Genomic DNA, 133,863 nt, shown 5'->3' on the forward strand with positions numbered 1-133,863 from the left:
TTGTTCTACTCTCACAGCTAGTGGATATAAATCTAATCTATTTGTACAGAGTCCAAACTAATGTCCATTCTAGTCTAACTAATTAGTGACCTAAGGCTGTTTGCAGATCAATCCGCATTTGAGCCGGATCCGAACCCACAGATCACAGCCCTTCCGGAGACTTGATCCAGAGCCGCGCGAGTCAGATCCTCTGGAAGAGCCGGAGTCACAGGTCCGGCTCTGGCTCATTCGTGGCTCGATGCGCCAATCCACACATAGGATACAGGTTTAGACAAATATATTGATTGCATCCCATTAACAAAAGTACTAAGGGGACCCGGGACATGGGTGAGACAGGTGACGCGGGGACAAGGGTGGGTGAGGTCCTGGTGGGCGACGCGGGTGAGTGACGGCGATGTGGGTGCGAGGCGAGCGGGTGAGGGCCCGACGTGGGCGCAAGCCAAGGGCGCGGAGGGCAGAGGACTTGGATGGCGTGGACGAGACAGGTGAGATGCAGTGGACGTGGTGGACGCGGGCGAGATGTGGGCGAAGTGGATGAGGTGGGAGATGGTGGGCAAGGGCGACGTGGCGACGTGGCGCGGCGGGCGACGCGGGCGCAGTGGGTGAGACGGGCGAGGTGGGGCAAAACCGAGGGTCAAGGCCGGGGCAAGTCGCAGACGACGCGGGCGAGGCCAGCCTGTGCAAGACGCGGATGACGCGGATGGCATGGCCGAGGCGGGTGACGCCAGCGACGCGGGGGCTACGGGTACGGGCGACGCGGAGCAGGCGGAGGGACGTGGGCGACGCGGGGGGAGGCGGGCGAGGTGGGTGCGGGCGACATGGGAAATGCAGAAGACGCGAGGGTAAGAGGGAGTAGGTGAGGTGATGGGCAACCCAGATGAGGACAAGGCGGAGAGGACGACGCAGAGAACGAGACGGATGTGGGCGACGTGGGCGCGAGGGCGCGTGCACGAGGGTGGACGACGTGGAGGGTGGACGACGCGGGGGTGGACGGCGCGAGGAGGGCCATGGCGGGGGCGAGGGCCACGCGGAGGAAGAGGGCAAGGTTGGCAAGGACGCAGGGAGCGGAGGGGAGAACGCACCAAAGGAGTTTGGGGCCGCGGGAACTCACCGCGACCCCACAAACAGCCCTGCGCGCGCGCGATGACGCCGCTTGGATCACTGTGGGCGCTGGTCGACTTGCACACCTGGGGAGATGCTCCGGAGCGCGTTCCCGGGCGAGCTCGAGGGCGTCGTCGCGCAGGTGAGGTGGGTGATACCCGGGCGAGACGTGGGCAACGCACCCAAGGTGGGTGGTGTGGGTGCGGGACGGGAAATGCGGGCAAGGCAGGGGGCGAGACCCAGGCGAGTCGGGGAGGTGGGCAACGCAGGATATGGAAGCGACGCGGGATGATGCAGGCGAGGTGGGCAACGCGCGCGAGGCGGGCGAGACGGGTGACGCGGGGGATGGGCACGAGATGGGCGAAGTGGGTGAGCGATGCGAGCGCGATGCAGACGTGGGCGATGGGGGTAGACGGAAGGGGAAGAGAGGATGTGCAGGAAGAAACAAAGAGCTCACCGGAATGAAGAACTATTTTGTGGCCAGCGCCCTTGAGGGCGTCCCCGGGGAGGGAGGTGGGGAGCCGGTGGGCAAGTGCGATGGTGAATGCATGCTTGTACGCATGGGGCACAGGTGGTTGGCGTGGTCGGCATAACGGAGGTTGATGCAGAGCAACTGGGAGGCGGTGAGGCAGAAGGAGAGGTCAAAGAGGACGAAAAAGGAGACGACGATGAACGAAGACGACGAGATGGCCATGCTGTCAGCGGCAAGCGCCAGAGTCCACGCGACGCGTGTCCATTCCCACGCATGACGCCCCCGAACTTCGAAGGCACCTCCGCGTCCAAGGCTCCGACTGCCAGCACATCGTCCTCATTTCACCCGCGTCTCTCCTCATCTCCTCTGATTCCAGCTCTTGTCGCTATTGTCACGTTCTGCTCTTCTCCCTCCTCCTCCTCCATCCCGCTCTCCAGCCGTGCCACTCTCGCCGGCCTCGCCGTCGGCACCTCAGGCCTCTGGTGCCACCGCCCGTAGGTAAGCATCCTCCAACGGCTCCCTGCGCCCATGACGACGCTCACAGTCGGCCTCATCAAGACTGTGTACAATGCCGTGTTCCTCGTTCTGACGAGTCGGCCTTTCGCGGCATAGCAGCTTGCAGCCGCGTTCCGCCTGTCCGTGGGCGTGGCCACGGCCGCGCGCGCGAAGGGGCTCCTCCCTTGCGAGGGGACCTTGACGGAGACGCGGACGAGGGAGGGAGGCGTGCTCATGAGCTGGGACGTCAGCTCGGACGAGCAAGGGTAGGAACGTGACGCGAGGTCGCCAAGGTCGTCCGGTGAGTACCCTGTTCTCTTGGGATTTCGGCGAGAATAACGATCTCGCATGCGGCCATGGCCATGCGTTCGCCAACTGCCTCGTCTGCACCTCTGGAACCCATCAAGGAGATGCACGACTACAACGGCAACGTCGCCAACCACGTCGCCATGGACCAGTTCGTCCTGCGGTACCTTTGCTCGTCCATGTACGCCACATTCTCACCCGCCTCTTCACGCAGGTTCGGCGTCACCCCTCGTACGGATGCGCCCGTCATCCACCGCCCTTGTCCCACACTTCAGCAGGCACGACACGAGTGGGAAGCTCAAGACGATTCACCCCCGCAGCAAGGCCCTCATCGACGGACTGCTGCCGTCGCCTGCTGAGGGTGTGTTTTCATGCCCAATGTTCCCGCAAGAATCGTCGCTGACCACGTCAGGCGCACAGGTACTACGAGTGGCAGATGAAGGGCAAGGAGGAGTGCGGCGCCTCGCCGAGCGCGCCAACGGGAAGCCCCTCCTCGCCGGCTTCTGGGACCGCGTTGAGCTCAAAGGCCCGTCCCCTCTCCGTTCATTTCCTGTGCTCATTTGTTCACCTAGTGGGATTCTGTGCTGGCCATCTCGGGTTGCCCACGCCGCCCATCCTGCCAGCGCCACGGCCACCTTGTTCGGGTGATTCGCATCTCCTGCCTCACCTGTATCGCGCCCCCATCACTTACCTCGCCCCGTTCAGGCATCTCGCTCGCATCGCCCCGTTCGCTGCTGCGTCACCCGCCTCTCATCTGCGTCGCCCGAATCGCCCACATCACCCACCTTGCCCGCTCGCCTGGTTCGCTCTCGACTCACCCGCGTCACCCATGTCGCCTGCCTTGCCCTTGCGTCGCCCATGTCGTCTGCACTGGGCAGTACGGTATCCCTTAATAAGTAGTGTCGGTGTCGTTGCTGGTACTAGTCTGTACTTTGTACGTTGTAGTATGATCAATATAAATATGTTTCCCTCTCTTCCATGTTTGTGTGACTTGAACCTACTTTCCCGTCTATCTCGCAACTAGCCACTCTATTCAGCTGTCTACTTCACAGCTAGGTGCTCTATTCACCCATCTACCCCATAGATAATGGGGCTAGTGATCTAATTAGTTCAGGGGTAAGATAATTAGCACTAATGAACTATCCGCATCTAGTCAGCTAATTAGCGCTATTTTAGATGACCTAGAGCTAATTAGCTCGTTGAGGTTTTCCTGATGCTAGTGATACCCCGTGCCGTGCTTGGAACAAGCACAATCGGCACACCACCTGGTTGGTGCGCTCGGAGAAGGCTCTGCCCGCGTTGACCACTGAAACCACTGCTGTGTTGTCCGAGCGCACACGGACGACGCGGGAGCCAGGGGGAAGCGTCCCGAAGAGGTTGTGGTGCTCCGCGATTTCGCCCCCGAGCTCGACTGCCACTGCCTCTGCCCAGGTGATGTCGTAGTCCCCTCCTGGACCGACTCCATCAGGCAAAAACACCTTGTCTCCAGAGTGCAACGGAGTCTCGAGAGTAGCCGGAGCAGCCTGAGACAAGTACCCTTTTATGGAGCATCTCGGAGCTCGGCGGGCGGCTCGCGCGTGCTCTGGAGTCTTGGCGCCAGCTCACCGAGTGCTCTGGAGTAGCTCCGAGCACCCTCTCCAGAGTACTCTGGAGCAGTCGCGAGTACGTTTGCACCAGTGCAAATCCTGGGGTCTGGTCATCCATATCGCACATTCATTGGACAGGCATAAAATATATTGATTTGACGGGCAAAACAGCGTGTACTACTGGTCGCCTACAACACTCCTGAGGTGACGAAACACCCTCCTACCCAGCTCCATTGCGCCCAGCGATCTCCGCACCCCCAGCCCACGACACCTCTCCCTGGCCCTGACAGCTACGACCCGCACGACGTTCAAGCGTAGCGCGGCTCCATGCACCGCATCGCCCATACCCAAACAGAATCCCGCTCACCGGCAACGCGTTCCTCGCGCCCCAAGCTCCATCTCCACGTCGCGCCTGAGCACCCGATGGCCGTGGACCCGCACCTGCAGGCCATCTGTGACTGCTTCGGGCCCGGCGGTGCGCACGCGTTGTTGCACGCGTAGTCGCGCTCCCCGGGCTTGTGCTCATGTTGGGTATGGCCTCCAACGCCGTATGGATATGACCATGATGATGAGAGACTGGGCGCACATCTTCACTGTTGCGGGCCTAACCAGGCGTAACGCGCAACGGTAGCTCACGGGAGGAGCGAGCAAGGCTACGAGTTCTCATCTATCAAAGACTGTCAGCGGGGGAGAGGGAGACGAGCGGGAGGAGACGTACCTTATGAGCGCCGTGATGTTGTCGTATGCGGACGCAAGCAGACACAGACTGGGACGGAGGGGATCGCGGGACTTGCTCATGAATATACAGGCGCAATACAAGAGCAAACAAGTAGAAATTGTACTTACGTACGAAAGGAACGCAGCTGCGTATCGTCGTCGAACAGGGAGGATGGTGTCAGGCGAGTGTGTAGTGCCACCCGCATGGACTTGGGCTGGGGCTTCAAGCAAATTGCGCGTCAGACGACAATGCGGGCTGGGAACGCGGCAGCAGAGCATCAGAAGGGGGAAAAGCTCACCGTGTCGGCCGCCGCAGCGCCAAAGCATGCACGTCGTGCCATGCATTTGTGTCGTCCCCCGAGTGGTGTGCGAGACGCTTTCAGTCTCCGTGATCGAATAGTGTGTGCGGAGCGCTATGGAAGTGGTGAGAATCGGGGTGAAGACAAAGCTCGAGAGTCGAAAGGAAATGGATTTTAAAGACAGGAACATCGAAGGGGGTGAATAGAAATGGCGGAGAGGTCGTGAATGAGAAGGTCGTGGGAGAGGCTGCCGAGAAAAGCGTGGCCGAGGGCGATAGCGACTGGGAAGTCAAGACAGCAGGGGCGCCGAGAGGAGTAGCGAAGTGGGGGAAAACAAGAAAAGACGCGTGCGCTGGCAACGCCGACGGCGCACACGCGGCCGGCGCTTGCCGTGGGAATCACCTTCTGTACACCTCGTTGCCTGGCACCTCGCTGTCTACTTCGCCACGCTCAACGTGTCCGTCTCGCCGCGCCTGTCTCACCGCGCTCCACGCGCCCACCTCGCCACACTCGACGTGTCTACCTCGCCGCGCTCAACGCGTCTGTCTTGTCGTTCTTTGTGCGTCTACTTCGCTGCGCTCGACGCCGTCTCATTGTGTCCATCTCACCGCGACCGACATGTTCACTTCGCCACACTCAACGCATCTACCTCGCACGCGTCCACTTTCCCGCGCCCGAGGTGCTTATTTAAACTTTACACACCCAGTATTTACTATGTAATAGTGCAATACTTGATGCAACTGCGGTTTCTCAGTCGAGCACATTTGGTCTCAAATAGCGCTGTGAACCGGAAAGGTAGCATCTCACAGCCTAAGCATCCTATTATGTCACCAAACTATACTACTACGTGCTCGCGTCCGTCAAAGGTCCCGATGCGAAACACCCCAACACCCGAGCACCCAGGTCCCGGTCCCCGGAAGCTCCTGACCCCTGGCCAACACTCTCGAAACATCCTGAGTGTCCAGCCAAAGTTTTGAGATCCACCATGCACCCTGTGAAACACTCGAGGCCAACTGAGCGGTCTGCAAGACTCTCAAGAACGCCGGAGTCTCCCACGCCGCTCAGGTGTCCTCGAGGCCATCGGTGGTTGCTCCAGAGTGCTCTGGAGATCTCCCGCGCGTCGCTCGGGGCACGCGAGTCTCCGCGAGTTCGGGCCGGCGCTCCTGTGCAAATGGTTTTTTCCTGATGTCGCACTCCCGACGTGTACCACCATACGGCCCAGTAGCCGCCGACCACCACTCCTATTCCGAAGGACGTTGAGGCATCGCCCCACCAGCCAATGTCCACCGGTTCCGGGCGTGACAGCGGGAGGGTGTTGGGGAGGTGTGCGAGGAGGTCGATGATCCAGCGGAGGTCCGCCTGGACGCTGCGTGGCAAATGAAGGCTCGCGCGTGGGCTGTTGAACTTCTTGATCCATGCGGGGATGGACTGGATGAACGGGCGGATCAGGCGGAAGATGGTCGCTGTGTGGATGAGCTTCCCCTGTAGTGACATGGCCTCCTGCTTGGTCTTGTGTGCGCCTGGCTGCAGCCAGTTGTCGACTAGTAGCGCGAGGATGGCTGCGCGCTTCTCCTCTGGCAGCGACACCGTTCGTGCGGCCAGGTCCCAATCGAAGCCAGTGAAACGCTGCACCAACGCGAAGGGACGGAGCTTGGGGATACTCCAGGGGACCCCTAGCCGCGCTGTGATGGCCATAAAGTCGCCCTCAGTGAACTCGCTCCTGGGCAGACAGATGACGAAGAAGTCGTCCACCCACTTGACAACGTAACGGATTCCGTGGGCGCGGTAGATGTCCACCAGCATGTCGGCAATGGACCCAAACACACCCGCACTTGAGGCGAGGCCAAAGCACAGCGCGCGGTCGACGCGGACCTTCCCTTCCCAGAATACGCACAGCGCGTTCTGCTGTGACGGACGCACAGGTGTGATTCTGTACGCTGCTGAGATGTCGAACGTGGCCGCGCGACAACTGGCTGGCAGGGCGAGTATCATCTTGCTGACGACATTGAAGGTTCCCCACTCCGTTGGGAAGCGGTCCACATCGACATGTGAGTTCACAGAAGCACCGGGCTGCCAGGAGAAATAATAATGCGTATGGTTAACGCGCGATTCACGGGGCTACACAGAAAACGAGTCGTACGATATCGCGGGGGAATGAGAGGTCTTGTATCAACATCTGTAACTTATGCATTGTGCTAAATGCTCTAAATGCTCTAAATTTTAGAGCTGCTTTGCTAAAAGTATTTTAGAGCACTTTAGAGCATTTAGACATTTTAGAGCAGTTAGAGCAGTAGAGCAGTGAGGGGTGATGTAATGTCTGCAAACATGCATCTATCATCAAGAGCAAATCAGCCTTTCATTAGACTGCTCTTAACCCTCTTGCTTGATGACTAGTTTATGAATGGTTCACAACAAGATACGGATATGAGGAGGACAAAATATATTGGTGTCCAACTAAACTGAACAAAGACGTGCATGTAACTACAACATAGGGGATGGGGGCGGCACGACCATGGGCAAGATGACAACGCGACCATGAGGCAGACAAGGCGGGCGGGGGGCGTGGGGTAGGGTGACGAGAATAACGTGGGGCACAACGGGGATGAGGTGGGTGACACGGGGATACGGATGAAACAACGGCGATGGATAGCAAAGACGTGAGCGCGATGCACGCGACGTCCGCGACGCGGGAGACGAGGGTGCAGGGCGTGCGAGGTGGGCGATGTAAATGATGCTGTGACGTGGGCGATGTGGACAAGGTGAGCGACGCAGGCAAGGTAGGAGATGTGGGCGACACTGACCTGACGCAGGCGGGGCGCGAGCGAGGGGTGACGCGGGCGAGGCGGACGCAAGCGAGTGATGCGTTCGTGGGTGACACGGACGCAGACGCAGGTGACGCAGGCCTAAGGAGTGCGACACAGGTGGGAGGTGTGTGAGGGGTGATGCGGACGCGAGGTGGGCGAGGTGGGAGAGGATGAGGGTGTCAGTGGCACGGGGACAAGGCGGGGGTGACATGGGCGATGCGAGCAAGGTGGGCATGGCGAGTGACGTCGACACGGATGAGGTGGGCGATAGGACACGGGTGAGGTGGGGACGCAGACGTGAGTGACGCCACATGCAGCCCCCGACAGCGCCGACGTCCTGGTCGGCGTTGAGCACGATGCGGTGGGGTACAAGCGCGGCGTGAAGCTCGGGCCAGACTGTGCCCAGCCCGGGGACGAGCGCGGAGGGCATTCCGGTGGATGAGGAGGACAGTGCGCCATTGGGCGGCGTCCTCGGTCGCGTTCTCGACGGACCACCAGAGGGTGTCTTCCACGAGCTCGCGCTAGCTCATCTGCAGTCGACACAGGGACGGGTAGGTATGAGGGGGCGCAAGGAGAGGTGGAAGACGAGCTTACCAGCCAGACATTGATGCCGTACTTGGTGAGCAGGGCGGGAACGTTGGCGAGGCGCGCGTTGCGTCAGTCGTCGAGAACCTTGGACTGTTTGCGCAGGAGTGGGGCAGGTGGACATAGCGCGAAGGGGCGCTGGGGTGTAGCTGGGCGTGGGCTACGCGGGAGGTGACAAGCAAGGTGGACAAGACAGCGACACGGGCAAGACGTGTCTTCTGGCCTGTGTGCGAGCCTCCGAGCACGAGCAGCCTCCCGCTTGGGAGGGCGACCAACTGGCCCGTAGTGCGGCCATCGGGGAGCGGGTCGTCGGCGCTCCGCGGTGCGGCCAGGGCCTGGGGAGGTGGTGGGCAAGGAGCGCAGGAGAACAGAACGGGGGACTCACCGAGACAAAGGGGCCTCAACAGCTCGGCGAGGGAGCGGCAGGCGAGGAGCGTGTTCACATTGTCCGTGGAGATGTTGCGCCAGGAGCAAAAGACAGGGAGGACGGGGAAGACGGGGAAGACGGGGAAGACGAGGGAGGGCCCAGCAAGTTGGAGTTGGACGAAGGGAACGACGCGCTGGCAGCTGCTGTCAGCGCCGGACGCGTGGGAATGGAGACACGTGCGTGAAGTCCAGCGCTCGGCACTGCCAGCACATCATCTATCCTCACCTTCTGCCTCATCCTGTTCCGTCCTCCCCTGTGTCAACCGCGCCGGCCTCTCATGATGGTGCAGGCCTCCTGCGGGTGGGTAAGTCGCTCACACTGCTCCCCAAAACCCGACTAACGAGGCATGTGCGCGGCGTCGCATCTCCCGCCTCGTCCACCTCACCTGTGTTGCCCGCATCCGCGACCTCGGGCCACTGGATAACAAGCTCGTCCACCGCAAGGCCATGGAGCTTCACCACCAGCTCGAGGTCAAGAACGGCCCCGCCGGCGCACTCTGCAAAAGCGCCTGCCCCCAGTACGTATTCCGCCGTGTTCCTCGGTGAGTGCTCATTTCATGTTTTTCTTTGCCCTTTCTTCCCGCTCTTTGCCAGCCTGTCTCACTTCGCTTCTCCCTCGTTGCTGTTATGCCGTACAGCCATTGGACTACGTATCAAGCTGACAGGTAAGTTAATTCATTCTATACGCATTACTGGCAGTGTTCTGATCCTCTTTGCCCTTTGTCATGACCGCATTGCCCGCCTCGCTCACATTACCCATGTTGCCTACATCGCCACCTGCGGGAGCTGGTGCTCAAAGGCCGTACATCGTCTCTTTCAACGCCCTCCATCTGATCGACCACGACCCCGCCCCACCGCCCCCTCAGTGATCACCATCGGGGACGAGTCCAATGCCGAGCACGACTCCTCCTCGGATGCGGAGGGCGACGACTGCGCCGACCGCCGCGATCGACTATCCAGTTACGCAGCCATGGGCGTCTCATACCAGGCGGACGAGGACATGGTGTGGGGGCCTATCGACTGGGCGAGGATAAGGATGAGCTGGCGGGACCCTCGCGTCACCCGCCTTCCCATGTTCGCCCCCGTGTTCCCTGCATCACCCATCTCGCCCGTTTCGCTCACGTCACCTGTGTCACCTGTATCGCCCACGTCTCCCACATCTCTCGCATCTCCCCCTTACCTTGACCACTGCGTCCGCCTCACTCGCATTACCCGCTTTGCCCACATCGCTTATGTCGCCCGTGTACCCACATCGTCCGCATCACGGCCACACCTCACGCATCACCCGTGTCACCCGCCGCGTTGTACCATGCCCCCAAATCTGCCGTGTTGCGCACTTTGCGCACGTCCGTGTCGCCCACCCGCGTCCCCGAGCTCCCACCTCGACCCTGTCTCCTGCGTTCTCACCTTGCCCCTTGTCGCCCACGTCCTCGCCACCCACCTCATAGACTCGCCCGCATCACCCGCTTTGCCCACGACTTCCACAGTGACCTTGCACACCTCACCCTTGCCTGCCTTGCCGATGTTGTTCCCGCCTTGCTGTCGCCCATCTCACCCAGTGCATGTCATGACAATGTGTGTCGTCCACCCCACCCATAGCCTGTACTTTGTAGCATGATAAATATAATTTTTTGTCCTTCTCCTTTATGTTTGTACACTGGTTGAGTGCGTTGTATGAACCTATCCTGCTTGTTGGCTGAATTTGATCCACAAGAATAGCATCTATAAGCTCTAAAGCTCTAACAGCTCTAAATCTTGCTAAAAGCCAGTGCTAAAGGCTCTACAGCTCTAAATGCTCTAACTTTAGAGCTTTTAGAGCTTTTAGCACTCTGCAAGAATTACTGATGAATTGGAACTTGTCCGAGTGCGGCTTCGGTACCAGACCGAGAGGCGCCGTGCGAAAGTGTCCAATGGCGGCCTCTAGCTCCGCGGGCTCGAATGCGCGAGAGTACTGTCCTGCGGCCTGCTCGTCTGCGATGTATGAAGAGATGAAGGAAGGGGAAAGGAGGGATGATTTATGGTTGGGGTATATCGTCGTGCTCGTGATTTGGCCCTCCTCCTGAACCCCGACGTCGAAGCCCTCACGGATTCCCTGCACCACATGCTCCCACTTCTGCATGATGCCCAGGTGCCGCAGTTCTTCCTCAACGCGATCAGGGTTGATGGGCGACACGACCGCGCGGGGCGCTTCAGTTGCGGCGAGGGTTGCCTACAGTGATGATTCGCCAGGTGCATCTGTTGTGACAGCCTATCAGCAGGTGCGGATGCATCTGGTGCCGGCCGGCCCGGTCGCGCTCGACACCGCCTTCCCCAAGCGCGCTCGCGCACCCCCAGGTGCGACGCTGTCCCGAGATGTCCGGACACCGGCGCCTCAGGCGCTGCCACCTGAGCTCACTGTCTCCGACAGTGAGCTCGCCTCCCTCTTTGTTTCACACCACATCTTGTATATGATTAGTGATAAAAATATATTTATTAGTAAACTACTACATAGGTGCGCTAGTAAGTAATACCACCTCCCGCGACAACGCGGAGGCAGACGTAGAGGCGGTGATGCGGAGCAGGGCAGAGGACGAGGCGGAGGGTCGGGATAACGCGGAGGAGGTGGGCGACGTGGGCGACGTGAACGTGGGAGACGCGGAGGCGGGCGACGCAAAGGCAAGCGACGTGGAGGTGAGGGATGCGAAGGCGGAGGAGGGCGACGCGGAGGTAGGCGGCTCGAAGGAGACGGCAGACGCGGGCGAGGAGGAAGGCGGTATGGGCGGGCGGTGCAAGGCAGCGCGGACGGAGGGCAGTACAAAGGAGGGCCGCATGGAGGGCCACACGAAGTCAGCCGAGGCTGAGGCAGGCGACATGAGCGGGCGGTGCGACGGAGGCGGCGGGCGTGGGCAGAGCAGGGCGAGAGGGAAGAGCGGGCGACACGGGCGAAGAGCAGCGCGGGGCGGAGGAGGGTGACGCGGAGGAGCGCGGGACTAAGGAGCGCGGTGCCAACGAGGACGGTGATGCGGGCGGAGGGCGGCACGAAGGAGGCAGCGGGCGTGGGCGGAGGAAGGCGAGGAGGGACGAGGAGGGCGACGCAGAGGCGGGCGACGCAGAGGTGGGTGGTGCAGGTGGACGACATGGGCGGAGGAGGGCAGCGTGGAGGAAGGGGGCGACGTGAAGGGCCGGGAGGAGGAGGGCGTCCGGGCGGACGTCGTTGGCCTGTTGTAGTTGTCGACGGGGCGACAGGAAGTATGTGTGGGTGGGCGTCGGGAACGCAGGAAGGCGGAGGAGAGGACTCACCAAAGCAAAGGCCGCGGCACGTCGCCGCGACCCCCATATCCTCATCTCCATACTGAGGACGTCCGGATGGACGTCCTCGTGCAGTGTTTGTTGTGGGAGTGGCCGGGAGGGTGAGTGAAGGGCGGGATGGAGGTCGAGGTTGAGGGAGGGGGACGGAAGATCGGGTCACCTGGTGACGCCGGGGTCCAATAGCGGGCGACAGTCGACCGTATGGTCGCTATCGTCTGCCTGGGCAGAGCGGGGAAGAGGACGAGGAGGACGAGGAGAGGAAGGACGGCGAAGGGGAAGGACGCGTGGCGTGCATCACAGCCACGCGTTGATGCGCGCCACGCGTCCTTGCCGCCCACCGAGGCGCGTCTCCACGGGCGCGCATCACGGATCGCCAGATCTGTCCAGATGCATCCGTAGCTGCCGATAGGCTATCGCAACGGATGCACCAGGGAAATCACCTCTGCTCGGGTTGCACGCAGCCGCGCCGTGTCTGGTGTCTCCACAGATGCTGCATCCGTGGTAGTTGACGCAGGCGGCACCCTGGGCACACCTGGTGTTGCCGCCACGGGCGAAACCGAAGCAGAAGGCGGTGTTGTCGGGTGCGATGAGGGCATGGGGGCTGCGGCCGCCAAGGAGGCGGGGAGCGGTGGGCCGTCCGGTAACAGTGGTGGCGGCGACGCAGGCGGATGGCATGTGCCCGGTCCCGCCGCACCGAAAGCACCGGCTCTCGACACGGGCCCATTTGCGCGGAGCGTCGTCGTAGGGCGCCGCGCGCGCTGTACCGGTGGTGGTTGCGCCATAGCCTGCGCCGTAGCCCCTTCCTCCTGCTCCGACATGAGCGCGCTGGCCTTGCTGGGGCAGCGCCTGGAAACGCGCGTCGATCTTCTTCTCCGCCATGGCGTTCAATGCGATAGCGAGTTGTACGGGGTCGTGGATGCCGATGTCGACGTACGGAGACATGACCCAGATGCGGCGCATCTGCGAGTCGTATCTGAGTGCGGCCTCCCAGCTGTGGTCTGCGCCAATGCCTTCCACGATGGTGTGATGCTTTCTCAGCACTTCGGCGCGTGCAGCCCCGTGGTGTGTGTCCATGCACCTCTCGACTGCCTTTGATGCGACGGACCACTTCGCGCAATCCAGGGAGAGTTCTCCGGTTGGGTCGAGTGCGCTTGAGGCTGTGAGGACCGAGGCGAGGGTGGTCTCTTTGCGGTGGGTGAAGGCATTCTCGGCCACGACATGTGTGTACGGCGTGTACTGACCGGCCTTGATTGCGCGGTCCACCTTCGGGGAACCCCTAGCCATGGGCACGTGGTCAGCAACCATGCAATATGTGTTCAAGACGAGCGAGACGGTGTGCGCGAGATGGGTATGCGAGCGAGCGAGCGAGCGAGTATGTTCGTGTGCGAGCGAGCGAGCGTGCGTGCGTGCGTGCGAGAATGTGCGGATGCTCACCTCTTATTACTCCGCCTGCTTGCAGTCCGGGCACTACGTCGGGCAGCCTCGTGGCTCTGGGACGATGTTCGCCTGCAGGGCGGCCTGGGCGAGACGAGCCTCCGGCGTCTCGAACACGAACTCTTCAGTTGCGAACTGCGGGATGCATGCGGCCGGAGCCGCTGCCGCGAGAGCTGAAACCGTGGCTTCCAAGGTCGGGGGAACGGTGGTCGTGGGTGTGTTGGCCAGGGGGTTACTGATGGGCGTGGGGACTGGGAACGTGCCTGCGATGGTTGACATGGCCGTGGGCGCACTGCCCACCCTGCGGCAGGAAGGCCGGCAGAGGAGGGTGATGCTTTGTGCCCACCGCCGCCCAGCAGACGGCTCACGCCCGCAATGATGAGCTCGTTCTGGTCTATGATGACCTGCGTGGCCGGAATTGCGGCGACTTGCTTGGTCGTTTTGGGTGCCGTGGTGGTGGTCGGGGCGGTCGAAGTCGCGACTTGAGTAACCGGGGGCGTGGTCAGCTGCGCCGGAGCTGCGGGAGCGCTGGGCCCAGCCGCCTGCGCGGCTCCGCTGCCGCTCGGGTCCGAGCTACTTTTCCCGGTGCTGTCGACCACGGGTCTACTCGACGCGGTCTTCGTTTTGGGCTTCTCAGCGCCTCCGGCTTCGGGCTGCGTGGTGGCGTTGTTGGCATTCCTGCCGGCGACTCGTGCAGATGACCTTGGTCTGCTGGTGGGCACGTCTTGCGGCATTGGCAAGCCAGGATCACCCTGGGGAATCCGCAACTTGGTGGGATCGTTGACATTGTCGGCCATTTTGACGGTTTGAGCGATGGTGGAGCTGGCTGACAGCGATAACGGGTTGGATGCTTCTGCGTGGTAACGGATGACGGCGAGATGCAGGGTCGACGAGAGACGCCCAGCACTGTGAGGAACGGGGAAGAAAAACTGCTCAGAGCGCTTGCGGCTCAGTGCTCGTCTGGACGCTGGGGACCGACCTCGTGACCTCGGCCAGTACCGGCACTAAGTAAACGGACAGACCCTCCTGCCTAATATGGGTCTATTTCTAGGTTTCCCACGGACAGACATCTGGGGGAGTTGCCCGGGGCCTCCCACGACCCATGCGGACACGAACCCGAAGCCAGCCCACAGTACCCCCCACACCGCATCGTCCTTGCGACCGCATCCCACTGCTCTCATTACTATACTAGCGCTACTGTACTCTTACTATACTTGCTCCGGTTTTTCTTTCTCTCTCTCCACCTCCACTCAGACACACCCCGACTCCCCGAGCCCCTAGAAGGCTCACTGGCACGCCGGCTGACACCCGCCGGCTCTTCTCGGTCCACTGTGCCTTCGGGATCGCTCCCGAGGGTGCATATGCGAAGACGACGCTTCCCAATGCTATGCGACACACTACACACGAACCTACTGTATGTTATGCCTACCATACATCAGGCAAAAACACCTTGTCTCCAGAGTGCAACGGAGTCTCGAGAGTAGCCGGAGCAGCCTGAGACAAGTACCCTTTTATGGAGCATCTCGGAGCTCGGCGGGCGGCTCACGCGTGCTCTGGAGTCTTGGCGCCAGCTCACCGAGTGCTCTGGAGTAGCTCCGAGCACCCTCTCCAGAGTACTCTGGAGCAGTCGCGAGTACATTTGCACCAGTGCAAATCCTGGGGTCTGGTCATCCATATCGCACATTCATTGGACAGGCATAAAATATATTGATTTGACGGGCAAAACAGCATGTACTACTGGTCGCCTACAACACTCCCGAGGTGACGAAACACCCTCCTACCCAGCTCCATTGCGCCCAGCGATCTCCGCACCCCCAGCCCACGACACCTCTCCCTGGCCCTGACAGCTACGACCCGCACGACATTCAAGCGTAGCGCGGCTCCATGCACCGCATCGCCCGCACCCTCCGCCCGCACCCAAACAGAACCCCGCTCACCGGCAACGCGTTCTTCGCGCCCCAAGCTCCATCTCCACGTCGCGCCTGAGCACCCGATGGCCGTGGACCCGCACCTGCAGGCCATCTGTGACTGCTTCGGGCCCGGCGGTGCGCACGCGTTGTTGCGCGCGTAGTCGCGCTCCCCGGGCTTGTGCTCATGTTGGGTATGGCCTCCAACGCCGTATGGATATGACCATGACGATGAGAGACTGGGCGCATATCTTCACTGTTGCGGGCCTAACCAGGCGTAACGCGCAACGGTAGCTCACGGGAGGAGCGAGCAAGGCTACGAGTTCTCATCTATCAAAGACTGTCAGCGGGGGAGAGGGAGACGAGCGGGAGGAGACGTACCTTATGAGCGCCGTGATGTTGTCGTATGCGGACGCAAGCAGACACAGACTGGGACGGAGGGGATCGCGGGGCTTGCCCATGAATATACAGGCGCAATACAAGAGCAAACAAGTAGAAATTGTACTTACGTACGAAAAGAATGCAGCTGCGTATCGTCGTCGAACAGGGAGGATGGTGTCGGGCGAGTGTGTAGTGCCACCCGCATGGACTTGGGCTGGGGCTTCAAGCAAATTGCGCGTCAGACGACAATGCGGGCTGGGAACGCGGCAACAGAGCATCAGAAGGGGGAAAAACTCACCGTGTCGGCCGCCGCAGCGCCAAAGCATGCACGTCGTGCCATGCATTTGTGTCGTCCCCCCGAGTGGCGTGCGAGACGCTTTCAGTCTCCGTGATCGAATAGTGTGTGCGGAGCGCTATGGAAGTGGTGAGAATCGGGGTGAAGACAAAGCTCGAGAGTCGAAAGGAAATGGCGGAGAGGTCGTGAATGAGAAGGTCGTGGGAGAGGCTGCCGAGAAAAGCGTGGCCGAGGGCGATAGCGACTGGGAAGTCAAGACAGCAGGGGCGCCGAGAGGAGTAGCGAAGTGGGGGAAAACAAGAAAAGACGCGTGCGCTGGCAACGCCGACGGCGCACACGCGGCCTGCGCTTGCCGTGGGAATCACCTTCTGTACACAGACCTCGTTGCCTGGCACCTCGCTGTCTACTTCGCCACGCTCAACATGTCCGTCTCGCCGCGCCTGTCTCACCGCGCTCCACGCGCCCACCTCGCTACACTCGACGTGTCTACCTCGCCGCGCTCAACGCGTCTGTCTTGTCGTTCTTTGTGCGTCTACTTCGCTGCGCTCGACGCCGTCTCATTGTGTTCAACACGTCCATCTCACCGTGACCGACATGTTCACTTCGCCACACTCAACACATCTACCTCGCACGCGTCCACTTTCCCGCGCCCGAGGTGCTTATTTAAACTTTACACACCCAGTATTTACTATGTAATAGTGCAATACTTGATGCGACTGCGGTTTCTCAGTCGAGCACATTTGGTCTCAAATAGCGCTGTGAACCGGAAAGGTAGCATCTCACAGCCTAAGCATCCCATTATGTCACCAAACTATACTACTACGTGCTCGTGTCTGTCAAAGGTCCCGATGCGAAACACCCCAACACCCGAGCACCCAGGTCCCGGTCCCCGGAAGCTCCTGACCCCTGGCCAACACTCGAAACATCCTGAGTGTCCAGCCAAAGTTTCGAGATCCACCGTGCACCCTGCGAAACACTCGAGGCCAACTGAGCGGTCTGCAAGACTCTCAAGAACGCCAGAGTCTCCCACGCCGCTCAGGTGTCCTCGAGGCCATCGGCGGTTGCTCCAGAGTGCTCCGGAGATCTCCCGCGCGTCGCTCGGGGCACGCGAGTCTCCGCGAGTTCGGGCCGGCGCTCCCGTGCAAATGGTTTTTTCCTGATGTAGGGCTCCGCCCTCGAGGGCAATAAACGAGGATACAAAATAAATAAATAAAACGTGGTCAGCGCGCCCCCAGAGCATTTGAAGTTGTCTTCGCCACCCAAACGGTCGATAGCGAGGAATGCGACGTCAGTGACCAGAGGGAACGACGAGATGCCAAAGAACACGGGAGTCGCCATGTGCCTCGAGGTGGGGATGACTGATGTGTGGAGGAAGGATTGCGGACAAGATGACGAGAGGCAAATGTATATCGCAGACACGCTCGAACCGTCTGGAGCCGTGCAAACGAAGCCACAGCGAAAACGTGAGTGACTACGGTGAGAGTACATGTACATGGTCAGAGCGTTTAAATCGTACGTAGCGTCCGTCGAAGAATCGTCAGTAAGTAGCCCCGCGCCAAACCCACGCCCTGCCCTCGGTCGTCCCTCGCGCACAACGTTCACTGCAGCAGCAAGAAGCTCGCGACGAGCTTCAAGTAGTTCGGCGTGCCGAGGCCGGTGACCGGGTCCCACCCCTTCGCGGCCGAGAACCCGTCGGTGTCGCACCCGGGGTTGTCGCCCTCGGTGATGTCGTTGAACGCGCCCTCGAACTTGTACAGCTGCGAGCACAACACAGCACCAGATGTCAGCCCCGCACGCGCGAAAGAGAAAGGGAAACCGGACGCACCGCGGGGTTGACCCACCCGACGGGCTTCTTGCCCACCGCAAGCCGCGCGTCGTTGATCGCGGACAGCACGGACGCGAACGTCGGCGCGGACGCGGACGTGCCCGACACGAGCTGCAGCTGCCCGTCGATCGCGACCGAGTAGTTGAGCCCGTTCGCGGACACGTCCGGGTACGCGCGCCCGGTGGTGTTGAACGTCCCCGCAGGGTAGTCCGGGGCGTGGTAGGCGAGGTACGAGGACACCGCGGCGTCCTGGAACGACGGCCGCGGGAAGTGGTTCGAGAACCCGCCGCCGGACGGGAACAGCTGGAAGACGGCGACCTCGGGGTCCGTCACCTTGTTCCCGGGCTTGACCTGCGTCGCGCCGACCGAGGTCACGTACTGGCACCCGCCGGGAAACGTGGGGTTGAAGCGCGTGCCGTTGAAGAAGTTCTCCTCGTTGTTCTCGTCGAGGCAGTCGCCGAAGGGACCGGAGACGCCGGCGTCGCCGGAGGAGTACACGAACGTCATGCCGGTGAGAGACAGCTTGCCGTACTCGGCGCACTGGCGCTGGGTGTACGCGAGCGAGAGCTCGGCCTCCTGGTAGCCGTAGGAGGTGGAGACGACGAAGGTCTGGGGAGCACCGCCGCACTGCTCTGGACCGGAGTAGCCGCCGAAGGGATCCGGGTAGGCGGGGTCGACGTTGGGGTCATTGCCCCCTCGAACGTGCAGTAGTAACCGTCGAGGGCGTTGAGGAAAGTGTTGAAGGAGCCGCCTTCGACGTTGTCGCCGACCTGGTACAGCGTGACGGGCTGTTTGCCGCCCACGAGGCCCATGACGTACTGCAAGTCGAGGCTGGACTCGGCGAAGAACTCGTTGTCGGTGAGCTCCGCGCCATCGATGCCGACGAAGATCGGACGCTTGCCGACCTGCGACTTTGAGTAGTTGCCGAAGAAGACGTCAAAGTCGGAGTCGAGGTGGGACTCGGGTGAGTACTCCACTGGACACATGAAGACTGGTCAGCGTCTCGACCCGCACAGACTGACGATATGCACTCACCGACCCCGATGCTGTTCTTTTTCGTCGCGAGAGGGATGTAGACGAAGTCGTAGAGAGCGCGCAGACACGCGAGGGTGATCACCTCGTCGCAGTGCTCCAGCTCCGTGAAGATCGACTGGATCACGGCGTCAGCGAACCGATCCCAAGCGAAACGCGCAGAACACGCTCACGTGAACCTCGCCTCCAACCTTGGGCCGCGCGCCGAAGCCCGTCGTGCCGATGTTCTTGCTCGTGTTGTAGCCGTGCCGGCGCATGCCGGCGTCAAAGTGGAGGGTGGGCGTGATGAGGTCGACGTGGCTCGCGACGTGCGCGGGGACCGAGTACGCGCCGTGGCACGCGAGGTGCGTGCGGCCGTCGCGCGCGTGCTCGTACTCGTAGTACTCCGTGCCGAGCAGCGCCTCGGCCTCCGCGACGGTGACGTTCGCGGTGAGCCACCCGCCGCTGGTGCTGAGCACGATGCGCTCGGGGGCGATCGTGCCGTCTTCCTCGAGCCAGGCGCGGACGGCGTCGACAGCCTCGGCCGAGGGGCGGAAGGTCTCTGCGACGCGGGCGGTGGTCCAGTGCTGGGCGTAGTTGGGGGAGCCCGGGTCGGCGACGTCGAGCAGGTAGGACTCGAGGTTGTCGAGGTTGTTTTGGACGAGGCCGACGCTGAGGGGGAGGATGTCGCCGGCGTTCGCGCGGCGGACGGGGTTCCAGCCAGCCGGGAGGGAGCGGCGGGTCTCATGCACGGATCGACGTGAGGGGGGACGTGCGAGGGCGAGGGAGGCGAGGAGGGCGGGGAGGAGGGCGGAGAGCAGCATCTTGACACTGGCGGGCAGAGTGGAAGATGGGGGCTGGAGGAACGATCCGCCCTCAACGCGTCCGTCTTATGGAAGGGAAGACAGGCTGGGGCGCGCGAAGATGCCGGAGCTGGGGTGAAGCGAGGAAGCTGATGTTTGGGGTAAGCACGAGGGAAGCTCGATGACGAGCGGACATGGGGCGCTGTGTCCGCCCTTCTCTCCCCCTTCTGTCCGTGCCCGCTCTCGTCGCGGTAGACGGAGGGAGTAATGACGAAGTCCGAATACCTGCGCGGAAGGCGTCGAGTATCAAAGCTAGACCGAGCCTAGCACCCTGAGTGAATATTTGAATGATCCTCGGCGTTTGGGTGCAGCGGAAGCAGTAGAACATCACGTACGCCTTATACTCTTCCATATGGTTGCATACACTCCTCCTCCTCCTTTGCCGTACAAGCCGCATAACGGGCTTTGCTGGCCGCCCCGGCCGAGTACAGCGACGGCGTTGGGTTGGCCCACCTGATGATGCATGGGCGCCCGCGCCTCGCAAGGACGGACTTCTCATAGCCAAATATCTCCACCAGTGACAGATACGCGCGACGGAAGGATATCTGGCCGCAGTCTCTGTGCGGGTATGTGAACTCGACTGCCTTCTAGCATTTGTCCTGACCGAAAGCCCATGTGGCGACTGGCAGGCGTAGCCCATAGGTGTCATGTAATCCCCGCGGTGCCCAATGTCACTTGGGTGGAGCAAAGTCCGTATGCGTGCACCAGACTGTCAGGCTGCGTGGTTCAATTCATGACAAGACAGTGCTCACCAGACATTCGGTCAGCTGGGACCCTGAAGGTAGCACGAACAGTACTTAGTGCAGCGAAGAACGCATAGCTTCAAGAGTCGAGACATGATGGATGGAAGAACATGGGCGGCAACGACCAGAACCAGTGCAGACGCGACTTCGGATGGGGAGAAGTGGTTCTGTGGGCGCAGAATCCGGCCGAGAGAAGTTCGATGCCGCTGCCGACGGCAGTTCACGTTGCAGGACGATGGGAGCGGAAAGAAAGCCAGGGGTGCGCGGCAGGTCTCGAACGACTGGCCACGTCGCATCTGATGCAATTCACACGCCGCGCGCGCGAGCATCTGCGCGCGTGTATCCAACTTTCCAACGCGCGATTAAGGGAGGCTTATAAAAGGAGCATACTCTCCTGGGTAAGCACCGGGACCAGTAAGTACAAGCACACCGTCCTACGTACACCTCCCCCTTTGCCGCCTCCCCACCGACCATCCCCGACAAACGTTGTGCACCGGCGTCGCGTGCGCTCACGCGATCCCGAAGAACTCGAGGTACTGCTGCTCGAACAGCGGCACCGTGTGCCCGACGCCCTGCGCGAGGATCGCCTGCAGCCTCGGCCCGAACGTCGCGTTCGAGTACCCCGACGGCAGCGCCGCCTCCGACACGTTCGACACCGGCGTCGCCGCGTACCCGAACACCGTCGTCCACTGCTTGATCTGCTCGTAGAAGTTCTGCAGGTGGAGCGTCGCGTCCCTGTCCGCGCCCCCCAATCAGCCTCGCGCTCGCTTGAAGTACAGCGGACGGCGACGAAGAAAGCAAAGGCGCTCACGCGGTGCCGTGCCACACCTGCATCCTCGGGTACGCCCCGCCGTACCCAGCGTACGCCGCCGCGACCTCCGCCGCCCACGCCGCGCCCGTCCGCACGAGCTCGCCCGCCGCGCACCGCGCGCTCCACGAGTCCTCCGCCGCCCCGGGCAGCGCGAAGCACCCGAACGCGACGCCCGAGTCGACGACCCCCGCCGCGAAGATGTCCGGGTACGCGCCCGCGAGCACCGCGGTCATCATCGCGCCCGAGGACGTGCCCAGGGCGAAGACGCGCGCGGGGGCGACGTCCCAGCACGCGACGGCGTGGCGCGCGGCGTTGGCGATCGAGAGCGAGTCCGAGCCGCCGTCGTGCGTGAGCGTCGCGTCCGAGGAGACGTCCCAGCAGGTGTCGGGGTGCGGCTGCAGTGTGCGGGAGGGGGGCGCGTACATGTCAGTGAGCGCGTGGGGAAGGCGGGGGAAAGGAGAATGGCGGGCGCGTACCGAGGAGGGGTAGATGACGACGTAGCCGTACGTCTCCGCGAGCTGCGCGAACTTGGAGCGGGAGAAGTAGCCCTGCGCGGTGCCCGAGCAGTCTGCTCGGACCAGCGTGGTCAGTCGGCGAGCCCGCGACGACCGGAAACGACGCACAGTGTATCGCGACGAGGAGCGCGGGGTTCGCGGCGACGTGCGCGGGCTTGTACACGTACATCTGCACGTCGTTCGGGTTCTCGCCAAAGTCGGTGAACGGCGTCAGGGTCGACGCCGGGATGGAGTCGAGCCCCCGGTGCACGGCGCGCTGGAGGAGTTGACCGCGCCTGCCGCGGAGACGAGCGCGGCGAGGAAGAGGGTCGCGATGGCGGCGAGCTTGCGGAACATGCTGGTGAGCCTGGTGTCGTTTGGTTGTATCGCAATTTTATAGCCGTGGTCGAGAGAGGAATCGCAGTGAAACGACCTGTAATTGGAAGCACGTCGGTGAGAGAGCAAGAGGTCGGGTCTGTCGTTGGGAACACTGCGCGCGCGAGCGTATAGGGAGCATTACAAGGGGCCAGAGATATGACAAGTGATGTAGCCCGTTCCGTCATCCCTAGGAGTAAGTACGCACCCAAAGGGTATTCTGCATTTTCTCGCATCCAGAGCGAAAGAGAGTACCGCAGATGTGACGTCACCATTGCATCGGTAGACGGACAAGCTGACTCTGCGCACGGAACGCGCAAAGAGCGAGAGGCACCTGCGCTCACCCGGCCTTGGATGAGACGAAGCTCAGATGTTGTGGTACACTGGCATCCACACCCGTGCTCCTGCCTCCATGGATCCTTCGTTGTAGAGCACTTCAAAACGGGGAGAACGGCACAAACTTTCTCCTGACGATCCGTCTTCCCGGTGACAATCCCGGCCTCGAAGCGTTCCTCGCCGCGCAACTGCCGCGGATCTCAGGCCCCATCCGAGCCAGGCCTGCCCACTCCCTCCGACGAACGCCGTGGGTTCCCTCGACGGCGTCCCACTCCGTCGCCGACTTCCGCCGGGAGCTCGTGCGCTGCGTGGCTGGGGTTAAGTTTCTACCGCGAACTCCCGACGCCGCGGCGGTCGACTCAACCGACGTGATCAGGAGGCTAGGGGCTTTTTCCTCGCGAACGCCGTGCTCAGTGGCCCCTCATGACCTTCTTCCACGATTGGCGCGAGCTGACTCCGTCCGCCCACCAGCGCGTCACGTTCGGGTGCTTTGCCGCTCTCGAGGAGGTCGATGCCCCGCCGCTTGAGCACCGCGCCGTACGGGAGGTGGAAGAGGTCCGCGAGCGTGGTCTCCTGCACAGGAGATCGGGGGGCGTCGGCGCACGAGGAGGCTCGGGGAGCGCCAGGGAAGGGGCGAGGGCGGGAGGGGCACAGCACGCGCGCACGTCGCCGGCGAGCCTGGTGCTCGGTCTTGCCGAGGAGGACGTCGAGCGTCGCGGAGAGCCTCGTCACCGCCTCGGGACCTCCGTCGCGGCGATACCTGAAAGCCCGACCTCAGTACTCAGCACTCAGCCCCGTCACCGACCGATCCGCGCGAGGACACGGCCAGCTGCACAGTCGTCTCCCGCCGCGCGCGTGTGCGACGGTACGCAAAGCGAAGGAGCGACGCTCACGGCTTGTACACGTCAGAGCTGGTGAGCTCGATGTTCGCCGCCTGCTCCAACTGACACCCTGTGCGTACAGCTCAGGTAGGGGCGGAACTTGAGGTGCGCGACGACGCCGACGAGCCGGCGCACGAGCATCTCCGAGTGCCGCGTCCATGTCTCGCAGCCCCCGGCCATGCACGCGATCCGACGTCCTCGGTCTCGGTGCGCACCTCGGACCCCGTGCAGAATCGGTGGGCGCACACGAGCGCGAACGTCTCCGTCCGCTCGTCGTCGACGCAGATCGGGCACACGAACGGCCCGGGCTCGCTGGCGCGCTTGTCTTGCTCCCCGGGCGCGCGAAGTCCAGGGTCGAGGACCGCACCGTTTGCTGGGGCCCCGGTGCCCCGCGACTGGAGGACTGCTCAGCGGGTGGGGGCGACGGCTCATGCGGAGGGAGCTCGACGCCGGCGGCGACGGAGACGCTAGAAGCGCTGTCCATGTACTTCTCGATGAGCTTCTCCTTGCGCCTCCGGTACATGTGTCGGAGTAGGAAAGTAGCCACCAGCGGTTGGTAGGAGCGGGGGGAGGCGCACAGAGACTGCAAGAGCATACTGACCTCAACCCCAAAGATGCCGCTGATGTGGTCGACGCTCGACTTCGACGTTCGTACATCTTCAGGCTGGACTTTCTTGGGACATGGAGGCCGCCGCTAAAGTATATTTCACTTTTAGATGCAGATACTGATACTTAGACACAGCAGCGAGCGGCAGGAAGAGAGGGAGGCGGGATGGGCAGGTGTGTGCGGATTGCCAGTCGTGCAGTGGAGCGCACCGTCGTCGTCGTCATAGTACTCCTGGTCTTCTTCCAAGATAAGACGTCGTAGTCGGAAGTCATCGTGTGCGGTGGCGAGGCGGGTAGAGCGACAGGCGAATGGGGGAAGGTGGATGAGTTGAGCAGCACAGAACAAGGGCGCCTACCAGGAGACGCCCCGTGTTTGACGCCCGTGAGATAGACGGGACCGGCGGTTTCTCGACAAGCGCCAATGCGGCAGGGGCCTGGCTTATCGTCGGCCACCGCTGTCCTCGGGATTCAACGACCCCGCAGTTTCATGGTTCAGGACACAGGTGTCAGATAGAGGCATCAGCCGACAGAAGAACGATAACGGGGTCCATCGGAACGCAGTGTTACAGTCGCCCGGCACGCCCACGGACGCTGAGAGCCTCACGTCAATCACAGCCAATCTCCCCGAGTGGCATCCGTTCAGCACGCGGAACACGCTGCGCACAGGCCCAGGCTCCTTCCTCCGTACGCCAAGACCAGGGCAACGATAGCCGGAATGGAACTCCGTGGACCCACTAGCCCAACAAACGAGCTCGAGCGCCCCGACCCTCGATCGCAGCAGCGGGGCCGACACTAGCCACTCGTCAGTGGGTGCTATAATGAATTGGTATCGCGGGCGCGTGTCGCGTGCCTGGCTCATGACAGTGAGTTCAACGACGCGACCATGTGTCGAGGGCCGCGCCGCCGCCGCGTCCCCGTGAAGCTCGCGGCGCAGACAGGGGAAGGTACCGTGGCGTAGACGACGAAGGCTATCATCAAGCTTTGGTACCACATGGCGCGTGGTTTCCAGAGTTCCTCCCACAGCCGCGTGCACGCAGACGGATGGTGTGTGAACGGCGCGCTCGAGCCGAAGAACTTCGCTTGACACTTCAAGCCGCCCTATCGTGCGCTAGGGAGCAGGCGCAGTGGATAATGGTGGCTGATCATACATTGCGCGTTACTAACTACTGCTACACTGTCAACTACACTCGTGAGACCGTGAATGAGACATTATACATCGCAGCCGGTACCGTACGACCGCAACCCCTCAAGAGAACTCGCCGACGCCAGGACCGAAGAAGCCCTTCTCGGGGATGTCGAAGAACGGGCACCCGTTCGAGTCGCAGCCCTCGAAGGGGATGTTGTTCGGCACCCAGTCGATCGAGATGTTCGAGAACTGGAGGGCAAAGAACTGGACGATGCCCGAGATGGCGATCGCGCTGGGAGCGGTCACTTTAGCGAGAGCGAACGAGAACGAGACGGTGAGGGACGTACCAGGCGAGGGCGGAGGCCATGACGTAGTTGTACTTGGACCACCACGCGAGCGCGCGGGTCTTGAGGAAGACCATGAAGAACCACGCGAGCGGCACGGCGGGCCAGACGTTCGACAGGTTGTAGGGAGCCCTGGAGACTAGGTAGCGCAATTCTCTTCAGACACGCCCGCACGCACCAGGTGAGGGCCCCGCGAAGAACACGGGAAGGTGGATGTAGCGCAGCATCGGGATGCGCTCCTTGAGGAAGTACACCGGGAAGGGGAGGATGAAGCCGATGAGGAAGCACCAGATCAGCGGGTTGTAGATCTGGCCGGTCCCGAACATGCGCGCAGGCCCGAGCGTGCCCCAGAGCACGGACGCGGTGAAGAACGTGTTCTCGCCTGGCACGTGAAGCGGTCCTTCTGGTGCGGGTCGCAGACGTTCTCGATGCCGGTCATCTGGAAGTTGAGGATCCCGAGCGAGACGAAGGTGGAGGCGACGGTCGCGACCATCTGGCACCAAAACGTGATGCGCGGAGGGATGTGGGTGTAGTGCGCGAGCTTGAGGTCGGACGAGAATGCGAGCGCGTGCGAGGTCGTTACGTAGCCGTACGACTTGAAGAAGTTCAGGGCCGTCGCGTTGCCGGGGAACCAGAGACCGCCGATGAATTCGGCGATGACGTTGAGCGTGACCTCGACATTGGTGACGGCGAGGATGATGCCGGCGGGGATCATGAAGATCAGTGCCAGGAAGATACCGTAGAGGACGACAGCAGGGCTCGTGTTCGTGGGTAAGCACCGACACCGGCAGCGCCAAGGGCACGGAGAGCAGCACGACGCTATGGGCAATGAGTGACTGCAGAGCAGACTCCTAGAAGAGAGACATACATCGCGTAGTGCCATTCAGGAACCTCCTTGTACGAGGACATGCGGCGGCCGTGCACGTCGTACTTGGCGTCCTTGTCGAACTTCTTCCTCTTGATTAGGTCCTTGAAGCCGGTGATAATCGCGTCGCGGTGGTACAAGTACGCGTGAGAGAGAGTGGCTGAGTAGATAGCGACTGCTTGACGGTGAGACATCGACAAAAGGAAGTAAAGCACTCTGGTACGTACAGAAGAAGCCATAGAGGAGGATGTTCCCGCGGCGAGGTAGGCCGGGGAGTACGACTCATACTTCGCGGCATCGAAGAGTGCCTCGTCATTGACGGCCAGGGAGACGTTGTACCTGGCCCCGGTGTTGTCGAAGACGCCGTTGGAGTTGATCGGGAGGTGCCCAGTGAACCAGACGTTTGACACCCAGATGGCGAGGATCTGTGTGAATGCGTCAGTATGATAAACGCAGTTGGCTCAGAATGCACCGAATTCAACTGACGATCGGCATTGTTACGAGTGCTCCGAGGAAGAGGTTGACCGTGGTGAAGTAGGGGCTGATAAGCGGAGTATTCCCGATGGCCGTAAGCTGGTTGTAGTCGAACGTCGGGATCGGGTTCAGCCCAAGTCCACCGACGCTGCCAGTGACCGCCCCAAGGAGGACGTTGTTCGGCGCGATCCACGTCATCCAGTTGAAGTAAGATAGGAAGGCCATAATGTAGCTGCAAAGTTGTCAGCAGTGCTAGCATGTTGACTTGCATCGAGATACGCACTTCGGGAACCAGAAGTACGTGAACATGCCAGCGAAGACGTAGAGGAAGAAGCGCATGCGCGAGATCCTCCAGCCGTTCGCTACCGTGTTCACCTCCGTATGGAACGCTTTCTGCTCCAAGCGTGAGTAACGTGCTCAGCGAAACCTCAAAGTCTATGCGCTCACGTTCAACGCGATGATGGCGAGGTTCTTGGGCCAGATAGCGTACACGGGATACACGAGGAAACGGCGCGTCAATCCGGCGATACCATACCCGATGAAGTTTGTGGAGAGCGCGGCTGGAAGGCATTTCAGTTGACCGCGCGCATTCGAGAAGAGCTCACGCACTAAGAGCCTGGTACCCGAAGTTCACCGCCCAGTGCTGGTTGAAGAAGCGCGGGACGAACTGGACCCAAATAATGTATGTCGTGTACGGATTCTTGAAACCGACGTTAGCCATGATCGTGATCACCATGTGCTCCTTCATGTTGAACGGTCCCCTGCACAGAACGCCATGAGAAAGTATGCCTTACAGGCGGTTCGACACTCACGGGTTCAGAGAAAGCCGCTCGCCGATAAAGGGAACGACGAAGCCCCAGTCGGGGAGAACCTTCTCCAGGAACTTTCCAGCGGGGTACGCAAGCAGCTGCGCGACGTTAGAGTCTACGCTGATGCTCGGTTGCCGGATCTCAAAGAACTGGTTGATGAACGCTCCGATGCAGACGTATACCATGCCGATGATAAAGGCGCGGATGGTGAAGGACGGCATCTCCGGATCGTCCTCTGCGGAGACCACGGCGCGGACCTCGGCGTAGGGTGAATTCTAGCGGGCGCGTGGAGGAAAAGCGGGCCACGATCAGGTAATGTCCGCAGGTGTCCGGTATCCACGACAACAGTGGGACGTACGATGATCACGAGAGCGGCTTCGACCTTGAGCTCCTCATACAGTTTGGCGTGCTCCACGGGGTCCGTGGCAGCAGCTTCACCGTCGAAGTACTTCTCGATGAGGTGAATGGTGTGCGTCGGGAAGTTCTGCGCACGCGATTAACTGTCAGCGAACGGAGCAGCCCGACGTGCACTATGCACTGGCACGCACGGGGTCTTTCCCGAAGGTCTCATGGATGTGCCGCAGGGCGTCGTCCACCTCTTCGTGCGACATGCCCTTCGCGTGCTGCATCGCATCCTCGATATCAGCCGCGACTGCTTGGACCTCCTTGGCAACGACATCCTGATAGAAGGAGTGAGCGAGCTCGCACTTCCGATCGGGGATATGTTCCTGGTCACGAGACATACCACCGCGACGTCACCGGGGGCGTATTTCTCGTCGTCCAGAGACTGGTGCGAGCCGGGTCCGGAGGGACGCTTCTCTTCGACAGACATATTGCAGTCCGAAGGAGGGGCGCGGAGGGGCGGGGGAGGAGGACAGAGGACAGAGGCGACCTATCCGGCGAAGGCTCGGCGGAGACCCTTCTTATGCTTATGGTGTATCTCCCACCATGCCGTTAGCAGATTGAGATTCCGCAGCCATTGAAGAAGACGCCGGCTGGAAGGTCCGATAAGTAAGGGCGCAAAGGGACGGCAGCGTGCTTCTCGGCACTTGCACAGCGTACGGCGTGGGCGAAGCCGGCGTTCAGTACGTCCACATGGTTCGGTATGGCAGGTGAGCAGCGGTACCCTCCAAAAGCGTTGTGCTTTCGCAGGACCTGCTTCCGATATCTCAGCTTGAATGCTTCTCTCAGTTATTCCTCGCGTGGCACGTCCTGGATTCTGGAAGCGGGGAGGTGGCGATGTGTCCGAAGCTCGGCCGCGAAGCGTCTGTTGATAAGGCCGCCGGCAGGAATAAGTTAGAGTAGGGCGGCTTGATACGTGCACCCTGATCCAGGCCATGTGCTTCCGATGAATCCAGACCTGAATATCGGAAGTGCTGTCGGTCAGGTACAGTAGAAGTGAGACACCGTGAGAGTGACAGACGGTGGCATCGGCAGAAGAGCGGTAGAGGTCGCAGTGCATGCGAATCCTCCTACTTCACCAGCTTCCATGTCGCGGCCGATGAGGATTTCCTCTGAGGGCCGATCCTTGTGTCAGATTTCCATGATTCGAAGACGATAGAACTTTGCGCCGAGCTATGGGGAATTGCTTATCTAACAGATAATCTCTCCGCCGCGTAGGAGAAGGCCTGATGTTCAGTGTGAGAGTTTATACGGCCGCACGCGCAGCAACGTCACCATACGATCACGACAGTGTAAGACGACGAATGCCCGGATGAGAACGGGTTGACGGTATTCCCATGAAAGCTCATGAGAAAAGTGATGGTGGCAAAGTCAGCTGCTACGGATTCTGTGCTCAAGTGCTACAGCACTCACCTGGACTTGCAGGCACTCTCGTGAAGCCATCGCAAAGTGCACGCCGGACGCGAGAGGTCGAGACACGTCAACGCCGCCCAAAGTACGCTGCATCGTTCCTATCGCATCAGGTGACCGGGTCATATCCGGGCCGGCACCGGGTGCAGCAAGTAGCCGATGAAAGGCACTACAGTCATGGACCATAACAGAGAAACAATGCCGTATATGTTTGCACATGATCGAGCCGGAAAGACATCCTAACCGAACCTTTAGCTCTGTATCTGTGAAATAATCTCGAGCCCTTTGTTCATCACCTCCAGTCCGCGGTTCAACTTCTCCACCGCCTCCCAGGTACTGTGCTCTTGATTTTCTCTCCGCCCTCCGTCTCTCTGCATTCCCGTTCTGTTTGGTGATAACTAGGAAAGGATGATCCGCGCTCTGCCGCGATCTCTTGCTAGGGTCCACATGCAAGTCTGACACAGATCGTAATCTGTTCTCATGGAGTCGAGTCAATACTCGTTCATCATCTACAGTAGCTCACCACGTACTCGGACATTTTGAGCACTGGTACCAGTAGCCGACGATAATTTCCCGCAGAGATTGCATTCTGCGTCGTCATGCACGATGTCTGCCGAGCCCGTTGCCGCGCGCCCCGGTGCGATGACTGTGTGCAGTTGCGCACGCGCTGCTTCGTACACGGCGAGATCCGCCGACGAGGGTGTTGGAATGGGAAAGAGCTGGTGGTCGACCGGATGGGTTTTGCACGCGACGGGGTCGAGCACGCACCCTGTACAGAGGTCGTAGTCTGCCTCCGGTGTCAGAATCGAGTTGGAATGTGCCCAGCGCTGGTGCGAGAAAGACACTCACCGTCGCAGACGAGGCACCTGCTCCTCACTCCGCATATATACATTCCGTCTCGGGGCACGATGTTGATGAATGAGAGTTCTGTCACGCTTAACGACCCAAGAGAGCACTGCGAGAACAAATGTCACCACGCGAGGCCGATGAGGCAAGATCCCCGTCATGCGTAGAGCAACAACACCCGGGGCTATGGAAGACGTTCTAAGTAGTAGCTGTAACTCATTCAAGCGAAGAAAATGTTCTGTATGAACGTAAAACACCTGCCGTCCACTCTTTCACGAGATTCCGAAGGTCGATAGAGCAGAGCGTCGGAGTTCTGTTGTCGGTCGTGCGTGCGACACGCGTCGCCTACTCCAGCAGGTATATTCGTTGTCTGGACAGCGCTGCATCCATATGAGCGCATCCCGGATGTTTGTGGCCGCGGGATTCTTGTCACGGAGGCTGCCGTCGGCCGATGAGTTTCGGCAGCGTCAGCCGACTTCCAGCTCGGTTTCTACGGGTGTGGGGCTGGCATAGGCGGCAGCGGTAAATCTCTGCCCATGCCTCACAGACCATCTTGAGGCGGGAGTCGATTCCACCACGGGTGATTTCGGGGTGCTCAGCACGCATGATGGCCGTCGTCCGAGATCATGAGAACTTGTCAGGTAACGGGTTCTGTAATGAGCATAAAATCAGCAAAGGGAGATTTCGCGTACGGTGCTCACCCAAGTCAGCCGTGATCGATAGGAAAATGCAAGCGAAGCGAGATGTTCCGGCTTGCAGGACTCTCCGAGCGCCCGAGTGTTGAATTCGACGAGGATTCGACTCCGCGCCGCGGCGCAGAGTCCGATGGCCCCGCGTGCGTGTCCAGGGGTGAGCGGGAGTGCTTGCGGGTGCTAAAACGGGTGCTAAGGAGCGCTCTGAAGCGTTACGGAAGCAGCGGTGCATTGATGACTGGAGCCGGGGAAGATGGGGGTCGGGAGGAACTTGACAGAGAGAGCAGGGTGTCGAGAAGAAGTTTGCACAGGGCAGAGCGCGCGGGGCTCGCGCCTGTGTGCGCGCTCCGAGCCGTGGGAGCTCCGCCGGCCCGGAATCCGACTTCAACTAGTATGCGCCGAGTTTCGACGTCAACAATGCTGTCCTCCCCAGACTCTAGGCAGAGCGGAAGTAAAACCGCCTTCGGTCTCCAGAGACGAGCATGCGCAAGAATCGAGATTGCATAGACGAACGTCAAGCGTTTGGAGTCACTGTACAGTTGCGCAAACCGCCAAGAGAATATCCAGATCACAATGCGACGAATAAAGGTGTATACAATGATAAAGGTCGGATCTAGTACGTGGTCAGTAGTTTTGTCGTGACCGAGAACATGTTGGAAAGAAGGCTCGATGTGGGGCCTAAGAGCTGCGCAGATCGTCTGCGGTGTTGTAGATGATGCTGGTACTAGCGGAGGAAGGTAAGTTGGCCTGTTATAGTACGGAGTAGCAACTGTGATACCCTTTGTTCATCGCCTCCAGTCCCAGGTACTGTGCTCCTTGACTGGGTCCCACATGCAACTCTGACACAGATCGTAATCTGTTCTCATCGGACCGGGTCGATGCGAGCGGAACGGAGCTCGCGCGCGTGGGTGCGTGCGCGCTCCGAGTGGCGGAAGCTCCGCTCGCCCAGGTAAGTAACTACCGTCCCGAGTTTGAGCACGAGCAGGCGAACATCTGGCATTGATGACAACCCCAGTATCCTCCTACAACACTCGGCGACGCGCGTGCGATCGGAGTGCTGTCATTCTATGAGATAATACTAGCTAGTGTCCACGCACATGTGTGGACAGGGGCCGCGAACCGACGCGGGGGAGGAAATCCAGAAAGAATAAAGACATCACGATAAGTTACAAGGGATATCGGACCTAGTATACAGTGGCAGTCCGTAGTTCCGTCATGGCGGAGAACGCGTTGGTCAAAAGATTCAACGGGGAGCCCAAGAGCTGCTTGGATCGCGTGCGACGTTTTAGATACTGGTCGCAGATGAAAGTTAGATGGCCTGCAACACAATGCTGGAACAGATCACGCACCAGAGGCCTCGATGGCTTGGGCGTAAAGCCACCTCCCGACAATTCCACGACTGACTCCGTTTCGCTTTCACTGTCCGAGGACTCATCTTGATATAGGGTAGAAGGGAGAGGGGGAGGCTGAACTACGTTCAGAATCGCGCAACGCAGAGCGTGATAGGAGGTACTCACAATATAAGAATAGCATTCTCCTCGCTGCTCCTCTGCCTCAAGCCATTTTCCACGCCTCTTGGTACACACGCGAACCTTTTCTCCAGCGCACTCCTTCGCTTTGCTCCAGATGAAGGCCGTAGCTGCCAAATATGTCGTTTCAGTGCTCAAGCAATACCGAGGACGACAAGCTGTGGATTACATACGAAAGACAGTCATTTTATAGCGGAACTGCACGTACTCAACGTCCTTGAACTCTTTGAGGCCATGAAGATGTGGGGGAAACCAGCGATCGGCGTACTCTTGTGCCTTTCGGTCGAGAGAAACGTCCGGTGGAGACGACCCGTGGTTGAGAAAAGCAAGCCTGCAGCCCAGGACATAACCCTCAGCACAGACGTGGTTTCTGTCGATAGGGCCGTATGGAACGAAGTTGGGGGCATCGAGGTGATAACGTTCAGCGAAGACTTCCGTCGCTGTCGGAACGGTGGCGATATCCTCATCCACGCCGTAAGCCATCACGAGGAGATGTTTGGCAGCTTCAGGAGAGAAGAGATAGCCTCCAACGTAGGCAGAATGAATCGGCGACATAATGACGGGGAAGACGGTGAGTGGCGATCGAGAGCGGGGGATAGGGAGATGCGGGAGTGGCGATGGTAAGAGAGAGGAAGCACTTGCGCCTCATTCGGCCATTGTTCGAATTCGCGAGTGGTCCAGTCACGTGGACGTGTCGCGGGCCGCCAGCCGCGGTTAGCGCTCAACCTCAACCATCCTCGAACTCCGCACTTTCTGAACAGTCCCGTGAGGCGTGGTCTCGACCACAAGCGGACAACAATGCGTCTGCACACGCTCCAATTGTTCCAACGAGTACAAAACTCCTCCGCCAGCGCTTTTCTTATGTTTCTCCACCGTCCACGATCCACTGTCTGCCACCGCCACCAACCACTTTCAACCACTCTGCTCCCCTCGCGCTCTTCTCTGGCTACTCCCCCATCATTTCCAAGGCCAATAAAATGTACGTGTTTTCTCCGCTCACTTTTTATTGCGCTAACCTATGCATAACGGTGCCAGGAAGCAGAAAACCATCGCTGAGAACGATAAGGGTTCGGAAGCACAAGCGGCACAGAAGGAGCGAGAAAAAGCAGCACGGGCGTCCAAGAAGGAGTTGGCGGATGCAGCACGGGCTGCCAAGAAGGAGCAGGAAAACGCAGCGCGAGCGGCCAAGAAAGAGCTGGACAAGGCTGCCCGTGATGGGCGTCGAGCTCGGCGAGAACAGTGAGTACTTCCCGTGTCGACACCCCACGACTCTCTGTTCATCTATACATGTGCTAGACAACAGGATGGGCAACCCTCCCTCGAGGAAGAGGAGCGCACCATGCGACGGATCAACTTGCCTCCGACCAACTGGAACGACCTCCTCAATCATTGCGCAAGGGTCGTCCATAGCATGTCGCTGGCCCGTCCGAGTGACAACGTTACAGTGTGTCTGATCGCGCTACATATGGCCTTCACTCACCCTTCTTGTGACTAACCCAGGCGCGTACGGTAAAAGCTTTCGGTAAAGCTGTCGCTGCTAGGTGGTCAGGCTATGTTTCGGTGAGTTCCAGTGTGTGATTTCCAACTGCTCCGTAATAGTATCAACTGCTTGGCAGGAACTTCGGCAGAACCACCAGGCAATGAACCGTGCAGGCGGCCCTGAAGATGGGCGAGTGTTTGTGTTTGTGTCCCTATCATACGTGTGTCACTTACCATGTGTTCCGCTTTTCAGTCCGTCGACCGGAGATTCCGCATCGCCAGTAAATCAGGAACAGACGGATACTCCGATCTCAGCCCTCAAGCTGGACTCCAACGTGGAGTTCACATTTGACGATCTAGAAGACATGCTTTTTTCTTACGCAGCCAGGCTGGTACGTCGTTCACAGTGCGATGAAATTGCCGTGAGCTCACTATCGCTGCTGCCTAGGAATCTAGAGAGTACGATCCAACTTTACTCATCGCCGGTTTTGGCACCTCGTTCAATTATTTTGCTTTCAGCCCCAAATGTAAGAAGGTTAGGCATATGGTGCTCAGAACAATTCAACAGATCAACGAAGTCAAGAGTGGTATCAAGGTGCGAGTTTTACGCTTACATCCCCGATATTAGCACAAACCAAATGCCCGCTTTTTATTGACCCAGAAAGAGGAATATCCGGAAGAGCCATGCCTGTCTTCGCCGGATCCGCGGATGACTCGCGCCATGAGCCGCGAACCCAAGACCGAGGAGCCCGAAGAGATAGATCTTACGCATATTGACCGCCTTGTCGATGGCGATATTCTTGCAGATATCACCCTGCTCTTGGCCGAATACAAGAAGACTCTCGTGCGCCTCCTTGTTCTCACTACATCGCTCGGTACTAACCCTTGTGCTGGCACTCGGTCATGGCAGAGTAATGACGGGTATGTTTCGGACCCCGTATCACACGCCTTCTCACTCACGCTCCCGCAGTAAGGACTTCGCGAAGCTTGACACGGTGATGAATAGGCTCTGGAAGTGCCCGCCTGCTCCGAGCTTCGATCCGACGAAGCCTCCTGTACGTCTTCTTGCATGCGTCGTCCATATTTCTCATTGATTTTGCTCGCAGTGTGATCTGGACGAGTTCAAGGCACGCATCGCACCTTGGGTTCCGAAAGCGATCGAACGCCTCTCTCGGGAAACCACCCGCTATGAGGCTAGCCTCGACGCTGTGGTTGGCTCGCTTCTGGCGTGCAATTTCACTGCCGACGGGGGATACTCTCTCCGCGCACAGTGGAAGCTCAACCAGCCATGGTACTTGTGTGCTACCAAGAAGACTTCAAAGAAGCACCGTGATTCACTTGGAAGGGAGGTTTCGGAGACCTACATAATCCCAGAGTTCACCATCATCTGTCTCGACGAGGATGGGAAACCGCTGAAGGTCATCCTCGTGGTCGAGGACAAGCGTACCGCCAACCCGGTAGTTCAGCTCCAAGATTACGCTGCATACCTCGGCGAGAAGCACAATGACCTCATTGGTCTTGGATGTCGCCTGGGGTCTACACGAGACGGTGACGGTATTCAAGCGCTCATCTGCAGTTACAACGGCGACAAGTTCTTTGGACCTCAGCACAAGACGACCGACGTTACTCGCCGCGCATACTGGTACTCGATCATGGACGACTTCATCCTGGAGACTCTGTTCAACCTGTGTCGCGACAACTGGCGCTTGGCTGATAAGGCTAAGGACAACTAGTTTCGGTGAGTCCAGATTCATTCTGCGATCTCTAGTCCGTGTACGCAAGTATGTATCGACCTTTTTTCAGTTCAACCTGACCATCGCTCCGGTGCGCCAACGTCCTCTGAACTCTCTTGGGTGTGCGTTCTGTCGATTCCGGAGGCTCGACTCGGCCACGACCTGCCCAGCACCATGTTTCCGCATTCTCTCTCTCTCTCTCATATGACGCACTGTTTATGCCTTATGTACCCTCTATGTGACACATCTATCATATGTTTGTTCCCCGCTGCTATGTTCTCTGCGTTACTCTTCTCCCCATCGTCTGCGATGCCCAAAAACTTGAGTATGAGTGCCTATATATCGCATGTTCGGTCCGGTGATCACATCTGCTCATGTCGGAGGGCGCCCGCTGCTGCTCTGAAGTCCCGAGCCACTTCGCACGCGACATGGAGTATACATAGCTTTACTACACCAGATGGACCCCGTAGCTGTGAAGCATACCATCTCGGTAATTAGTAAAGAGTGGAGATGGCAGAGCGCGGGGCGAGGGGTAGGAAATGCAGGGTGATGATGGTCAGAGAGAGCAAATACCTTGTAGTAATAGCACGTGTTGCGGACCGCCATCCGCGGTTAGTAGCGCCCAATTCCAACCATCCTCGAACTCCGCACTTTCTGAACAGTCCCGTGAGGCGTGGACCACAAGCGGGCAACAATGCGTCCAATAGGGCTCCCATTGTTCTACTGAGCATAAAATCCCTCCGCCGCCGCCCCTCCTACGTTTCCCCACCACCCCCACGATCCACCACGACGAGGTACCGTCTCCCACCGCTGCCAACCACTTTCAACTACACTGCACCTCCCTCCTCTCTCCGCTTAAAAAGTACCACACCTTCGCCTCTGTTGGAACTCTCGTCATGCCTAAGGGAAAGAAGACGCGCGTACTTCCTTCGTTCACTTGATATCGCGCTAATCTTTATTACACAGCGGTTCCAGCCTGAAGCAGAAGGCCGCGGCTGAGAGAGACAAGGCTGCCCGTGAGGAGGGTCAAGCTCGGCGAGAACAGTGAGTACTTTTCTTCAAGTCGCTCGTCGACACCACCCCGCTCTCTGCTCATGAATACATGTGCTAGGCGACGGGATGAGGGACCCCTTCCGAGTGACAACGTGGCCGTATGTCTGACCAGCCTCCACACGACGATGTGCTCTGATTGCTCTGACACGCTCCACAAAATACCCTTGTCCCGCAGACCCCGAACTGGGACGACCTTGAGCGTTTTGTCGTCATGCTCATCGAGCGGATGGAGAAGGAGGCTCAGGGCAAAGGCGTTACGGTGCGTCCGACACATGCCTCCCAGCGATGAGACGCTCACTTCGATCCTCGCATCGTCCCACAGGCGCAAACAGTGGAAGATCTTGCGGACGCTATCGAGGCCGAGTGGCCGGCCTACGTCGCCGTAAGTTCAAGCCCCCGGCCGCAGCGTTGGACGTCGATGCTCACTGATCTTGGTACTTTGTAGCAACTTCAATCCCACCGGGAGTGAGATGAGGCTCCGGTACCCAACTGGCGTAAGAGCCTGGAGGTAGACGAATCCTTATGCCGAATCAACCAAGTACCAGTTCATCACATTGCGAACAGTGTATGCGCAAACGGCGCACGACGCGAGCAACCCAAATAGAGAGCTTTGATATTACACTTCGCATTGCACCCTCGTGAGACGTTAAGTAAACATGGATATCGTACGTACGTAGTAGCAGTGGCAACAACAACAACAGCATCAGTAATGACACCACGCCACCGCGGCGCGGTGCAACGTACACCGTGGAACGCTGCGCCGGCGTGCGGCGCAGCGCAGAACGGACCTCGGGCAGGCGCGCACTCTCTCACGAGAACTCGCCGACCCCAGGGCCGAAGAAGCCGCGCTCGGGGACCGCGAAGTACGGGCACTCGTCCGAGTCGCAGCCCGTGAACGAGATCGTGTTCGGCACCCAGTCGATCTCGATCGACGAGTATTGGAGCGCGAAGAACTGGACGATGCCCGAGATGGCGATGCCGCTGCGGGGTGAGGTAGGCAGGTGAGTGGGCGCGCGGACGCGACGGAAGGACGGAGGGGGGACGCACCAGGCGAGCGCAGAGGCCATGACGTAGTTGTACTTGGACCACCACGCGAGCGCGCGCTTGCGGATGTAGACCATGAAGAACCACGCGAGGGGGACTTGGGGCCACACGTTCGAGAGGTTGTACGGAGCCCTGCACGAAGCCTTGCGTCAGCTATAGTAAAGCGCCACGCGAAGCGCAGGACCCACCAAGAGAGCGCCCCAGAGAAGAAGACGGGGAGGTGGAAGTAGCGCAGGGAGTGGAAGCGCTCCTTCAGGTAGTACACGGGGAAGGGGAGGACGAAGCCGATGAGGAAGCACCAGATCAGCGGGTTGTAGATCGCCCCGGCGCCGAACATGCGCGCGGGCCCGAGCGTACCCCAGAGCACGGACGCGGTGAAGAACGTGTTCTCGCCCGGGCACACGAATCGGTCCTTCTGGTGCGGGTCGCAGACGTTCTCGATGCCGGTCATCTGGAAGTTGAGGATCCCGAGCGAGACGAATGTGGAGGCGAAGGTCGCGACCATCTGGCACCAGAACGTAACGCGAGGCGGGATGTGGTGTAGTGCGCGAGCTTGAGGTCAGAGGAGAAGGCGAGCGCGTGCGAGGTCGTGACGTAGCCGTACGACTTGAAGTAGTTCATCGCCGTGGCGTTGCCGGGGAACCAGAGACCACCGAAGAATTCGGCAATGACGTTGAGCGTGACCTCGACATTGGTGACGGCGAGGATGATGCCAGCGGGGATCATGAAGATCAGTGCCAGGAAGATACCGTAGAGGACGACAGCAGGGCTCGTGTGGGTCGGGTAAGCACCAACACCGGCAGCACCGAGGGCGACGGAGAGCGCGAGGACGCTACGGAGAGTAAGTGTCTGTTGAGCGCGCCAAAACTACAGGCGACATACATCGCATAGTGCCATTCGGGGACCTCCTTGTATGAGGCCATGAGGCGGCCGTGTACGTCGTATTTAGCATCCTTGTCAAACTTCTTCCTCTTGATGAGGTCCTTGAAGCCAGCAACAATGGCATGGCGATGGTACAAGTACGCATGCGAGAGAGTGGCCGAGTAGATAGCGACTATGCGTACGGTAAGAAACAAGGAACCGAGGGCATGGTGCAGAAAAGAAACCTCACAGAAGAAGCCGTACAAAAGGATGTTCCCGGCGGTGAGGTACGCAGGTGAGTACGCTGCGTACTTCACGGGATCGAAGAGGGCGTCGGCGTTGACGGTGAGCGAGACGTTGTAGCGACCGGCGGTGTTGTCGAAGACTGCGTTCGAGTTGATAGGGAGATGGCCAGTGTACCAGACGTTCGACATCCAGATGGCGAGGATCTGGGCAAGATCAGCCAATGCATCGAGATACAGGCTGGTGTTACTCACGATCGGCAAAGTCAGGAGGGCGCCGAAGAAGATGTTCACAGTGGCGAAGTACGGGGTGATCAGCGGGGTGGTGCCAAGCGCCGTAAGCTGGTTGTAGTCGAAGGTCGGGATCGGGTTGAGTCCAAGACCGCCGACGCTCCCAGTGACAGCACCGAGGAGGACGTTCTTCGGCGCGATCCAAGTCATCCAGTTGAAGTAAGACAGGAAGGCCATAATGTAGCTGCAAGATCGTCAGTTATCGGTATAAATATGGATCCGGAATCGAGCTACGCACTTCGGGAACCAGAAGTACACAAACATGCCGCCGAAGACGTAGAGGAAGAAGCGCATACGCGAGATCTTCCAGCCGTTCGCCAAAACGTTAGCCTCGGTGTGGAATGCTTTCTGTGTGGCGGTAAGCCGCAGATCTCGTCGAAAGGGCATGCGTGCAACGTACGTTCAGTGCAATGATAGCAAGGTTCTTGGGCCAAATAGCATACACCGGGTACACGAGGAAACGCCGAGTCAGGCCAGCGATACCGTAACCGATGAAGTTCGTGGAGAGTGATGCTGTAGCGTGTGCACTGTTAGCCTCCATCTCCAAACGATGTCGGCGAAAGTCGCGTACTGAGAAGCTGGTAACCAAAGTTACTCGCCCAGCGCTGGTTGAAGAAGCGCGGGATGTACTGGACCCAGAGGATGTGCACCGTGTACGGGTTCTTGAAGCCGACGTTCGCCATGATCGTGATGACCATGTGCTCTTTCATGTTGAACGGACCCCTGGACGAACGAACGTAAGCAAGCGCGCCTTCCGAGCAGCGCCGCACTCACGGGTTGAGGGAGAGACGCTCGTTCGTGAACGGGATGGCGAAGCTCCAGTCCGGGAGAACCTTCTCGAAGAACTTGCCGGCGGGGTAGGCGAGCAGCTGCGCGACGTTGGAGTCGATGTAGATGTTCGGCTTGCGGATGGAGAAGAACTGGTTGATGAACGCGCCGATGCAGACGTAAACCATGCCGATGACGAACGCGCGGATGGTGAACGAAGGCATCGCCGGATCGTCCGTGCTCGAGACCACGGCGCGGACCTCGGAGTAGGGAGAGTTCTTTGCGAACACGAAGGATAAACGTCACGATGAAACGTGGAAGCGATGGGCGAGACGCACGATCATAACCAAGGCAGCTTCGACCTTCAACTCCTCGTACAGCTTGGCACGGTCAGTGGAGTCCGCACTCGCCGCATCTTCCGCAAAGTACTGTTCGATGAGGTCGATGGTGTGGGAGGGGAAGTTCTGCAAGCATTGCAAGCATCGTCGATCAGAGAAGGCGAAGAATGCAGTGGCAAGGGGCTACGTACGGGATCCTTGGAGTACGTCAGGTGGATGAACCGCAACGCCTCCTCAACGTCCTCATGCGACAAGGTGTCGGCGTGGGCCATCGCCTCCTCGATATCGGCCGCGAGAGCCTGGACCTCACGAGCGAGAACAGCCTAGACACGGTGCCAATGAGTACAGTGTACGAACGGCCGCACGAGGGTGACATACAACACCGACGGTGCCGACGTGCTTCTCGTCATCCAGGGAACCGAGGGACCCGTCGCCCGAGTGGTTCTTCTCGCCGACAGACATATTACAGTCTGGAGGAAGGGTAAGGTGCGCGGATTAGCTACGCTTCGTTTTTGGTTTTGCGCGCGCTGACGCGGCGTCGGGCCGGTGCCGGCTGTGCCGGCCACAGACAATAGATGATGACTAATCCTTTTTGTGTGACCCCACGGTCTCCCTTACTCCCGCGCCCATCCCTACGGCGCGCTGATGGCACGCGAACGCTGGGAGGCGAGCGAAAGAGGATGCGAAGGGGTCCCGGCACGGGGGGAGAAGGTGAGCGCATGAAAGGGAGAGGTGCAAGCGGAGAAGACGGGGAGGATGGCGGAACGGCTGAGGCGAGGCGGACAGTCGGATGTTGGGTGAGTAGCTACAATACATAGATGATGGCGCATGAGGCGTAGCAACGAAGTCCGAGAGGCTACAGAAGGGGCATGTCGGAGAGGAAATGTGGTACTAGGTAGAATAATCGAAACAAATACTGAGAGGAGGATGAGAGAGTGTACAGTAGACACCGCGCAACATCGCGTGGTCACAAGCTATGATTGCGATAAATAGGCAGGTGGTTTCTAGCATGGAGAAGGTACTGAGGGAGCCGGGATGTAAAGTGAGATGGAAGGGAGTGGGAACGGATCTGTAAGGCTAGACGCCTTATGACGGCGCGTGAAGATGAAGAGGGAGCGTAGTAAACGAAGAGGCGAGCGAGTCGCGAGAACGCGCGAGGCGCGATCAGCGATGAGTACGCGAGACGCGGTCGGCGATGAGTATGCGAGGCGCGGTCGGCGATGGGCACGCGAGGCGTGATCGGCGATGAGAGCGCTGAGCGCCTGTGGCGAAGGGCGATAGCCGGCGACGCCGGGAGCGGACGAGGTGTGGAGGAATAAGACTAGAACTGTGTTGATCGTTAATGAATGTCATACAGTAGTGTAGTATATATGCATGCACAATGTCAGGAGTCCGTAAGCATATCGTATGGAGAATGCGGAACTAAACAAGTGGCAAAGAACGTAGCGCGGGACGGATGCGGGACGTGTGTAACGTAGTATCGTAGTGTGTTGACAGGATCCAGCGGACAACAATCTAGATGCAGGGCATCGAGGAATACAGGAAGTGCTGAATCAAAGAATGGAACACGGGGAGGCGAGAGAGAAGAGCTTGTGTGTGTGGGAATGTGGGATGTCCGAGAACGTAGTGGGCTTGACTGTTAGCGGGGCTGTGGGCGCGCGCGCGCGCGAGGCGGCGTGGTTGCGGGGATGTCGGTCAGCGCCCATGTCGATGCGCGTTGCGCGGGGTATCTAAGTGGTGCGGGTTACGGTGATGGAGCGTTTGGTGCGTCGCCCGGACCGTTGGCAGTGTGGTTTGGTACGATGTGCGCTATGCGCATCAGCGCACCAGCGTGAGGTCGTGTGAGAGTGTGCTCGGTACGACTGCGGTTAATGCGAGGTAGTTCCAGCAGGTGCAGCAAGCATCACCGGGCCGTGTTCTTTGCACGTGCTCCCACGGAGTCGAAGGGCCGTGTCCTGGGCGCGCACAACCTCACGCTGCACGCCCTCGCGCTGCATGCATGCTCGGTCCCGTACGATACAATATCGGAGAGTCTGAGATACCACTTGTATACAGTTACAACCCTAGAATCAATCATCGTCGGAGCCATTCTCTTCTACAGCATTCTCCCTACTGGACTCCTCGGTCTCGGTCTCGTCCAGTGTTATCTTCTCCTGCACCTCCGGCTCCTTGTCACCACCCCCTTCCGCAATATTGTCATTGTCGACAGGCTCCACCCAATACTCGTCAGCAAATCGATCCACCTGCTTACCCTTACCCTTGCGAGCACGAGGAGCAGGGGTATTCGGGGATAACAAATGCGAGGACGGTAGAAGGTTGAGACCCAGAGCATCACAGAGCCTGTTGCACTCATGCTGCTCAAGAAACGCGTCCATACCGTCGACGCCGCAGTCACCGATACCGGTATCACTATTAAGATCATTTTAGGGTAAATATTCATACTACTTGAGAGCGACACACGTACCGTTCCGGAGTATGTGTCATGGGATCGAATAAGATCTGACCGGAGGTGGCTTTCGGAGTTAGGGCCTGCTCATTGAAAAGTCCGTGAACCGCTATGAAGTATTTGATCAGCAATTATGAAACTCAAGGCAAGGAGGAGGCGTACACTGCAGGTCAGCGATGACAACATTACCATTGCTATACTCGTACGTGAAGTGAGTAAACGCTTCCATGGTCATTGAGGATAGGCTCTCGTTATTGCGGTGCACAAGGGTGCCACTCCAACGCTTCGGTTCCCCACCAGGCCTGATTGGCTCAAGAAGCCACAGAAGTCGGGGCTTGGGTTCATCAGCCCATTTCTCGGAAGTAACCCCTGAGGCGACAGAGGGACTACCATCCACAATGATCTCTTCGGCAAGCAGGCAGCCAGAGAACGCGAATCCTGTTTCAAGTGAGTTCAGATATTCTTTCTCAAAGAGTTGAAAGCGCATGGCAAAAACTTACCGAAATCAACATCCACTCCATTTGAATCTGCGGTCTCATAGAAGTTCTTCAAGAAGAACTGCCCAAGCACCAATCTGCGAGCTTCCAACTCAAGGTAGCTGCTGTGCTCTTCAAGCGACACCGTTTTCTGATCTGGGCCGAAGTTGAAGAAGCGCTTGGCGACGTATCGGACAATGATGTTAGCCTCGGAGAGGGAAAGCTGAAAGATGTTAGTCAATGCGCCACACAAGGTGATTAATAACTCACTGTATACACCCTCTTGGTCTTTCCAGACGCAGAGTACTGGGTAGCAATGCTCCCAGTCGTAGGGATGTCATCCCACGTGATGGAGATGCCGCCAGTGCCGGTCTCAGAATGCAGTCTACCCAAGTAGAATAGAACATCTTCGGATCGAGTCCCAGATGTGGTTTGTAGAGCAGATAGACTAGAAGCTGCAGATTGCGGCATAGTCCGGCCAAATGCGAGGCTGGAGGAGAACTCTGATTGCATCCTGGGACCTAAATGGCTTGACTCAGTTGCTATTATGGCGAAGTTCTCAAGTCAAATACTCGTACCTTTAGAGCGCTTACTAGAGGTACGGGTACCTGAAAATTCAGAGACACCTTCAGTAGACTCGTGAGCGCGTTTGCGACCACCCTTCTTTGTACTGAGCCCATCCGGTGCAGTGGATCCTGTGCGCTTTTCGAACTATTGTAACAGGAAAGAAATCAGATTTAGATATTAGTTCAGAGATTAAATCACATACCGCTGCAATGTCAATGTAAGCCTCAAGATCGAGTGTGTTGCCTCTACCACTCTTGCGTGACGATGAGCCACTTGGGAAAAAGAGCTCGCGGTGAGGGGAGATGAAATGAGCGTCAAAGAACTCTCCAACTGAAAGCGCCTCTGTAGCCCTGGTCAGCGGGTTACGATTATGGGGAAAGCGTATGGACGCGTCTTGACTTCATATAAAACTGTGTGAGCAGATGGTAAACTTGTAAATGTAACATGACATACGTTGCAAGTCTATGGGAGGCAGTGTTGGCCCATTTTGCCTGGTTCCAACGCTCAAGAGCGTCTGATAGAATTTCTAAAAGTGTGTTACTTAGCACGTACAATCAAGTAGGGCTAAGATGGACACTCACCATGCATTAGAGTGTTATGCGGCCAGTTCTGAGACACAGGAGCCAGTGTAGAAGTCATCATCCTCCCAGCAGCACCAGGGTGAAAGGTGGGTTTCAGAGTGACGAAAATGCGACGGGTAGTATCAGAATAATGGGCCGAACTCGTGGAGACAAACTGGGCAGGTTGAGAAGGCTTTGGAATATTCCTGGGACGATACGGGAGAGGCGCGAGAGACGTGCGAGCACCGGAGACATCGGGGGGAAGAGGTGGAGGCATTTGGGAGGTCATAGGTGAAGACGTATTTGCCTGAGATGCAGAGCGATAGAATTGCACGCTGTGCGGCTTCTCCTGCTCACGAAGTGTGATGCTGACAGCCTTGGAGGCTAGAGGCGTGAGATTGGATGACGCTAATGTGATATATCATATCATTAGGCCGGAGAAGATAGAGCAAACTTGTACTTACTATTCCTGGAACACAGACCACAAATCGGAGCATCGAGGTACCTATAGAGGCGTCCGCACTGCTCGCACTGAGGGAATGACTACTGGTGGTTAGCATGGGAGCCCAAAATCAGTTAAACGTGCTCACAAATGCCTCTGGTGTCTCTGTATCACCCGACAACTGGTGCTGCTGCTTGCGCGCACACAGAGTGCACAATCCGGGAGTGGTCTTCTGGAGGAAGATACGTCCGCATCCCTCATCACCATCACATAGCGATGGGTCTAAACCTGACATGAAAAAGATGAGAAAATGTTGGGAGGAGTGGGGAGACTGAACCGAGATGATGAAGCAAAACGGACACTTGAGCACCCCTTTTATACCCGTTGATGCAGCAGTGCGCGTCTCTCAGACTTTGTCAACACAGTGGCCGCTCTACCACAGCTCCGACAAGTTGGGCAATACGAGGCCACAGTAATTCAATCCCATAGTATCATGACCAATGGTTTCCACAGAGCATTAGTGGCCAGTATTGACCACACAATTTATGTGGCCAGAACAAACCTTTCCAGTTCTGCCGCCGAGATACCCGAGTGCCACCCCTCTGGTGATGTGATACCAACTCTAGGGATGAGTTCACAGGGTTGAAGGAGAGAGAGAGAGAGCCCACATAGATAGACCAAAGTAGTGTACAAGGCTAAATACATGTAGCACGCGCATCACGATCGGGAGGCTCTCCATCCGTGGCAGGCCCTTCCACTCCGTTGCCTGCATCCTGGTCCCGCCCGGACCGAGACTGCATATGCAGTCACGTGTCATATGACGCACTACTCGTGGCACAGGCGTCTCTGCGTCGCCTCAGGCGATTTCCCAGGGTGACCGCGTCATCCCTGGGTTGCTCTTGTGACTCTCCTCCAACTCGTCTCCACATGTTCCACATTCAAAGCCCACGTTCCCTTTCGAGCCGTGTTATTCTGCAAGTCCTCTCGCAACTCTGCTGCGGGTGGCGATTGGAGGCGCAGAGCTTCACACGCGTGTTCGAAGGGTCCTTTCATGCTGGCGTACACTTCTCCCGCTTGTTCTCAGTGTTGTGTGAGGTCGATGGGAAGGAAGGCTGTCAGAAACGTTAGTTTCAGGTATGTGTCTGGCTTACCCATTACTGTCCCCTTTGTGTGTCTCCGCTTCCGGTGTCCTGATCGGCGCGTGCTGACCCGACGAACCGCCTGCACTGCAGCTCACATTCCTCCGCCTCGTCAAGTCAGCTCAGCCCATTTCCGGTTCCCCACCTCTGACCGCTCGAGACGGTCCGTGTTCTGCTGTCAAGTTGCCGTGACTAGTACGTCACGCCCCTCCGTGCTCGGACGGCACGCAGGAGCGCTGATTGTCTGCCCTTGCCCGGCTGATGTTGTGCTTTCCAGTTTCGACTCCAGAGATGATCCGCCTCGAGAGCGTGACCGGCTTCGGGGTGGGTGCCGTCCTACTGTTCCCCCAGGCTCAATCTGGGGGTCTCCAGGACGCCGCTAGCCTGCCGAGCCGCAGTTCGTGTTCACGCTTGGGCGCTCGACCTCGGCCATGCGTGCCGCTTGGTCCCAGGGTGACGACTCCGCAAGGGCCGGCAGCGTGACCACCCAAGCATGCGCTCGCCCAGGAATGAAGGTGCGTCAGCTTCTTCTGACTGTGGGGGACGTGCAACTAATCAATGTACACGATCGTCATTGCCATTCCCTTCTTCCTTGCAGACAAATTCCGCGGTTTACAGTCTGGGACATCGGACTGCGCCCTAACGACCTCCCCCCCTTCCCCGCTTCCCGCATATAGCATGGCGAAAACCGCGTCAGCATTGGTCACGCACCGGGTCTCGTCTCGATCTGGGACACGTTGCACGGCGGGTCTTCCTCAGACCCTTCTCCCACCGCGTCTCCACCCGCGGGAGCGGAGGTCATCGCGGGCTCGATCAAGGTTGCCTGGCCACCCACCCCTTCGTCCGCGACATCCCGCATCCCACTGCCCCGACGTTCCCTGCGCTTTCTCCAGCGCTTGCGCTCTCGTTATCACCATCCAGGTACGCCGCGGTCCCGGTCACACACATCACGCTCGCGCACCAGCCCTCCGTATCCCTCTCGCTCTCCTCTGCCCGTGTGACCATCCACGTCTTGTCTTCACCCATCTCGCCCCTTCCCGCCCCTCCCATCATATAAGATAAATCGCGAGGAGACCGGTACCCCGCAAGAAGCATGACCACACGTGTGCGCGCATGCCCCGAGCGCAATGCCCCCTCTTCCTTCCCGCGCGCACACCCCACGCCGCGGAGCGCACGGAGCATGGCGGGTTGCGGTTGAAACGAACGCACGCACGCAGGTGCTGAACATGGTCACTGATCTGCGTACGTACCCTCCGGTAGCTCATTTCCGACGCCTTGGGACTCGAACTTGCAGTGGGTGCACATGCAGGACAACCTGATTTTCCTCGGGCCGCACCTCGCAATCAACAAACGTGAGTCTCGTCCTTACGGCCGTCTTGGCGTATGTGCTGACGCGATGCAGCTTAGTCAAGGGTCAACCACGCAGCTTCGGCGCCCGATGAGCACATGAGAGTTACCGTACCCCTGCGCAGCTGACAGAGCGAGGGCATAGGTGTGTGCATTCTCAGGGGGACCTCTGCTGTCGGCGCCTGTACCTCCTCCCTCTCCGAATTTGACTCAGGTGACTGGTGTCGAGTTCGTGGAAGGCACAACGGACCCGTGCAACATCGCTTTCGACGGTTGTACCATCGGGACCACGCCTCAGGACGACGTTGTGTGGTGCGCGTGCAGCAGGACTCGCGTGCGCGGCGGCGGCGGCGCTAGGGATCGTCACGGGTATGCAAAACCCGCGCGGGTCACGGGTGGGGGTCGCGCGGGTGAGGGTACGGGTAGTGGTCAGAGCACCCGCGGCACACCCGCGGGTAACCGCGGCCGGCCCGCGGGACCCGTGTCTACCCGCACATGCCACGGCCGTGCAAGCGCCTTATGGGAGACGCATCCAACCTCCTCGCGTCGCCTCCGCTCGCGCGATGCGCTGCCCTCCGCCTCCTCCACCGTGTCCCTGCCCTCCGCCTCATCCCGTGGATTTGCCTCGTGTCGCCCACCACCACCTCCGCGTCGTCCCCAGGGCCCAGCGACACGTGTCTCCCGCTCCTCCCGTCTCGCCTGCGGCCCACAGCCCGCCTCGTCCGTCGTCCGTCCCCGCGGCATCATTGCGCGCGCGCGCGCAGCCGTTCTATCGGGTCGCGGTGAGCTCCCGCGACCCCAATTTCTGGTGGGTTTTCCAGGTTTCCTTACCCCTCTGCTCCTCTCTCTGCTCCTCGCGTCCCCCGTGCCGGCAGCGCCCCCTCTTGCCTTGGCCTCGCCCGCGTCGCCCAGGCGCCTTCCACCCGTCCGCGCGACGCCCCTCAAGGCCTCACGGCTGCTCCGCGCCCTACGTCTCCACTCCCTCCCTCCCTCCTCACACTCGAGATGACATGTCGTTCACAGCGGCACAAGCAACCCCGGCTGGCACCCTCCTGCCTCCACCTGGCCCTTAACCTCCGTATCCATGTCGCACACCTCGACCTCTGCCCCCTCCGCCTCCGCATTGCCCGCCTCCACCCACGTCGCGGCCTTGTCGCCCACCTCCGCCTCGTCCACTTTCGCGCGCGTCGCCCACCTCCTCACCGCCCATCGCCTCGCCCGCGCTGCGCTCCTCCGCGTCGACACCTAGTCCGCCCAGACGTCCTCGCCTCGGAGATGAGGATATCGCGGCCGCCGTGAGTTACGGCGACCTCCTTCGAGTTCAGTGAGGACGTACGCCCACCTGCCTCACCCCGCTCCACTCTCCTCCACATCCAGCTCATCCGTGCGGGGACGTCCACGTCGCCCGCCTCCGCCTCCGCAGCCCTTCTCCTTCTCCGCGTCCTCCGCCTCCGCCTCGTCTCGACCCTCCGCGCCGTCCTCCTCTGCATCGGCCTCCCCCGCCTCTGACTCACCTACCTCTGCATCGCCCACATCCACGACGCCCACCACCTCCTTATCCGCCTCTCCACACATCACCCGCCTCTCCATCACCCGCCTCCACCTGCGCTGCCCTCCTCCTCATCCTCCGCGTCCTCCTCCTCCTCCGCGTCCTCCGCGTCCTCCGCGTCCGCCTCGCCCACCTCCACGTGTGTCGCCCATGCGCCGGCCGCTCTCCCAGGCCCTCCGCTCGCCCACGCCCGGCACACCGCCCTCCACGTCCGCGTCCGCGTCGGGCGCGAGCCCACTCGTCGCGTCCCGGCGCGCGTCGGGCCACGGCCTCCCGCTGTCCGCGTCGACGTCCATGCTCGGGCTCGGGCTCCACTCTAGTTCTCCGCACCCACCTTGGCCTGCTCCTCGGACACCCTCGCCACATCTGCGTCCCATCATGTCCCTCGGCCCAGACAGCCCTTCCCGCACGTCCGGCACGTCCCTCTACAGCACGCACTCGACGCTCGCCCCCGGCTCCGCCCCGCAGACCCCCATCATGCCATGCGCAGCGGAGATCCGCACACCGCCTCACCCCATCCGCTCGCCTCGCCCGCCTCCGTTCAGGTCGCCCTCCGTCTCGCCCGCCTCGTCCCGGCCCTCCGCCTCGTCTCCCCCGCGCTCCTCACCTCCCTGCGCGCGCCCGTCGCCCTCGTCCATGCCGCCCTCCACCTCGTCCGCCTCCACTTTGTCATCCTCCACATTGCCCTCCTTCGCGTCCACGCCGCCCTCGACCACCCGAGCCCGACGGTGTTCCCGCGTACCCCCGTAAGCACTCCTTCCGTTCCCTTTATTGCGCCCCCTCCTCCTCTCGCTCAAATGCCCCGTGCGAGCACTCACGATGCAGACCCCTCTCTGAGGCGCGCGCTCAACCTCCGCGCGTCGACCTCCCTCACCACCCTCGTCCGCGCGTGCGCCATCGACTACGCTGCCGACGCGGGCTGCGCCATGAGGCGAACCGCGCGGCGCGCGCACTCCTCACGCGCGACCTCCTCACGGCAACGCCAAGTGGCTGGACGACACGCCTGTGTCTTAAGCATAACATGTCCAATCCCCCGCGCTCCCACACTCAGCTCTTCTGCGCTCGATGCACCCTGTACGTTCGCGCTCAACGGTCCTCGGCCGTACTTAGATACACCTGTAGACTATACTAATAATTACTATTTATAATCTTTGCATGATGCTAGTACAGTACCCGCGGGTGACCCGTGGAGGGTCCGTACCCGAGTAGACCCTCGGGCTGAACCAGCGGACCCGCGTGTACCCTTACCCGCGCTACACGGGTCACGGTATCTGCGGGTGAGGGTACGGGTAGCCCTCGGGCGACCCGAGGGTTACCCGTGGTGATCCCCACTGCGCGCAGTGCGGGGACGTTACCATCGACGACTCCCTGTGTGCGCACCACGCCGATGACTCGGTGATGGGAGCGGGAGTGGCGGAGAACCTTTATGTGGCGGGCGAGTGCGTGGGCTGGCGCAAGGACACATAAGGGCTGTTCACACCGGGGATGGAGACAGCGGACATTCTCGAGTTCAGCTTGACCCAGGCCACGACGGACATCGAGCCTTGTTAGACGGTTGTGAGCGCACCTTTCTCAAGGTCGCCATGTACACCCGGAACAACCCCAACGGCCGCACTCTGACACTCATTGACCACAACAGCGACTTAAAGATCTGGGAGTTGGGAGCTCCAAGCGATCGTCCTCTACCTCGCAAGTCCGGCAAGGAGGGCAAGCTGTCGCTTGCGCAAGACGATGAGCGTGTTCTCTACGTGCTCGGCCAGCGGCTCTTATTCTAGGTATTCATCCAAGGATGCGTCGATCAGCCTGTACGCACGCCACACCTCGTTTGTCTGGCGATGTTCCACTGTGTGCAGCCTGATTCCAGCACCTGCACTCGGAGACGCTCCCCTCCACGATCACGCACTGCGCGAACGGGGTCATCTGGGTGTCCGGCGTGTTCGAGAGCGTGCTGCCGAAGCAGGAGTGGCCGCGAGGCGATCAGTGCGTGGTTGTGGACATCTTGTTCACATGGGCCCGTTTTGCATGGTATGCTCCCGGGCGTCGAGGGGCTGTACGTGCCGACAAATTTCCTGGTGCTCTAGGTGTTAAAGTCGCTTTTGAGCTGTTTGGGACGTCTCAGAGCTGACACATCTTTTGCAAATGTCACCAGAAGTTATTTGTGCACGACTCCAGTGGACCATATGAACAGGACCAGGAAGCGTGTCTTTTGGAACGCGTGCGACATCGTCTTGGGCACCACAAAGTGCGTCACCGTACCCGGAAAGAGCAGGATGCTGAGGTACTGGAGTATGCACTGTTAGCGACGATTAAAACCAGATCCTACCAGGGGGTAGGTAGAGTCAATAGATGCACGCGAGATGATTGTGGCAGTGTTTGCTCGACACCTCGCGGGCCCCACCCACCACGTTCACGAACAGAAGCATGAGCGGCGTGTAGAGGACGACCCGCAGCACGCTGTTGATGACAACGAGGATCTGCGCACAGTACTCGCTGTTGCCCCGTGTGAGCATATTCCACATGGCGATCACTGTCATGCTGCACCACGCGAGGCCGACCACGATCACGCCCGTGTGGTATGCCGGGCAGCGGCGGGAGGTCAGGGAGCGCACCCCACGCGAGCGCGAGTTCGGAGTGAGAGCGAGAGAGCAGTGCGCACCATCGGGAGCAGCACGGGTAGGGACGTGTACTGGCACAGCAGTGGGCCACCTCCATGAGCTCGCGAGTCTCCATGGGTACCCTAAAAGCCACCAAGCGGGTGTGCACTGGCAGGTTGGGAGAACATCACCCGCACCTGTGGTGATCCCTATTCTTCACACGACGTTGAATGTCCCGTGCCAGAGGAGGTGCCAATACAGGTGGGTGGTTTGGTATAATGTGCGTCACACGGCATGCACATCACTGTTGCACTATTGAACGGGAGGATGGGCGGCAGCACATGGGTGGCAGGTCAGTGAAAGTGCATTCTGAGGAACAACATGTGCACATAGTACGACTTTCACACGGGAGAATGCGCGTGTTGGGACTCGGGGATACAATAAATGTGCGAGATATCTTACTCAAACCCTACATGATCATCGTACATACGTTCTAGGCGTGCAGCCATTCTTCCAAACACCTCCCATCCATTAAGCACCGTAAGAGGCGGCTCTCCAATCTCGCTATACACCTCCCAGGCTGCGACATCAAACTCATCATCGACAAACCGAAGTGCATCATGGCGAGACTGTGGGAGGCATGCCCGGAGAGCCTGAATCACGGACATATCTGTGACGCTCACACGATGGTCCTCGAGTCCGTACTTCGTAGGTGTTGCAATAACGTCATTGGGAGTGCATCCCGATGGCCCAAGCTTTCCCTTCTGCTTCCGAATGCGGTGACGGTTCCACCCTTCACGGAACTCGTTCATTACCTTTTGAACAACCTTCGACCACAGCCACTGAAACAAGTTGCTAGGACAGAGTCAGCAGAGATTTTGAGACAGTAGTGTAAACTCACGTATGTACCGGATGACCATGAAGAAACAAACCATTTCCTCTACCTTGTAATATGACTGTCTTCACGTTGTCCCCATCTGCTTTGAGCCACCGAGACCACATGTTCTCAATGGGGATGTTACGAGTGCTAGGGAGTTGCTGGAACGGGATCTCCCGCAACTCTGGTGAAAACGTCTCCCTGAATGAAATGAGACCAACACAGATTACATACATAGATCACCAACTCACCGCAATGCCACATGAACACTTCTAAGCAAACCCGTCTCGCTACCACCATCAGCTGTGAGTTGCCGAGGGAAGTCTAATTTTTGATCAGAACAGTTCGTGCCATCAACATGGACAGGACTCACGCCCAAGCTTCTCTACAAGGTCGAGATAGAGGTGTGCCACGGCGACGTTGTAACGAGCATTGGGTACAACGACAGCCTGCATGAAGGGGCCATTTGTCTCACGCATACCGTATATCTCCAGTCCGACACCACCCATAGCCAGCGCGAGGGCTGATAACTTCTCGTGGCCGTCCACATGAAGCTGGGCCATGAATCCAGGAGAGTCTAACTTTCCACGCTTAATCTTCTTCTGACCACCCGGAGCGCGCATGTGAAAACCGACAGGATCGATCTCATGCATGATATCGCGTACAGTATCCCTGGCAAATTGTTCAGCGAAGTAAAAATAAACAGAAGTTAGAAACTCACCGAGGTATAATAATTCCTGTTTGCGCGATCCGGTGTCGAATCTCAACCGGTCCGTTGCGACGATGAACATCGGTGGCAACAAATTCCTGCACATGCGCGACAGCGTCAGCACGTGGAATGGGTTTGCGTGCAGATGGGATATCGAAAGCTTTCAGGTGCTTCTTTAGTGTCGCTACACTGAGACGTCGGATTATTGAACCATCACGCAAATGCTTATATAAGAGGGAGCATACCTGATATGATATTTCAGGTCCTCAGCAAGACGCTCCACTTGTCGAGGCTGCGGCAATAGTTCTTTCGAATAGCCGCGTAGGGCCTTCTCCAGTTCCTCGTCTGGAGGTCCTGTGGTGATTCTGCGCATAAATCGAAATCGACACTATAGATATCTGTGCACTTACGTTTGCCATTGTAATACTGATTCTTCCCAGTTGGATTGGGCATGGTTGGGATGTGGGAGGAAGACCAAAAGGAGAGTGAGTGGAAGACGAGGAGAATTCTAGGAGCCAGTGCAACTGACTTTTATGGTTGCCCGTTTCCAAGACTCTTTGTATTCACCAACCACACACAGTTTGAAAGCATGTTGTAGTCAAGAACCACAAGTGTTCAGAGACAATGACACACTCGAGGTCCGGGCTTGTGCTCGGGACGAGTGTCGTGGACGTTGCACCGTCCTGGCCACATCCAGGGGCATGTTGACGGGTGCGAGGGGCTCAAGATGATGGCACGTGCACGCGAGTGGGCGAAAGATCCACTGTGGAACAAGGAAGGGGGTTCTTACTACTTAGACTGCAGTTGAGGAAGATGTGACATGCGGGGGGAGGAGGCGGCAAGCAGTGCGCGAGATATTGCTCAGCATAATCACATGTAGTATTGACACCGCGCGGCCGCGGCTGCGGCGCGCGAGGCGACCCAACTCCAACCACACACACACCAGCCCGCGCGCCGCACCAACTGCTCCGTCACCGAAACACCCGCGCATGGCCACTGATAAGACCCCGCGCAACGCGCATCAACGCGCGCACTGGTCTACATCGCCGCCACCACGCCGCTGCTCGCGCGCGCAAGCCCACAGACTGATAGCCTCTCCGACAGCCCAGCCCACCCCCCTTCCTCAGACATATCACATTTCCCCCCACACCATATCCCTTCTCCTTCACCTCCTCGCATCCCATGATCCCCTTTAGAACGTCCTATATCCCTCGATGACCCGCATCTCCCGCTCCGCTTCGCCCCGCCTCCAGCTTGGGTCTCGGTTTACAACTTTGTCCTGCACCCAGCTCAACTCAGCCTCTGTTGATACGACCTGTGCACCCTTATGTATGTATTCTCGCCTGCGTGCTACTCGTCCCAGTTCGCCGCCAAAGTCCACCGCAGCTGCACCTCAATCCTCCGAGCGCCTTCCGCCACGGTCCACCGCCGCTATCCCGCCGCCTCCCACATCCTCTCTGCTCACCCTTCTCTCTCTCTTTCTCGCGAGATCGCCGTCTCCTCTTGCGCCGTGCCGACTCCCCGCGATACATATCGGGAGGAAGAAATTGCACGTCGTCAGCAGCCTACCGTGGGGCGAGACAACGGAAGCCGGAACAATACGGCCCGGGCGAGTGGGCCAAGCGCGCGGGCAGAAAACCAAAAACGAAGCGTAGCTAATCCGCGCACTATAGAAGGGGGAAAGGGGGCGAGGGCGGAGTGAGAGGACCGGGGGACCTGGAGAGCTCCGATTGCAGACCACGAACCTTTATGCGGGCCTGCAAAGCCGGACCATCGCAATAAGGTTCAGTCGGCTGGGCCCCTTGGATGTCGGATGGGGGGTGGCAGGGAAGCAGGGCCAGGAGCAGCCCGCGTGTTTGCCCGGTCTCGGTTGTACGCCATTACATCGTCCACATCGCGATGATGCGACGAGGGCCAGGAACTGCGCCAGGAAAGGCGCAAGATGTGCCCAGCCAGATATCACCCTCCGCTTGGAGCGAGTAGATACTGGAGGTCCATAAGCCTACTTGTGGCACTGAGCTCCGCCGGCTTTAGCTAGGAGGTCGGGTACGGTCAGGAACATTGATGGTCAGGATGTGTGTTGATAAGAATGTGAGCGAGCGGAGCATGAGCGCGAGGCCAAGAAACCTACGATATGCCGATTCTTCGCCTGGCTGTGCTGGGATTGCTTTTGGTTCTGCTCGCCAGCAGGGACAAGCCTTGGCAACGGAAGGTGTCGCGTGCTCTGAACCGCCAAAATGATAGCGTTGGGCGCCTACCTGCCTCCGTCCGCAGTCAGGCTTCTCCCGTTCTATCCGGTTTTCGGCCTGAGAATGCGATGTGCATGGACAAGAGCTGGGTCTGGTGGGTGCACACGGAGGAGGAAGATGACCTGGCGGAGTGTCGAACTCCTGCACCTTGCGAGCCCGGCGGACGATCAAGCGGGCTCGTTGTGAGAGCGCAGCGTCCACGCATCAGTGAAGAATCGCCCTGGTGCACTCCACTGTACTCGCACGACCTCCGGCTTGACCGAACGATTGATCAAGCCTAGGGGGTTCCTATGAGCGAGTGGAATCAGCGTCGTGTGCCGCGAAAAAAAAGTGCGATGCTCACCTCCTCGAGACTGCCCGCACGCGGTTTCGTTTCGCACACAGCCAAGCGCGCACTAACGTGAGCGCATCCAATCTGAGCAGAACACCGGCGCGAGTCCGCGGGACTGCCGTCCAGCAGGAACGCCACGAACGGCGCGGCCATATGTGCACACTGCACAGGTGTCCGATAACGTCGTTCCCGAGCTTGGCCCGGGGGGCATCACGCAGGCTCGCTCCGCCCAGAGCTCTTGGCCCCGGAGAGTGGTGGGAGTGCGCGTGCCTTTGCCATACACTCCTCCAGTGCGCTCGCGCCTCTCACCAATCTCTCGAGCCCTCACGGCCTCATGCGGGCATGTGGGTTATCCCCGGCGGCCGGGACGCGCATCTGTGGTCTGCATGAGACATGAGAAGGTGAGGCTTGGCGGTGGAGAAGACGGACCCACCTGCTTATCGCGACGCATTCAGCAGGGCCGCTTTCGCGACGACGACTTGGGTATCGAGACCCACCACAATAGAGCAGCATCGCTCCTGAAAGCAGCACCGGTACGAAAGAGGGAAGGGGTAGTTGAACAGGCCAGAGTTTCTGCGAGGAGCGTGGCTACGGCGCGTTATCAACACCGCTCACAGGGCAGACGAGATATGACGTCGACACCATCGACCAGATTTCGTGATGAAACCGAGCAGGGATACAGCAGAGGAAGTTCCAGGGTTGATCGTGTAAGTAGGGGGCGAGAGACAAGATGTGGAAGCTCGGAGCGAAGTTTTCAGTTGGTGGTTCGACCTTGCGAGTCATTCCGGCTGGGCTCGCTTTTCGCTCGGCACCGAACCGCCGGCATCCCGCGTGCGGACTAAGCAACGCGGTCGGGATGACGTTCTACCTTCAAACATCAATCGAGCAAGAGAGCGAGCAAAAGCGTCACATTCAAGGCAACAGCGGTCTGATATGGTACAAGGTAGAACGGACAAGAGGTCGAGTCGGTCAACGTATTCCACGTTCAACATCACTAATCCTCCTCTTCACTGTCATCAGCCTCCTCCAGCCACTGTGGACGACATGTCAGGAAATGTCGAAGACGCTCCGAGGTAAGACATACCTTCAAAAACGGCTCGCTAGCCTTGCGAACCTTCTTGCTTATCTCGCGGTCGACATACTTCTTGCTGACATGAGTGCCCCACTGGGTGATCACCTCCTCCTCCAAGATGTCGGTTTGGTAGAATGCCATCAGGATCTTAGGGATAGCAGGGGTCAAGTCGGGATGCAGGACACCGACGAGTCGCTCGAGACCACCCAAGAGCGACTTCTGGTGCTTCTCCGAAGTCACCATCTGCAAGCGCATGTCAAAAAATGCATGACCGACAATAGACGACCACATACCTTCGCGAAGAGAGGCGCGTACTTCGGGATCTCCGTCAAAACGTTCTCCGTGAAGAGCGTCTGAGCGATGATGGTCATCGTGTTGTGCTTCTTCGCGATCCCAAATTCCTCCGCCTTCTTGTAGATCTCCACCGCCGACTCTTCGCGGTTCTCCTCGATCCAGTGGCCGAGGTGTGCGAACGGGCTGTCGCCGTCCTCGTCGCTGTCGTCATCGCCCCCAGCAGGGGCAAGCGAGACGCTCGCCATCGACGCCTCCACCGCCTTCATGCGCGCCTTGACCGCCTCGGGCGACGTGTCCGCCGACCAGTCCTCCTTCGCGATCGCTGCGTCCGCGGTGAGCTCCGCGGCCTCAGCCTTGATGCGCAGGGTGAGCTCGTCGTCGCTGTCTCCCCCGGCGTCCTCATCGGCGTCGCCGTTGGGGGTCGTCGCGCCGTCGGCGGTCGCCTTCTTCACCTTGCTCTTCTTCGGGTTCTTCGGCGGGTTCTTGATGATGAACGTCGTGAGCTTGTGGCGCATGTCGACCCCGGTGCGCTCGCCGCACGCCTTGCAGTCCCGGAGGATCTCCTCCGTCTTGGTGATCGTCAGGTCCGTCTCCGGGTTGTCGCACGCCTTGCAGAGGACGAACTTGTCGATGAAGACGTCGAGGAGCTCGCGCAGCTTCGGCGCGTCGTGCGCGCCGTTGACGATGTACCGGTCGTTCTTCTCGTCGAACGACGTCTGCGCGCCGAGCTCGCAGCCGAAGAACTTGGTCGGGTACGTCGGCGGGCGGCTGAGCGAGCGTGCCACGTCGGACATGTTCGGGAGCACGGTCTTGATCCCGTTGCCCTTGCCCTCGATCTTCGTGAGAAGGACGGGCATCCTGAACACCGCACATGAGCCACGCATCTCAGGGGTGGGGGCGTGGTTGGGGGCTGAGGGGCGAGTACTCACTTGTAACGGTGGTGCGGGTCGTTACGGCCTTGCGACCAATGTTTACTACGCCTGCAGCCATGTTGGAGGAGCTTTACCGCTGCATGGGGAGGCGGGGGTGAGAGGTGGCGCGGGAGAGGAGGCCGCGAAAATACGCACAAAACTGAGTAGATGGGGATGGAGCTGTCTTTTGTGCGTCGGTATATTGATTGGAGGTCGAAGCATGAATCCTCTGCTTGCACAGAGAATCTCGAGAGGTGTGGAGGAGTAGGACGAAATGGTGGATGGAGGCGTGGGCGGGCGAGGAGAACGCAGTGGAGGAGGAGGATGAGAGCCTGCGCGCCCCCGCACGACCATTTTACGCCGGGCGCTCCCACGGCTTATGTCAGCACCGGGCTGAGTAAAAACGTGCGTGTGTCAAACGGCAGGCCCACCCTGCTTCTGGCCGCTCCGATTCGCAAGCACAACGCCGCGACCGCGAGGGGTCGGCGTCGGACGGGGCGTCACTCGGGCATCATGCAGTCATTCAAACAGGTAGTCGATCAGCTCTTTAGCTACCCGTACATTCACGCTGTTCCCAATCAGCTTGTACTTCGTCTTCGTCGAGATGTCCTCGGCCCAAACGAAATCGACCCTTGCGCCTGTCTCCTTGCGCGTGGGGAAGAAGCCGGAGAGACGGAGGAGCTCGGTGGGCGAGAAGTATCGCAGACGCAGGGGCTCGAGAAGCCGCACCGCATCGTCGTGGCCCTCCCGCTGCCGCTCGAGAAAGCGGTCAAATGTATGCGTGGTCTGTGACAGCGTTCAATCGGCGAAGATCAGAGTTCAGCAAGACACTCACGTCCAGCTCCTCGTTCTCCTGCAGGATTGATCCCGCTCTTTCGACCAGCTTGGTGTACCCTGTGGTGTGATGATCAGCGCTTGGCGCTGGCGAGCCAGGAGCATGACATACCTCGAGTGAAACAGCAGGTTCGTGTTGCGGACGGCAGAACGATGTCGAAGAGACGACCCCACTTTTCGAGCACCTTCTCAGGGATGGCATGCGGGTGTGGGCTCACGTGAATATCGTCATCGAGGTACTCCCGGAGGGCTGCGACGGGAGCATCCACGACTTCTCCTTCGCCATATGTGCGTGTATCAGTCCAGTCGTGTCCATGCCCGGGTATATGTCGCCAAACGCGTTCTTGCAGCTCGTCTACGTGGGGGAAGCGCATGGAGTCGCTTTTAGCAAGAAGATAATACCGAAGCCGCGAGTTTGGGATGCCAAACTGCAACGGCGTCAGAAGCAACTCGACCGTGGAATAGCCAAGATTCTTCAGCGTGGTGAGCAGGCGAATGCGGGTCGAGGATGTCTGGGTCAGAGTCAGCGATGGAACATGGGCAACGTACCGTCACCATCTTTCCCGCTGTACACGAGCAGCCTCTCAACACTGCGTCGACGACCGCGGGCCGTTCCAGTCCGCACATCAATCCTAGCACCCTCCCGGTACGCCCTCAGCCACATCCGCGTTGTCGACCGTGAACGCGGCCTAGAAGCGAACTCTCAGGACTCCTCTCGATGGAGTTTTCATGAGAGCAGGAATCGACATGGTAGCATGGCTACCTCGAGCGCATCGTTCGAACCCGAGAGGAAGCCACAGTGATGCTCACCTCAAAACCTGCCACGTTTTCCACGAGCATACAGCGTGGATGCACACGCATGCGGACCAGCTCTGGCAGCACATCCTCAACGAGACGGATGAAAGACTTGGCTCGTGGATCTTCTGCCCCTTTTGCGAGAGGGTTCAAGACAGTATAAGGCTGACAAGACGGGGAAAGCAGCCAAAGCTGTACGTCCAGCTCCGCAAGTTCCTTCGCGGTGAGCGACGAAATGTCGACCTATGTGGCACAGCGCGTGGGTGACAAGAAGGAGCGAGAACAACTCATTGAGCGACCTTTCTCACGATGTCCTTCTGACCATGATTCGCCGCATATACGCGGCAAGCAGCCTGGTCCCAATCGAATGCGCGCACCACCGAGCCTTTGACCTTCTTACTCTGCGCGAGCGCGAGGTGCAAGCCCCCTGCAAATCGACAGTCAGGATGCACCCGAGGCTCCGAGCTTATGTCGTCACTCACCGATGCCCGAATAAAACTCGAGTGCGCGGACCATCGTGGGACGACCGTTGACTGCTGTCGCGGCTCGCCGATGACCCTCGCGACAAAGTGCGCGCGCTCCGTTGCCAGTCAATCGACCGACGTTTTGGTCGCAGGGTCGCGTGCACAGCAAGCGGAGAAGGCCAAAGCGGCTGTCTGGGAGCTGAAAATGAGCTGATGGCTGGAGGCAGGAGTGAACAAGACAGGCAAAGCGCGCCGCACTCGCGGCGGGATGGCCTCGGTACTTGCCGCGACTTGTGCTGACATAAGCAGCCCGTTTCGAACAGCAAGTCTCAGAGTTCTTGTTGTGACCTGCCGCGATACCACCACCTCGCCCCCCCTTCTGTCCCCGCTTTCTCTCTTCTCCTTACCCGCTGCCCTTCACGACTCTCTGCTTTGGTTGCTCTCGAAGTGCCCGTCTCTCCGTGCTAGATCATCGGCCCCTTGACAAGGGTCTCGGCGCTTTTTCCCACCCTGCTTCGGCAACTTTCGCTTCATCATATCTGCTTAAAGCTACGCCATCGTAGCTCCCTGCTGGTCTTATGTTCTCCAAGGCCCTCGGTGCTGTAACACCCATGGTTGATAATGAGAGCGCTCTTCAGCTGGGAGATGGGGCTCAATGCGCAAGGTATGTGCTCATGTTCGCCGCCAACTATCGACAGCCAACCATCCACATCGACATACAGACCAGGCTTGTTGCCACCATTTGGTCTACCGCAAACCGCGCAGCTTCCTACACCACAAAGGTACGCTTGTTGTGATATTCCTGGTTACATTTTCGCCCGGCTTGTGGTTCGCGGATATTGGGTTGCACCTTGCCATGGCCCTTTCACGCTGTCCGACCAGACAAGAGAAGGCCCTTTCCCGTGGCATTCTTCTTGGGGGTACATCGCATGGCTCTTGAGGTAGAGCGTGCAGCGGAACGGTCATCTCGGGGTTGTTGCGATCGTATATCTGGCTTTACGCTACACAAACTCCAACAATGGCTACATCACCCCATGGGATACTGCCACCGGACGGACGGACGGACGCTTTTGAATCAGATCTAACCATCGTCTGAAGCAGTCCGAGCAATCCCGCGGCATATGTGCCCGAGTTCGACGGCCCTTACAGTTCTCCGGTCCATATCCTGTGAGTATCTTCCTTCAATGACTTCATCACAGCCCCTCATACATCTACACGAAGGCATCGAGACGCTCCCATACCTGCGAAAACCTCGATTTTCCCCCAGGAAGGCGTGCAAGCGTCGGCACCTTCGTTCATGACTCCAGAGTCGAGCCCCATATTCCCCCGCAAAACGATGCGACCGTCAACACCCGGTGCCGGTCGGTCTTCCATCCCTCATACCCCGGTGCGCCGTGCGCATGGCCATGATCCCTCCGGCGGTGAGGGATCGGCACTTGATCACGCCACAGCCATAGTCACAGATACCAGCGTGCCACTCTCCCTCGCACCGGCCCCGATCATCTCCACGCCGGTGGACACCCACTCGCGCGGCTTGACGCCCGCCTCTCGCCTCTCTTCCCCCTTTCAGGACACGCCTACTGGTCCGCGGACGGCGAGGTCTCGGTCTAACTCGCCCGTGCTGGCCAACCTGCCCATGGATGGTATCTTCACCTCCCCTCTCCCACCCACTCCCCTGCCACTTGCGACCCCAGTCCCTCAACGGGCCCTTGGTGGCGAGATTCAGCGCATACACCTACAACTGGCCGCCGGCCGCGCTGAACGGCTCCAGGAGACAGAGGTCAGGCGACCCGACTACCTCGTCCGCGAGAAACGACCTCGTTCCGAGGCCGAGATTCCCCCCCTCGACGAGCTCGACGCCGCGGACGCCACCTTGGGAGTCACCGACAGCCCCGTCAAAGGCCGTCGACTGCAGCTCTTCCAGGCCACGAGCGAAGAGACGTTTGAGCAAAGCCTCCTTGCCGGCGGATATCCGGGTTACGGCCAGTCCCCTGCTTACAAGAACGGTGAGCCACAAACTCCGGTGCCTAACGGAAAGGGGCGCGGCGCGCTCTCTCAACGCGCGTTGCATTGGCTCCACCAAGCGACTCCCGGACAGCCTGGACCGTCGACGGCCTCCCCTGTCGAATTGGCCGAACCCGAGGAGCCTGAGTGGGTACCGACGGAGAAGGATATGAGGAAACGACGGAGGCTGGACGCGTTCCGAGACAAGGAGAAGGAGGCGGGTCCGAAGCTGTACGCCACGGAGGTAGAGGGTCGTGGACGGGTGCTGTCGGACATGCCCCCAGAGGGCCTAGGTGCGCAACCAGATACCCCTGTGAAGCGTCGCGTGAATCGGCGGAAGCGCAGGCGGGGAGGGCGACGGGGCCAGTGTGCGGAACCGCAGGAAGACGAGGTGTTGCAGCCGAACTGGCCCGACGCTGTGTTCCCGTGGTGTATGCGGGCGCAGGAGCGCACGCACACCGAGAAGATGGAGGAGACGGAACGGCTGAAGTGGATAGAGCGTTTCCTCGACCGCGACAGCGAGAGCGACACCGGTGAAGACGACCAAGAGCTCCGGCCTCCGCTGCAGTCGCACGACAACGACCAGGTGGCCCACCGTCCCGGGCGCGGCAAGATGATCCCGCTGCGCTCCAACTCCAGCGCGACCCGAGCACCTGGGGCAGAGAACACCGTGGTCCCAAGCGATCCCGCCGACGCACGCGCCGCTCTACTCTCCAAGCGTTCAGTGCGCTCCCTCGCCATGCGCCGGCGCGCCACCTCCGAAGACGTCGAGGAAGTCAAATGTATCGGCTGCCGGCGCGGCGACGACGGCTCCGAGCTCGTGCAGTGCGACGAGTGCCAGACCTGGTACCACCTCCCTTGCATCGGCATCAAGAACGTCGCCGAGCTCGGGCGCGAGGAGGACCCGTGGTACTGCGACCGCTGCCTCGAGATCGTGCCCTCATCCCCGCTCGAGCCCACCTTCGTCCCCACTGACGAGCGCGCGCTCGACCCCGCCCGGCGCGACTCCCTCTTTCTCCAGACCTCCCCCGCACCCCACTGGACGTCGCACGCCCGCACGCCACAGACGCCCGTCCGCGGCAGCATCGACGGGCTCCCCGACGGCGCGACCCGCACGTTCTCCACGCGCTCCTCGTGGGGCGACTCGTCGCGCGCGGGCCCGTCGACGCCCGGGTCGTCCGCGCGCACCGTGCGCGTGTACACGACCCCGAACCCGTTCGCGCACGACGGCTTCGACCCCGAGACGCCGTTCGACCCGACGACGACGCCGTCGCGCGGGATCCAGTTCAGCGGCGGGCCCCCGCCGACGCTGGGGCTGTCCACGCCCAAAGGCGGCGTCGCGCTTTGGGCCGGGCGGGGAGGGCAGACGCCGACCCCGGGACCGCGGCCGTCTGGGGCTGGGCTGAGGTCGCTCGGGTTGGGCGGCCGCGGGCGCGCGAGCTGGGACGAGGGCGCGTTCGCGAGGAGCATATATTCGGCGGGGTACGAGGACACCCCAGTGACGCATGCGCCGCGGACGCGAGAGCGCCTTGCGGGGCTCAGCGGTCGGAAGCTGTGGGAGACGCCACGGGGGCTTGGAGAGGCGGACGAGCGCGAGCGCGAGGTAGATGTCACGATGGAGGCTGAAGGTGTGTGCTCTCCCTGTATCTCTGAGCGCGGAAGCTGACGGGTTTTTGTTCAGCGTGACTCGGAGGCGTCGTTGAGGCACTCATTTCGCGAGGACACAGACATATCGGACCCTTCGACGCACCCTGCGTTATCGTTATCCTTGCGACACCCATTTGCGACACCCAGCTTCTCACTCACCATCACCCGATCCGCACACGCCCTTTCCTCCTCCCTCCCCGACCTTTGTTCGATTTTGCCACGTTCCCTCATGGCGCCCCTCCGCACTCCTCGTCTCCATCTCCACCGCGGTTAATTTCACCTCACCCTCTCCTCGTTGTCAGGACGCATGCTGTATGTGACGCGATAGCTTATGCTGTTAGGTAATGTTGTGCTCAGTTGGTGTAGCTCGCGCCGTTACGGCCGGAGCGTTTATGTGTAGAATGAAATCACCGATCACCTGCCCTGTTCCGCGTGTTGGTCGTCGTGGTGGTTTGTGACTGGTGAAGTGTGTTGAGGAAGGCCGGAGCGATCGCCCACTGACCCTCGGATCCGGTAAGGTCGGCGTGCCCGGACAAGTGGAAACGGGGCGGAAAATTGCCTCTGTTCTGAGCTTCCGTGCAGGAGTTGACTCTTCTTCGTGTCGTATCACGCTGTCCAAAACCAGTGATCCACCACCAAGTTTAGGGGGTATCCTCTGGTCTTCCAGAAGTAAATTTAGATACAAGGCCTGCGGTTCAGTCCAGGCTCCTCGAGTGAACGAAAGCGGAGCTCACCAGCACGATGTGGACGCGACGCGTCTGCGAGTGGCAGCGCCACTTCTCTTCCGCCTCTGTGTTGACCTAAAGATGCAACGCGCGAGACGCGCGCAGAGCTGGAGGTCGAAGAACGTCAGCACGAGGCGCACCGGCGAGGATGCGCAAAGAGGACGACCAGCGTAGCTCCGCCGACGGCCCCGACGGTACGCCACATGCCGTGCCAGTGACCGACGTCCAGCGGTGCCGTTGCACGCACGCGGGGGCCGGACGCTCACCTGGGTTGCTCGGCCGCATACACGCGCCGTCCTTGTCTGTCTCCAGAGCTCGAGGAAATGGTTCACCCATACTGAACGCGTCGTGCGCCATTAACGTACGTGTTTCGGCCGTGCTCCACGGTGGGCCCTGTCGTGCCATACTAAAGATCCCATGCGATGTCCCGCGCTCGGCGCACGAAGACTGGTCCGGCTCCATGAGTGTCCAGCGCGACTGAGGGTATGCGGCCTGTGAGCAGCGAAGCTAGGGGTTGCGAGTCTGGGACGGATGTAGACGAGAGGCTCCCTGGCAGGGACGGAAGCGCGAAAGGCGGATTGGTGCGCGGGGAGGAGACGGAAGGCAGGCACGGAGAACGCGGTCGAGGGTGCCGGCAGGCAGGATCGGACGACCGTCGCGTCGCGTCGCGCCGTGACGAGCGAAAGCACTTTCTGTGACCGACGCGTCGCAACCCGTCGCGCGGGCTCATGGCGTTTGCGTGGGCCCACGGGCGCTCCGAGCGGCTCTCGGAGCGACGACGACAACGGCCTCCTCGTCCCACAGGCTGCCAGGCTGCTTTGCGCATGCCATTTCTGTCCGCGGGCGAGCAGATTCGGATTGCCATAGTACCCTCTCTTCGCTGCATCCTTCCCCACTTGTTTCTGATCGTCTTTCTTCCTCAGGCTCTCGTGGCTCTCCGGCACAGGCCCCCAGGGCAATCTTTCGAAGGTGTGTCCTGCGAACTTCTCAGCCTACACATCGTACTTGTGTCACACGTATACAGTCTCCCGAGTTAGCATATATGCCATCTGAAAACCAGTGCGGGCGCGGGCGCGGTGGGCACTTCAGATTGTATTCTACGTTCAGTGTCCCCCGTCGACGATTGTGCCTGCGACCACACTGACATGGACGACCCTCATCTCCGCCCGACCGCGCAGTGAAGTCGCAATTTGCGCCCACGGACATCATGCTGACTTCTGTTGGCTCTTTCTCTACGCATATAGTGTGCATATTCGACCTCCAGGCCGCCTTTCCACCACCAACGCCCGATGCCCCCTCGGGGCGCCCTCCCTCCCTGGACTCCTGGCGCGCACGCGCCATCGCACTCGAGAAGCAGCTCGACGCCCTCCGGGAGGAGCGCGAGCGGGAACGGTTCGGTGAGTTCCGCTTCCACCTGCGCCTCCACAACCCCCCTCCTCTATGCGCCGTGTCATGTTCATCAGGAAGCCTCCCGCGTCCATCATCCATGCATCTCCGCACGCCCGTTCCGGGTTCTCCTTTGTGCCACTGTCCAACGCCGCTTCGAGCCCCACCGGTCTCCCGAGGGTGCGCAGGCGCAGGACCGCGACTCCGGAGCGTTTGCGGTGGCGCGATGGATGGATGGACCAGAAGCTGGGCTCAGGGATCATCCTCCGGGTCCATGCTCAAACTGACTGAACTCCAAAGGCTGACGCTGGCCCCCTTTTCAGAACTGCTCACTCTCCGCAGAGTTTCATACGCAGACCAACTCTCTGCAAAGCGCCCCGATACGCCGTTTCAGGAAGGCTCCGCCTCGGGGAAGGATCCGAAGCGGAAGAAGAAGAGAAAACTCGCCACGGAAGCGCCAGGATTCGCGAAGCTTCAACATTGCAAAGAGTTCGCCGGTGCGTCATTTGCTCATGCGGTTGGTTCGTGAATGCACGTTTTCTGTTGTCGCCTTGGAGCTTCGGAAATCTTTCATATCCATGGATGACTACCTCCAGCTGCCCTTTCCATTTCGAGGGTTCTCTCTGCTGCGAGCTCCTTTTGAACCTTTCTTGAAGCTATTTGCCAATAGTCTTGCGTGTTTGAAACGATCAATGTTGATGTTCTCAAAGATTATCTCCCCCGCTGCGCGAAAGCGCGTTCAATCATATCGTCAGCTACAGCCCCCGGCGGACGTCCCGTAACTGGCTTTCATCACCCCTCCCATCTCCGCTGTCATCCAAAGCCACGCTTACACCGGTGCTTTATCTCATCCACGCTGCGTGACATCGTGGCTTCGCGCATCCCATCGCCGCGGTCTCCACCGCTGGGAAGCCACAGTACCGTCCATTGGCTTTCGCTCGCTGCGATTCGGCCGGGCCCTGTTCCGCATCTGCCGGCCTCAGGCTAACTCGAAGCAGGCCAAGCGGATACACGACAAGCGCTTTGTCGCCTTACGGTTCCAGTCGAGGCCGGCCGGTTTATCGTGCTTCTATGACGCCTCTCAACCGTACTCTCTCATGAACCCAAATTGTCTATAGGCTATCGGGTGTTCACGGACCAAGCTTGCTGACCTCGATCTCGCGTATACAGATATCATCGAGGCTGGTGGGTCGGCAGTATCCACCGCCGTCGACGCGTACGAACTGCTGGCCGACGTACTCGTGGCCACTCCACTGCTCGTCCCGCTTGACGTGATCTGCGCGACGAGCATATCCGCCATACGTGCGCTCAGCTCGATGCTCGCGCATATCGTTGCCCACTGTCATTCAAGAACACTAGGCACCCCTCCCGGTCTGCGGACCCCCCATACGACCATCAGCGCTCTCTCGGATTCCCTACGGCAGGCGATTGCAACTACCATACCCGCGCTCGCTGCCCACCACGCCGCCGCGCTCTCAAATCAACATACCCGCAAGTCCGTGCCCGGGCGCGCCCGCGCCGCTCAAGATTGCGCCGCCGCCGCGCGCGCGACGGACGACTTCCTCGGCGCAGTGCACACCGACGTGCTCGCGCCCACGGTCCGCGCGATCGCACCGACTTCGGCGCAGGTCGTCCAAATCTGTTTTGACTCTGGGGACGTATCCACCGCGGCGGGTGCGGATCCGCGCGCAGCTATTCTCGAGCTCCTCTTCGGCGCCCTCGCCGCGCTCTCCGACGCCCTCGCCCAGGCTCACGCCCAATTCGAACCTGGACGGCCACACTCTCGCGCCGCGGCCGCGGCCCCCACGCGCGTACACGTACAGCAGACCGGGTCTCCGGCGCGCGTGGCAGCCCAGCCCCAGCCCCGGTCCCAGTCCCACCACCCCTCCGCCTTTGCGGGCGACGGCCACGTCAAAACGCTCCTCGCGCGCGAGTGCGTCCGCGAGCTCGCGAAGCTCTACCTCCCTTCCCCTCCCCCGGCTCCAGAACCCGTGTCACACGCCGGGCCCACCGCGCCGCCTCCCCCGCCCCTCTCGACGAGTGCGCGCGCGGGGGTTCCACGCGCGGGGCGAAACCTCGGCGAAACGCAGCGCCGGGAGGCCGCGTCGGGCACGTCCGCTCCCGCTCCCGCTGCCCTGGGTGATCCGCGCGCGCGGGGTGGGGATGCGGGGAAGGCGGGGGATGGGGAGCGGACGGCAAAGCTCGCGCGGCGGGACGCTGCGTGGTACCTGTGCGCGGCGCTCTGTCGGCTCTTGGAACGCTCGGGGCCGGGGACGTCTGCGGCCGCAGTTGGGGGTGGGGGAGGCGGGAGGTCTGCGGGCTCCGTCGCTGGGTTGGGCTCCGCAACTACTGGCAACGGTGCTCGCGGCTCTGGTCTCGGCTCTGGTCCCGTTGGCACCTCCTGCTCGGGCTCTGGTTGTGGCGCCGCGCACGGACGACAAGGCGCGCTCGGGGACGCGTTGGAGCAAGAGGTCTACGCCGCGCTCGCGGACTTGCTTCGGGCGAGCCGGCCGCCTCCTCCTTGTTTCCCCGCGTTTTGCGGTCCCTCCGTTACTGCTGGTGCTGCTGGATCTGCAGACGCATACCCCCACGTGGGGTCCGCTCCCGCGCCGCCGTCGTCCTCTGGGTCTGGGGTCGCTTCGCCACCGCGCACTGCGTCCGAGGAAGATGCGCGCGTCGCCGGATCCGCTGCGGCCGCCGCGCGCACGCCAGACTCGGAAAGCCCGGGGCAGAACTGGGGGAAGGGGATCGTCAGCTTCAGGGCAGCGCGCGCGCCGGCGAGGGAGAGCCAGAGGATGAGCGCAGCCGAGCGGGGGATGCTCCTCGGGGTGCTCGAGCGGGCGTGGCTCGGCGCGTGACCGTGCGCTGCACAAGTACGCGGTGGGGGTCTGCGGTTGTTTGTCTGGGGTTTGTGCATACGTATACATACTCACTTGTCGTGTCGCGCTGTTTCGGTCCCGTCTGGATGTCGCGGTCAATATTCGCTTGATATATCTCTTTCGCTCGTCAGCGCGCACTCTCACGCTCGCCAGGGCCGATCGCGTGTCTCCGTCGTTCAGCGCTGCGCGGAAGATTGGAGAGGGGGGTTGGACCTGCAGCGGATCAACATCATGCACGCCCGCGCATTCCATCAAGAGTTGCTCTGCTTACCTACGTACCAGCTGGGTCGGCGTCGGTGTCAAGCCGTGAGCGGTTGGAAGATCACAGAGCCGCGCGACCCCTACGCACGCCCGTCCAGTCTCGGCAGATTTGCATCTGGCCGCGGCGAGGCTGGACGAAGGGATCGGCGATGTTTGACGAGAATATATGTGTTGGAACACTATTGAACGTTTGGACATTGACGGCGAGCCAGCACACAACGTATGCCTGGGTCCTACGGCGACGAACATACTTGCACAGAAGCAGGCACATGAGAGAAAGGTTTGAGAGAAAGGTTTACGTCGCCCCTCGTGAAACACCACCAGCTAGGCCACGGGTGATCAAAGGACTAGTCCAGGGCTAGTCTACCGACATACATAAGTACGTACTCGCGACCACCGTCGGTGCTCGTGCACATCTGCATAAACGCTCGCAGGGACGTCGTCGGGGCGCGCGCGAACGCGCGCACAAGCCGTCCAATGGCCATCACCCTGAGCGACGGGCCAATCGGCTGTCGTGGCGGGGGCGTTCGTGCGCGCGTACGTACAAACTATGTACGGCTGTGACCCCGGGCGCCTCGGTCGGAATCTTCGCTCTCGAGTCTCCTGGGCCTGAGGCCTGAGATATTGAGAGAGGCTGAGACCGTTTGCAAGCTACGGCGTGATGGAGGACCTAGGTTCGGAGCTGGGACGAGCGGGTGCAGCATCCAACTTGAACTCCATAAGCATCGCAGCGTGCGTAGCGCGCGGGCGACGGACGAGCTCGCTATGCGATGTCAAAAGCGTCGGGCGCACCGCGCGCTCGCGCGCCGCCGGCTTCCTTCGCATCCCAACACGAGTCCGACGGGCGTCGGCAGCTGGTCAATGAAAAGCCCGATGCGCGTGGCGCCGGCGTCCGCGCATCGATTTGCGCCGTGCGACGCGCGATGTGCGATTTCCTCGCGGCGGACGCCCGTGAGTACGTACGTACCTGCAGACGCGTCTGATCCCGAGCTGGGCGCACGCACCGTGACGGCGCTCGGGGCGTCGATCCGGTGCCCCGCCGTGTGTGTGCACTGGGTGCGGTCGCATTTGAGCGTCGAGAACTCGAAAGCGCGGGCGCCGCTTCGTTCGCTGGACGCACGCCAGCCCACATAGGTGCCCACTGAGGTCGAGTGTGGAAGGCCTGTGTGGTTCGGCTTCGACGGTCCGTTTCGCGCCGTGGCTCGAGATCGCCGCTCCTGCCCGCCCAGGCCGCCCGCGCGAGCAGAACGCGGGCCCTATCCCCGCAACGCTGACGAATGACGTGCGTGAGGCTGGCGGCCGCACGAAGGGAGAAGGCGGCGGCGGGGACGTGTACGGGAAGGAGAAGGCGAAGGCGAAGGCCAGCGCGTGACGGGCGTCGAGCGAGACGTCGCGCGTCGGCGTCCCAGGTTCGAAGCAGCGTCCTGCGCCTCTTGCCGGATATGTGCGCCGCGGACGAGTCGAGGGAGGGGGGAACGGCGTTTCCGCGCGCGGGCCAAGCGCGTCGCACGTCCGCGCGTTCGCCCGCAACTTACGTGGCCCGCGTGGGGGGCGACTCGTTGGGGGCCGCCTGAGGCCGCAAGGGGCGGCAGGTGCAGACGCTGTGTGTCACGGCGCTCTGGGGGCGACGCGGGTGCGGATCCCTGCGCAATGGACCCGCTGCAGGATGCCGTACATGCAGATGCTCGCCGCGCCGGGACCGGTCATGCCCCACGCACCTCGTCAGCTTGGAGCCCGGAGTGAGCGGGGTGGGCGGAGTGAGCGGAGTGAGCGGAGTAGGCGCAGCTGCGCCCGCCTTCTTTTCCCGATGGAGGCCCACCGGACGCCGCCGTCACATGCGCGCATGCTCCAGTGGTTCGTTAGCCCCGCAGATGCCCGAAGCCAGACTCCACGCCGGCCTATAAGCAGAGCGCGCGCACTCACTGGACACAAACCCAATCCGCACCTGGACGTCCATCTTCGTCAACCACACGTTCGAACTTCGAACCACGCTCATACATGTCAACCACAGACGCACCTGCAGTAGTTCGAATCCCGCAGCGGACGCTGGCGTCCACTCGCACACGCCTGAGGGCGCCACGTATACCGACCGAGCTTCTGGCCCAGACCCTGCGGCCCGTGGGGGAAGCCGAGTGCGTAGAATCTGAAGGACGCCGACGAGAGTGCTAGAGCCTTTTGGGTACGCCACCAGCGCGCGCGTTCCGGCGAACTTCGTCTCACCCCAGCGTCGGATGGGGTCTTGTGGGCTCAAGGGCCGAATGGAATGCCGGATCCAACGGACGGCGCTCGCGGCTGCAGCTGGTCTTGTCAACGTCACCAGGAGCTCGGAAGGCGCGTCGACGGGAAGGTGGAACAAGACGCCAGCTGGGACGGGCCGCGTCGGGCGACCTGGCGCGAAACGGCGGGCGCGTTGCTAGACGCTTCAGCCCCGTACGTCGCCCGTCGCCCCTCCGTGCCCACTGGAACGCGAACTTGGCACTGGCAGCTGGGAGGGACGCCGTGCGGTGACCGGTGACAGATGACAATTTAAAAGAAATCGCCGACGGGGCGCGCGCGCGCCGCGGTGCGCCATGCCACGGGACGGCGCGCGGCCGGGAATGGACTGGTGCGGTCGCCTTATGATGGCCGTCGTCGGGGGACGCCGGGCCCTGTCGAACACGTACGTCGTATGTTCGGGTTGTCGCCTGGGTGGCAGGCTGCAGCCTGCGCTAGCGTGGTGGGGAAGACGGCCGGATATGTGCCGCGACGGGCTAACCCACTGTGATGAACTCAGCGTCGACGAGCGTGCTCACCTGAGGACGATCCGGAACGCACCGCATCCGCATACGAGCTGTGGCCGCACGACGGGGAAACAAGACAGAGAGGGACAAGACCGTGTCTTCTCGGTCTTGCCACTCGAACTGTGGGTCCGCCCCTTACCACGAGCCATCGTCACGATGGTGACCGGTGGTGGCTCGAACGGTTTGCGTCCTTTTGCGTCCGACTGCCAGGAGGGCAGAGTGCGGCGGCCCGACCCGTGCCGGGTGGCGGCCGGCTACTTATCTACGCAGGCGACACGCGCACATGGCACCGTCGCGCGCGTGGTGCCGCCAGGCTCCCAGGCCCTGACAGTGATATCATGCGCGTGTGTCGACGACGGTCGCGAAATGCGACGTGTCGCTCGCACCCCTTGCTCAGGATCCTCGCTGACCGGACCATCAATACGTCGCGTCCTGAAAGTCGAGACGGCTTTTGCCCGCGTGCAGGTCCCATAAGTAAGTACATATGCCCAGTGCTGCTCGGCCGGGACTGCGCACCGCCACGGGCGTGGTTCGCCGGGCTCGAGGCGCGGCGCGGCGATACGGCGGCCCACACAGCGTCGCACTGCAGCAGCACGCCTCGAGTCTCGACAGCCCCGGTCGGTTGCAAGGAAAACGCAAAGCCAGCCAAACTCGCGTCCCTCGGCCAAGTCGCCGGACGTACGTACCGGCCCAGCCTCGTTCCATGGCCGATGAATGTTCCACACTGCGCACGTCTTGCAAGTCGCAGCCCAGATGGCAAGAGCTCTCGTAACGGTTACGCGCGCGCCGTCACGGCCGCCGCCTCGCGCCCAATCGCGCGGCGGGCGGGCGGGGCCTCGCGGTGATGCATGTGCAGGGTCGGTCACGCCCCCCCGCCGCCGACGGGCTCGCGCGACGGGCACTACGCAGCGCAACGAAATTCCACGAGTGGGTCGGGACGGTCGCGCGCATTCGATCGATCGCTGCCCGGCGAGGCCCCAGAGTTCGCAGGGCGATCGAGAAGGGGAGGAGCGGACGCGCGCCAGGCGTTCCAAGCAACCATCGACGTCGACGGCGCGCGGCGGGGCGCCAGCCGAAGCTCGCGCTGCGTCGGGCGGGGACCGGCCCCGCGAACAGATCCCCCCACTGGAGCAGCGTTCAATGAGGTGCAATGCGAGCCCGATTCGAAGCGTCGAAGGTCCGGCGCGAGGCAGGTGAATTGCGGTTTCGTGGGACGCGCGGGGAGCGTGACATCACGCGCGCCCCGGCGCGCGCGCAGATGACGACGTACGTACGCCGCCGCTTCCTTTCTGTCGTTCTCTCCCCCCTTCCCCACTCGCTCCCCGCCGCGGGTGGGATCTGAGCAGAGAGGCGGGCGGGCGAGCGCGGCGCGGATGGAGCTCGGGGGCGGTGGGAGATCCGCGCACGCCCACCGGAGCCGGGGCACGCTCGCGGTGGGGGCCGCGAGCGGCGTGGCCTGAGAGGCGTCCGCATCGGGCCCCTCGCCCCCGCGCGCGCGGCCTGCGATTGGGCCGCGACGCAGGCGAGCAGCGTGGCCGGGAGCGTGACGTGGGAGCACGCAGGGGTCCGGGATCGTGGGGGCGGGCGCGGCTCTCCAGGGGGGCGCCCGATCTGGCCGATGGAGATGGCGATGGCGATGCGCGCGAGCGCCGATAGGTCCCGGCTACGGCGGCCGGCCTGTGGCCCGTGCGCGGTGCGCGGGTGCGTCGTCGCCCGTTGGCGTTGCGACAAGTTGCGTTGCGAGTCGCGACGGCGGGTGTGCGCTGGGGTCTCACTGCGCCCTGTGTGGGGAGGGCGTGCATGTGCGGAGATGCGAGCGCGCCGGCGTTTGCGATCTCCTGTGAGGGGAGGGGGTGGGCGACACCTGGCTGAGCGGCCGCATCAGCGGGAGAGGGAGAGGGGCGGGGGCACCAGGCGTGGGGGCACGCGCAAGACGCGGAGAAACAGGATCAGGCGCCGGAGGGATAGTCCGACGGTTGGACCGAGGGGCGGCAAGTTGCGATGAAACAGCGATAGAGAAAGCTTATTTGAATCGGGCAGGAGGGTGCCGCGCGAAGGGACCCAGCACCGCGCGTCTGCCCGGGGGGCGTGGTCGGCGATATTTAACGATCCGGAGGATTCCCGCCGTGCCCTGCGACACCTCCGTTGCTGAGGCCCCCTCTCCCCTCCCCGCCCCCCCGACGCCACTCCGTCCTCCCCACCCTCCCCATCCCCGTCCCTATCCCCTCGTCACATATCTGCCATGGCGCTTGCAGCTGTCATTGCCTCCCGCCTTTCCTCCCTCCCCCCCGCCCATCGCGTCCCCCGCCACGACGACGCGTCGAGCATCTCCTCTGAGGGTACGTTGCCTCGCGTGACGCGCCTCTCGCCTCCTAACCACCTCCCTCCAGACGCGTCTCCTGGAAGCTCTTCGATGAGTTCCTCCTACGACACGCGCTCCATCTTTTCCGAGCCCTGCGCCCCCACCGAACCCGGTCCCTCCGACTACACTCGTCCCAGGCGCAACGAGCATTTGGCCGTTCTTCTCCCCAAGCGACTCTGGAAGGTCAGTACCAGCTCTTCTTCGCGTCGCGTCTTCCCCGCTCCCATCGTGGTTTGCGCCACCCATTTCACGTGACTGAATGTTGGGTTTCTCTTCACAGCCCGACTCCCAGGCCGCCCACTGCGATACCTTCTCCTGCCGCAAGCACTTCTCCATCTGGGAGCGTAGACACGTGAGTCTGCCGTCTTGTCGCCGCTCTGTTCTCTATGCTCAACGTGCTCTGCCTGGCGACAGCACTGCCGGAAGTGTGGCGGTGTGTACTGTGGTGATTGCAGTAGCAAGACCACCTCCCTCCTCGACACCTCGAACCTCAACTTCTTTCACCCGCCCCGCAATGTTCCCATCATCGTCTACGACTCGCCGACGTCTCAGGTCCTCGAGTCTCGCGTGTGCAATGACTGCCACGATCTGATCCACGGGCGCAAGTCGCCCAGGTCTCCCGTCATCTCCAAAGCGAGCCCCATTGCCCTCGTGCGCGAGTCTGAGACCGGCTTCGCCTCGGGCTCCTCGTCCCTGTCCTCTTCCGTTTCTACCCCCTCCGACAGTTCCCCGCTCCATGCTCTGCCCCCGCGCCCTCGCCCCCGGCGGACCCACACCTCGCCTCGCATCTCACCCTCCTCTCCCCTCGTCACCACCACCCCACTGCCGAACAACCCGGTCCTTATTGCGGACGCCGAACTGTTGGGCGAGCTCGAGGCGTACCCTCTTCGCATCGCCAGCAACGTCTGCAAGGCCACTGGTGGCGGACGTTGGGAGCCTAAGCCGATCCCGGAGTACGTGACCAAGCGCATTCCTGGGTGCAAGCCCGCGTACGAGCTTGAGCTTGAGCGCGAGGAGGCCGAGCGCAAGCTTCGTCGCGCCAACCCGGTCTTCAGGGATGGTGGTGAGTACTTTCTTGTACCTTTCAGTGACCGCTGGCGCTGACGCACTTCGCAGACTTCCAGCTCCGTGCCCCACGCGAGATGGAGCCTAGGTCGCCAGGCGGCCCCTTCACCCTGTCCACTTTTTGAGACGAGTCGTCGTCTACCCATTGTAATCCTTTGGTCTCTCGTCCGGTCCCTCTCCCTGGTAGTCTGCGACTGTCGCCTATGCTGTGTACTATCATTATTACTGGATTGCTGCCGGTCGTACCTATGTTACCTTTTAGTGTCCACTCCGCTGTGCTTTCGTGTCGATATACCTGTACCCCTGTTACCCTTCGGATTGTTTATACCTTGCCGCCCTTATTCCCCCATCCACCCTGCGCTCGGCCGACCCCTGGCCGAGCCCTCTCCTCCTCTTTACCCTTGTTCCCGACCTCCCCACGCTCTCACTGCTTGGACTCACTAGCCCTAATTCGCCCCAGTGCAGAGTCTCTCCCACCTGGACTGTCCTCATCCGTCCTCGTCTCCATCTCCGCCCCAGCCCCCATCCCGAGACTCGCTCGCTGTCGCATAGATCGCTGCCGTCCCGTCCGTCTCTCCTTTGCCTGCATAGGGTATGCCCCTCACCGGCGGCCAGCGCCGGTTGTCTACTGTCGTACAGTACCTGTACCATATTGTTCCTTCGCATGCGTTAGAATGGAGATCCCCGTTACATGCCGAAAGCCCCTCGCGTGTTCGTGTGCAGTGCAAAGTACGAGCGCGGGGACGTCGTATGCAGGAGCGCGGATCCTGGGGCGGTTGGGATGCGGCGCGGGACCAGTCCGGTGCAGGCGGCGGGCGGCCTGCGCTCGGTGGCGTCTGGGCGAACATCTGTTGCGCAAGCTCAAGCTCGAGGCCCTGCAGAGATCCAAGGACGCGTGCGCTGCGTCCATAAAGCGGATCGAACCACGGACCGGCGCTCTGGCCTCCCGCACCCGGACACCGTGGCCCGGGGCCCCGCGAACCGCGCCCGATGGGGGTCGGAGGGAAGCACCGTTGGTGGCACGGCGTCGCCCACGCCGCGCGCGCGCGTGGGATCCAGTGAGGACGCGCGGGGGCTCGAGAGGCTGAGGGCGACGGTTCGGGAGGCCCGGCGGTCCCTCGCGTTCGTACGTACGCACGTCGAAGCTTCGGCGTCCTCGCGTGGTTTGTCGGTGCGCGCGTGGACCTCTAGACTGCGAGCGGCTGGATCCGCGCGCTGGCCGAGCGCTGAGCGCTGAGCCTGTCTGGACTCTGCTGACTGGGGCGCGAGGATCCTTGGTGGAGTGTGCACCCCAGAACTCCTCGAGCCTCTCGAACCCCCGCGAGTCCGTGCACGGGCCCGAGTCGAGAGGCGTTGCAACGCGTGCGCGCGGGAGCGGTGCTGGACTGCGTGGCGGTTCGGGCTGCGCGGGGCGGGGTCGTCCGCCGCGGCTCGTTGCGAAGCCTGTGTACTAAGGACGACGTCGCCAGCGACGGACGGCTCGACTCTCGAGCGTTCTTAGGTGTCCTTATCTCGCAGCCTGCAGGGTCGGCGGTGCGTCTGGCTCTTTGGCTAGGACGCCGCGCTGCGGAGTGCAGCGGTGGCGCGGCTCGCGAGGCGCGACGGAGGCACAGAAGCGCGGGCGGGCACCCAACGCGCGGAGGGCTCGGATGCCACACATGCACGCACGCGCGGGCTCGACCGGCTCGTCGTCGACGTCGCACTGTCAGGACTCAGGCCTCAGGCTCAGGAGTGCTGCTGCTGTGGAACGGCGAACCTGCGAGCGGAACGCCCGCATGCAGGCCTGAACGGGGAGCGTCCCGCCTCCCGGCGTTCGGCGGGCTCTGGGGTCCGGTCCAGGGCCTGGAGTCTATGTGCGCGCGTTCCGCGTGGGCAAGGCGGCGGACCGGGGGTACGTAAACGGCCCGCGCGCGGGCGCGGGGATGGTCCGTTTGGCTTTAGCCTGCGAGAGCAGGCACGCGGGTGCATGTGGCTGGAATTCGGTCGGTGAGCTTCCGTGGACGGTGCCTGCGCGCGGAGGGGCCTGTGCGGATCTTCGCGGCCTCCGAGGTTTATACTTACATGACGGAGAGCGACACGGACGCAGCGGCACTGGGAGGGCGAGCTCCCTGGTGAGGCCTTGAGGGGTGTGGTGGACGGCGCGCGGATGGATCATGCGTGATTTCGTCTGATGGCGGGTTCGTGCAGAGCGGAGGGCGGAATGGAGGGAGAGCGGAACATGGCCCGGGGCGCGCTCGGTTGTGGTCGCGGGACGGGGCTGTAAAAGTAACGGACGTCGGAGGTGGCCGCAGCGGGATCGCGGGCCTTTTCCCATACGCGGGCGGCCGCTGGCGCGCGTTGAGTGCGGGCGAGGAGAGAGAGCTGGGTCAGCCAGAGCCTCATCCATTCTGGAGGCGGTCGCCGTTGGGTTGACGAGGGTGTGACGCACGAGAGAGCAGCCGAGGCGTGTGCGCAGGGGATCCGGTGCTTGTAACTGGCTCGGAGCAGAATTCAAATATTCACGCCTCGAACAGCCTGGACCCGAGCTTCAACTGTCGACTAAACTAGGGACCTGACGTTGAGCTTCGTAGGGACGCTTGGAACTTACTAACCACTGTGGTGCGCACGCTTACTCGCCAGTTCGTTGTCCTCGCGTCAAGCTGACGAAGTGACGGGAGTTTTCCGGGATGGCCAGCCACTCGAGCCTGTTTAACGCTGAGTACAACCGGAACACTGCATGTCTGTCTTTGCTCCCCAGGATTGTCGGCGCGCGCACATCCTAGAAAAAACGACGAGTGTTTCGTCTGAAATCTACAAGGTTTCTTACATTGATGTATGTCGCATCTTTGCAGGGTTGATTGCGTCCCGCGACATGTCTGCTTCAATATCAGCAGTTCACCCGCCCCGGAATCCGCTCGGTGATTCACGTCCATCGCTCTCCTTAGCTGTATTACGTGGTCGAGGGGGATGTGACGGCTATTTCATTGCCATTAATGAGTGGACGCACACACCATCGCAGATGCACTTGAATCTGGATATGGAACTGTGAGCAGAGGCTGTGATTATCTTCTAGCTGGTAACACGAGATCTGTACATGTTTGATTCACGCCTGCTTTCATCACGAAACTTGCGCTCGGACGATCCCGCGCGATCACGGGGACGGATGCAGATCAGAGTATGTCCTAACGGCACCGGGCATGATCATGCAGACGGCCATAGAGCGAGAGATGATCATATATTCGACGGAGAGACGTTTTCAGATCTCATGCCGTCTAAAAGACAGGCAATGATCGCGCAGACAGGCTTATGGTCGACCATGATCTGACAGGAGGGGTGTAATGGTCAGCCGTGTCCGGCCCGGCACCAGTCGGCCGACCGAGTAGGACCCGACACAGGCTGAGCGATGACGGTGCGCGACCCTTCTAAGATCTGCACTTGACCGTACGCCAACCACTGAACCGTACACAAGTGGGCGATGAGCTCGTCTCAGCTTCATTATATTAGACACCTTGTTTCTCATCGCTGCTATGCAGCAAGTTGTGCGCGGCCATGCCGGCCTCGTATGCGAACTTCCCCTGCACTCTCTTCCACTTTCCGAGTCGCCAATGATGGCGAAACCCTCCGGATGTTCTTAGATGGCACTGGAAGCATCGAGAACATGCTGGGTGAGGTCATGGAGGTCTTTGGCACAACACACGTCCAAACCACGTGACCATGGCCCTGGGCGTTTCAAAAACGCCAAAGCGCGAACTTCCCGAACCCCCATGTCCTCCTCTCCCCTCCACCATCTCCCACATTCGTGCGATCGTCATATAGCCCAACCCATATCCTTATGACTTGCCCTGCCGAATCTCATTTGCTCACAATGATCCTCTCTGTTACATGCTTCCACTGCCAGGACCTGACACCGCCAACGGCCGCGTTAAACAGAACACTTGGGAAGCTTTGGTACGTGACAATGCATCATTTTATGCGCATATACCCAGTCCTTCGACCGCAGGGCACGAGGGCTGAGCCCAAACGCAAGTCGGACCCGTCCATTATCGTCATGTTGACCTGCTCTGACCTGGTTGCTGCCGATGCTCCGTGAGTATCTGTCTGCTATATGCGCACTTAATTGACACGTCGGGTAACGGTGGGTTTTACTGTGCATGCATTCCTTCTGGATTTGACCTGAGGCGAATTACGACAAGACCTCGGCGCAAGCTCACGGTACGTACAGCACTTTCTTGCTCATTTTCTCACCTAACGTCCACACAACAATGCGCCGGCCCACGGAGGAAGTACGGCATTGTAGCGAGTCCCACTCATCTGATCTACGACCACCACTGCGCAGCATATAATCTCCCCATTAACGCGCCCACCACAGGCGCGATGAACCCGATCTTGGACGATGGGTCTGGTTGACTCCGTCCCGACGTTCGACATCGTGATATCCTGGATGAGAGGCGGCAGGTTGATCTACGTTGCGCGGAATGGTGCGTCCATCTCTCTCTTCCGTCTCATGCGATATGTGCCGACCACTTTCCCCCCGACCCCATCGCCGTCGATGCAGCCGACTGCTTGGTCTCCAAGGGCGACCTCAACGTCACGCTGCAGAACCTCCTGACAGGTGACAACTTACCTGCTCCGCGCACGGTGCCCTGTATGGCGCGTCCTCCTCTCCCATCCCGTTGTGTTTCTCCGGTAGCTCTTATCATATGGCCATAGGTATTCGTGCGTTTCTGTTGTCGCTGTGTCGTCTGTTGTATCGTCAGATAATGTACGCTTTAGTATAGTAACGGTCCAATAATTATTCTGTCTCTGATTTATGTCGTTCGAATGTCTCTATATGTATGCTCAAGCTATCCCTTGCGTACGACCGTACCACGTGTTGGTCCGATCAATGTCGACCAAATGGCTGTAGCCGTTCGACCGAGCCCGACCAGAAGCTCCGTGAGGTCCGACCATGTGGGACCATACTGCCCTGTCCGTCGGCTCATAGACGGTCCAAGACCACCGTGAAGTAGACCTAACGAGATCAAACTGCCCCCACAGCAAGACCGTCCGGGATCGCCCTCCCACTGACCGCCGATCGCCCTTGCTCGTGTTCGACGATATTGGGTCGTTATTCGTCACAAGAAGGCCGGGCGGACAAATGATGATCTGGCAGACTTATTTCGATCTCACACGCTCTGCTGACGATCCTCTCGCTGCAATTTTCGTGATGTTGGACCGACTCGGGCCTTTCGAGCGTCTACATTACCATATCCAGAGAACAACGCCCAACGCCACACGCCACTCGCACCTCGGGCATCTTCTTCGGTTCTTGGATTCCTGCTGCCGGGCCCTCGTCTTTAGACTGCTGCCCAGCGTCGTTTCTTCAAGTAGCTGTCCTCGTGCCCTCGATCAGGGCGTCACCCTCCTTTGGTTTCCGGGTTTCCCTCCTCCATCCTCCCTCAACAGCACGCCTCACGCTCCGACCCATCCGTTCTCCTCCGCGCAGCCGTTCTCTCTCTCTCCTCCGAGGTTCTCTGGCACTATCTGGGTGACCGCCCTGCTCTAGTTTCCCTGTCGTCCTCCGCATCCAATCCCGCCACGGCCCGCCCGACGCGCCCCGAGCCCCCGCTCCCACTTTCCGCCGGTCGCGGACGGATGAGGCCTGAGGATCGCTCACCGCGACGCCCCCAGCACCCCATCGAATGTCCGACCCGTTCTCGCTGCCGACGCCCTCTTCCCTTGACCTGACGATCGGCGCCGAGCTTGTCGGACTCGGCGTCTCGCTCGCGTACGTCACTAGCCTTTTACCGATTACGAATTCACGCCGCTGACGCGCGGCGAACAGGCTCTATGGCGCGACGACCGGCCAACTGTTCTGGTACTTCCGGAAGCTCGACGGGTTGAGCCTGAGGAAGTGGATGGTCTACTACGTGAGTCTTCGTTCGGTCTTGTGCGCATACGGTCAGGCTGGATGGGTGCATATAGGTCGTGGTGCTATGGTGAGCGTGCCATGCTTCTGTAGAGCCGCTGCGGGGAGTCTTATGCCGCTTTTGCGATGCGAGGTCGTTGGGAACCGCGCAAGCCGTGCTTTCCTCATACCTGCTGAGCAGATACCTCGTAGTCGGAAGAGGTGACCTTCCTGCCCTCTTCGGCTGCACGAAGCTTTACGCAGTGCGTCCCTCCACGAATCCCTGCCGCGTCCATGCTCACATTTAGCTTGCAGGCAAATGCCATATCGTCGGTGAGCGATAGCGTTTTCTCGCTCGTCAGCCTCTTACATACTCGTCGTTCTCCATCGCAGGACATCAGCAGCGCCATGGTCCGGCTGTAAGTCCCAACCTCGGCTATGCAACGTCAAATGCTCACACGGGCACCACACCGCAGTGGATACTTCTACAGGATCTGGAAATGTGAGCCTCTCGATCTGCTCACGTCTCGCGCTAACCTATGATATGACCTTCCAGTCAACCGCCAGCGATATCTCATCTTGATTGTTCTGGTTCGTACCTGCGTCTCTGCGCCATCGATGACGTACAAGTGGTTTTTTCAGGGTGTTGTCTTGACATTGCTAGTGACTGCATTGTCGCTTCGTGAGTGCGCTTCGCCCGATTGGTTTCCCCATTGGCGCTGACGTGCTTGTACGCGGGTGAAGTCTTCGGCATCGTCTCGTGAGCTGTCTCCGGCACGTCCTTTGGAACGTAAACTGACGTGTCGCAGAACCCGCTTTGAATTCTTCTGGCAAATACCGCAGGCGCATCTGACCGTGAGCGTTCACTGCTGTGCAGTCATCCCGATGCTCGTCTGACAGACTTTGAACGACCCGCTAGTGGACGTTCTTCCTCTCGGCCGGTGCGCAGATCACCGTCGACTCGATGATCTCCTTCGCCGTCTTCGCTTCCTTCCTGCGGTTCTACTCTGGGGTCAAAAGGTACGCTCCGCGCGCCGAGTCGTTCATTGTGCAGATGCTCAACATAGTCGTTCGCTCAGATTGGACCTGTTGATCCGGACCATCGTAGTCTTTGCACTCAGCACGGGCTCGCTCAACGTGTGCGTACCGTCTCAAGCGCTCAATCTGCGCGGCGTCGATACTGATCGTTGGCATACACAGTCTCCTTTCGACCTGCAGCATCATCCTCGTAAGCCCCCCTCTCCCCCGCACGCCCTCGCCGCTGACCGCCCGGCACCCGCGCACAGTTCAGCGTGGTTCCGATGAGCTACGTGTTCATCGCCGTGTACTGGGTCTCGTGCCAGCGTGCGTGTCTCGCTCTCTCGCTCTCGCTCTTGTTCTTTGGCCCGCCCGTGCGCTGACCCCACCCCCGCGCGCAGTCCAGATCTGCTCGTTCCTCGCCGTGCTCAACGCCGAGAAGGAGCTCGTGCACCGCTCGCTGAACCACGCCCAGCTCGCGCGCGGCACGGCCGGGGAGACGATCCAGTTCACGACGAGGGTCGAGCTCGGCTCGTTCCCGGGCACGCCGCCGCCGTCGGTCGACGCCGGCGGGGAGGAGGGCGGGCCCCGGGTCGGGGGGTTCGATGGGGGAGGGGCGGGCCGGTTCAAAACGCGGCGCCGCGGACATGGGGATGGGCGGAGGGGAAGCGTGGTGGATTCTGAGGTGAATGGGGGAGGAGGGAAGGGGGTGGAGTTTGTGGATGGGAGGCGTGCTAGTGAGGTTGAGGAGGAAGGGGGTCTTGACCGGACAAGAAAGGTGAGTTTTTGCGTTTGTGCGTCCTGGGATGTGCGTGCTAACTATGCGGTTTGGTTAGAGCTTCCCGTGTAGGGCGCTGGACTGAGTGGATGACTGCAACCTCGCATCTCTACCAAGAACGTACCCTTTGCATATCTGCTTTCGAGCCTCTCCCTCTCCCCTCATGCCCTCGCACGTCGCATCTGTACTGACGCATACCTCGCAATCCCTGGGGGCCCTTTCTACGCCTCGCATACAGTACTTCTACTGCACGTTAGTCTTCCTTTTCTCGCTAGAGTCCGTCGCTCCGTCAATGTCTACCCCCCCGCTCTCGCCGCTTCTACGACGATCCTGAGCCGTCCGTACCCCACACCTCTATGTCGCCTACGCACATGGGCCTATAGCCACATCCTCTTTCCTCTTCATGAACACGATGGCATCCAGCTCCCGCTTACATGCGCGCATCACACCAGCGTCGAAGGCGACGACGCGCTTGTCCGGGGCGTGCTGCGGCGTCTGCATGTGTTTCGAAGCGCGGGCGTGACAAGAAGGCAGCTGCGTCGGGCGCGGAGGCGAGATCTAAGGAACCGCGGAGGGAGCGCTCCGAGCCGAGTACGACGCGCGGGCTGTCGTTTGATGTGTCGATGTCTCGCGATGACCGGTTGACCGTCGATCGGCGCGCGTTGCGATCTCGTCGTCGCGACGGACGGACGGACGCTGAGCGAGAACGCGGCGCCGCGCGCGGGACGTTGTCGCTGGTGCTTGACGCCGAGGAGGCCGCGGGTGGCAGGGCGATTAGATTGCGAACAGCAGCTTGGTTTGACGGAGGAGACGGTGTGTCGGGTAGGCTTTGCAGGGATCAGGGTGTGACGCGAACCTTGCTCGGCACGGGTATGTTCAAACCTAGCCTGTGGGCATGCGCTGGAGATGCCCGGGTGGCCATCGCAGGGGGGTGCATACGGCGCAGCGCGGCGGTGCGATAAGACATGGACAGCCTCGGAGAGGGCCTGCGCAGGGGGGGTGTGCGCGGATCAGTCGGTGCTGCTCAATCACGGCGTGCAAACGCTGAGAGACGAGGGTTGGTGATCGCAGAGCCCACGGCACATGCGACTTGCTTTATGGAGCGGGTTTGATACAGCAGCGGTCGTCTCGACTTTGAGTGGACCGCACCCATCAATATTCAATCACGAGGGATGATGCACGTTAATGGCGAGATGTCGAGGAGACTCGGAGTCTGTCTTGCATGATAGAACGGGAACCGGCGTCGGGTTCTGTCGAGTAGCGGAGTCGAACTCCCCACCCAAGCGGAGCTCCCACGGCTCGGAGCGCGCGCACGGACACGCTCTGCTCCGCGCACACCGCCCACGCTCTTCTTCCCGACGCCCATCTTCTGTCCCACCATCGCCACCTTCCCCATCCGTGTGCCCTCTGCTCAAGTGCTGTAGGTGTATCCGCGCTCTGCACCCGCACCCGGGACTCAGGTGCGTCTCTCCTCTGCGGCGATGCGTGGACATCTGGACACTGGACTGGGGCTATGTCCACACGGACCGGGCGCACGGTGTGGCGTAGGTGCAGCGCGCGCAGCCTGGAGATGGTCATGGATGCTGGGGCGGGGACGCATATAGGCGGGTGTGTGTTGTTGCTGGTGATGGCGTTGGATGAACACATTACCGTCCATCGTGCGCTGCGCGCTGGGGCCCGTTGATGGGTGGAACATGGGTGGACAGTGGGCAGGTGCTGGGAGTTTGGATGGATGGCGACGGAGGATGGACAACGTTGCGAGCTAGTCCGCACGCTCCTGCGCTGTACCCGCGTCGTCCATCATGTGCAGGTATGGCTCACAGTGCTCTGGTGCCGCCTTTGCTGCGCCGATGCGTCGTGCATGAGCCCACACTGATGATTTGATGATCGCAGATCCCCAATGTCCGTGCGCCATATATACACAACGCGTGTCCCGGGGAAGGGACAACAAAGCACACGATGCGGGCCGTCCACCCCCCACTTCCACCTCCGTCGTGGCTTCTCGCCCGATCTCTACACGAGGCACGTTGCGTTCTGTATGCATTTCGTCATCTTCCCTCTCAGCCGCCTGCCCAATCCGGAGACCTCTCGAATACGCTGCGCACCACACGCTGTGCGCGCCTCACCCACCCCAACATCTTCGTCGTTCCTCTGCTTGCACGCTGCATGAGTGGCGGGCCACGATGCACCGCAGAACGCACGCGTACAGGGATCTTGTCGTCTTTGTGCTGATGGGGTGGCACGCTGATTCCTCTGCACCCCCGTGCCGATATCTTGGCTCCCCATCTGTATAGATCGAGCATCTCACTTGAGTATATGTGATAACGATCCGTTCTGGCGTCTCAGTCGCTCTTCTAGTGCACTGTGCTCGGTTCGCAGGAGGTGAAAACCGGGACGGTCCCGACGTGCGGACCCACTGGATTTGCAACGTCCCGCGAGCCTGGACGCCAAAGCGCACGCGTGCCCGGCCCGCTCTGGCTGCGCAACGTCGTTCTTGACGCCCTTGGACGACTGACTGATCAACGTTCAACGTTCAACTAGAGTCTCCTGGCCTTCGCCGTCGTCTCCACCACCTGTCGGTACACGACAACCACTCACCACTCTCAGCCCACCCTCTATATGACATCTTGTATTGGATCTCCTCGGTGTACATAGGAGGTTATTTGTTCCCCCCGAAGCTGTTAAACATCTGCTCATCAAGGTATACGGGGTTAACGACAAAGTTGCTGGCCTCACGACGGTGAGACAGTAATTCTCCACCCACCGCAATCTCGATGCGCCGAGCCTCGTTCCCTTTGGCCCTGTCGACACAAACATTCAATCCTCCCAAGAGTGGGTCTTGGGCTGTAGACTTGCCTTCGTTGACCGCGTAGCGTCCGCACCGGATGTCTCTCTCGACGAAGCGACTGAATTGTACGCCAACCTCAATGGGACTTGAGGACATCAAGTACGTCGACTTTCGCTTCGTCAAACATGACTATCTTAAGTGGAAACGACGTCCGTAGGGGTGACTCGTATCGCTCGAGCCTCCGAGAGGGACGGACACGAGTGGCGCTGAGCAGGCGGGGCCTCGCGACGCGCAGTGCGCATCAGCGCTCGCCGCCGCGGGTGGCAGGGCGATTAGAATGCGGACGGGGGTGGCAGGGCGAGACGGAGAAGTGCAGCCGCTTGGTTTGATGGTTTGATGAACGGGAGAGCGGAATGGGGGAGAGCGGAGGAGGGCCCGAGACGCGCTCGCGGAGAGGGCTGTAACGGTCCACGAAGGTAGAGAGGAATATATAAGTCGCCTGCGCTATTTGATACCTCCGGTCGTAACGCTGCGTAAGCGACCGCGACGGCTCGACTTGGACCAGAAAATACTTAGAGATGACCGCGGCGGGACCGTGGGTCCTTTCCCATCGGGTTGCGCCGGCGCGCGTGGAGGCGCGCGCGTCCGAGGAGAGGGCGCGGAGGGAGAGCTGGGTCGGCCACAGTCTCATCGATACTAGAGGCGGTCGACGCGAACTTAACCTGGACCTGAGCTTCAACTTTCAACGTCAACTTTCAAGCAGACTCGTTCCGTCCACATCGAGCCGCCACCCGCTGAGCGTCTACACTACCATATTCGGCACAGCGTCGGGACTCGGGAGAGGGATGACGCGCGACTCGGATGGCGTCTTTCGGCTGTTGGATTGTTGCTGACATGGACAGGCCGTCGTCCTTAGACTGCGCACGAATGTCGTTCCTTTTAAAGATCACCGTCGTCCCTGTTGTCGCGCCCATAAGTAGGGCCTCCACCTCTCTTGGCCTCCAATTTTCCTCTCTGCGCTCCTCCATCCACACCGCTCAACGCACCCGTTTTCCGCGCGGCCGTTCTGTCTCTGTCTCTCTCGGTCTGAGGATCTCTGGCACTCCGCATCCGATCTCGCCGTGGCGCGACGCGCACCGACGCGCACTAAGCTCCCGCCCCCACACTCTCTCCGCCGGCTGCGGACGGATGAGGATCGCTCGCCGCTCCCCACCCCGCACCCCGTCGAATGTCCCACTCGTTCCCGCTGCCGACGCCCTCTTCTCTTGACCTGACGATCGGCGCCGAGCTCGTCGGACTCGGCGTTTCGCTCGCGTGCGTCACCAGCCTGTTACCAATCGCGACGTCACGCCGCTGACGCGCGGCGAACAGATTCTATGGCGCGACGACCGGCCAGCTGTTCTGGTACTTTCGGAGGCTCGACGGGTTGAGCCTGAGGAAGTGGATGGTCTACTACGTGAGTCTTCGTTCGTTCTTGTGCGCATGCGGCCAGGCTGAACATGTGCTCGGCCTTGGGACGTTTATAGGTCTTAGTGTTATGGTGAGCTTGTAATCCTGCAGAGTCGCTGCGGGAAGTCTTATGCCGCTTTCCCGATGCCAGGTTGCTGGGAACCATGCAAGTCGTGATCTCCTCATGTCTCGTGGGCAGATACGTTGTCGTCGGAAGGGGTAATCCCGCCGCCATTTTCGGCTCCACCAAGGTTTACGCAGTGCGTCCCTCCGTGAACCCCCAGCTGTCGCGTCGGTGCTCACATGTGTCGTTGGCCTTGCAGGCAAATGCCATAACGTCGGTGAGCGATAGGTGTGGCTCGATAACGCCCAGACCAGCTTCTGACATACTCGCTCTTCTCCATCACAGGACTTCAGCAGCTGCATGGTCCGGTTGTAAGTACGAATCTCGGTGAGTTGTGCTCTGTCACATGCTCATGAGAGCACCACACCGCAGTGGATACTTTTACAGGATCTGGAAATGTGAGCCTCGCAATCTGCCCACGTCTCGCGCTGATCCATGCTCTTCCAGTCAACCAGAAGCGATATCTCGCCTTGATCATTCTGGTTCGTACTTGCTTTTTTTCACCATGGATGACGTACAACTTGTGGCTCTGTCAGGGTGCTGTCTTGACACTGCTAGTGACCGCACTGACCCTTTGTGAGTGCGCTTCACCCGTTTATTTTCCCATCGGCACTGACTCCTTGCTTGTACGCGAGTGAAGTCTTCGGCATCGGCTCGTAAGCGACAGTGTCTCTTGCACGTCCTTCGGAACGTAAGCTGACGTCTCGCAGGGCCCGCTTGGATTTCCTCTGGCAAATTCCAGGAGCGCATTTGACCGTGAGCGTTGGCTGTGCTGTGGTCTCATCCTGTTGCTCGTCTGACAGACTTTGAACGACTCGCTAGTGGACGTTCTTCCTCGCGTCCGCCGCGCAGATCGTGGTCGACTTCATGATCTCCTTCGCCGTCTTCGCTTCCTTCCTGCGGTTCTACTCTGGGGTCAAAAGGTACGCTCCGCGCGCCGAGTCGTTCATTGTGGAGATGCTCAACATAGTCGTTCGCTCAGATTAGACCTGTTGATCCGGACCATCGTGATCTTTGCACTCAGCACGGGCTCGCTGAACGTGTGCGTACCGTCTCACGCGCTCAATCCGCGCGGCGTCGATACTGATCGTTGGCATACACAGTCTCCTTTCGACCTGCAGCATCATCCTCGTAAGCCACGCTCTCCTCCGTCGGCCTGACCCGGCCGCAGCCGCTGATCGGCCGCGAGCAGTTCAGCGTGCTTCCGGCGAGCTATGTGTTCGTCGCCACGGTCTGGGTCTTCTGCCAGCGTGCGTGCCCCTCCCCCTTCTTCCGCGCCTGCTGACCTCCCATCTGCATCCGCACGCAGTGGAGATCTGCTCGTTCCTCGCCGTGCTCAACGCCGAGAAGGAGCTCGTGCACGAGTCGCTGACCCACGCGCAGCTCGCGCGTGGCACAGCTGGGGAGACGATCCAGTTCACGACGAGGCTCGACGTCGGCTCGTGTGCTGGCACGCTGCAGCCGTCGATGGGCGGCATAGAGGAGGGCGGGTCAGATTGGGGAGGGTCGAGCCGGTTGGGGTCGGCTGGGCAAGGGTGTGACGGGTACAGGTACGAGCGGAGGGGAATCGCGGTGGGTTCGGGGACGGGCGCGGGGAGGGGGAAGGGGATAGAGCTGAGAGGGGCGGAGTTTGCTGATGGGAGATGCGCTGTGGACGGTGGGGAGGAGGGGGGCCTTGCCCGGACAAGAATGGTGAATTTTCGCGTCTGCGCCTCCGACGATGCGCGCGCTGACTACGCGGTACAGTTGGAATTCTCCATGTAGCGCGGTAGACCGATGGGTCGCACTCTGGGAGGCTGCAACCTCGCATTTCTGCCAAGCGCGTGCCCCCTGCGTTTCTGCTCTCGTCGCATCAGCTCTCGCATGTCGCATCCCCCGCGCGTCTCACCTGTACTGACGCATACCTTAGCCTGGCTTTTTTACGCCTTGCATACGGAACTTCTACTGCACGTTAGTCTTCTTTTTCTCGTTAGAATTCGTCGCCCTCCTCACTCTGTTGATCTCGACCTCCGTATCTACCCCGCGCTCTCGCCCCTTCTACGACGATCCTGAGCCGTCGGTACCCCACACCTCTATGCCGCCTCCGCACACGGACCTACAGTAGCCATAGCCTCTCCCCTCATGAATACGACGGTCTGCGGCTCTCGCGTGTAACGGACGTCCGCAGTAACATCCGACTCTCCGAGCCCAGCGTGTATCGCTCGAGCCTCAAGGGAGACGGACGCGAGCAGCGCTGAGTGGGTGGGGCCTCGTGATGCGTGTGCATCCGCCCCACCCGTGTCGCCCGCGCGGCGGGAAGCAGGCGGGGGGCATGCACCAAGACATGGACGCATGACGTCAGACACATGTGCGCATAGCACCAGCGTCGAAGGCGGACGACGCGTGCCGCGCGTCTGCACGTGTTTTGGAGAGGGGACGGAAGAAGGCAGCTGCGTCGGGCGCGGGGACGAGATCTCAAGATCTCAATTATGTAAGGAACTGTGATTCCGACGCCGCGGAGGGAGCGCTCCGCGCCGAGGACGATCGACGCATGTCGTTTGTTGTGTGTTTTGTCGATGTCGATGGCCCTCGACCGGCGTGCGCTTGACGCCGGCCTGAGCGAGAACGCGGCGCCGGCTTTGGGTGCAGACGCAGAGGAGGCCGCGGGTGGCAGGGCGATTGGATTGCGAACAGCAGCTTGGTCTGACGGAGGAGATGGTGTGTCGGGTAGGCTTTGCAGGGATCAGGAGGGGGCGCGAACCTTGCTCGGCACGGGTATGTTCAAACCTTAGTTTGTGGGCGTGCGCTGGAGATGCCCATGGCAAGTGGGTGCATGCGACGCAGCGCGGCGGTGCGATAAGACAAGGACAGCCTCGGAGTCCCGGACACCTGCGCAGGGGTGTGCGCGGATCAGCCGGTGCTGCTCAATCACGGCGTGCAAACGCTTAGAGACGAGAGTTGGTGATCGCGGAGCCTACGGCACATGCGACTTGCTTTATGGAGCGGGTTTGATACAGCAGCGGTCGTCTCGACTCCGAGTTCTTCGAGTGGACCGCACCCATCAATCACGAGGGATGATGCATTGATGCATGTCAATGGCGAGATGTCGGTGAGACTCGAAGTCTGTCTTGCATGATAGTCTATAGAACGGGAACCAGCGCGGGTTTTGTCAAGTAGCGGAGTCGAACTCCCCACCGCCTCCAAGCGGAGCTCCCACGGTTCGGAGCGCGCGCACGGACACGCTCGCGCTCTGCTCCGTGCACTCCTCCTGTTCCCGACGCCCATCCCCCGCGGGTCTGGTCGCCACCGTCGCCACCTTCCCCATCCGTACGGCCTTTTCTCAAGTACGGTTGCTGTTTCTGCGCCTTGCACTCGCAACCGGGAGTCAGGTGCGTCTCTCTCTCCCCTCTGCGGCGATGCGTGGAGATCTAGATACTGGACTGGGGCTATGTCCACACGGACCGGGCGCGCGGTGTGGTGCAGGTGCAGCGCGTGCGACCTGTATGCGGTAATGGATGCTGGCGCAGGGCGGGGACGCATATAGGCGGGTGCGTGTTGGTGCTGGTGGTGGCGTTGGATGAACGCATCGCCGTCCATTGTGCGCGGCGCGCAGGGCTAGCGCAAGGGAGATGAAGGGTGGACAGTGGGCAGGTGCTGGGAGTTTAGATGGGATGGCGACGGAGAACGGAAAACGTGGCGAGCTAGTCCACAGGCATCGTTGTTGTCCTGCGTGTGGCTCTGGCCCGCCCGCGCCGTCCATTGCGTGCAGGTATGGCTCACAGTGCTCTGGTGCCGCCGATGCGTCGTGCATGAGCCCACGCTGACGATTTGACGATCGCAGATCCCCAATTTCCGTGCGCCATACATAACGCGCGGCCCGGGGGAGGGACAACAAAGCACCCACCGCGGGCCGTCCGCCTCCATTTCCACCTCCGTCGTGGCTTCTCGCCCGATCTCTCGAAGTAGATCTCTACACGAGGCACGTTGCGTTCTGTTTGCATTCCGTCATCTTTTCTCTCGGCCGCCTGCCCAATCCGGAGACCTCTCGAACACGCTGCGCACCGCACGCTGTGCGCGCTGCATGACTGGCGGGCCATGATGCATCGCAGAACGCTGCGAAGCCCTACGCGTCCATCTCTCTTCTCGTATCTATACTGGTGGGGTGCAGCGTGCACGCTGAAGTGTTCCTTTGCACCCCGTGCCGACATCTTGGCTCCCCATCTGTATAGATCGAACATCTCACTTGAGCACGTATGGCGTGCTGACGCTGGGGCGGATAACGATCCGTCCTGGCGTCTTAGTCGCTCTTCTAGTGCCCGGTGCTCGATTCGCAGGAGGTGAAATCACTGGATTTGAAACGTAGAACCGTCCCGTGAGCCTCGACGCCTCATTGCTCCGATTGCTGGCGGGGGAGAAGTGCTTGCGTCTTGCCTTGCCTCGCTCAGACGTCACAGGCGATATGTCCGGGGCCGCCGGGAGCCTCGCATGTGCACCCACTGGTGGCGCATCTGTACATCTGTCTGAGGCATCCACCCTGGGATTGGGATCATCCCAGAGACTCTGCGTTGGGATTTTGGCCAGTGGTTCTTGTGATATATCACTGTATCTTTATCTTCTCGCTTTCTGCTCTGACCTCCCTCGGATATTAGACGCTCGAACTCGAACTGGTATGTGCCATGTTTTGGCTCCCTCAAGTTTTTCTTAGGGTTGCAGTCGTGTTCTGTGAGCGCTCTTCATCGAAGCTGGAAAGGTGGAAGATGTTAGTGGGAGAGTGACAAGGTGATGCAGAGTCAGGGGATGCATACCATACGTATTTTTCCAACAGCGGAGTGTCACGTCTACGCTCTCGGGGGAACTCACAAAGCGCACGCGCACCCGGCCCGCTCTGCGCAAAGTTGTTCTTGACGCCTTTGAACGACCGATCGACCAGCGTCTCCTGGCTTTCGCCGTCATCTCCACCACCTCTCGGTCCACGACCTCCGCTCTCCACTCCTCCTCCATCTCCTCATTTATCATGTCTTGGATCTCAGGCTCTGCGTAGATCGGGGGTCATCTGTTCTCCCCCAAAGCTGTCAAACATGCTCATCAGATACGGGGTCAACGACAAAGTTGCTAGCCTTACGACGGCCAGACAGCACTTCTCTACCCACTTCAATCTCAATGCGCCGAGCCTCGTTCCTTTTGGCCTTGTCGACGTCACCTTTCAATCCTCCCATGAGTGCGTCTTGGGCTGCAGACTTCCTTTCGTTGATCGTGTAGCGTCTGCACCGGACGTCTCTCTCGACGGGGCGACTGGATTGTGCGTCAACTACCATGACTATCATAAGTACAACCGATTTCTATGGGGATGACTCGGAGCCCAGCGCGTATCGCTCGAGCCTCCGAGAGGGACGGACACGAGTGGCGCTGGGCTGGCGGCCCAGGCCTCGCGACGCGCCGGCCGCCACCCGATGGGAAAGGACCCCGGTCCCGCCACGGTCACCTCTGTCGAGCCGTCGCGGTCGCTTACACAACGTTGCGACTGGAGGTATCAAATGGCGTAGGCGGCTTATATATTTCTCTCTACTTACCTCCGTGGACCGTTACAGTCCTCTCCGCGAGCGCGTCTCGGGCCTTGCTCCGCCCTCCCTCCGTTCCGCCCTCCCGTTCATCCGCTCCATCAAACCAAGCGGCTGCACTTCTCCGTCTCGCCCTGCCACCCGCGGCGCTGAGCGCTGATGCGCCGATGCGCACTGCGCGCCTGGACGCGCGCGCGTCGGAGGGGGTGCGGACGGAGAGCTGGGTCGGCCAAAGTCTCATCGATTCTCGAGGCGGTCGACGCGAACTTACTCTGGACCTGAGCTTCACCTTCAACTTTCAAGTAGACTCGGCAACTGAGGTTGAACGTTGAGGTTTGTACGCGGCTTAGATCTTACTGGCCGCTATGGTGCGGTATCGTCTACTTACTCGCCAGTTCGTTCCGTCGGCGTCGAGCTGACGAAGTGGCGAAGGTCAAACGATCACTCGAGCGTCGACATTACCGTGTTCGGCAATTGTCGGGAGAGGGATGACGAGCGACTCGGAAGGCTTCTTTCGGCTGTTGGATTGTTGCTGACAGGCCGTCGTCCTTAGACTGCACACGAATGTCGTTCCCCTTAAATATCGCCATCGTCCCTGTCGTCGCGCCCGTAAGTAGGGCCTCAACCTCTTTTGGCTTCCGATTTTCCTCTCTGTGCTCCTCCGTCCACACCGCTCGACGCATCCGTTCTCCGCGCACCCGTTCTCTCTCTCTCTCGGTCTGGCACAGCTCGGCGACCTCTCACCTCGCCGTCGCCCTCTGTATCCAGTCTCGCCGGGGCCCGACGCGCACCGACACGCACCGAGCCCCCACCGCCATTCTCCGCTGGCTGCGGACGGATGAGGATCGCTCGCCGCGACGCCCCCAGCATCCCGTCGAATGTCCGACTCGCACTCGCTGCGGGCACCCCCTTCCCTCGACTTGACGATCGGCGCCGAGCTCGTCGGACTCGGCGTCTCGCTCGCGTGTGTTGCCACGTGTTTCTCGATCGCGACTTCACGCTGCTGACGCGCGGCGCGCGACGACAGGCTCTATGGCGCGACGACCGGCCAGCTGTTCTGGTACTTTCGGAGGCTCGACGGGTTGAGCCTGAGGAAGTGGATGGTCTACTACGTGAGTCTTCGTTCGGTCTTGTGCGCATATAGTCAGGTTGGACAGGCGTTTATAGGTCGTGGCGTTATGGTGAGCCTGTACTTCTGCAGGCCGCAGAGCCGCCGCGGGAAGTCTTATGCCGCTTTCCCCATGCCAGGCTGTTGGGCACCGTACAAGCCGTGCTCTCCTCATATCTCCTGGGCAGATACGTTGTCGTCGGAAGGGGTAACTTCGCCGCCATCTTCGGCTCCACGAAGGCTTACGCGGTGCGTCTCTCCGTGAACCCCTGCCGCGTCCGTGCTCACGTGTGTCGTTGACCTTGCAGGCAAATACCATAGCTTCGGTGAGCGATAGCTGTTGCTAGAAAATACCCAGGCCAGCTTCTGACATACTCGCCCTTCTCCGTCGCAGGACATTAGCAGCTGCATGGTCCGGTTGTAAGTACGAACCTCGGTTGGGTATGCAAGGTCAAATGCTCACACGAGCACCACACCGCAGTGGATACTTCTACAGGATCTGGAAATGTGAGCCTCGCGATCTGCCCACGTCTCGCGCTGACCATGCTCTTCCAGTCAACCGCAAGCGATATCTCATCTTGATCATTCTGGTTCGTACCTGCGTTTTTTTCACCACGAATGACGTACAACTTCCGACTCTCTCAGGGTGCTGCCTTGACGCTGCTAGTGGTTGCAGTGTCCCTCTGTGAGTACGTTTCGCTTGATTGGTTTTCCATCGGCGCTGACTTGCTTATACGCGAGTCAAGTCTTCGGCATCCGCTCGTGAGCGACAGTGTCTCCTACACTTTCTTTAGAACGTGAGCTGACGTGTCGCAGGGCCCGCTTGGACTTCTTCTGGCAAATTCCAGGAGCGCATTTGACTGTGAGCGTTCGCCGTGCTGTGATTTCATCCTGTTGCTCGTCTGACAGAGCTTGAACAACTCGCCAGTGGACCTTTCTCCTCGCGTCCGGTGCGCAGATCATCGTCGACTTCATGATTTCCTTCGCCGTCTTCGTGTCATTCTTGCGGTTTTACTCTGGGATCAAACGGTCCGCGTCGTGCGCCTACTAGTTCATCTTGTAGATGCTCAACGCAGCCGTTCGCTCCTCAGATTGGACCTGTTGATCCGGACCATCGTGGTATTTGCACTCAGCACAGGCTCGCTCAACGTGTGTGTGCCATCCTGCGCCGTCCCTCTGCGCGGTCTTGACGCTGACCGTCGGCGCACACAGCATTCTCTCGATCTGCAGCATCATCGTCGTGAGCCACCCCCTCCTCCGTACAGCCCGGCAGCAGTAGCCGCTGACCGCCGGCGAGCAGTTCGGCGTGGTTCCGGCGAGCTATGTGTTTGTTGCCATGGTCTGGGTCTTCTACCAGCGTGTGTATCTCTGTTCTTCTGCTCCCTCTCCCTCTCCTTCTTCTCCTTCTGTTCCTTCTTACGCGCCTGCTGACCTCGCATCCACATTCGCACACAGTCGAGATCTGCTCGTTCCTTGCCGTGCTGAACACTGAGAAGGAGCTCGTGCACCGGTCGCTGAACCACGCCCAGCTCGCTCGCGGCACGGCCGGGGAGGCCATCCAGCTCACGACGAGGCTCGACGTCGGCTCCTTCCCGGGCACGCTGCAGCCGTCGATGGGCGGCATGGACGAGGGTGGGTCAGATTGGGGAGGTTCGAGCAGGTTGGGGTCGGCTGGGTAAGGGTGCGACGGGTACGGATGCGGGCGGAGGGGGAGCGCGGTGGGTTCGGGGGCGAGCGCGGGGATGGCGGGGGGAGTGGAGTTCGTGGACGGGAGACGCGCTGTTGACGGTGGGGAGGAGGGGGGTCTTGACCGGACGAGAAAGGTGAGTTTTCGCGTCTACGCGTCCGAGGATGCGCGCGCTGACTACGCGGCACAGTCGGATTTTTGCGCACAGCGCGCCGGTCCGACCAGCTAGATGCCGGAGCGCTCTCCGGAAGGCTGCGGCGTCATGGCTCTGCCGAGCTCGTGCGTTTTGCATATCTGCTCTCGCTCTTGTCGCATCCCCTTGCATATCTCATTTGTACCGAATCCTGATGCATACCCTGCAATCTCTTTTTTACGCACGTTACTCTTCCTGTTTCATTTGAGTCCGTCGCCCTTCTCGCTCCGTTGATCTCGACCTATTTGACGGGGGAGATGCTCAATATGTCGTGCAGACTTTGCAGGGATCAGGATGGGGTGCGAACCTTGCTCGGGGCGGGCATGTTCAAACCTAGCTTGTGGGCGTGCGCTGGAGATGCCCGGGTGGCCATGACAAGGGGGTACATACGACACAGCGCGGCGGCGCGACAAGACAAGGACAGCCTTGGAGGCCTGCGCAGGGGTGTGCAAACGCTTAGAGACGAGAGTTGGTGATCGCAGAGCCTACGACTTGCATCATGGGCGGGTTTGATATAGCAGCAGTCGTCTCAACCCCAAGTTCTTCGAGTGAACTGCACCCATCAATCACGAGGGATGATAGGTGAGATGTCGATGAGACTCGGGGTCTGTCTTGATAGAGCGGGAACGGTGCACCGTGCCCGCGGGTTCTGTCGAGCAGCGGAGTCGATTCATAGTGTGAAGTGTAGAACCTCCGGGCAAGTTAACAGACGGTTTTAAACCGGGCGGCTAGTCGGAGGGTTTCACACATGGGTTCATAACCGGTTTATAACCGGGGTTTATCACAGCGAGTAGGGGCTGGCGCTTATCACGATGTACATCGATGTCATCATATCTAGAAGCCGAAATTTGTCGTCCTACGGTGTCCTCAGCAGTCTCCTTCTCCACACCACCTGTCGAAGATTTCTCGGGATGATCAGAGAACAGCTCTGCCAAAAACCTGCCATCTGACAAGATATCCCTCTCTTCGTCAGGGTCAGCCTTGCTACCGACAGGGTTTGGACACAGTCGGAAGAAGGCCATTCAAAGAAGATGTCACTGGCATGTGCGGCCGCCTTCATATCCATCCACCACGCATGAATGGGATGCCGCTGAGTCAGGTCGACCTTCAGCGCCGAGCGGCTTGTTGAACGGATATTCGCCCTTCGCATACTTATTAAGACATCAGCCATGTGGTCGGACTCGTCTACCAAGTCATCGGGGTCAACAGTGAGCATCCAGTGTGGTAGGGTGCCAGGATCCTCAAATGGCGTCAGTATGTGAGTCTTCGACTCAGAGGCTGACCTGTGCGTTGAATACTTTGTTGTTGTAGCCTTCTGTTTCCATTTTGTCGTGTCCACTGTCGCCAGGAGCTTCCTCTGGTGAGCAAACTATCACTCTGTGCCTCCTGGACTCGCTGGGAAATTGCTTCTTTGGGGACTTGGGGTGATACATAGCTTTTTCAGCTTCGTTTTGAGATATCCTGTCCGGAGAGACTGGGGGAAGCCGGCATCGAAGATGGAAAGGACTTGGATTGGATGAGCCATGGGTTGGCCGCAATATTGCGCACTTTACGCCGCTATACTTCGTGGCTTTTTTCGACTTCTCTGATGTCAATGGGATAGACGTATGCTTTGAGGCATTTCCCATTGCTCAGGCAAGCGATCACGTCTACTGCTGATACACACGTGCTGCCGCTCTACGGTGCACGAGTCCGACATCTTTGACCACGCTAGCGCCCATGCTCATCCGCTCATCTGCCCAACCCTTACCCATCTCATCCTCGCACGCCTCGTCCATTCTGCCTCGCACGCCTCGTCCATTCTGCCTTGTGCACCTATCGTGATCCACCCGCGAGCACCCCAGTACAGACACAGCAGCATACTCTCCAAGACACGACGCATGCGGCCCTCTCATGATCCGCAGCACGACACTCTCCGCGCCTTGTGAGTGCACCATCATGTATCCCTTCTCGTACGTCTCGTATTATCTTGTTGTTTGTTTGTTTGTTTGTTTGTATCCCATTTATCGCCCGTCAGGGCGGAGCCCTATGGTAGGCGGTACGTACAGTAATTACAAAGCGGGGAGGGCTAGCGCATACGGGGAGGATTTCGTGACGACCCTCCGGGGAGGGGCGGGCGGGCCAGGGTGTAAGCCAAAGTAGGGTACGTGAGCACATGTCAGTAGACTAGGAGAATGAAAAGAGCTGAGGAACGTAAGGTGGGCGACGTTACCGCAGGAGCCGGGAAGAAGGGTAGCCCGTCAGTTCGAATCATTATAACTAATCTAAGGTGAGCCGCGTCATACGCAGGCGCCCTGGAGCAAGGGGGTCGTGACCTTGCGGGCATAGAGACGAGGGTGGGTCGGAGGGGTGAAGGAAACGACCGCAGGGACGGGAGAGGGGAGGGGGGATATGGGTGAGATAGTAGCAGGCACAGTAGCGATGGGGCATGACGGGGTTAGGAACGGGTACGATGAGCACCAGAGTGGGGTCACGCAGGGCGCGGGGCCGCCGAACGGCGGCGGCTGGGACGCGGGCGGGTATGGAGGTCCGGGGCGATCACGCGGGTAGGGGCGTCGGCCAGTTGATGGTGGTGGGTATTAGACCGAGGTCGGTCGGGCAATTTTGGGGAGGCCGCGCGCGGGCGCGGGCGCGGAGCCTGCGCGGCGGTTTAGGTGAGCTTGCGGAGAGCCCCGAGGGACAGGGCGAGACGGTCGGTGGCGTCGATGTACGCGAAGAGGTGGGGGAGCGCATCTGGGTGGGAGAGGAGGTGGCTTAGCTTGCCGCCCTTGCGGCCGAGCTTGAGGTGGATATGTTGTGTGCGCTCCCGGGAGTACGCCGTGCAGTGCAGGAGGAAGTGGACAACCGTCTCCGCGCCGGTGCCGCAAGCTGGGCAGATGTCTGTTTCGGCGCGATGGATGCGGTGGAGATGGGCAAAAAGCGGGGCGTGGCCGGTGCGGAGCTGGATGAGGAGGCGGGACTGTTTGCGCGTGAGCGGGGCGATGAGCTCCATGAATTTCTTCGAGGGCAGGGTGGGGTCGATGGGTTTGAGCCGCGCGCTGCGGGGTGACGCGTCCCAGTGCTCCGAGGCCCTCGTTTGGAGTGTGGCTGCGTGGGCGGTGCGGAGGGCGGATGCGCACGCGGGGAGACGCTTCCGGAGACAGAGAGGGAGGGCTGCGATGCGACTGGAGTTACCTCCTGCCGCGAGTTTTGCGTGTTCGTCGGCGAGCTCGTTGCCATCGATGCCCAGGTGACCTGGAACCCACCGGAGAGTGATCGGTTTTGCGGAGGGGTGCTTCTTTGCGACAATCCTGAGGGCGTCGTGAAGGTGGTCGGTGAGGTAGTGGCCCGACTTGGTCTTTCTCGTGCGCGTTGCCTTGATCGCTGCCTGGTTGTCGAGGGCGACAGAGGGGCGACCAGGTAGTGACCTCTCCGCCCGGAGCATGTGCGCTGCCAGTATGGGGCCGCACGTCTCCGCATTGAATATCCCTTGCTCCGTCGCCGGTCCCAGGTGGTATCGGAGGACCTTTGGTGTGCCGCCCCGCTTGCGGATGAGAACCGCGGCCGCTCCGACTTGGCCGTCAATGACCGAGCCATCCGTGTAGATGGTCACTCCTGCCTTGCGTCTCCACCGCTCGTCCGACTCCTCCGCCTTCTCCTTCGTGTCCGCGATGCTTGTGTGAAGAGGGGCTGGGGGATCGCGGACGGGGAGGATCGTCTCCGTGGACTCTGGTGTCAGTGTGCTACCGTAAAGGCGGAAGAGGGTGTGGAGGGGAGAGTGGTGGTGGCGGGGGGTGTGCCTGCTAACTCGTGCAACGTGGGGATGAAGGGGGTGGGACTTAGGGAGGGTGCATAACCGTACAGTAGAACGATGGCAAAATTTATCTACAAGTAAGCGAAACGGGAGGAGGCCGACGTGTACCTCAAGCACGTCGGTAGCGGTAGTGCGGAGAGCACCTGTGATGAGAAGGAGCGCCTGGCGCTGGAGTGTGGCGAGTTTGCGGATTGCGCCAACCGAACCGCGGACTCGCCTGCCCTCCCGGTCTAGGCCTTCCGGGTGGAGGAAGACGTCTGCCGCATACAGAACGCAGGGGATCGCGACCGACATGTAGAGGCGCTTGACGGCTGTTGGTGCCGCGCCGTGGCGAGGACCGACCAGGCGACGGATGGCTGCGAGGCACGCCGTGCCACGCGCGAGAGCGTGGGCGACATGAGCATGAAACCGCAGCTGGCGGTCCAGCATGACGCCAAGGAAGCGGCAGACAGCTTGTGGCTGGATTACAATGCCATCGAGGTCGAGCGCGGGCCCCAGGGTCTTGATCTTGCGGGCGCAGTTCAGAAGCCCGAACTTCTCGATTGAGAAGACCGAGTTGTGGAGGCGGGACCACTCGAAACCGCCACCGTCCTTCCGCATGAAGTGGCTGAGCATTTCGTGTGCCCCTTCAAAGGTGTCCGCTGTCGCAATCAGGGCTACGTCGTCCATCGAGCCAACTGCTGTGAGCCGTTTGGTTGGGTTCGCTGCGTCGAGTAGATCCGAGTTGTAAAAGGCGTATAGGATGACGGAGAGAGGGCAGCCCTGGTCGATGCCGCTGGAGATGTCGAACGCGGGGGACGCGAAGTCGTCGAACTTGAGAGTGGTGCGGCGGCCTGTGAGCTTCTCCCGGAGCCAGTCAGTGATGACGTGCGGGACACCTCGCATCCTCATGTTATGGAAGAGGCGGTCAGGCATGGCCGCGGGAAAGGCTGACTTGATGTCGAGGAACAGGATTGAGGCAACGCGTCCACTGCGCCACGCGTCCTTGACAAGCTTCGTGACGAGGTGGACTGAGTCGCTGGTGGTGCGGCCCGGGCGCCCCCAAACTGGTAATTGGCGAGGAGGGCGTGCTTCTCCGCGTGGTAGACAAGGGTGTCAGCTACGCAGCGGGAGAGGATCTTTGAGAGGCAGCTGAGGAGCGCGATAGGGCGGTATGCTTTGGCAGCTGAGTAGTCGGGGCGTCCCGGCTTCCTGATGACGACCGTGTCGGAGATCTTCCAGCACTGGGGGTAGTAGGAGAGTGAGAAGGTCGCGCGGAACAGCCTGCCTAGGTGTGGGGTAAGTGTCGATGCACAGTATCGGAAAATCTCGTTTGGTAGGCCGTCCGGGCCTGGGGCTTTGTGCATCCGGAGACCTGCCAGCGTCTCTGAGATCTGCTCATCTGTCGGCGGCGTGTAGTCAAACTTGGGCTCTGGGTACTCGAAGTCGGGTGGGAGGGGTGGCAAATCGCAAGGCGGGAGGAAGAATGTGTCGTAGAACTCTTGCGACTTCTCCTCGTTCGAGTAGAGCAGTGATCCCGAGCCCGAGCGTGATGACGGGGCGATGGGAGGGATCCTCGTGGCTCCTCCGTCCGTGGCGCCCTTCTTGGCCCAGCGGTGGGCTGTCCAGAGGGAGGTAGGGTCGATGGCGTCAAGGAAGGAGTGCCAGCATTCCCGCTTTGCGATGTCGATCGCGTCTTTGTACTTGTTGCGTGCTTTCCGACGAGCCACTTGGAGGGGGTGATCCGGTGTCATCTGGTAAGGAAGGGCCTGCCGCTGGAGCTTTAGTAGTGCCTTTCGTTGCTTCATAAGCTCGTTTGACCACCAGCGCTTTGCGAAGGGTGTTGGTTTGCGGAGAGGCACGGTCTCTTCCACAGTCTGGGTGAGGGCGTGTGTGATGCGCTCTAGAGTGGTGTCGAAGTCAGGAATGGACACAAGGGGGAGGTTGGGATCAAGGTCAGAGAGGAGGGTACTCAGCCGCTTGTCGAACTCCTCCCAATCCACCGACTGGAAGTCCCGGCGCTCTGGGGGTTCGTAAGCGAGGAGTTCATAGTCGATCTCGGTGTAGATAGGGAAGTGGTCAGTGCATGGGGGGCACTCCTCTGGACGAACGGTGCAGCGCAGAACCGCATTTGCCAGGGAGTCTGAGCAGAATACGTTGTCGGGGCGAGTGAGGTTCTTCGTGCGGTGTGCGCGGAGCGTTGGTACCCCAGGTTCTAGAACCATTTCCATGCTCTGCCCGAGCGTGTAGTTGATGAGCACCTCCGCTTGTCGGCAGGCTTGCGGGGAGAAGAGGTGGTGGTTCCGCGCCTCGTCCCAGATGGGGTGGTGTCTGTTGAAGTCACCTAGCCAGATCGCATGGTGAGTCTCGGGCTCGCCCGATCGAGAGGGGGCCGAGCGCGCCCTCGTCAGAGCTGCGGCTGCCTTGTGGAAGGCTTCATCATCTTGCTGGTCGCCATAGATGTTGAAGACATGGAGTCTCTGGGTACCGCGGAGCAGAGTGATGGCAGTGACGTCTGGAGAGTCGACAGGGAGCGGGATCCATGAGTCGGAGAGTAAACGAGTGCTAACAAGAAGGAATGAACGGGAGCGGTCTTCGCCGTCTCGGAGGTGATGTGTTGGGGGACAGGTAACCCATTTGAAACCTGCTCGGGTGTTGCGGAGGTGGTCAATGTAGGGTTCTTGGAGAGCGATGATGTCGATGTCGTTGGTCCTGGCTGAGCAGATGACGTCGAGTTGGGCAGGTAGGGATTTGTTGACGTTCTGTTGTAGGATTCGCAGGGTGGGGCGTATCGGGTGTGACTTCATTCCCAACCGCTGGTAGAAATGAGGTTGTCTGGCTGGTTGACGGGCGCGTAGAAGTCGGAGGCGAAAGAGGCAGGAAGCTCACCCGGCTCCAGCAACTGGTCTGGTTCCGTGGGTGGCTGGGTGGCTTCCGGTGTCGGGATGGGCGGAACGGGTAGGAAGGGAAGCTTGGACTGGGTGAGCTTAAAGAGGGAGGCCGTCGGGATCACCGGAGAGCGAGGTTGACGGTGTTGAGAGCCGTATCCTGGCGGAGGCCCCCGGCCGCGCGCGCCACTCGCACCCGCACCCAGCTTGGTCGCGTTAGAGCCCGAGGCAGGTGGCGGTTTGGTTGTGCGGGGCGGTGGGTCCTGGATAGCTCTGTCGACTGGATTCGCAGTAGGGTGGTAGTCCGAGACCCTCTCCCAGGTCGCGGGGTCGGATGTGACGAAGTACCGGTAGGTGGAGTCGCCGGTGCGAGACATCTTCAGCTTCACTTGCTCCTGGTAGATTGGGCAGTCCTTGCTCCACGCAGCGTGGCCCTTGTGTTGGCCGTTCGACGCCCGCTCGCAGTTAGCACAGACATGAGAGGCAGTGGCCCCTGCCTCCACGTCGCAGCTGTCAGTGCGGTGAGCGCATCCGCAGGTAGCGCACGTGTCCCCGCGCTCCGTGCACGTCTGCGCGAGGTGGAAGGGGGAGTATTGCTGGCATTTGGCGCATCGGATGGGGTCTGTGACGTCCTTGCGGACCTCCACCCGCTTGCTGTTAAGGGTGAGTCCAGTGCGAATGATCGCGTTGGCCGCGTCTGCAGACCGCGCGGCCACCAGAAGGTGAGCTGTAGACTGCTTCGGGTGACGCCGCCCGACTGGTTTGATCCATCGAACACTAAGCAGGGTCCCCATCTCCAGTCTGTTCTCTCTTTCGATCGCCTCGCGCGCAGCGTCCCCTTGCGTGTCCAGGGTGATGGGGGCGTATAGCGCAACAAGCTTGTAGGGGCGCGGAGTAATCCTCGCCCCGGCAGTGAGGTGTTTTGCGAAGGCGTCGCCCTGGACTGTGCTAAGGCTGTTTGCGGCTCGATCCACGGATGATCCGGATCCGAACCCACGGATCAGGTGACTTCCGGGGGCTTGATCCAGATCCGCATGGATCAGAGCCGCTGGAAGAGCCGGAGCCGCGCGAGCTGGAGCCGCAATCCGCGGATCGAGCCGCCAAATGAGCCGCACTCTGTGGCTCATTGTGGGTGTGTGGGTTCTGCGGATCTTTCTCACTCAGGTGTGTTCTTTCAGACTATCAGAAATCTTTCATGGTCATTGACAGCAAGCGAAGCAGTACTTTATTGACAGGATTACTACTCTACAGGTATATATATACAATTGGTAGCTAAGAGGGAGAGGTGAGCAACATGGGAGAAGTAGACGACACGAGCACAAGACGCGTGTGATGCAGGCGATGCGGGAAAGGTGGGTGTGAGTGCACGCGCGGGTGATGTGGGCGCGATCGAGGCAGGCGAGGACGTGGTGGGCGAGATGGGTGGGCGACGCGGGCGCGAGGCACACGGACGAGGGCGAGGGCGAGACGGGTAATGTGGGTGAGGCAGATAACGCAGCGACGTGGGTGCCGCGGACGCAGGCGAGCGCAACATGGGCGTGAGGTGGGCAAAGCGGAGGCGAGAAAGCGGCGGGGCATGCACGAGGCGGGCGGGCTGGAGGTGAGACGGACGGCGGCGGCGAGGGTGAGGTGAGTGACGCCGACGCGAAGAGGGGCGGACGAGGGTGACGCGGGTGACGGGCGATGTCGATGAAGTGGGTGACGCCGATGCGAACGCGAGCGACGCGGGGGCAGATTGGCGACGCGGGGGCAACAGGGGTGATGCGTACGAGGCGGGCGTGACTTGGAGTGCGAGATGCGGGCGACCCGGGCGACGTCGTGACGTCGGTGAAGCGTGGCAGGAGGGGGATATGGGCGATGCGGACGGCGAGGTGGGCGACACAGCGAGGGCGACGCGGCGAGGGCGGCACGGAGGCAAGAGCAAGGCGAGTGACGTGGGCGTGGGCCAAATGAGAGCAAGACAGGGGGCGCGGGCGCGGAGGACGAGGGCGAGGGCGCGGAGGATGATGCGAGCGCGGTGCGGCCGTAGGGCGGGTGAGGACGGGGAAGGCGGGGAAGGCGACGGGAAGGGTTTGATGGGGGCGAGGGCGAGGGCGAGGGCGGGAGCGAGGGCGAGGTGGGTGACCCGGACGAGGACGAGGTGGGCGAGACGGACGAGGATGACGCGGTCGAGTGGGAGGGGGGCGAGCGCGAGCGCATGGCGCGCAGGGGCATTGCCAGCGCGGGGCAGGGTGAGACAACGCGGGGAGCAGACGGGGCAGGGGAAGACTCACCAGGGGAGATTGGGGCCACGGGAGCTCACCAGGACCCCACGGGCCACAGAACGACGCCGCGCGTGCGCGCGATGACGCCGCATGGACGGAGGATCAAGCGACGCGGGCGAGACGTGACGTGGGCGAGATGGGAGGTGCGCGGGACACGTGGCGCTGAAGCCAACGCGGAGGTGGTGGTGGGCGACGCGAGGTGGATCCGAGGGATAAGGCGGAGGGCAGGGGCGTGGTAGAGGAGGCTGAGCGCGGCGCGGGCGGAGGACGACACAAGGCGGAGGAGGCGGAGGGAAAAGCGCGGGAAGACGCAGAGAACAAGGGCCTGGCGGGGGCAAACCGGGGGATGGCGAGGTGGCGAGACGCGGACAAGGGGAACGCGAGGGTGAGCTTGAGACGGGCAAGGATGTGGGAATCTCACCAGAGGAGATCAGGGCCGCGGGAGCTCACCGCGACCCCACAGCGCAGCTCCTGGGCTTGAGGACGGCCGCGCGCGCGCACGCGATGACGCCGCGCGGATGAAGGGTGGAAGGCAAGCGGAGGAGGGGTGAGGAAAGACTGGAGAGGAGGAGGGATGACCGCGAGCAAGTGATGCGCGAGACCCGTGTTCGAATCCGAACACTGCCCGATCGGGACGGATTCCCGCGTGAAGACGCCAAACGCGGGCGCCAAACGCTGTCGAAGTGCGAGTAGGTCATGTTTGGTGTATAACTCAGTCATTTCTTCATATAATCACACATAGAGTGCATCGTTAGAAGGAAGATTCAAATAGCTTTCGATTTGTATAGCGTTTGTAGTAGATATGCACATATATGAGCTATCACTCAAGATTCTGCGGATAATCCGTGGATCGAGCCTCAGACCCGCAATATTTTGGTCCCCTTGATCCGGAGCCGCTGGGAGCCGGAGCCGCAAAGAGCTGGAGCCGTTCGGCTCATGATCCCCGGCTCACGGCTCCGGATCATCGCGGGTTTACCCGCGAAGTGAGCCGGACCCTCAAACAGCCTTAGACTGTGCCGTCCTCCATCCAACGAGCCTGTTCTGCAGTTTCGAACTCAAACGAGACCCCGCCTTTATGCAGGTATGCTGCTGCCACGACCCTGGGAGATGAGCAGCCCGGGGGGAGAGCCTCTGCCCCGGCTTTGCGTATCGCCTCTGCCACCGCGAGCTTGGCCTTCTCTACAAGCACCTGCTCCGTTATTCTTGTCCCCTGTTGGTCCTTGCACAGAACCCCGTCGACCCACACCTCTTTCTCTCTGCGCGCAGCCCTGTCCAGCGTCCGCCGTAATTCCAGCGGTGGCGCGCTACGCGTCGTCGCCTGCGCAGCGGCCTGCTTGATGACCAGCGCAAAGGACGGGTCCGATAGAGCCTCCAATGCCGGCGCGAGCTCCCCCTGCGTTCCGGCCCCTCCTAAGCCACCCCCAGATTCGACCTTCTCCTTCATCATTTGCAGCGTCGCCTCCATGGAGGACGCCGCCGCCTTGCATGCCTCCACTGAGGATGCACGTAACTCCTCCATCCCCTTCCCGACCTTCTTCAAGATACGATTCGCAATGACAGAGCTCACCGTTTCCTCCTGCGCTGCTTTGGAGAAGTAGAACAAGGCCGCGACCACCTTGACGTGTTCCGATGGCTTCGGTGGCACGAGAGCGACCATGGCGAGGGCTCGGGTGACTTGCTCTTGAGAGGGCGGAACGTCGTCGTCCCATTCGAGTTGGTAGGGGGCAAGGGCGGCATGCGCTGCCTCCGCACTTGGTATTATGCCCTTGATAGCTTCTAGCAAGTTGGGCTCGGTCAACGTCTCGATGTCGCTCAACAGGTACGTCCGTCTCGGGCGGCTAAGGGCGCCCGACCCGGTGCGCGTCGTTGGCCCGGGGGCTCCCCCAGTCACACCCGCCTTCTTGGCTGCGGGCATGTTGTCTAGGGGTTTACTAGTAGGCCAGAAGAGTAGATAATAAAGCTAGAGATAGAGAGTTCCACACGACCGCTGTCCGCTCCAGTGGCAGCGAGGCGTGGGAAAGTACCAGATGGTGGCGGTAGTAGAAGAAGGAGCGTCCTCGTATTATCTTTCGTTCTATTTTCCTTATATTTCCTATCCCTGTCTCCACTACCCATGTACCGGCCCCTGTTTTGGCTCTTTCTGCCTCGGTCTGTTTCTGCTTAAGTATTACACTCGCTCGAGCCTCTAAGCCCTTCCACCTAGCCGCATTTCTTGTGTCCCTACTTCGTATTCTGGCTCGGCTTTGTATGCTCTCGTTGCTCGACTTCGGTTTTCGCAGATAATTACTCGTGCTGTGCGTGCTGCATATGTTTAGGTTATTACCTTAATTCTTTCCAGATCTGTCCCTCACCTCGCACAGAGCAACAGCGGATAAGCGCAAGGGCGCTTAACCCTCCTGAGCCGCAAAACACTATGGACTGTGCCTCTGGGCCTACCGGGATCCCCTTCGGCTGAGAAGCGTTGGAACGTGCAGAATAATTCTGTCGCATTTCACACATATGATATTCACTGAACCAACCCACCCGATGGGTTCTTAACAGGGTGCCGAGGTTCTACACAGGACGGCCTTGGACCCCTTCTTAACAGGCAAGTTTATAACCTGTTTATAACCGGTTATAAACCGTGTGAACTACTTCCTGTTAACAACCAAAGGTTCTACACTTCACACTAGAGTCGAACCCCCAAGTGGAGCGCCCACGGCTCGGAGCGCGCGCACGGACCCGCTCTGCTCCGCGCATGCTCTTCTTCCTGACACCCATCTTCTGTCCCACCGCCGCCACCTTCCCCATCCGTGTGCCCTCTGCTCGAGTGCTTGCTCTGCCCGCTCCCCCGCTCTGCACCCGCAACCGTGAGTCGGTGTGTCTCTTCCCTGAGCGCTCTGTGGCCCATGCGTGGATACTGGACTGGGGTCATACCCACAAGGGCCGGCGGTGTGGGTGCGGCACGCAGCGTGGAGGCGGTCATGGATGCTGGCGCAGGACGTGGACGCGTATAGGCGGGTGCGTGTTGGTGCTGGCGGTGGCGTTGGATGAACACATCACCGTCTATTGTGCGCTGAGATGAAGGCCCGTTGATGGGTGGACAGTGGGCAAGTGCTGGGAGTCTGGATGGATGGCGACGGAGTACGAAAGATGTGGCGAGCTAGTTCGCAAGCTGCGGGCGGCGCCGTCGTTGTCCTGAGCTGTACCCGCGTCGTCCACTGCGTGCAGGTATGGCTCACAGTGCTCTGGTGCCGTCTGTGCTGCGTGCATGAGCCCACGCTTACGGTTTGACGATCGCAGATCACCAATTTCCGTGCGCCATACACACCACGCGGCCCGAGGGAGGGACAACAGAGCACACGATGCGGGCCGTCCACCCTCCACTTCCACCTCCGTCGTGGCTTCTCGCCCGATCTCTCGAAGTAGATCTCTAAACGAGGCACGTTGCGTTCTGTATGCATTTCTCTCTCAGCCGCCTGCCCAATCCGGAGACCTCTCGAACACGCTGCGCCCCCCACGCTGTGCACGCTTCACTCGCCTTAACATCTTCGTCGTCCCTCTCCGTGCAAGCTGCATGGGTGGCGGGCCATGATGCACCGCAGAACGCACGCGTATAGAAATCTCCTCATCTCTATACTGATGGGGTGCGGCGTGCACGCTGATTCCTTTGCACCCCCATGCCGATATCTTGGCTCCCCATCTGTATAGTACCACTGCTAGAACCGTCCCGGGAGCCTCGATGGCTCGTTGCTCCGATGGCTGGCGGGAGAGGGTTCATCGCGTCTTGCCTTGCCTCACTCGGACGTCACAGGCGATATATCCGGCGCCGTCAATCCATATGGGGGCTCGAGGAGTTCAAGTACGTCGAGTTTCGCCTCGTCAAACACGACTCGAGTCGTACTTAAGTGGAACCGATGTGCGCAGGGATGGCTCGGAGCCCACCGCTTATTGCTCGAGCCTCCGAGAGGGACGGACACGAGCGGCGCTGAGCGGGCTGGGCCTCGCGACGGGCAGTGCGCGTCGGCGCTCAGCGCCGCCCGCGTGGCGGAGAGAGAGAGAGAAAACCGTCGAGATCGATGCGCCCACGTGTGCGGGTCTCGTCATGAGCAGCAGTCGTCGATCGCGCCTCCACCTGGACGGAGGACGGTGGGGGCGCGATGCGCATCGCACCGGCGTCGAAGGCGACGACGCGCGTACGTGTCGCTTGCAGGGCGTGTGGCGCGTCTGTGGCACGTATTTCGAAGCGCGGGCGCAAGAATGCTAAGTGCGCAGCGTCGGGCGCGCCGGAGGCGACGGATCTAGAGCGTGCGCGCGCGTGTGGCCAAGAACGTACGTGGTTTTCGACGCGGAGGGAGCGGCGCCGAGCCGAGGACGACGGGTGGCGTTTGTTGTGTCGATGTCGCGGCACCGGTTGCAGCTGGTGCTCGATGCCGAGGGGGCCGCGGGTGGCAGGGCGATTAGAATGCGAACGGGGGTGGCACGGTGAGACGGAGAGGCGCAGCAGCTTGGTTTGATGGAGCAGGTGAATGTGAGAGCGGAATGGAGGGAGAGCGGAGGAAGGCCCGAGACGCGCTCGCGGAGAGGACCGTAATGGGTCCTCGGAGGTAGAGAGAGAGATATCAGCCGCGGCCTACGCTATTTGATACAGCTTCGGTCGTAACGGTATGTAAGCGACCGCGACGGCTCGACTTGGACCAGGAAATACAGGCCGTCATGATGTCCGATTTCAATGCCATCCAGAGTCGACGGGCACGCACGATCGCACACCGTATAACCGTGATCTGACCGCGCGTTGCTCCCTCGATATCTGTACTCAATCCGCGCATGGTATCAGGGTTTTTCATAGGTGGTGGAATGGTACTCCCTGATGAGCGTCTACATTACCATATTCGGCGAAGGGATGACGACACGACGGGCAACAGCCCAGCTTTGGAGCCCGAAAACGCGTAGAAAAAACCTGTCACAGGTGTCATTTCCGGCATGTATTTTTCCAGGGGAGAAAAAGGATGGGAAAGGCGAACTTTTATGTCAAGTTTGTGTGTGTCATAGAATATCCTGAAAGGTGACGTTTGAGGCGAATTTTTCGGCCCGACAGAATACAGTGCTCAGAACAAAGACAATATGATTCATTGTAAAGGCAATAGATCGTGTATAGTATGTGAGTAACAAACAAGTGAGTACAAATGATAAGTAACGCGCGTTATTGGAACGGGTACCAAAGGTCTCTTTATCGATCGTTTTCAGCACCCCGTAAATCAGACGGAGAAATTGCCCATTTTAGTGCCTTTTTCACACGCGCACAAAAGGCTGCAGAAAAGACGCCTTTGACAAGCTTTTTCTACGCCTTTTCGGGCTCCGAAGCTGGGCCGTTGCCCGTCGTGCGAGCGACTCGGATGGCGCGCGTCTTTCGGCTGTTGGATTGTTGCTGACACTGACAGGCCGTCGTCCCCTGCAGACTGCGCACGAATGTCGTTCCCATGAAATATCACCGTCGTCCCTGTGGCGCCCTTAGGGCCTCAACTTCTTTGGCTTCCGATTTTCCTCTGTGTTCCTCCGTGACCCGTCCACGTTCTCCGCACACCCGTTCTCTCTCTCTCGGTCTGGCACTAGCTCGGCGACCTCTAACCTCGCTGTCGCCCTCTGCATCCAATCTCGCCGTGGCCCGACGCGCACCGACGCGCCCTGAGGCCTGAGCCCCTGCCCCCACTCTCCGCCGGTCGCGGACGGATGAGGATCGCTCGCCGCGACGCCCCCAGCACCCCGTCGAATGTCCGACTCGTTCTCACTGCCGACGCCCCCTTCCCTCGACCTGACGATCGGCGCCGAGCTCGTCGGACTCGGCGTCTCGCTCGCGTGTGTTGCCACGTGTTTCTCGATCGCGACTTCACGCTCCTGACACGCGACGACAGGCTCTATGGCGCGACGACCGGCCAGCTCTTCTGGTACTTTCGGAGGCTCGACGGGTTGAGCCTGAGGAAGTGGATGGTCTACTACGTGAGTCTTTGTTCGGTCTTGTGCGCATATAGTCAGGTTGGACAGGCGTTTATAGGTCGTGGCGTTATGGTGAGCTTGAACTTCTGTAGAGCTGCTGCAGGAAGTCTCATGCCGCTTTCCCCATGCCAGGCTGTTGGGCACCGTACAAGCCGTGCTCTCCTCATATCTCCTGGGCAGATACGTTGTCGTCGGAAGGGGTAACCTCGCCGCCATCTTCGGCTCCACGAAGGCTTACGCGGTGGGTCCCTCCGTGAACCCCTGCCGTGTCCGTGTTCACATGTGTCGTTGACCTTGCAGGCAAATACCATAGCGTTGGTGAGTGATAGCTGTTGCTCGACAATGCCCAGGCCAGCTTCTGACATACTCGCCCTTCTCCGTCGCAGGACATCAGCAGCTGCATGGTCCGGTTGTAAGTATGAACCTCGGTTGGTTGTGCAACGTCAAATGCTCAGACGAGCATCAAACCGCAGTGGATACTTCTACAGGATCTGGAAATGTGAGCCTCGCGATCTGCCCACGTCTCGCGCTGACCCATGCTTTTCCAGTCAACCGCAAACGATATCTGGCCTTGATCATTCTGGTTCGTACATGCGTTTTTTTCACTATGGATGACATGCAAGTGCTTTTTTCAGGGTGCCGTTTTGACACTGCTGGTGACTGCAGTGTCCCTTTGTGAGTGTGTTTCGCTCGATTGGTTTCCCATCAGCGCTGACTTGCTTGTACGCGAGTCAAGTCTTCAGCATCCGCTCGTGAGCTGGCCCCCGCACGTCCTTCGGGACGTCAGCTGACGTGTTGCAGGGCCCGCTTGGACTTCTTCTGGCAAATTCCAGGAGCGCATTTGACCGTGAGCGTTCGCCGTGCTGTGATCTCATCCTGCCGCTCGTCTGACAGAGTTTGAACAACTCGACAGTGGACGTTCTTCCTCGCGTCCGGTGTGCAGATTGTTATCGACATGATGATCTCCTTCGCCGTCTTCGTGTCCTTCCTGCGGTTCTACACCGGGATCAAACGGTCCGCGCGGCGTGTCTTGCTCGTCTCGTAGATGCTCAACACGCGCCTCAGATTGGACCTGTTGATCCGGACCATCGTGGTGTTTGCACTCAGCACAGGCTCGCTCAACGTGTGCGTGCCGTCTCACGCATTCTCTCCGCGCGGTCTCGACGCTGACCGTTGGCGCACATAGCATCCTCTCGACCTGTAGTATGATCATCGTAAGCCTCCCTCTCCGAGCGAGTCCGTACAGCCCGGCAGCAGTAGCCGCTAACCCCCCGCGAGCAGTTCAGCGTGCTTCCAGCAAGCTATGTGTTCGTCGCCACGGTCTGGGTCTTCTGCCAACGTGCGTGTCGCTCTTCTTCTTCTTGTCCTTCTTATGCGCCTGCTTACCTCGCATCCGCATCCGCGCGCAGTGGAGATCTGCTCGTTCCTCGCCGTGCTCAACACCGAGAAGGAGCTCGTGCACCGCTCGCTGAACCACGCCCAGCTCGCGCGCGGCACCGCGGGCGAGACGATCCTGCTCACGACGAGGGTCGACGTCGGCTCCTTCCCGGGCACGCTGCCGCCGTCGATGGGTGGCGTCACGGAGGAGGGCGAGTTAGATTGGGAAGGGGCGAGCCGGCTCGGAGGCCCGGCGGGGCCGGCAGGGCCAGGGTTCCACGGATATGTGTATGGGCGGACGGGAAGTGCGATGGATTCTGAGGTGAGCGCGGGGAAGGGGAAGGGGGTGGGGCTGGGCGGGGTGGGGTTTGTGGATGGGAGACCTACTGTTGGGGGGAGCGGGGTCTTGACCGGATAAGAAATGTGAGTTTCCGCGTCTGTGCCTCCTCGGATGCACGCTGATGGTGCGGCACAGTCGGATTTTCCCATGTAGAGCAATGGACTGACTAGATGATGGATCGCTCTCTGGACGGCTGCGACCTCGCGTCTCTGCCGAGCTCGTACCCTGTGCATCTCTGCTCTCGAGTCTCTCGCTGTCGTCGCATCAGCTCTCACACGTCACATCTACACTGACGCATCCCCCGCTCGAATCTCTGAGCCTGGCTCTTTCCACGCCTTGTATACAGCACTTCTGGTGCCCGTTAGTCTTCCCTTCCTCACCAGAACTCACCGCTCTCCTCAATCCCTCGAACTCGACCTCGACCTCTACCCCGCGCCCTCACCCCCTTACACGACGATCCTGAGCCGTCGGTTACCCCCACCTCTATACCGCCTAGCCTCGCACACGGCCTACAGTCACAGCCTCTAATTTTTCTCCTCAAGAACACGCGACTCCAAACCCTGTTCTCCAGCTCCCCCGTGTCATGGACGTCCGCAGGGGTGTCTGACGCTCCGAGCCCAGTGCGTGCCCTCGCTCGAACCTCGAGCGGCACGAGCGGCGCTGAGCGCTGAGCGCGCGGGGCCTCGCGACGTGCGCGCGTCAGCCGCGCCCCGCCCGTGTCGCGCAGTCGGGACTCGGTGCGAGGCTCAGCACCCCCAGCTCCTCCTTCTCCTTCTCCTTCTCCTACGGCAGGCACGCGTGCGCGCGCGCACCACACCAGCTGCGCCGAAGGCGGACGGGACGCGCGTGCCGTCGCCGGCCCCGCGACTCTGCACGTATGTATTTCGACGCGCGGGCGCAAGAGCCGGCGGAGACTCGGAGCGCATGCGCGCGCGCGTGTCCGGGAGCCGGGGGGGGGGGGGGGGGTGGTCTTCGACGGCGTGCCGCGCCGAGGACGACGGCTGGCGTTCGTTGTGTCGATACCGATGCGTACATATGGCCCTCGATCGGCGGGCGCTTGACGCCGAGGAGGCCGCGCGCGGTGGCAGGGCGATTGAGTAGATTGCGAATGGCGGTGGCAGTGGGCCCGGCGCGACGGAGAGGAGGAGGAGGAGGAGGAGGAGGAGGAGGAGGTTGAATGAAAGAGACCGGTTCAGCGTCTCCCCTAAGGGAGATGCCCCGGAACCAGCAGCTTGGTTAGATGGAGATTCATCGGAGCGTGGAGAGAGCGGAGCAAGGCCCGAGACGCGCTCACGGAGAGGACTGTATGTAGTCTATAGAACGGGAACCAGCGCGGGTTCTGTCGAGTGGCGGAGTCGAACTCCCCACCGCCTCCAGGCGGAGCTCCCACGGTTCGGCCCGGAATGCGCGCACGGGCTCCGCGCACCCTCCTCACGAGGCTGCCTCCTCTTCCTCCCGACGCCCATCCCCAGCGGGTCTGGTCCCCACCGTCGCCACCTTCCCCATCCGTACGTCCCCTGCACGAGTACTGTCGCTGTCGCCGCGCGCTGCACCCTCAACCGGGAACCAGGCCTCAGGTGTGTCTCTCTCCTCCGCGGCGATGCGTGGAGATCTGGATACTGGACTGGGGCTATGTCCACACAGACCGGGCGCGCGGTGTGGCGTAGGTGCAGCGCGCACAGCCTGGAAACGGTCACGGATGCTGGTGCAGGGTGGGGATGCATATAGGCGGGTGCGTGCAGTGGTGTTGGATGAACGCATCGCCGTCCATTGTGCGCTCAGCGCAGGGGATATGAAGGCGCGTTGATAGGTGGACAGTGGAGGTTGGATGGATGGCGACGGGGGACGGACAGCTTGGCGAACAAGTCCGCAATCTGCGGGCGGCATCGTCGTCGTTGTCCTACGCTGTGCCCGTGTCGTCCATTGTGTGCAGGCTCAAAGTGCTCTGGTGCCGCCTTTGCTGCGCCGATGCGTCGTGCGTGAGCCCACGCTGACGACGTGACAATCGCAGATCCCCAATGTCCGTGCGCCATACACAACGTGTGGCCCGGGGGAAGGACAACAAAGCACACGATGCGGGCCGTTCACCCACCACTTCCACCTCCGTTGTGGCTTCTCGCCCGATCTCTCGAAGGGGATCTCTGCACGAGGCACGTTGCGTTCCGTATGCATTCGGTCATCTTCTCTCTCAGCCGCCTGCCCAATCTGGAGAGCTCTCGAACACGCTGCGCACCGCACGCTGTGCGCGCTTCACTCGCCCGCATCTCCGTCGTCCCTCTGCGTGCACGCTGCATGAGTGGCGGACCACGATGCACGCCAGAACCCAGGGAGGCGCTACGCGTACATCTATCATCTCGTATCCATACCGATGGGGTGCAGCGTGCACGCTGAGGTGTTCCTTTGCACCCCCGTGCCGACGTCCTGGCTCCCCATCTGTATAGATCGAGCATCTCACTTGAGTATATGTGGTGTGCTGACGCTGGGACGGATAACGATCCGTCCTGGCGTCTTAGCTCTTCTAGTGCCCGCGGTACTCGGTTCGCAGGAGGTGAAAGCTGGGACGATCCCGACGGGCGGATCCACTGTATTTGCACCGTAGTAACGTCCCGCGAGCCTCGACGCCAAAGTGCACGCGCGCTCTGGCCGCGCAAGGTTGTTCTTGACGCCCTTGAACGACTGATCAACGTTAAACGTTAAACTAGAGTCGTCGTATTCCTTTTGGCCCTGTCCACGCCACGTTCCAATCAATCCATGGGTGGGTCTCGGGCCGCAGACTTACTTTCGTTGACCACGTAACGTCTGCGCAGGGCGTTTCTCTTGACGAAGCGGCTGGATTGTACGCCAACTACCAGTTTCCTCACTCCATACGGGGACTCGAGGAGTTGAAGGAAGTCAAGTACGTCGGGTTTCGCTTCGTCAAACATGATCATCGTAAGTGGAACCGACGTCCGCAGGGATCGCTCGGAGCCCCGCGCGTATCGCTCGAGCCTCCGAGAGGGACGGACACGAGCGGCGCTGAGGGCCTCGCGACGCGCAGTGTTCATAAGCGCATCATGGTCAGCGCCGCCCGTGTCGCCCGCACGGCAGAGAGCTCGCGCAGGCGGGGCCTGCAAACCGTCGCGGTCGCTGCGCCCGCGTGTGCTCGTCTCGCGGACGGCCCGATGCGCATCGCACCGACGTCGAAGGCGACGACGCGCGTAGGTGTCGCTGGCAGGGCGTGCTACAGCGCGTCTGTGATACGTACATGTCGAAGCGCGGGCGCAAGAAGTGCGCAGCGTTGGGCTCGCTGGAGGTGACAGAGAGCATGCGCGCGTGCGTGCGGCCAGGAACCGTGGTTTTCGACGCCGCGGAGGGGGTGCTCCGAGTCGAGGACGACGGGTGGTATTTGTTGTGTCGATGTCGATGACCGTCGGTCGGCGTGCGCTCGACGCCGGCGCTGCCCGGGTGCACAGTGTCGGCGCGACGAACGGACGGACGTCTGATGAGCGAGAGCGCGACGCTGGTTGCAGCTGGTGCTTGATGCCGAGGGGGCCGCGGGTGGCAGGGCGATTGGAATGCGAACGGGGGTGGCGCGGCGAGACGGAGAGGTGCAGTGGCTTGGTTTGATGGAGCAGATGAATGGGAAATCTAGGGAGACGGGAGTATGGTTCGAGACGCGCTCGCGGAGAGAACTGTAACGATCCACGCTAGAGGCAGAAAGTTATATCAGCCGCCTACGCTAGTTGAGGCAGCTCTGGTCGTAACGGTATGTAAGCGACCGCGACGGCTGGACTTGGACCAGAAAAACAGGCCGTCATACGTGATGTCCAATTTCAATGCCATCCAGAGTCGACGGGCACGCACCATCGCACACTGCATGAGGGGCTGCGATCTAACCGCGCGTTGCTACATTTAGTCCCTCGATATCTATACTTAATCCGCGCATGGTTTTCCATAGGTGGTGGAAGGATTTCGGAGTTCATTCCTTGATGGGCGTCTACATTCCCATATTCGGCACATCGTCGGGAGAGGGAGGACGAGCGCCTCAGCTGGCGTTTTTCGGCTATTGGATTGTTGCTGACATGGACAGGCCGTTGTCCATGGACGGCGCACGGAATTCGGATGTCGTTCCCATTAAATATCACCATCGTCCCTGTTGTCGCGCCCATAAGTAGGGCCTCAACCTCTCTTGGCCTCCGATTTCCCTCTCTGCGCTCCTCCGTCCACTCCGCTCGACGCAACCGTTCTTCGCGCAGCCGTTCTCTCGTTCTCCGTCAGAGGCTTTCTGGAACTAGCGCAGTGACCTCTCACCTCCCCGTCGCCCTCCACATCCAATCTCGCCGTGGCCCGACGCGCACCGACGCGCACCGAGCCCCCGCCCCCACTCTCCGCCGGTCGCGGACGGATGAGGATCGCTCGCCGCGACGCCCCCAGCACCCTGTCGAATGTCCGACCCGCCCTCGCTGCCGACGCCCTCTTCCCTCGACTTAACGATCGGCGCCGAGCTCGTCGGACTCGGCGTCTCGCTCGCGTGCGTCGCCACGTGTTTCTCGCGACTTCTCGCTGCTGACGCGCGACACACGACGACAGGCTCTATGGCGCGACGACCGGCCAGCTGTTCTGGTACTTTCGGAGGCTCGACGGGTTGAGCCTGAGGAAGTGGATGGTCTACTACGTGAGTCTTCGTTCGTTCTTGTGCGCATATAGTCAGGTTGGACAGGCGTTTATAGGTCGTGGCGTTATGGTGAGCCTGTACTTCTGCAGGCCGCAGAGCCGCCGCGGGAAGTCTTATGCCGCTTTTCGCGTACCAGGTTGTTGGGCACCGTGCAAGCCGTGCTCTCTTCATATCTCCTGGTCAGATACCTCATACTCGGAAGGGGTAACCTCGCCGCCGTCTTCGGCTCCACGAAGGTTTATGCGGTGTGTCCCTCCGTGAATCCCTGTCGCGTCCGTGCTCACATATGTCGTTGACCCTGCAGGTACATACCATGGCGTTGGTGAGTGATCGCTGTTGCTCGATAATGCCCTCGCCAACCTCTCACATACTCGCCCTTCTCTCTCGCAGGACATCAGCAGCGCCATGGTCCGGTTGTAAGTACCCTCGGCTGTGCAGTGTCAAATGCTCACACGAGCACCGCACCGCAGTGGATACTTCTACAGGATCTGGAAATGTGAGCCTCGAAATCTGCCCACGTCTCGCGCTGATCCATGCTCTTCCAGTCAACCGGAGGCGATATCTCGCCTTGATTATTCTGGTTCGTACCTGCTTCTTTCACCATGGATGACGCACAACTTCCGTCTCTCTCAGGGTGCTGTCTTGACACTGCTAGTGGCTGCAGTGTCGTTTTGTGAGCGCGCTTCGCCCGTTTTGTTTCCTATCGACGCTGACTTGCTTGCACGCGAGTCAAGTCTTCGGCATCGCCTCGTGAGCGACAGTGTCTCCTGCATGTCCTTCGGAACTTAAACTGACGTGTCGCAGAGCCCGCTTGGAATTCTTCTGGCAAATTCCAGCAGCGCATTTGACCGTGAGCGTTCGCTGTGCTATGATCTCATCCTGCCGCTCGTCTGACAGAGTTTGAACACCTCGCTAGTGGACGTTCTTCCTCGCGTCTGGTGCGCAGATCGCCGTCGACTTGATGATCTCCTTCGCCGTCTTCGTGTCCTTCTTGCAGTTCTACTCTGGGATCAAACGGTCCGCGCCGCGCGCCTCGTTCGTCTCATAGATGCTCAACACAGTCGTTCGCTCTTTAGATTGGACCTGTTAATCCGGACCATCGTAGTCTTTGCACTCAGCACGGGCTCGCTCAACGTGTGCGTGCCGTCCCGCGCCGTCTCTCTACGCGGTCTCGGCGCTGACGGTCTGCGCACACAGCATCCTCTCGACCTGCGGCGTCGTCGTCGTGAGCCACCCCATCCTCCGTGCAGCCCGGCAGCAGTAGCCGCTGACCGCCCGCGAGCAGTACAGCGTGGTTCCGGGTAGTTATGTGTTCGTCGCTACGATCTGGGTCTTCTGCCAGCGTGCGTGTCTCTCTTTTTTTCTTACGCGCCTGCTGACCTCCCATCCGCCTCCGCGCGCAGTCGAGATCTGCTCGTTTTTCGCCGTGCTCAACACCGAGAAGGAGCTCGTGCACCGCTCGCTGAACCACGCCCAGCTCGCTCGCGGCACGGCCGGGGAGACTATCCAGTTCACGACGAGGCTCGACGTCGGCTCGTTCCCGGCACGCTCCAGTCGTCGATGGGTGCGTCGACGAAGGCGGGTTAGATCAGGGAGGGTCGAGCCGGTTAGGGTCGACCGGGCAAGGTTGCGACGGGTACGGATACGGGCGGAGGGGAAGCGTGGTGGTTTCGGGGGCGAGCGCGGGAAGAGGGAAGGGGGTGGAGTTTGTGGACGGGGGACGCACTGGTGAGGAGGAGGGGGGTCTTGACCGGACGAGAAAGGTGAGTTTGTGCGTTTGTGCGTGCTAGCATGTGCGTGCTAACTATGTGGTCCAGTCAGAGCTTTCCGTGTAGGGCGCTGGACTGACTGGATGGCTGCACCCTCGCATCTCTGCTCTCGAGTCTCTCACTCTCCTCTCATGCCCTCGCACGTCGCATTTGTACTGACGCATACTCCGCAATCTCTCAGCCTGCAGTCTAATTCTACGCCTCATAAACATTAATTCTACTGCACGTTAGTCTTCCGTTTCTCATCAGAGTCCGTCGCTCTCCTCACTTCGTTGACCTCGACCCCATCTCTCCCCCGCGCTCTCGCCCCTTCTAAGACGATCCTGAGCCGTCGGTACCCCACACCGCTTTGCCGCCTACGCACACAGGCCTACTACAGCCGCAGCCTCTCAATTTCCTCTGCATGAACACGCGACTCCAACTCTCGGTCTCAAGCTCCGGCGTGTCATGGCAGGTACGTCTGACTCTCCAGGATCAGCGCGTGTCGCTTGAGCCTCGAGGGACACGAGCAGTGCTGCGTTCTGAGCGGGCGTGGTCTCGCGACGTGTGCGCATCGGCGCATCGGCGCTCAGGTCACCCGCGTGGCGGAGGCGCGAGCGGGCGGGGCCCAGTGCAAAACGTCGCAGTCGCGATGGCTAGGCTCGGGCGCTTTCCCACGACGCGCGATGGGCGTGCATGTGCGCACCACTGCACCAGCTGCGCCGAAGGCGACGAGACGCGCGTGTCGTCGCCGACACCGCGCGTCTGCTCGTAAGTATTTGGGAGCGCGGTGCGCAGGGTCGGGATCGCCGGAGGTGACAGAGGGCGCGCGCGCGTGTGTATGGCCGGGAACCGTGCGTGCCAGTTTTCGACGCCACGGAGGGGGCCGCGCCGCTCGGGGACGAAGGCTGGCGTGCCGCGTTTGTTGCGTCGATGTCGATACATATGGCCCTCGATCGGCATGCGCTCGACAGCGGCGCTGCGGGCGTGCGAGGTGTCGCGACGGACGGACGTCTGATGAGCGAGAGCGCAGCGCCGGTTGCAGCTGCTGTCGTGGGCGGTGAGTGGTGATGCTTGGCGCCGAGGAGGCCGCGGGTAGCAGGGAAATTAAGGAGATTGCGAATGGCGGCGGCAGTGGGCACGGCGCGACGCAAAGAAGGAGGAGGGGGAGGAGGAGGAGGAGGGGGTTGAAAGAGAGAGACCGATTCAGCATCTCCCCTACAGGGAGATGCCCCAGAACCAGCAGCTTGGTTGGAGGGAGATTAATCGGAGCGCGGAATAGAGGGAGAGCGGAGCAAGGCTCGAGACGCGCTCGCGGAGAGGACTGTACATAACGGTCCACTGCGGAGGCAGAGGGAGACATATCAGCCGCCTACGCTATTTGAGACAGCTCCGGTCGTGAGGTTTTGTAAGCGACCGCGACCGCTCGACTCGGACGAGAACATAGAGGCGACCGCGGCGGGACCGCGGGCCCTTTCCCGTCGGGTGGCGGCCGGCGCGCCGCGCGCGTGGAGGCGCGCGCATCGGAGGACGGAGAGCCGGGTCGCCCAGAGTCTCTGAGGCGGTCGACGTTGAGTTGACAACGATGTGACGCACGAGAAAGCGGTCGAGGGCGCGTGCGCAGGGGAGGTGCTTGTAGCCGGCTTGGAGCAGAATTTACGCCTCGAGCACCCTTTCAAGCAGGCTCGGGGCGTGGGGTTGAGGTTGGTACGGACGCTTGGAATCTACAAATCACCATGGTGCGCAGTTTATCGCCCCGCCCACTCGCCAGTTTGTTGTCTCTGGTCAAGCCGACGAAGTGGCGAGACTTTCCGGGATGGTCAGCCATTCAAGCCCCTGAACGCTACAGCTGGAACACTACGTGTTTGTCTTTGCTCCCCAAGCTTTTCAGCACGCCGCGCACGTCCTCACCACCTGGTAATCTCTCACACGCATCTAGAGCAAACGGCGAGTGTTTCGTCCAAGGTTTCGTACGTTGATGTCTGGAGCGTCTCTGCGAAGCTGGTTGCGTCCCACGACATATGACTCTGAGTGTCCTGTCTTCTTCAAGATCTGCACTGCACAAACAGTTCACCCGCCCCGGGATCGGCTCGGTGATCTACAGTGACGGTCAAAAATAATGCACACCCTGGCTCTGACGTCTAGTGCGCTTCATGGCGGGCTCGAATCTCGTCCGTTTTGGATGATATCTGTATGTACGGGTAGATATTCTGAATTAGAACCTGTGGGTACTTGTTTGAGAAGATTCGGACTAGTATTGAGCGAGATAGGAGGCAAACTCTGTGAGCCACCTTGTCACAGCTGTCACAGCTGTGGGCAGGGGGCGACAATGCATGTCCGTAGAAGCAGAACAGCAGAGAGTTGAGAGCTGCGATTTATTTGAGGCTTATTGGGAGTCTGAATGATGCTCTGTGTAGGAATTTCAGGCTGTAAAAACTTCTGGTCGGGTCATGTTTGAGCAAACATGGTTTTGAGCTTCCTCAACTCAAATCCGACCATTTATTCGCACAGGCTCGGTCTGACTGCTACTGCAACAATATGGAATATTTTTAACATGCTCATAGACGTGATTGATGCAAAAAACCAGAGGAGAAAAGGTGCAGATGTGGTTGTAGAAGGTGCACTGTGGTATTGATCAATGTCACACACATCACAAATCGATGTCTAGAACAGGACAAAGGACCCTGTGAGGCACGAAACTGCTGTGAGAACTTCCCATAAAGAAAGGCTTTCAGATAAGGCACGCAAGGTTGGCCGCTATGGCTTCGTTGCATGGGTACATACTCAGGAAGTTGCCTGATGTGACATGTGTGGCTTCACCAAGTATCCCCCGTCCCATGTTCGCCGTGTTTTTCGCAATTCGTGCATGGTATGTGTATGTATCAACTTTATAAGTCTCTGAAATGTGCTCAAGCTAAAATTCCAGAATACAGACAGCCAGGAAGGCAAAACAATGGAGGCAGGGCAATCATTGAATATGATCATGTCACATCAGGCAACTTCCTGAGTATGTACCCATGCAACGAAGCCATAGCGGCCAACCTTGCGTGCCTTATCTGAAAGCCTTTCTTTATGGGAAGTTCTCACAGCAGTTTCGTGCCTCACAGGGTCCTTTGTCCTGTTCTAGACATCGATTTGTGATGTGTGTGACATTGATCAATACCACAGTGCACCTTCTACAACCACATCTGCACCTTTTCTCCTCTGGTTTTTTGCATCAATCACGTCTATGAGCATGTTAAAAATATTCCATATTGTTGCAGTAGCAGTCAGACCGAGCCTGTGCGAATAAATGGTCGGATTTGAGTTGAGGAAGCTCAAAACCATGTTTGCTCAAACATGACCCGACCAGAAGTTTTTACAGCCTGAAATTCCTACACAGAGCATCATTCAGACTCCCAATAAGCCTCAAATAAATCGCAGCTCTCAACTCTCTGCTGTTCTGCTTCTACGGACATGCATTGTCGCCCCCTGCCCACAGCTGTGACAGCTGTGACAAGGTGGCTCACAGAGTTTGCCTCCTATCTCGCTCAATACTAGTCCGAATCTTCTCAAACAAGTACCCACAGGTTCTAATTCAGAATATCTACCCGTACATACAGATATCATCCAAAACGGACGAGATTCGAGCCCGCCATGAAGCGCACTAGACGTCAGAGCCAGGGTGTGCATTATTTTTGACCGTCACTGTACGTCTGTCGCTTTAATTAGCTGTATTACGTGGTTGTCGTGACGTCCGATTGCATGAAGACCATCCAGAGTCGACGGGCACGCACCAGAGCACACTGTGGGCAACCGTGGTCTGGCCACCTGGTGCTACCTTTATCCTCCTAGAGATCTGCACTTGATCCATGTACTATGGGCGGTGGAATGATGTCAGAGTTCACTCCTATGCGCCATTTGTATATGTGTCGAGCGTCTGCATTACCCTATGAAGACGCCAAACGGTATTCGGCTCTTTGCTGCCAGGACGTCGTCGTTGGGCCGCTCTCCGACGTCGTTTCATTTAAGGTGTTGCCGTCGCGCCCTCAGGGCCCCACCTGGTCTCCTCTCTGCCCTCAAAGTCTACGCCTCCGTTCTCGATCTCTCTCTCTAGCTCGGTGACGGCCCTGTTCCCGCCTCCCCGCATCCAATCCCGCCGCGGCCCGCACCGACGCGCACCGACCACTCTCCGCCGGTCGCGGACGGATGAGGATCGCTCGCCGCGACGCCCCCAGCACCCTGTCGAATGTCCGACCCGCCCTCGCTGCCGACGCCCTCTTCCCTCGACCTGACGATCGGCGCCGAGCTCGTCGGACTCGGCGTCTCTCTCGCGTGCGTCGCCTCGTGTTTCTCGATCGCGCCTTCACGCTGCTGACGCGCGACGCCGCGGCGAATGGCAGGCTCTATGGCGCGACGACTGGCCAGCTGCTCTGGTACTTTCGGAAGCTCGACGGGTTGAGCCTGAGGAAGTGGATGGTCTACTACGTGAGTCTTCGTTCGTTCTTGTGCGCATATAGTCAGGTTGGACGGGCGTTTGTAGGTCGTGGCGTTATGGTGAGCTTGTACAAGTTCTGCAGAGCCGCAGCGGGAAGTCTTATGCCGCTTTTCCCATACCAGGTTGTTGGGAACCGCGCATGTTGTGCTCTGCTGTTACCTGCTGGCCAGATACGTCGTCATCGGAAGGGGTGACCTTGTCGCCATCTTTGGCTCCACGAATATTTACTCGGTGCGGCTCCATGAACCTCTGCCGCGTCTGTGCTTACATGTGCCGGTGACGTTGACCTTCCAGGCAAGTGCGATGACGTCGGTGAGCGATAGCTATTGCTCGATAATGCCCTCGCCAGCCTCTCACATACTCGCCCTTCTCTATCGCAGGACATCAGCAGCGCCATGGTCCGGTTGTAAGTACCAACCTCGGCTGTGCAGTGTCAAATGCTCACACGAGCACCACACCGCAGTGGATACTTCTACAGGATCTGGAAATGTGAGCCTCGCGATCTGCTCATGTCTCGCGCTGACCGATGACATGATCTTCCAGTCAACCGTAGGCGATATCTCATCTTGATCATTCTGGTTCGTACACGCATCTCTTCACCGTAGATGACGTACGAGTGCCTCTTTCAGGGTGCTGTCTTGACACTGCTAGTGACTGCAATGGCCCTTTGTGAGTGCGCTTCGTCCGTTTGGTTTCCCATCGGCGCTGACTTGCTTGTACGCGAGTCAAGTCTTCAGCATCGGCGCGTGAGCTGTCTCCGGCACGTCTTTCGGAACGTAAGCTGACGTGTCGCAGAGCCCGCTTGGATTTTTCCTGGCAAATTGCTGAAGCGCATCTGACCGTGAGCATTCGCCGTGCTGTGATCTCATCCTGCCGGTCGTCTGACAGAATTGTTCCAACTCGCTAGTGGACGTTCTTCCTCGCGTCCGGCGCGGAGATCGTGATCGACTTGATGATCTCCTTCGCCGTCTTTGCGTCCTTGCTGCGGTTCTACACCGGGATCAAACGGTCCGCGCCGCGCGCTTCGCTCGTCTCGCAAATGCTCAACACAGCTGTTCGCTCCTCAGATTGGACCTGTTGATCCGGACCATCGTGGTCTTTGCACTCAGCACGGGCTCGCTCAACGTGTGCGTGCCGTCTCACGTCTTCTCTCTGCGCGGCTCCGCTGACCGTCTGCGCATACAGCATCCTCTCCACCTGCGACATCATCCTCGTAAGCCATCCTCCGACCCGACCCGGCCGGCGCCGCTGACCGCCCGCGAGCAGTTCAGCGTGCTTCCGGCGAGCTACGCGTTCGTCGCCGTGTACTGGGTCTTCAGCCAGCGTGCGTGTCTCGCCCTCGCTAGATCTCTTGCTCTTCTTCTTCTGCGCCTGCTGACCCCGCACCCGCACGCAGTCGAGATCTGCTCGTTCTTCGCCGTGATCAACGCCGAGAAGGAGCTCGTGCACCGGTCGCTGAACCACGCCCGGCTCGCGCGCGGCGCCGCCGGCGAGACGATCCAGCTCACGACGAGGGTCGAGCTCGGCTCGTTCGTGGGCACGCTCCAGCCGTCGGTCGGCGGCGTGGAGGAGGGCGAGTCAGAGTGGGGTGGGTCGAGCCGGTTGGGGTCGGTTGGGCAAGTGTGCTACGAGTGTGGGTACGGGCGGAGGGGATGCGCGGTAGGTCCGGGGGCGGGCACGGGGAGGGGGAAGGGGTGGAGTTTGTGGATGGGAGACGCGCTGTTGACGGCGTGGAGCAGGAGGGTCTTGACAGCACAAGAAAGGTGAGTTTTCGCCTCTGCGTCCAAGAATACACGCGCTAACTACGCGGTACAGTCGGGATTTTCCGTGTAGCGCGCCGGACTGACTAGCTAGATGACACTCTCTGGATGGCTGCGACCCCGTGTATCTGCCAAGATCATGCGATTTGCATTTCTGCTCGCGAGTTTCTCGCTCTCCTCTCGTGCCCTCGTACGTCGCATCCGTACCGACGCGTACCCCGCAATCCCTCAGCCTGCAGTCTAATTCTGCGCCTCGCGTCTACTGCACGTTAGTCTTCCTTTTCTCATCAGAGTCCGTCGCTCTCACTCCGTTGACCTCGACCTTCATATCTACCCCGCGCTCTCGCCCCTTCTACGACGATCCTGAGCCGACCGTACCCCACACCTCTACGCCGCCTACGCACACGGCCTATAACCGCAGCCCCTAAATTTTCTCCTTATGAACACGCGACTCTAAGCCTTGTTTTCCAGCTCCCGCGTGTCATGGACGTCCGCAGCCCAGCGCGTGTCGCTCGAGCCTTGAGGGACACGAGCAGCGCTGAGTGTCAGGACTGGGACTGGTCTAGTACGCGACGCGAAGCTTCCGCGATCGCGCGCGCCGGGCCATTATTTCTTTCGCTCGCGCCGGGCTCTCCCGGCGCTCCCCCTTCATCTCCCGATCTCTCTTTTCGTTGATCACTCCGTGTTTGTTTGTTAGGACGACGGCTTGCTTACGGTACAAGCTACTGTAACGCAGCTCCGGCTCCGACACCATATATATCGAGGTCGCGCCGCTCTGTAGTAGCCAGCTTTTCGGGATGCGACTGTTCCCCACTCACTTTCGTGTGCCGACTCGCTCTCGTGTTCGCCTCTCCTCGACCGGCGTCTCCTCTCGACTCCCTTCGACACCCCCGACGCTTCACCGAGCTGGCGGCGACTTCACACTGAGCGGGCGGGGGCCTGGCGACGCGTGCGCATCCGCCCCGCCCGTATCGCGCGCGCGGCGGCAAGTAGGTGTGGTGCATGCAAATTTAAAACATCGACGCACGTGGACGGACAGTCATGTATGCGTGCCGCCGGAGGAGGACGACGCGCGTATGCGTGTCGCCGAGGGGCCGTGCCGCGCGTCCGCGCGCGTTTCGAAGCGGGGGCGGCAGAAGAAGGCAGCGTCGGGCCAACGTCGGGCGCGGAGACGAGCGAGGAACTGTGATTTCGACGCCGCGTCGGAGGGAGCGCTCCGAGCCGCGGACGGCGGTTGTGTCGACATCGAGATGACCGGCGATCGGCGTGCGCGCCAGCCCGGCGCTGGGGGCTTGCAGGGTGTCGGCGCGACGGACGGACGGCCGAGTCGACGTCCGATGAGCGTGAGCGCGACGCCGGGTGCAGCTGGTGCGGTGGGCCGTCGCGGTGGTGCCACTTGACGCCGAGGAGGCCGCGGATGGCAGGGCGATTGGATTGCGAAGGACCCGGTACCGGTGGCACGGCGCGACGGAGAGGTGCGGCAGCTTGGTTTGACGGAGGAGATGCATCGGAGAGCGGGATGGGGGGAGAGCGGAGCAAGGCCCGAGGCGCGCTCGCGGAGAGGACACTTGTTACTGTAATCCAGTCTGCTGGTCTCTCTACGCACTGACTCCGAGTCCTAGCGGAAGTTGGGCATGGCCCGGCGCATGCAGGGACGGACGTCGACACGCTGCGGGTTGGAAAACGAGTCCGTCGGTTGTCGGGAGCTCGGGATCTGAGCGCGGAGGAATGAGCGCAAAGAGCGATAATGGTGAGAAGACGGAAGCGCGGCTGGCGTAGACGCTCAGCGCTCAGCTGGACGTAGGGCCCACGCCGCCGCTCCACGGAGACAGAGAGAGAGATATAAGCCGCCTACGCTATTTGATGCAGTTCCGGTCGTAACGTTGTGTAAGCGATCGCGACGGCTCGTTTCGGACCAGAAAATAAGTACAGCTGACCGCGGCGGGACCGCGGGCCCTTTCCATCGGGTGGCGGCCGGCGCGCGTGGAGGCGCGTGCGTCGGAGGGGGTGCGGATGGAGAGCTGGGTTGGCCAGAGTCTCATCGGGTCATGAGGCGGTCGAGGGCGCGTGCGCAGGGGAGGTGCTTGCAGCCCGCCTGGAGCAGAATTCAAGCCTCGAGCACCCCGGATCCGAGCTTCAAGCTTCAGCTTTCAAATAGACTCAGGACTTGAAGTTGAGGTTTGTGCGGACGCTTGGATCTTGCTCACCATTCTGGTGCGCAGTTTATGGTCCCGCCTACTCGCCATGGGATGGCCAATCATACAAGCTCAAGCCTGAGGCCTGAGGCTTGAACACTGTAGCCGGCGGAACACTACATGCAAATTGCATGTCCGTCTTTGCTTCCCAAGCTTGTCAACACGCGCGCATCCTCGCCACCGCATACGCTCTGTTTTGTTTGGCTCTGAAGTCTCTGAGGTTTCGTCTGTTGATGTTTGAAGCGTCTCTGCGGGGCTGGTTGCGTTCCGCTACATATGAGTATCCCGTCTGCTTGAAGATCAGCACTGCACAAACAGTTCACCCGCCCCGGGATCCGCTCGGTCATCCCCGTCCGTCGCTTTAATTAGCTGTATTACGTGGTCGAGGTCGTCGTGACGTCCGATTTCAAGGCCATCCAGAGTCGACGGGCACGCACCATCGCACACTGTACATAAGCAGCCATGATATGAGCACCTCAGGCTATTGCTACCCTTATCCTCCTCGAGATCTGTACTTGATCCACGTACGATACACTTGTATACCTTTCGAGCGTCTGCATTACCAGATCTGGCACAGCGTCGGGTAGAGGGAAGACGCCCAACGGTACTTAAGTATTCGGCTCTTGGATTTTTGCTGCCAGCCTGACGTCGGCGTTGGGTTGCTCACTGTTCCTTTTAAGGTGTTGCCGTCGTGCCCTCAGGGCCTCGCCCTCTTTTGGCCTCCAGTTTCCTCTCTGCCCCCAAAGTCTACGCCTCTGTGCAACCGCCCCTGATCTCTCTCCAGCTGGCTGACGGCCCTGTTCCCGCCTCCCCGCATCCAATCCCGCCGCGGCCGCCCCGACGCGTCCCGAGCCCCCGCCCCCACTCTCTGCTGGTCGCGGACGGATGAGGATCGCTCGCCGCGACGCCCCCAACACCCTGTCGAATGTCCGACCCGCCCTCGCTGCCGACGCCCTCTTCCCTCGACTCGACGATTGGCGCCGAGCTCGTCGGACTCGGCGTCTCGCTCGCGTGCGTCGCCACGTGTTTCTCCATCGCGACTTCACGCTCCTGACGCGCGACGCCGCGGCGAATTGCAGGCTCTATGGCGCGACGACTGGCCAGCTGTTCTGGTACTTTCGGAAGCTCGACGGGTTGAGCCTGAGGAAGTGGATGGTCTACTACGTGAGTCTTCGTTCGTTCTTGTGCGCATATAGTCAGGTTGGACGGGCGTTTATAGGTCGTGGCGTTATGGTGAGCTTGTGCTTCTGCAGGCAGCAAAGCAGCTGCAGGAAGTCTTATGCCGCTTTTCCCATACCAGGTTGTTGGGAACCGCGCATGTTATGCTCTGCTGTTACCTGCTGAGCAGATACGTCGTCATCGGAAGGGGTGACCTTGTCGCCATCTTTGGCTCCACGAAGATTTACGCGGTGCGGCCCTCCATGAACCCCTGCCACGTCCATGCTTACGTGTGCCGTTGACGTTGACCTTCCAGGCAAGTGCGACGACGTCGGTGAGCGATAGCAGTTGCTCGATAATGCCCTTGCCAGCCTCTCACATGCTCGCCCTTCTCCATCGCAGGTCGTCAGCAGCTGCATGGTCCGGTTGTAAGTACCAACCGAGGTTGGTTGTGCAGCGTTAAATGCTCACACGAGCACCACACCGCAGTGGATACTTCTACAGAATCTGGAAATGTGAGCCTCGTGATCTGCCCAGTCATCGTATCGCGCTGACCCATGCGCCTCCAGTCAACCGCAGGCGATATCTCACCTTGATAATTCCGGTTCGTACCTGCGTTTTTTCACCATGGATATGGATGATGTATAACTTGTGGCTCTCTTAGGGTGCTGTCTTGGCATTACTGGTGGCTGCAGTGTCCCTTTGTGAGTGCGCTTCGCCCGTTTGGTTTCCCACCGGCGCTGGAGCCGCCTCAGTACAGGTTATGCATAAAACCCTGTGAGAGCGCCCCGGGTTTATGCATACGGTACCTTATGCATACACAGATATATGCATAAACATTGAAGTATGCATACAGCGGTAAGAGCGTCAATATCCGTAAACAAAAGGACAGCCTCGTGAATCGAACCCGCAGCCTCTTGACATTGTACACGTACGACACAACAGACCACTACGCCAATGTTCCATGTTCTTTGTGCGTTGCTTACAGAATATATACTCTCTTCAATACTGACATAAACACAAGGCTTTTGTTGAACTCGTCGTTCATCACAGTCCAGTCATACTTCTTAACACTGCTTGCATACTCGCCCTCTCCTCGGGATGCCTACCTATGTCTAAGATTGTGTTTATACATACATCCGGTTTATTGTGTTTATACATACATCCGGTTTATGCATACGCCCCGTTTATGCATACAGCGCGTTTATGCATACGATTCGTTTATGCATACGATTCGTTTATGCATACGATTCGTTTATGCATACGATTCGTTTATGCATACAACGCGTTCATGCATACGGCCGGTTTATGCATACGGCCGGTTTATGCATGCGGCGTGATTATGCATGCGGCGTGATTATGCATACGGCGCATTTATGCATACGCCCCGTTTATGCATAAACGGTGCGTATGCATAAATGGTTCATATGGGTAAACACAGCGTATACCGGTGGGGCAAGACGACAGTCGTAAACCCCAGGGCCGAGTCCACGGCGGTGAAGGCGACAATGAACATAGAGGGCTGGTGTAAGCGTAGAAATGGGGAATCCGGGATATGACGCGTTGCGGGGAAAGCGAACGCGAAGAGAGTTGGATCACGGGAACAGAGGTGCGCGAGGAGGTCAGAATGGACGAGACCGAGGAGGATGACGAGCGCGAGTGCGACACCGAGGGCCCGTCAACATCCACTCTCCCAGCGCACCTCACCCACTCATCGCTGTCGGCTCACCATGCCGCCTATGAGCATCGAGCACCGCAACGTGAGTGTTCTTATCGTTCCACTTACATACGTTTTCTGACGATTCCGACCATCGCACGCAGACCTTGCATCAGATTATGCGGGGTCCGTACATGGATATGGAGGTCGCACTAGTATGTGAGGTACGTATTCCGGCTTCATTGCCACGACGATGCGCTAACATGTGCGCTTCAGGCCATCCAGAACGGCCTTGGAGGTCGCATCAAGGTGAAGAAGAACAACGGCGGGAGCCTTACGTTCCCCCATGGCCGCTGTAGGTTCTTACATCGGACGACCGTGAGTTGGGGCTGGCACCCGGTAAGTCGCATTCTATTACGCGTGTGAGGGCAAACTGACGGAGCGTTGCAGGATCATGGCGGCGGTGGCAAGGGAAAGGGCAAGAAAAGGTCCGCGAAGGGGAAGGATTTCCGATCGGACGTAGTGGCCGCGTGAGTGCTTCTCCTCTCGTATCTATCCGCCTGTTACTTACCGTATCGCATAGGTTGGGTCGCAAACTCATCGAGGCGCTTGGCCTGGACAACGTCCAAGGCGGGTTTAACCTCCAGAAGTGGAACAGAATCTGCGCTCGCAACTGGGTGCGCCCTTTGTAGAGGGCCGTAGAGGGCGTAGTAATGTTTTGTTTCGTAGAATGCTTCATACTATTCGTGCTCTTGCAAGTACGCGCGGGCGGGCCGTGAGATGAGACGCGTCTCTGAGAAAAGCGGGATGTGATCGACCCGCACGTCATCCAGGCACTGTGGGGGTGGCTGTGCCCGAGGAATACCTCCGCGCGGTCCCCAGCCCTTCCGCCTCACTCAGCTATCCTGGCCTGCGCGGCGAGCGTGAGGTACGTACTCACCCAGTCCGGCCTCATCCTCACACCCATGACTGTCGACGCGTCCACCAGGCACCGACGCTAGGGCTCTCCCTCGACCCCTGCGTCCTTGCAACGTTGCTCCATTGTCTACGACTCACATGCACTCGTCGTCCCTCGACACGCTAGCGCGCCTCCGCCCGACTCCTATGCATCGTGTCCTCGCGCGCGTCCTCCGGGCACGTCGTCCATCGCGCCTCGCGCGTCCATCGCGCCTCGCACGCCCATCGCGATCCGCCCGCGTTCACCCCAGGATCGATACGGCAGCCTCCGCGTGGAGACGAAACGCATCTGGACGCGCCGCGCGTTCCCGTTCGCCCTCGATCTTGCCTTTTCCACGCTCGTCATCCTCCTCGGTCTCGTCTAATCCATCCTCCTCACGCACCATGCATTCCCGCGATCCAACTCTCTTCGTGTTCGCTCTCCCTGCGACGCGTCGTATCTTGCTTCGCCTCTCTTCTACTCGATGTCCCCAGTCCCTTGCTTACGCCGGCTCGTTATCTCGGCTTAACTCGGCCCTGAAGTTGAAGGTGCATGAGTATCGTCTTGCCCCACCTGTATACGACACATTTATGCATATGAACCGTTTATGCATAAACATTGGTATGCATAAACGCCGCGTATGCATAGACGGTTGGTATGCATAAACACCGCGTATGCATGAACGGGGTGTATGTATAAACACCTCGCATGCATAAACACGTCGTATGCATAAACACGTCGTATGCATAAACACGTCGTATGCATAAATGTGTCGTATGCATAAACACGTTGTATGCATAACCGGGCTGTATGCGTAAACCGGCATTATGCATGAACGCGTTGTATGCATAAACGTGTTTATGCATAAACGAATCGTATGCATAAACGTGTTGTATGCATAAACGAATCGTATGCATAAACGGGGCGTATGCATAAACTTACTTGTGTTGTCGGCATAGTCACTTACGCCTCTACAGGAAGCAAATGATACGTTGTGTGCTGCACAGGTGAGCTGATATCCGTTGGACATGTGTGGGAGATCATAGTTGGCGTCTTGCATTACCCACAGTTGTGAGAGGATGGTCAGCTGGGGAGGATGGGAGTACATTAAGTCGACGTATTGAGAAAATATAACGGTACATATGAAGAAACATATCAGCAGTTTTAATGGACTCATGGCGCAGCGGTAGAATTGCCTCCCACCTCCCCCTTTTGGTTGGGTCGGGTGTTCGATTCCCCATTGCGTTGTTTTGTTTACGGACATTGACGCCTCTACAGTTGTATGCATACACCAATGTTTATGCATATATTCGCGTATGCATAATTCACAATATGCATAAGCTCGGGGCGCTCTAACAGGGGTTTATGCATATCATGTACTGCTATGTATGCGGCGCTGACGTGCTTGTATGCGAGTCAAGTCTTCAGCATCCGCTCGTGAGCTGTCTCCCGCATCTCCTTCGGAACGTAGGCTGACGTATCGCAGAGCCCGCTTAGATTTCTCCTGGCAAATTATAGATGCGCACCTGACCGTGAGCGTTCGTCGTGCTGTGACCTTATCCTGCCGGTCGTCTGACAGAGTTCGAACAAATCGCTAGTGGACGTTCTTCCTCGCGTCCGGCGCGGAGATGGCTATCGACTTCATGATCTCCTTTGCCGTCTTTGCGTCTTTCCTGCGGTTCTACACCGGGATCAAACGGTCTGCGCCGCGCGCCTTGTTCATTTTGCAGATGCTCAATACAGTCGTTCGCTCCTCAGATTGGACCTGTTGATCCGGACCATCGTGGTCTTTGCACTCAGCACGGGCTCGCTCAACGTGTGCGTGCCGTCTCACGCCTTTCTGCGCGGACCCTACGCTGACCGTCTGCGCACACAGCATCCTATCGACTTGCAGCATCATCCTCGTAAGCCACCCTCTTCTCCGTCGGCCTGACCCGGCCGCGGCTGCTGATCGCCTGCGAGCAGTTCAGTGTGCTTCCGTCGAGCTACGCGTTCATCGCCGTGTTCTGGGTCTTCAACCAACGTGCGTGCCTCTCTTCTTCTTCTCCCCCGCGCCCGCGCCCTCGCTGACCCCACGCCCACGTGCGCGCCCGCGCCCGCACCCAGTCGAGATCTGCTCGTTTTTCGCCGTGCTCAACGCCGAGAAGGAGCTCGTGCACCGGTCGCTGAACCACGCCCGGCTCGCGCGCGGGGCGGCGGGCGAGACGATCCAGCTCACGACGAGGGTCGAGCTCGGCTCGTTCGCGGGCACGCTGCCGCCGTCGATGGGCGGCGTGGAGGAGGGCGAGTCAGATTGGGGAGGGTCGAGTCGGTTGGGGTCGGCTGGGCAACTTTGCTGCGAGTATGGGTACGGGCGGAGGGGATGCGCGATGGGTTCGGAGGCGAGCGCGGGGAGGGGGAGGGGGAAGGGGGTGAGGCTGAGCGGGGTGGATTTTGTGGATGGGAGACGCGCCGGTGAGGAGGAGAGTCTTGACCGGACGAGAAAGGTGAGGTTTCGCGTCTGTGCGTCTGAGGATGTGCGCGCTAACTACGCGGTACAGTCGGATTTTTCCGTGTAGCCCGCTGGAATGACTGGGTTGCGTATCTATGCCAAGCTTGTGCCCATTGTTTTCGAGTCTCTCGCTCTCGTCGCATCAGCTCTCGCACATCGCATCTTAGATACTGACGCACCCCCCGGAATCCCTTAGCGGCCCCGCCCGCGCAGCGGACAGGTCGAGTACCGAGTCAGTGGGGCCAAGCTCGCGATCGATGCGCCGCGTGCTCGTCTCGTCGCGACTGGAGATCGCGCCTCCGCCACGACGGACGACGGAGGGCTCGATGCGCATCGCACCGGCGTCGACGCAGATGCGTCGGGCTCGTCGGAGGCGAGAGCGTGTGCGAGGACGGCGGCCAGGCTCCTACCCAGCCGTCGATTCGAGTTAAGTGGCCGCGGCGCTGAGCGAGAACGCGGCGCCGGTTGCGGTTGGTGCTTTGACGCCGAGGAGGCCGCGGGTGGCGGGGCGAT

At 60.2% G+C, this 133,863-nt stretch overlaps 27 protein-coding genes across 27 annotated transcripts; 16 read left to right on the forward strand and 11 right to left on the reverse strand.

Annotated features, from left to right (window-relative positions):
- Window positions 1-2,424: 2,424 nt before the first annotated feature.
- BXZ73DRAFT_105538 (uncharacterized protein) lies at window positions 2,425-2,733 on the forward strand (the record flags this gene model as incomplete). The annotated part of the gene is made up of 2 exons (XM_048016294.1): window positions 2,425-2,555; window positions 2,589-2,733. The coding sequence occupies 2 exons, from the start codon at window positions 2,425-2,427 to the stop codon at window positions 2,731-2,733; spliced, it is 276 nt and encodes a 91-aa protein (XP_047873594.1).
- A 706-nt stretch (window positions 2,734-3,439) lies between these two features.
- Window positions 3,440-5,018, reverse strand: BXZ73DRAFT_80826 (uncharacterized protein; the record flags this gene model as incomplete). The annotated part of the gene is made up of 7 exons (XM_048023353.1): window positions 3,440-3,475; window positions 3,637-3,897; window positions 3,980-4,059; window positions 4,328-4,536; window positions 4,679-4,726; window positions 4,807-4,898; window positions 4,977-5,018. The coding sequence occupies 7 exons, from the start codon at window positions 5,016-5,018 to the stop codon at window positions 3,440-3,442; spliced, it is 768 nt and encodes a 255-aa protein (XP_047873595.1).
- Window positions 5,019-12,442: 7,424 nt separating this feature from the next.
- Window positions 12,443-14,310, reverse strand: BXZ73DRAFT_105540 (uncharacterized protein; the record flags this gene model as incomplete). Its single annotated transcript, XM_048016295.1, has 3 exons — window positions 12,443-13,355; window positions 13,551-13,776; window positions 13,860-14,310. 3 exons carry the CDS (start codon window positions 14,308-14,310, stop codon window positions 12,443-12,445), a joined length of 1,590 nt encoding a protein of 529 aa, XP_047873596.1.
- A 3,384-nt stretch (window positions 14,311-17,694) lies between these two features.
- BXZ73DRAFT_80829 (subtilisin-like protein) lies at window positions 17,695-19,756 on the reverse strand (the record flags this gene model as incomplete). The annotated part of the gene is made up of 5 exons (XM_048023354.1): window positions 17,695-17,853; window positions 17,922-18,616; window positions 18,637-18,897; window positions 18,957-19,071; window positions 19,127-19,756. The coding sequence occupies 5 exons, from the start codon at window positions 19,754-19,756 to the stop codon at window positions 17,695-17,697; spliced, it is 1,860 nt and encodes a 619-aa protein (XP_047873597.1).
- A 1,291-nt stretch (window positions 19,757-21,047) lies between these two features.
- Window positions 21,048-22,200, reverse strand: BXZ73DRAFT_105542 (Alpha/Beta hydrolase protein; the record flags this gene model as incomplete). The annotated part of the gene is made up of 5 exons (XM_048016296.1): window positions 21,048-21,273; window positions 21,350-21,744; window positions 21,826-21,917; window positions 21,973-22,120; window positions 22,153-22,200. 5 exons carry the CDS (start codon window positions 22,198-22,200, stop codon window positions 21,048-21,050), a joined length of 909 nt encoding a protein of 302 aa, XP_047873598.1.
- A 726-nt stretch (window positions 22,201-22,926) lies between these two features.
- Window positions 22,927-23,958, reverse strand: BXZ73DRAFT_105543 (uncharacterized protein; the record flags this gene model as incomplete). Its single annotated transcript, XM_048016297.1, has 4 exons — window positions 22,927-23,314; window positions 23,448-23,497; window positions 23,651-23,830; window positions 23,884-23,958. The coding sequence occupies 4 exons, from the start codon at window positions 23,956-23,958 to the stop codon at window positions 22,927-22,929; spliced, it is 693 nt and encodes a 230-aa protein (XP_047873599.1).
- A 1,329-nt stretch (window positions 23,959-25,287) lies between these two features.
- On the reverse strand, window positions 25,288-28,491 carry BXZ73DRAFT_105544 (OPT-domain-containing protein; the record flags this gene model as incomplete). The annotated part of the gene is made up of 14 exons (XM_048016298.1): window positions 25,288-25,459; window positions 25,515-25,650; window positions 25,690-25,888; window positions 25,933-26,269; window positions 26,380-26,551; window positions 26,600-26,801; window positions 26,863-27,082; window positions 27,134-27,243; window positions 27,298-27,410; window positions 27,460-27,611; window positions 27,663-27,934; window positions 28,018-28,143; window positions 28,208-28,339; window positions 28,405-28,491. 14 exons carry the CDS (start codon window positions 28,489-28,491, stop codon window positions 25,288-25,290), a joined length of 2,430 nt encoding a protein of 809 aa, XP_047873600.1.
- A 4,281-nt stretch (window positions 28,492-32,772) lies between these two features.
- BXZ73DRAFT_80833 (uncharacterized protein) lies at window positions 32,773-35,750 on the forward strand (the record flags this gene model as incomplete). The annotated part of the gene is made up of 11 exons (XM_048023355.1): window positions 32,773-33,109; window positions 33,220-33,517; window positions 33,574-33,777; window positions 33,835-33,982; window positions 34,039-34,098; window positions 34,155-34,213; window positions 34,271-34,409; window positions 34,466-34,612; window positions 34,679-34,938; window positions 34,988-35,072; window positions 35,124-35,750. The coding sequence occupies 11 exons, from the start codon at window positions 32,773-32,775 to the stop codon at window positions 35,748-35,750; spliced, it is 2,364 nt and encodes a 787-aa protein (XP_047873601.1).
- Window positions 35,751-36,646: 896 nt separating this feature from the next.
- On the forward strand, window positions 36,647-37,272 carry BXZ73DRAFT_80834 (uncharacterized protein; the record flags this gene model as incomplete). The annotated part of the gene is made up of 6 exons (XM_048023356.1): window positions 36,647-36,681; window positions 36,717-36,794; window positions 36,862-36,901; window positions 36,979-37,062; window positions 37,126-37,185; window positions 37,249-37,272. 6 exons carry the CDS (start codon window positions 36,647-36,649, stop codon window positions 37,270-37,272), a joined length of 321 nt encoding a protein of 106 aa, XP_047873602.1.
- Window positions 37,273-37,612: 340 nt separating this feature from the next.
- On the reverse strand, window positions 37,613-40,809 carry BXZ73DRAFT_92377 (OPT-domain-containing protein; the record flags this gene model as incomplete). The annotated part of the gene is made up of 14 exons (XM_048026345.1): window positions 37,613-37,784; window positions 37,851-37,979; window positions 38,036-38,352; window positions 38,442-38,679; window positions 38,730-38,901; window positions 38,959-39,157; window positions 39,206-39,425; window positions 39,480-39,589; window positions 39,642-39,754; window positions 39,813-39,964; window positions 40,016-40,287; window positions 40,348-40,473; window positions 40,539-40,670; window positions 40,726-40,809. The coding sequence occupies 14 exons, from the start codon at window positions 40,807-40,809 to the stop codon at window positions 37,613-37,615; spliced, it is 2,436 nt and encodes an 811-aa protein (XP_047873603.1).
- Window positions 40,810-42,416: 1,607 nt separating this feature from the next.
- Window positions 42,417-45,133, reverse strand: BXZ73DRAFT_80836 (kinase-like domain-containing protein; the record flags this gene model as incomplete). Its single annotated transcript, XM_048023357.1, has 12 exons — window positions 42,417-42,756; window positions 42,812-42,902; window positions 42,956-43,231; window positions 43,294-43,492; window positions 43,540-43,790; window positions 43,848-43,980; window positions 44,039-44,186; window positions 44,290-44,350; window positions 44,418-44,804; window positions 44,861-44,865; window positions 44,902-44,939; window positions 44,987-45,133. The coding sequence occupies 12 exons, from the start codon at window positions 45,131-45,133 to the stop codon at window positions 42,417-42,419; spliced, it is 2,076 nt and encodes a 691-aa protein (XP_047873604.1).
- A 3,275-nt stretch (window positions 45,134-48,408) lies between these two features.
- On the forward strand, window positions 48,409-48,833 carry BXZ73DRAFT_105550 (uncharacterized protein; the record flags this gene model as incomplete). The annotated part of the gene is made up of 2 exons (XM_048016299.1): window positions 48,409-48,572; window positions 48,650-48,833. 2 exons carry the CDS (start codon window positions 48,409-48,411, stop codon window positions 48,831-48,833), a joined length of 348 nt encoding a protein of 115 aa, XP_047873605.1.
- A 1,623-nt stretch (window positions 48,834-50,456) lies between these two features.
- BXZ73DRAFT_80837 (uncharacterized protein) lies at window positions 50,457-50,998 on the forward strand (the record flags this gene model as incomplete). The annotated part of the gene is made up of 2 exons (XM_048023358.1): window positions 50,457-50,621; window positions 50,738-50,998. 2 exons carry the CDS (start codon window positions 50,457-50,459, stop codon window positions 50,996-50,998), a joined length of 426 nt encoding a protein of 141 aa, XP_047873606.1.
- Window positions 50,999-51,925: 927 nt separating this feature from the next.
- Window positions 51,926-53,506, reverse strand: BXZ73DRAFT_80838 (uncharacterized protein; the record flags this gene model as incomplete). Its single annotated transcript, XM_048023359.1, has 9 exons — window positions 51,926-51,936; window positions 51,958-52,096; window positions 52,151-52,322; window positions 52,369-52,545; window positions 52,596-52,647; window positions 52,718-53,016; window positions 53,066-53,242; window positions 53,299-53,407; window positions 53,464-53,506. 9 exons carry the CDS (start codon window positions 53,504-53,506, stop codon window positions 51,926-51,928), a joined length of 1,179 nt encoding a protein of 392 aa, XP_047873607.1.
- Window positions 53,507-56,627: 3,121 nt separating this feature from the next.
- Window positions 56,628-57,856, reverse strand: BXZ73DRAFT_105553 (eukaryotic translation initiation factor 5; the record flags this gene model as incomplete). Its single annotated transcript, XM_048016300.1, has 3 exons — window positions 56,628-56,666; window positions 56,718-56,948; window positions 56,999-57,856. 3 exons carry the CDS (start codon window positions 57,854-57,856, stop codon window positions 56,628-56,630), a joined length of 1,128 nt encoding a protein of 375 aa, XP_047873608.1.
- Window positions 57,857-58,429: 573 nt separating this feature from the next.
- On the reverse strand, window positions 58,430-60,055 carry BXZ73DRAFT_53345 (S-adenosyl-L-methionine-dependent methyltransferase; the record flags this gene model as incomplete). Its single annotated transcript, XM_048020986.1, has 6 exons — window positions 58,430-58,660; window positions 58,746-58,804; window positions 58,857-59,256; window positions 59,555-59,782; window positions 59,839-59,966; window positions 60,022-60,055. The coding sequence occupies 6 exons, from the start codon at window positions 60,053-60,055 to the stop codon at window positions 58,430-58,432; spliced, it is 1,080 nt and encodes a 359-aa protein (XP_047873609.1).
- A 614-nt stretch (window positions 60,056-60,669) lies between these two features.
- On the forward strand, window positions 60,670-63,673 carry BXZ73DRAFT_53365 (uncharacterized protein; the record flags this gene model as incomplete). Its single annotated transcript, XM_048020988.1, has 3 exons — window positions 60,670-60,785; window positions 61,105-61,170; window positions 61,225-63,673. 3 exons carry the CDS (start codon window positions 60,670-60,672, stop codon window positions 63,671-63,673), a joined length of 2,631 nt encoding a protein of 876 aa, XP_047873610.1.
- Window positions 63,674-74,098: 10,425 nt separating this feature from the next.
- On the forward strand, window positions 74,099-75,237 carry BXZ73DRAFT_53377 (FYVE-domain-containing protein; the record flags this gene model as incomplete). Its single annotated transcript, XM_048020993.1, has 4 exons — window positions 74,099-74,230; window positions 74,328-74,399; window positions 74,462-75,110; window positions 75,164-75,237. 4 exons carry the CDS (start codon window positions 74,099-74,101, stop codon window positions 75,235-75,237), a joined length of 927 nt encoding a protein of 308 aa, XP_047873611.1.
- A 5,535-nt stretch (window positions 75,238-80,772) lies between these two features.
- Window positions 80,773-82,858, forward strand: BXZ73DRAFT_105557 (uncharacterized protein; the record flags this gene model as incomplete). Its single annotated transcript, XM_048016301.1, has 17 exons — window positions 80,773-80,858; window positions 80,916-81,000; window positions 81,056-81,069; window positions 81,133-81,241; window positions 81,294-81,311; window positions 81,372-81,397; window positions 81,455-81,480; window positions 81,535-81,569; window positions 81,621-81,660; window positions 81,723-81,738; window positions 81,788-81,833; window positions 81,898-81,998; window positions 82,058-82,117; window positions 82,179-82,206; window positions 82,265-82,322; window positions 82,397-82,587; window positions 82,832-82,858. The coding sequence occupies 17 exons, from the start codon at window positions 80,773-80,775 to the stop codon at window positions 82,856-82,858; spliced, it is 966 nt and encodes a 321-aa protein (XP_047873612.1).
- A 3,931-nt stretch (window positions 82,859-86,789) lies between these two features.
- On the forward strand, window positions 86,790-89,238 carry BXZ73DRAFT_105558 (uncharacterized protein; the record flags this gene model as incomplete). Its single annotated transcript, XM_048016302.1, has 17 exons — window positions 86,790-86,875; window positions 86,933-87,017; window positions 87,088-87,101; window positions 87,162-87,270; window positions 87,334-87,351; window positions 87,420-87,445; window positions 87,507-87,532; window positions 87,582-87,616; window positions 87,671-87,710; window positions 87,775-87,790; window positions 87,845-87,890; window positions 87,957-88,057; window positions 88,117-88,176; window positions 88,238-88,265; window positions 88,306-88,384; window positions 88,444-88,568; window positions 89,044-89,238. The coding sequence occupies 17 exons, from the start codon at window positions 86,790-86,792 to the stop codon at window positions 89,236-89,238; spliced, it is 1,089 nt and encodes a 362-aa protein (XP_047873613.1).
- Window positions 89,239-93,549: 4,311 nt separating this feature from the next.
- BXZ73DRAFT_105559 (uncharacterized protein) lies at window positions 93,550-95,458 on the forward strand (the record flags this gene model as incomplete). Its single annotated transcript, XM_048016303.1, has 16 exons — window positions 93,550-93,635; window positions 93,699-93,783; window positions 93,839-93,852; window positions 93,920-94,028; window positions 94,088-94,105; window positions 94,174-94,199; window positions 94,261-94,286; window positions 94,335-94,369; window positions 94,425-94,464; window positions 94,526-94,541; window positions 94,596-94,641; window positions 94,708-94,808; window positions 94,871-94,930; window positions 94,992-95,019; window positions 95,080-95,137; window positions 95,235-95,458. The coding sequence occupies 16 exons, from the start codon at window positions 93,550-93,552 to the stop codon at window positions 95,456-95,458; spliced, it is 972 nt and encodes a 323-aa protein (XP_047873614.1).
- Window positions 95,459-110,332: 14,874 nt separating this feature from the next.
- On the forward strand, window positions 110,333-112,801 carry BXZ73DRAFT_105562 (uncharacterized protein; the record flags this gene model as incomplete). The annotated part of the gene is made up of 17 exons (XM_048016304.1): window positions 110,333-110,418; window positions 110,475-110,559; window positions 110,615-110,628; window positions 110,689-110,797; window positions 110,857-110,874; window positions 110,943-110,968; window positions 111,030-111,055; window positions 111,105-111,139; window positions 111,192-111,231; window positions 111,293-111,308; window positions 111,358-111,403; window positions 111,470-111,570; window positions 111,622-111,681; window positions 111,743-111,770; window positions 111,838-111,895; window positions 111,966-112,149; window positions 112,639-112,801. 17 exons carry the CDS (start codon window positions 110,333-110,335, stop codon window positions 112,799-112,801), a joined length of 1,095 nt encoding a protein of 364 aa, XP_047873615.1.
- A 3,896-nt stretch (window positions 112,802-116,697) lies between these two features.
- BXZ73DRAFT_105563 (uncharacterized protein) lies at window positions 116,698-118,762 on the forward strand (the record flags this gene model as incomplete). Its single annotated transcript, XM_048016305.1, has 17 exons — window positions 116,698-116,783; window positions 116,843-116,927; window positions 116,983-116,996; window positions 117,064-117,172; window positions 117,232-117,249; window positions 117,318-117,343; window positions 117,398-117,423; window positions 117,473-117,507; window positions 117,561-117,600; window positions 117,662-117,677; window positions 117,732-117,777; window positions 117,844-117,944; window positions 118,004-118,063; window positions 118,125-118,152; window positions 118,213-118,270; window positions 118,331-118,491; window positions 118,745-118,762. The coding sequence occupies 17 exons, from the start codon at window positions 116,698-116,700 to the stop codon at window positions 118,760-118,762; spliced, it is 927 nt and encodes a 308-aa protein (XP_047873616.1).
- Window positions 118,763-122,903: 4,141 nt separating this feature from the next.
- Window positions 122,904-125,340, forward strand: BXZ73DRAFT_105564 (uncharacterized protein; the record flags this gene model as incomplete). The annotated part of the gene is made up of 17 exons (XM_048016306.1): window positions 122,904-122,989; window positions 123,058-123,142; window positions 123,198-123,211; window positions 123,275-123,383; window positions 123,447-123,464; window positions 123,533-123,558; window positions 123,616-123,641; window positions 123,696-123,730; window positions 123,782-123,821; window positions 123,883-123,898; window positions 123,948-123,993; window positions 124,060-124,160; window positions 124,220-124,279; window positions 124,338-124,365; window positions 124,419-124,476; window positions 124,549-124,740; window positions 125,186-125,340. The coding sequence occupies 17 exons, from the start codon at window positions 122,904-122,906 to the stop codon at window positions 125,338-125,340; spliced, it is 1,095 nt and encodes a 364-aa protein (XP_047873617.1).
- A 2,692-nt stretch (window positions 125,341-128,032) lies between these two features.
- On the forward strand, window positions 128,033-128,929 carry BXZ73DRAFT_105565 (uncharacterized protein; the record flags this gene model as incomplete). The annotated part of the gene is made up of 8 exons (XM_048016307.1): window positions 128,033-128,118; window positions 128,187-128,271; window positions 128,327-128,340; window positions 128,408-128,516; window positions 128,582-128,599; window positions 128,668-128,693; window positions 128,755-128,780; window positions 128,835-128,929. The coding sequence occupies 8 exons, from the start codon at window positions 128,033-128,035 to the stop codon at window positions 128,927-128,929; spliced, it is 459 nt and encodes a 152-aa protein (XP_047873618.1).
- Window positions 128,930-129,995: 1,066 nt separating this feature from the next.
- BXZ73DRAFT_105566 (uncharacterized protein) lies at window positions 129,996-131,244 on the forward strand (the record flags this gene model as incomplete). The annotated part of the gene is made up of 8 exons (XM_048016308.1): window positions 129,996-130,025; window positions 130,087-130,146; window positions 130,199-130,321; window positions 130,373-130,452; window positions 130,506-130,599; window positions 130,652-130,697; window positions 130,756-130,850; window positions 131,131-131,244. 8 exons carry the CDS (start codon window positions 129,996-129,998, stop codon window positions 131,242-131,244), a joined length of 642 nt encoding a protein of 213 aa, XP_047873619.1.
- Window positions 131,245-132,243: 999 nt separating this feature from the next.
- Window positions 132,244-133,797, forward strand: BXZ73DRAFT_105567 (uncharacterized protein; the record flags this gene model as incomplete). Its single annotated transcript, XM_048016309.1, has 8 exons — window positions 132,244-132,296; window positions 132,346-132,391; window positions 132,458-132,558; window positions 132,618-132,677; window positions 132,736-132,763; window positions 132,825-132,882; window positions 132,966-133,146; window positions 133,704-133,797. The coding sequence occupies 8 exons, from the start codon at window positions 132,244-132,246 to the stop codon at window positions 133,795-133,797; spliced, it is 621 nt and encodes a 206-aa protein (XP_047873620.1).
- Window positions 133,798-133,863: the final 66 nt, after the last annotated feature.

This window comes from Epithele typhae (genome assembly GCF_022376455.1).
Source record: "Epithele typhae strain CBS 203.58 chromosome Unknown BXZ73scaffold_67, whole genome shotgun sequence".
In the NCBI taxonomy this organism is placed as follows: Eukaryota; Fungi; Basidiomycota; class Agaricomycetes; order Polyporales; family Epitheliaceae; genus Epithele; species Epithele typhae.